The sequence below is a fragment of the Rosa rugosa genome, chromosome 6 (assembly GCF_958449725.1).
Source record: "Rosa rugosa chromosome 6, drRosRugo1.1, whole genome shotgun sequence".
Classification (NCBI taxonomy): domain Eukaryota; kingdom Viridiplantae; phylum Streptophyta; class Magnoliopsida; order Rosales; family Rosaceae; genus Rosa; species Rosa rugosa.
In genome coordinates, this window is record NC_084825.1 from 46,647,221 (window position 1) to 46,788,313 (window position 141,093).

A 141,093-nucleotide genomic window follows, 5' to 3' on the forward strand; every position below is an offset into this window, starting at 1 on the left:
CATTTGCCTCTTTAAAAAAAAAAAATTTCAATATGGAGAATTCTGAAAAGTCAATAAGAGGGAAAGCATTCTCCGGTCCAGAAGACGACGCACTATGCAAGGCATTTTTGTATGTAAGTCAAGATTCTGCTATTGGGACTGGGCAAACAAAGATTGTATTTTGGCGACGAATTCATGCAAAATGGGAAGAATTGATTAAGTAATCTGGGGTTCACATCCAAAACCAATTGGCAATGGATGGAGTGGCCCAAACCCTTATAAACCCATAGGCAATGTCCCATTTTTTCCATGTGGGATGTATATATTCTCAACACGCCCCCGCACGTGTGGCGAATTTTCAAGCCACACGTGGACAACTTTTGGGTGACGTGGAGCCCGTGTGGCCGTTAGGCATGCATACGTGGGTAACCCGCTCTGATACCATGATTAAGTAATCTGGGGTTCACATCCAAAACCAATTGGCAATGGATGGAGTGGCCCAAACCCTTATAAACCCATAGGCAATGTCCCATTTTTCCCATGTGGCCACCTTCAAGCTGAGGAGGGGTATTAGGACGTACTATATGAGAAGATTATAGTTTTCTTTTTGTCATCTTGCTAGTCTATGCTTTCTGTTACAGTTAGTTAATTATGTTTGTTAATTAGCTACTTAGACTAATGCATGTTAGGTTGCTTTATGGCCTACAGCTCATCTACACGTGGCACTCATCTAGCGTCACTTTCCCTTGTATAAATAGATAGCTTCTCTGCTCTAGGGTTGTAATGAAGACTATCTTATTTTGCCTCTCTGCAATATATTTTCTATTTTCCATAATTTCCTTTTTATCTACAATACTATCAAGAATTGTATGTTGCAGAAACAGGGCTTGACCCAAAGAGAAATCCAGGTAGCCTCCGTGCTCGATTCAAAACTATCAAAACTCAATGTACTAAATATGCTGCAAGAGTGACAAAAACAAAACGAAGACGGATTAGCGGTTTTACTGAAGCTGACATTGTAAGTTTTGTTCATTCACAATAATTTAATTTATTGTTCATTTTTTTGTTTGTTAGTAATTAGTGTTGATATGTGTCTATCTTTTTTTGGTAGATGGAACAAGCAAATATAAGCTTCAAAAATAAGGAGAAAACTGTGTTTGCTTATCATCATTGTTGGAGATATTTGAAAGATGCTATTACATGGAAAATTCCCGGGGGAACCAACAACGACTCAAACAACGGTAATTCATCCAAAAATAAGTCCTGCACCACTGCAGCACCCAATAAAAGTAAGTCCTTTTGTACACTATTCAGATGGACTCAAATCACTATTCTAGCTTATTTGGACCCAAATTTGAATCTAAAAAATAAGTCCCCATTGCTGATGCTCTAAGGAAAGCACTCTGGTTCAATTGGGTCTTGGAGCAAAAGTACCATTGTTGCAGAGAATAGGAAGAGAGAGAGAGAGAGAGAGAGAGAGAGAGAGGAGAACAGTAGGGAGAGAGAAAATAGAGAAAAAATGAATTAGATAAAAAAATTATGGATTAAAATATGAAAAGACGAAAATATCCTTCATCTCCCAGTTTTTGTAACGGAACTAACGGCACCAGGTACCGATCTTGAGTCGGGGTCGAAACCTCAGGTACCGTTTTGATATTTTCTAAACGTGAGTTACTGAAGTTTAGAATGGGGAAAATGTCAGGTACTGTACGGACGATTTTCCCTACATGTAAAGAAAGAAACAACACTGAAGCAATTTAGACTCCAGGAGTCGGGAGCAAAGGAGACTCAAACCAGAGGCAAGCAAGTACATTTGCTCTAAATTTTAATGGAGCAAATTAGGAAAGGCCAGAGGTTGATATTCTTCCCATTACCCTTTCAAGGCCATATAAACCCTATGCTTGTGCTATCTAATGTTCTATACTTCAGAGGCTTCTCCATAATCATCATCCACACCAACTTCAACTCTCTCAACCCTTCAACCCATCCTCACTTAATTCACATTCCATTCAATCCCTGATGGCCTATCCGAAACTGAGACCTCCACAAACAATCTCATGCATCCTTCTTTTTTCACGTCTAAATGCACTGTTGTGATCCATTCCGAAACTGCCTGGCTAACTTGTTATCTGATGATGGTTCAGAGGAGCCTATTGCTTGCTTAATCCCTGACCCTCTCTTTGACTTCACTCGATCTGTTGCTAAGAGCCTTAAGCTTCCAAGGATGCTACTAAGAACAGGAGGTGCCTCATCCACTATCGTTTATGCCGCATTTCCACTTCTGTGGGAAAAGGGTTACCTCCCAAAACAAGGTTAGTTTCTCTGAACACCTAGTTGCCTACTAAGGCCTAAGGTTTATATTGCCTAGGGCCAACAAAACTGCTTAATTGGGTCATGTATTTTCCAATTATCCTCAAACTTAGACCGCTATCTTTTTACTGTTTTGTTAGAATCTCAACTAGAAGAGCCAGTAGTAGATCTGTCACCAAGTCAAAGACCTTCCAATGATGAACTCTTGTGATCCACATGGATCTTATCAATTAATAACCGAAATGGTAGATGGAATTATTTTCGATACTTCTGAAGATCTCGAAGAACAAGCACTGGTTACAATCCGACAAGAATTTCACATCCCAATTTTCCCAATAGGCCCATTGCAGAAATGGCTATTCAAGGTAGTTGCATTTCATGGCTAAACAGTCAAGCACCAAAATCTGTTGTCTATGTTAGCTTTGGGAGCATTGCCGCAATAAATGAAGCTCAATTTTTGGAAATAGCTTGGGGACTAGCCAACACCAATCAGCCCTTCTTGTGGGTGGTTCGACCTGGATTAATCCAAGGCTCTGAATGGCTCGAAAAATTACCTCAAGGGTACCTGGAGGCTTTAAATGAGAAAGGTCACACTGTGAAATTGGCACCACAGAAAAAGGTGCTGGCTCATCCAGCTGTGGGACTGTTCTGGACTCACAATGGGTGGAATTCAACATTGGAGAGTATATCTGAGGGGGTGCCGCAGTGCGCCTATGATCTGTATGCCAAATTCCACCGATCAAATGGTAAATGCAACATATGTAAGTGATGTTTGGAGAGTTGGGTTGCAGTTAAAGAACGGGATCGAGAGAGGTGAAATTGAAAAAACAATTCGAAAACTGATAGAAGAGAAAGAAGGGGAAGAGATCAGAGATAACATGTCAAATCTTAAGGAGAAAACAAATCTTTCCCTCAGAGAAGGTGGCTCTTCATACCAATCTTGGGATGCATGGTTTGGTTAACCATATTTTATCATTATAAAGTCACTGATTGATTGATCAAAATGTGTCTGTAGCATATCATCTATAGGCCAAACAGAAAAGAACTAAAAGAATAATACATCAAACCCAAGGTTTTAAATATCAGTTTTAAATATTTATCGGAACTTTAAAAAATGGAGATATCAGAAATATCGGGGATATAGGAGAAAATATATCGTTTTTGAAAGAATCAATTTATTAGAATTACATATAAATACATATGAATATCAACTTCATCTACATCCAAAAAGAGACACTAGGTGGTTGAAAAGCCGCTCGCTAGTCTATAAAATTGCAATAATTAGACCAAGACATATGGCCCATATAATACGAATTGTAGTGATGAACATGATAGTTATAGATCTCTTTAGAGTTGCCGACTGTTTCCTTTAGAAGGGGATAATAAGGATGAATCCAACTGGATGACTGATCATATACTTCTCCATATTGATTATATCCATAAGCGTCATAGCCAAATTGATTGTTGCTTTCATGAGATTCATTTGAGATCCCACTGTGCTCTGTGCCTAAACTAATAGAGTCAAAACTTAAGGCAATTGAAGAAACATCAGATGAGATATTTTGATCATCAATTGCACCTCTAGTCCTCCTCCTATATCAGGTTTTCTCTTGAGCACCATGACCAGTTGTTCTCACTCCTTGGTCTTCATCTTGGGTGGTATGATCAAAATTACCTTCATAGGTAAATTAGTTTAATCTTCCACCCACAGAAGAAGATCCATATCATATCTTTCACCTCCAGCACCTGTTCCGCTTCCACCCTCTCCACCATCATAAGAACTATCTGGAGTTGCATGCTGTACCACCCCACGCATCATCACTATCTGAATTATCTCGTGGATATTTTTTCTCACCAAGATTCGCCTTGAGGTGATTTTCTCCTCACCTAGATTCGCCTTGAGAAGATTTTCTACTCACCTAAATTCGCCTTGAGGGGATTTCTCCTTACCCATATTTGCCTTGAGGAGATCTCTCTTCACACAGATTTGCATTTAGAGAATTACTGAGTTTTTTCTATTTTTTGTTTTCCATCAGATTTTACAGATATTTCTTTACTTTATCGGAGATATATATCAAATATCTAATATATCGGGGATATTTGATGATGTCGGAGAAATTTTGCAGAAACGGTAAAAGATAAGATATTCACCCTTTAAGATATATCAGTCCGTTGAAAAATGGAGATATCGGGGGATATATCGGAAATATCGCAGATATTTAAAACCTAGTATTTATATGTAATTCTATCAAGTTTATAAAGCTTACTGTTCTAATCACTACTAGAATTTTGTAAATAGACATCAGTCCAGAACCGATGTCAAACTAAAATTCGACCGATGTCTTAGTGGGTGTAGAGAAAGATAAAAAAAATCATACATCGGTCGACAACCGATGTCCACAACAACAAAGAACATCGCTTCCAAAATACAAATCGATGTATAATCTTTATAATCATCATAATTTTGTATGTTAACTATATTTAATTCTTCATATTTTCACATTTTATGCTTAATAAAGTATATGTCGAGCAATACCTGCGTGAACATTTGCATCGATTTCTATTTCAGAAGTGATGTCTCGAACCCTTCTAGACATCAGTTTCTATAAACTATTGTTTGTTCTTAGTAATTTTTACGTGTAGCTGGCACATTATTTTCTTAGGAACGATGTCTGTATCTTTAGGCGTCATCGGGTTTTTTTTTTTTTTTTTTTTGTTTTGTTTTTTTTTTTTTTTTTTTTCAGGACTGATGTTTCCTTTAACACAACACATCGTTTTCATTTAGGCAAAACGATGTTCAATGGTTTTATGTACATCGCTTGCTTTTCCAAGAACCGATGTGTTGTTTCATTGTAGACATCGCTTTTGTTTTGTAAAATCGATGTGCACTGGTTTTGAGTACATTGGTTCTGTGGACACAATTCGATATATTGATAATCATAAGACATCGAATTCATTTTGATACTGATTTCTAATCTCTCAACTGACTTCGTTTTCCTTGGCATTACTATTTTGTTATGCTTTTATATAGTTCACTTCATTTTGACAAGCATGATGTGCTAGGTTTGCATCTAGCTGCTGCTGGGAAAAGAAATGCATTTCATAATCATCCAAAAATTGGGGCTTTCCATTAATTTTCTTTCCAAATTCATGATTCAACATATGTCACAAAAGAAAACCCCAAAACCTACAAAGGCTAGCCTAGAAACATATGAGCAACAATATACAAAAGTTCTACACCAAACTTTGTTTCAAAGCAAAAACTAGCCTTACTCAAAAATCATCTTCGTAGTCAAAAGTCCTACACCAAACTCTGTATATAATCAGCCACTTCAATGCGCACCTCGTCAATTTGATTTTGGCTATATGATTTCCGCGTCTTTACCGCCCACTAGAAATGTATAAACAACATATAAGTCACAATGATTGGGTAAACAAGCTAATATTTAATTAAACCAAAATGTTCTTTGAAATATAATGCATATACCTTGGTTGGAAATTGTAATACCCCAAAAATTGTTATTAAATTCTGGGAAGTAATAAAGTGTTCGTTAGTACGATTTCGTGGTTCGAGGATAGAGCGAAATTGTTTTAGACGATTTATTATTCGAAATGCACGTTTTAGAGGGGTATATGAAGTTTGACTTTTTATACATTGGGTTTGTCTGAAAACTTCCTTGATGAAAGTGTAGAGCGCATCGATACGAGTTCATGGACATGTGGAACACGAAAATCGGAGTTCGTATGAAGAAGTTATGGCTTTCGGAAAAAGTTTCTATTTTTGTATAAAGCCCTAAACTTTTCAGAAATTGCAAAAAAGGTCAGATTTCCAAATTTGGAAACCGGCCTCTATTTCTCTCTCCCCGAGCCCGAGTCGCCCTCTCCCTTTGCCGATTGATTTCTTGGCCGTCCGGCCACCATAGGACGTCAAACAACTTGGGTTCTCTTCGTCTCGTCCTCCTCTACAAGTCTGTGGAAGAATTGCATCAAGATTCGAGCTGTGGAGGGCATGGCAAGGCCGGGAAGCTTCCCGGCGGCGCTGCAAATCGCCTTCATCGAAACTGAAGATTCCGGCCACCATCGGCGGAGTTTCTTGAGGGGTTTTGTAGCCTAGAGGTTGTACAAGGTTTCCCCCAAGGTGGTTTGCAACAATTTCACGTGTGGAGGACGAATCGAGGATTTGATATTCTAGGGTTTCAATCGGCCCTCTTTCTTCCAAGGTAAATTTCGGCCAAATGGGTTTGATTCAGACTTTGTGCTAGTTATGAATGTTGATGTGCATGTTGAGAGGAAGAGTTTGGCATAGGTCTCGCCACCTAATTCAGAGGTCAGCGGTAGCTTTGCCACTTTCTGTGGCGGCGTTTTCTAGCAGCTTCTGGCCACCTCAGGGGTAGTTTCTGCCCCTCATTGTGATCTACTCATTGATACGAGTATTTCAATATATTGTTTGTAATTTTTGGAAATCGTATGAGCAAGTTATGATTTTTAGGGTTTTAGGCTTTTCGATTCGGTCGGTTTTCGATCAGTGAGGATTCGGCCGTCCAATCGACTTGTAATTTTGATATATTGATCGTAGAAGTGTTCCAGAGACCTCGAGTGGTCTCAGATGAAGTTTCGCCTCGATTGGCACTACTTTCAGGATTTTAGTTCAACGGGGGTTTGAACTTTAATCGTTTTCGATTCGTGTACTAAGTTAAGATCGTATTGTACTTAGGTGATTGACGGAGCGTATTTGATACCTTATCTGCTGTAAGAGAAGACGTAGCAGGATTTAGAGGTGAGTAAATCTCACGTGGTTCATTTACGAACCAAATTACTTTTTGTAAATTTTATCACTAAATTGTGAAATCGTTTTATGCAAATAAAGATATGTTTTTAAATGATATGAACTCGATCGACTACGGTTCATAGGACTGTGGTTCATAGGTATGAAAAATGAGTTTTTATGTATAAAAATGAATTTCTCGGTTTTTAGTGCATGTGAACTATAGTTGGTATTAGTAGGCATTCCTGAGTGGATAACTACGTGTGTGTGTGTATATATATATATTTACATGAAATATATATTTGGATGGTGTGACATTGGGTGAGGTAATAATTGTGTTGTTATTTGGATTATTTTTTTGAACATTTACTCTTTTCGAGAATATAATTCATCATGTAAGTGATTGATGTAAATGTATTAAAGAGTATTTTGAGTTGAGTGAAATTGAATATAATTCATCATGTGAGTGCTTGATGTAATTGTATTAAAGAGTAATGAGTTAAAGTGTAACATTTGAGTCGTGTGGACCTTTTAAATGTTTGGTTTGAGTACCTTTTGTCACATTGGTGATCGAGGCAATTATTATCGTAAGGCTGAACCTCGGCCGAGGTGACAGGTGACAGGTGACGATTCAGTTAGAGCTCTAGTCTGTCTGCCAATATACTGCTTGGGGGATAACTTTGTTTTATCGTGCTCTTAAGTACAATATACTGCTTAGGGGATAATTTGTGTTATCGTGCTCATGAGTATATATTTATAAAAGAGAGTTTTGGTTGTTCTTTCTTTTGTCTTCCATGTGGGACATTGATTTCGAATGAATTGTGGGGTTGATTTTGGTTACTTTAAATTACTCTTGAGTTGAGTAATTTGAAATGGAATTAAAAGGGGGATTTCATCGACTTTAGTGTGAGTTGTTTGACTTCTTTATCTATTTTCCGTTTCATTCTAATTGTGCGATTTTAAATGTAATATCCTGAACTAAACTATATGTAGGGATTACTATGGTTTTGGTTTGTATACTGTTGGTGATTTCCTGAACTAAACTTCTATGCAGGGATTACCGGTTTTCATTTAGAATGATTTGATTCGTCACAGTTGTGACATATGTGTTCCTAAAAAGAAAAAGAAAAGGATTGTGTTGTTGGAATTAACCATTGTGTTGATTGTTGTCCTCGATTCAGAAAGATTTTTTTGGGGTTATTTAGGTTTACTCATACGAGCTTACAAAAGCTTACCGGGTTTGTTGTCTCAACCCGGTGCACTATTTCATGGTGTAGGGTTTATTGTGCAGGTTAGAATATCGAGTGATTGTCGTCGAAGCTGAGGTGTACTCTCTGTAGCATGGACGTCGAAGGGTACTTTGGTTTTAGTCTTCCATTGTGTAGTGAGAGTGGTGGGTGTGTTTACTTATTAAATTGTTGTTCAGTTTAATTTGTAAACTCTTTGTAATGTAATATGTGACTCTAAAGAACGAGTCGATATTGACATTAGAGAGCTTGGTTTGTGTTGTTGCTTAGTTTAAATGAAAAATTTTCTAAGCGTTTGTCGTGCTTGTTAAGCTATCGCGTTTCGGATTTGAATTTATTTATTCAAAATTCGGGGTGTGACAGAAGTGAAAGTGTCTCATCCTCTATAATCTCTTTCATGTATCTCATAACATAATAACCACACTCAACTCCACCCGGTTGTTTAGGGGTACGCCCTATTTATTGAAGGTATTCAATTAGACAAGCATTGACATACTAGATCAATTGTATTCTCCTAGCCAAACACATGTATAAGTCTTACTGAAAGCGATTTCACTTTAGGCAGTTTGTTAACCCTCCCAGTTTCAGCATTAAATGTTTTCATCACACTGCATGTACTTACATGAGCATTTGCCTAAAGCATAATTAGCTATAATGAGCCACGCTCATGCTACCGATGGTAGTTCCAAACAACCATCAAGGGTGTGACCTATAGAAACAACACCAGACAGGGTATCGCCTGAGCTCCGGCTCAGCCCAGGATCGCCCTGACGCGCCGCGCCAATGTCACCTCGCTGAAGTATCCGAAACTGGGAGTAGAAGCATATCAGTCCTACGTCGAAAATAAGGAAGAAGTCAGTCTCTTCCTCACCTATAAAAGGTCCACTCCTCTCTCCTCATTAATTACGCATTTGCTACTTACCTAACGTTATTCTGTCAACGCAAATACATTGACTAACTTAGGCATCAGAGTAGAGAAGACCGCCAACCGCGGTCTCCCTCTGACGCCCTGTGTATTTTATTTGAAAGATAGAGGAAAGAACAAGAGCATCACAAGTAGCGGTCCACCCCGTGGGCCCACGTTAACCAAGGTTCGGCCACCGCTGAATCTTAGACATTAACACTGCACAACCATTGTCATTACCCAATTTAAATGCTACTTGGTCTAATATGTTAAAGAAAAGCTCAATATATATTGTAGTACTTACTTGATCACCGAGGTCTCCCATACTTGATAATGGAAAACGGATCCAATATGTAGATTTCTCCCTCCTATATGATAGTTAATATCCAATGCTTCCTGCAGTAAAAATGAAGCCCATGCCACATTATGCAAAATATAAAAGTAGGTAAATAATATTAAGTTTACTAAAGTATATGTAGCATTACCCCGCATTGTAAGGCATAAAGAATATACGATCAGATTTTCCCTTTTTTAATCGATCAACTAAGTACCGTACAAAGTCCGGTCTTTCACAATTATACGTAGCTGCCGGATCATGCAACAAAAACAAAGGTGTCCAATGCATCTCTTTCCGTAAGAAGTTCATGCAAGTACCTGTGTCAAAATCTAAGACATGAAATTGCAAGCAAACTCATTTCCAAATGCAACAAAACCCCATAATACAATATCACCTTTCCACACATAACCATTTGCAAAACTTGGCTGATATCACTTAATTTGAATAGTTGAATGGAAACAAATTAAACAAGAATTATAGCACTAGATCAAGTGAAGCTTACCCCATATATGCTGCTATAACTCATTGGCCAATCCACTGCATCTCTAAAAGATCCATCATATTCTCAGTCAAGATAAAGAGTTGCTTGGGTACGCCAAACACATTTTCAGAAAACACTGTGCTTATTGAGCTCCCCGTTTCTTTCATGATAATTATTGCATGTTTATACAACAACTTGCACCGCTTCGGCACCCACGGATTAAGCTTAACTTGATCAAAGAGTGACTTGACAAGTTGCCAACTTAAGAGCAGATAATCCGATTTAAGTTAAATGCTTATAGTTTCACTTGACTTCTCTAAGTAAATAGCACCAAAACCAATAAACTAATCATAAAAGATCTAGCGCGCATACAGCTCTTAACCCAATCACGTAATTTAAATTGAATGGCTCGCTCCGTTAACCCAATACTAACTGAAACACAAACCCCATCAACAAAACTTACCTTAATCATTATTCGTATAACAAGATCCTCAGGCCAAGCTACGTGACTCCCAATAGCGTCCCTAACGAATTCCATCTCACCCTTGATAGGGAAAGGAAGCAGTGCATATGATTTAAGTATACCATCCACCGATATCTATTATATGATCCGATTTATTATTAGACCATGCATAATAGTAGTATTTCAATCTGCTAAACTAGTGTTGCACCATAAGTCACAATCTTGCACACTTATTGCACTTACAAAGAAACATTGACGAGCAAAGAACTTACCAACAAGGCAATAGTAAGGAAGTATAAGATGCTTCCAATGTTAGATGCTACCCAACACAAAACAGAAACCTGAAAAGTGAGTGCACAAATCATTAAAACAAACACACATGGAAAGGAGACTATTCTCTTAGACCATCACTCATTAAACCTGAAAAGGGTAATGTGCACTTAAACCATATATAAAGCCTAATAACAACATTACTGGGCAAAATTGACTTTGCTTGGAAAGTTATAAACTCAACTAGAACCTAATAGAGCTAATATTATCCCAAGTACAAAGATTTCAGAACCCATTACCTAGTTGTAAGTAACCCAAAAATAAAATAAAATAAAGGTTTCTGGATTTAATAAAATAAAATAAAATAGTGCGTGAGATAAAGGATTGGACGAAGTCGATGCCGAAGAAGCCGAGGAGGTAGATGAAAGAGGCGATGAGGGTAACAATGGCGGCGACTTCGAGTGAGGAGGAGGAGGAGCTTGAAACTGAGCTAGTGAGCTTAGGGTTTCGTTCTATTTCAGTTTTGGGTCGGGCGCTATTTTTGTCTAAGTGTGAAAATTTTAAGTTTTAGTACCCGCTTCCTCAATTCCCTTAAAACACTTAGCGCTTTCACGAAAATCAGGTTCCCGCAAATTTTCAAATGAAACTTTTAACACCGGTCATTTTAGGAACCGATGTTAATGATACACATTTAAATTGGTTTCTTTCGAAAACAATGTTAGCTTGATTTTTTACATCGTGTGCAAGTCTGACCGATTAAATTAGGCAGAAATATCACTTTAGTCATCGAACTATGCTTCGCTCGACACTTTGGACATCCAACTTTCACAAACTTCACTTTGGTAACTTAACTATATCACCGTATTATCACTTTGGTCACTCCGTCTGTTTTCTCCATTTAAATGTGGCAATTGAACTTCATACCCTTAATAAGCAGGGCTATATTTCCGCGTGAGCAATATCTTTCCGGTGTGTCGCCACAAATGTAAAGCGAATAGAGTAGCCAATAGTGCACTCTTCGCTAATTGGTGCTTGTTAGAATACATATATTTAGCTGAGACTCCTGTTATTATCTCGGGCTGTTCTCTTCATGCTTATTATTTTTTGGGGTTTAGGCATAATGTCCCCCCCCCCATGTATTCTGCAGTTTCATTAATGATCAAGGTTTAAGGACCGCCGTATTGGCCCTATTTCAAAAAAAAAATAAGCAGGGCTATATTTGTCAACCCCGTTTAAAAAGGCTGAATGTTGGAGACTGCAGGTCAAACGTATACTTTACATTCTCTCTCTAAACTAAAAGGTTTTCAGTCTCTCTGTCTCCGTCTCTCTATCTCGGTCTCTATGTTTATCATATTTCAAGCCACAGAGAGAAAGAAGCATAGAGGAGGAAGGAGTAATAGAGAGAAGGTGTGCGAGAATTAGGGGAAAATGCAAAGGGCTCTTCGTTTATGGTTTCTGCGTTTGTATGAGTTAATGGTAGAGAGCAATTAAGTAATGATTAAAAGGTTCATGGTTTCTGGTTTCCTTCATGGTTTATGGGTCTTCATTCATGATTAAAAAATCTGGAGAATTTGGAACCTGGAATCGGGGGAGTTTGATTGGGATGTTGGGTTACTTATTTAGTGGTGGGTGATGGGGATTGAATATTGATGATGGATATGGGGTTTCACAGTTTCAACCCCTTTGGACTTATTTGATTATGCAGTTTTACTTATACTAGAATTTGTTGTACCATTCAAAAGGGTTTCCTCAAGAAGAGTATCTCTAGTTATCTACTCCATTTTTGTCCCAATAAACCCCACATATATAAAGAACAAAGCAGAGATAAGGAAGGCAACATCAAAAACTAAGGATTGAACGGGTAAAGAAACGTGTTTTTGGTAAAGAACAATGTCCATGAAAAAGCAATAGCATGAAAAAGAGAAGTAGAAACCCCACCCCAACAAAGTATTCTAATTGCTAAATCAAAAAGGGTCACTAGCTTTTCTTCAGAACAACCATATCTACACCTGGAAAAATAGTTGAATAAACAAAAGCCAACACTAATTGCAGAAACACCAAGACAACAGATTAAAGTGGGCTTATAGTGCAAAGTTTCAGTATTCCTAAACCCCTCTTTTGGGTTTCCTCCTCCATCACCCCCCTTGAATTTCTTCCACACCCAGGAGATAAGCAACAATGCAGAATCAAATAAATCCAAAGGAGTTTTCACAGTTTTTACCCATAATCTGAGTTCTTCACCTTTTGATTCTATTTAGAATTTCTCAATACGGACTTGGATTCGGGAAGAACACTCTATGGAAGCCAAAAATTGGAAGGGAGATGAAGTGAAGAAATGGGTTTTAAAGAAAAGATCACCCAGAAAGAGAGAAGTTAAAGGTTCAATTTTTAAATTTTTTTTTTTTTTCACCCTGGTCTTGAATCAAATTTGAAGAATGGGGAAGAACAAATCCCCAACAAATAAACGTTTGCTGGTAAATAAATACTTTGTTCTTAAAATTTGTCTTGCTTGTGAGACAAATCTAAAGTTGGGCAAGTTCAAAAAAAGTTTTGGTCAATGCTTTGTTCTTCAGATTTGTCTGAAGTTGGATCGAAGTGTTCGTGGAACAAATCAGAAGAGATTCTTCATTTATTAATTAAGGATTAAATACTTGTTACTCCTCAAACTTTTGCCTGAAAAACAGTTTAGTCCCTCGCCTTTTAAATTAAACTAGATAGTCCTTATTCTCTCTAATTCTCACACAACAGGTCCTCAACAGACCTAAATTGACTATTATACTCTCATTCATCTTTTTTTCAATTTTTTTTAATTGTTCTCTGTCTTTTTTAATTTTCCTTTCTTTTTTATTTCTTCTTCTTCTTCTTCTTCTTCTTCTCCTCCTCCTCCGCTCTGTCTCTCTCTACCAAGCCACCCTCCGCGACCTCTGCACCTCCTGCGTCTTCCGCCTCCACCTGGCCAGATTCTCCCCTATCTACTTCCTCTTCCAGGACCTCCAGCAACAAAATAGCTACAAACCCAAAAAGAACAACCAGAATCCATCGAACCTATCAAAAAAAACTTCAAACTTTCAAATTCACATGATTACATAAACAATTATGAGACCCTAAAACCCAGATCCGTGAATCGAAACCAAGATCCAATCACGAAAGCAATGCAAATTTCCCAGATCCAATCACGAAAGCCGCTGCCATCTCACTCTGGATCATACCCAAAACCCAAGTAATCAAACAAACAATTTGAGCCTTTGCCAATGACAATGAACCAGATTAAATGCTCATCACAGTATCTGCATTGTTTTCAAAAACGCAAGAGCATTTTACTGAATTAGTTCATGATTCAAAGCCAAGTCTATGTCTTTATCAATAGCTAATGTCTTGCCCATTTTCAAAAACTGTTTAGGGTCATAGTTCTTGACAAAGCTATGTCTCTAACACTTTTCCAAAACCCAGAAATCAGTTTCTAAAACTTAACATTAACTAAAATGAAATGCAGAAGAGAACCTGAAAACAGAAACAAGCTGGGTCTGATCAAATACTTGGATGAAATTATTACAAGGGCCACTAATTCCCCGAGTGCTGAGATGCGTCAACAGCTTCTTGCCTCGTAACACATTTCAACTCATTCCGGTTGACGCCGGCGACGGCTTTGGCGGTCCGTACATCAGCTGTGATGACGCGGTAAGGTGGTAGGGCGGGATCTGGGCACCGTAGGATGAGGTTTTCTGATAATCGTAATCCATTGATCGAAGATCGGAGACAGAATCACAGAGACGACGAAGAGGGTTTTCGATTTTCGAAGGAGAGTGATTTGGTGAAGAAAATTGAAGAGTCTAAAAGAGAAGAAGAAGGCGGGGATGCGTGTTCATGTCTGATATCGTTTCGTTCTCAGAGAAGAAGAAGAAGAAGAAGAAGAAGAAGAAGAAGAAGAAGAAGAAGAAGAAGAAGAAGAAGAAGAAGAAGAAGAAGAAGAAGAAGAAGGAATACACTCGAAGGAGGGCGAGGATGGGATGGGTGTTTGGAAAAGCGAGGCTTCTGGAAATCTCCATGAGAATTTGAGAGAGTGAACGAGGTGAGAGCTATGGTTAGGGTTGCCCTCGATCAAGGCGTGATCGAATGTCTTGTCTACCGGTGGCGACATCATCGAGGATGATCGGCAGGGACCATGGATCTGGGCTCAGAGAGAGAGACAGAGTCTCGTCAAAAAAAAAAAAGAGAGACAGAGAGAGAGAGAGATAGAGAGAAAAGTAGAAAAAAATAAATAAAAAAGGATTAAAAAAATAAAAATAGAGAAAAAAAGAGGAAGAAATTAGAAAAAGATGAATGAGGGTATAATAGTCAATTTAGGTCTGTTGAGGACCTGTTGTGTGAGAATTAGAGAGAATAAGGACTATCTAGTTTAATTTAAAAGGCGAGGGACTAAACTGTTTTTCAGGCAAAAGCTTGAGGAGTAACAAATATTTAATCCTTTATTTAATAAAAAAAAGTATAATAAGATAATTTTCCCTTGAAAAGTTGGATTAAGTTATAAAAATGGCAGCTAAACTTTTTATCTCCTAAATACCCTTACAGTTAACAGAGAAAAAGGAGAAAACACACGGAGAGACCAAAGTGATATACGGTGATATAGTTGAGTAACTAAAGTGAAGTTTTTAAAAGTTGGATGACCAAAGTGTCGAACGTAGCATAGTTCGATGACCAAAGTAATATTTTTGCCTTTAAATTATGTGATGTCTATTAACATAATTCTAGTAGTGAATTCATGTCTCATATATCCTTTACTATCGTCAGCTTGTTAAGAGGAACAAGCACATGAGTGACAAGTGGGACTTAATGTTGTCTCTTAGATGCTTTAGCTTTCTATTTACCACACCTTTAACATACTACAATACATCAAGTAATTAGAGAGAGATAGAGAGTGAAAAGTGACTATTGATGGTGGTGAAAGTGGATGTCATGGTGTGATGTTGTGGTGGTTGTCTCCTCCTCCTTGCTTCTCAATCTTCTTAATAGTGTAGAGATGATGAATCCTTGAGTAGCTAGTGATGGTTTGTACTGTTGAGGTGGTTGTGGAATTGATGGGTGGTGGAAGTGGTGGAGATGGAGTTTGAATTTTTGGGAGGTGGAGTTGTAGAGAGAAGATAGCGCTAAAGTGTAGTGAGAATGGATGAATGGTTGAAGAGATAATGAAGATAAGGTATCTTAGGTCTTCAAAATTAGTTATGTTAGGAGACAAAAGATGGAAGAGATGCTCTTATACCGTGGTCCCAAATTGGTCCCAAAATGCATCCAAAGCTCTAAAAGAACAATGTATGGGGAGAGATTTGAATTTCAAATGGTAGAAAATTCCCACCACCATGGTCCTCTTTGGCTGGACTAGAGGTCCTCCATGAGTGGTAGTTCGCCGGAAAAGTCTATTTGCAATTTTCTTTCAATTTTCGTGTCTTCTTCTCCTAGCTTCAAATCTCCGCATTTCAAGGCTCATTTAATCATTTTATTCTCAATGCATGGTTTCCTACAAATAAAAGGAAATGGATTAAAAAAGTAAAATAGCATGGAAGACAAATCAATTTATATAGTTTTGGGGCACATGCAAATGCGTAAGTAATTTGTGACTAAACAACCTCCTACAACAATGGATGCATGTACCGTGCACTGGTGAAAGGATAGTAGAGGATGAAGCTAGGTGTGCGGAAACGAGTTCGATAAATCATTGTAACCGAAATCAGGTTTCAGATTTAATCTCGATTTCTAATTCTTGAAATTCGTTTTTCGGGACTTTTCGGAAGTTAGTTTGGTGTCAATACGTTGCTTTTCTCGAAGTTTTTTCTTTCTCGAGAACCTTCTTATCGAATTCTAGATGAACAATTTAGGTTCAGTAATTTAAAGACTTTCACCTCAAAATTTATTTATTAGTTTCCGCTGTGCTTTTACGAGAAATACTCAATAATTTGTCTTGCGATTCTCTAAAATGTAAATTGAACATTTCGGTTTATATTTTAGAGTCTCGTGACACTGTGACGTGCTCAAGTTGGTGAGGTGCAGCTTGGGGTGTTACATGGGTATCAAGCAAATTGCATAAATGTCAAAACTTTGAATTTCAATAGCTAGGACGGTTGTATAGGTATGTGTTGGTTGAAAATGAACAAAGCCCATATGAACAAGGAGTGAAAGTACCTTCCAAGCAATGGAATTTATGTAATTTCTAAACGAATTTAAATACCTAGGAGTTAGATTTCTCTTTCGTCAAAGGCCCATTAATGGAAAAGCTAGTCTCTTTCGCCAGCCTAACCCGGCCAGATGTAACTTATACCCAAAAATTCAATGGAGGCAATAAAAGTAAACAACTTGGGACTGTTTAAAGTCTGACAGAAGTTTCAACCAAACTAAGTTTGGCATAAAATGAGTTTAAGATGACCTAGAGAGAAGGAAACAGAAGAGAAATGCTTACATAGACAGAGAGAGGGATTCAAATAAGATTCTGCAGCATGAGAAAGCTCAGTGCATGAGTCCAAAGTGGCTGGCTTTTGGTATAGCGATTAGAAAGAAGAAAAAATGGGCAGAGAGAGAGAGAGATTCGAGGACAATGGGTTTTATTTATTTATTTATTTTTTTTATGAGGAAGAAGAGGTTGCAGCAAGAAGACAAAAGAGAAGAATAAAAAAAAGGGCTAAATACAAATTACTACCCTGTAGTTTAGGTCCAAAATCAATTCAGTCCCTGAACTTCTAATTTCATCAAAAACACCCCTGCACTTTCAATTTTGATCTAATAGGTCCAATTTGTTAGTTTTCCTACAATTGAGTTATTTAACTTGTTAATGTGGCTCATATATGGCCTATGTTTTATGACGTGGTGTCGAGGTGGTCTGCATAGTCAATTTAAGAGTGAGTCCTACTATTAAAAATAAATAGTTTTTCAACAAATAATCAAACTATAACTTGAACCCATAACAAAATATTAACAAATTGGACCTATTAGATCAAAATTGAAAGTGCATGGGTGTTTTTGATGAAATTAGAAGTCCAGGGACTGAATTGATTTTGGACCTAAACCACAGGGTACTAACTAGTATTTAGCCCTAAAAAAAATTGAAAAATTTGAAGGGGGAGGTCAAAGCTATTCTCGACATTTTACCATCCACCACAGTTACATGGCGCTGAGTTGGCGTTTAAATTTGTGCCACGTCAGCCAGTTAACAAAGCAATTGGACAGAGTGGACTTATTGAAGGGAAATTGAGAGGCCAGAGAGTTTTTGGATGAAATTGAAATGTCACGGATTGAAATGATGTTGGAGGCAAAGTATAGGGAGTAAACAGATGTTAGCCCTTAAAAAAAAATATGTAAGATGAGAAGAAAATGTAGGTTGAACAAAGTAACTAATAGGATGGAAATAACCACACACCTTTATTCATCAGATTGGTTGCCACCATCAATAATGCATTGCATGAATGCAGAAGCCAAATAGACCCTACAACATCTCGATCAACAGTTTATAACTCACTGAATAACAGTAAAATGTGTAAGAGCATGCACAACACAAATGGACAATGAAGAGGCTGAAAACAGAAGCTTAACAAACTAACTTGCTGAAGCCTGAAGGGGGAACTAAATCCTTTCACCCACCACCCAACATTCACCTTTCGAACTCGATAAAGTTGCCGCTTTTGTAAAACATAAAGTGAGAAGAGTTTGAGAGAAGAGAGAAATGACACAGAGAATGGGATGTGTTTCTGTTCATCTCACCATAAAGTTTATATAGGACTACCTCAGGTATATAAAAGGTAACTATTCAACGATTACACTAACCACTCGTCTGATGACAAATCAATCAATCGCTAATTATATTCTGTTAATCATCAATCAATCCTAATTGGCGTATATCACGCAATACTAATTGGTATTACATGAATAGCCACATTAATATTTACAATACTCCGCCTTGGATATTCCATGTCAATAGTGTTGCCCCTGTTGTGCGTTTCTAATTTGCCTCGTCAAAAACCTTGCCAAGTAATAAAAACCCTGTGGGAAAAAACAACCTTGGTCGAAGGAGAAAAAGAGCACAACGCACGTGAGTGTGGAGTAGTAGTATCACAGTTTTAGAAATAGGTGAAGTCTTCTTCTCAGCATCATAAGTAGGTAGTATGTCTACGAGAGGGATACATTAGAGTTGCTGCACCAAAACCTTGCCTGGTAAACCCAGTGGGAGAAACCCGTGGTCAAAGGAAAACATGAGCAAATGCATATGTGTCGAACCAAAGCATCTTCAGGATGTAGTATAAGTGGGGTGACTATGCTAAAGATATGCCACGTTAAAACCTTGTCAGGTAACAAAACCCAATGGGACAAAATAACACTGGACAAAGGACAAAAAGAGTACACGATGGTCAAGTGGGTATACTTTAGGATACTCCCCCTGAAAATTACATACTAGGTAAAACTAATACCTTGAACAGGTTTCGTGAAGAGCTAGACTCTCCGCATAATTTGAAGAGGTAGCAATAAGGTTTGTTTCATATACCTCCAAGATATTATTATATTCCCAATAGTAAAGACATGACTAGTTTGGGAACAAGCCTTGTGTGGGTTTACATGCATAAATAACCTGTGTCAACATATCTAACAAGGCAGACATCATTCCGAGGATCAAAGGGGGTTTGATCCATTTCTTGATGTGTAGGAATAGAATAAGCCTATTTTGGTCATACATTTAAAGTAGTGAAAATTGTCTTTTATGCCATTTACAGAGGCGGCGTGTTGGCGCAGAGCTATATCTAGTTAACAAGTTCACATCGAATGAGATGTCCGGTCTAGGGCATTGAGTCAAGTACAATAATGCGCCTATTACACTTAGATATGAGACTTCTGGCACCAATATCTCTTCGTTATCATCTGCAGGACAATATGGGTCTCTCTAGACTTCGGACGACCATGGGTGTGCTTGAAGACTTCGCTTTATCCTCATTAAAGTGTCTTAACATCTTCTGGATGTAATTTGATTGATGGACCAAAATTTCATCTGCACTGTGCTCGGGCTCCAGTCGAGACAATAATTTGTTCTCCCAAGGCCTTTCATCTCAAATTCTGACTTCAGGTGTTTTGTGGTTTCCTTGATCTCTTCAGGAGTATCAATCAAATTGATGTCTTTGACATAGACCGCCACAATTGCAAACATGGAACTTGTTTCCTTAATAAAATTCATATATCCACCCCGATCAAATATTCACTTAGACGGTTATACCAACTCAGTCTAGATTGTTTCAATCCATAAAGTGAACGTCTCTAATTAATGGAGAGCATGTTCCGTGGTCTAGAACTATTTGCATCGGGTATCATAAGTCCTTCAGGAACTTTCAAGTATATCTCTGTATTATGATCCCCATAGAGATAAGCTGTGACCACATTCATAAGCTGCATATTCAGTTTTTTTTCGGAAATTACCAAACTGATAAGGTAGCGGAACATTATTACGTCCATTACGAGAGAATACGTCTCCTCGTAATCAATCACAAGGAGTTGAGAAAATTCTTGCGCCACTAGACGAGCCTTGTGTATCACAATCTCTTTTTTCTCATTACGCTTCCTTACAAATACCATTTAAATTCTATGGGTTTAACATGAGGACGTGTAGGAACAACAGGTCCAAACATCTTTCTCTTTGTCAATGAATCTAATTTGACATGGATTGCTTATTTCCTTTTTTGGCCAGTCGTCTCTTCGTTGATATTGACAAAGCAAGGTTCGATACCATCGCTTATTACAATTTCGGTGGCCACCGCAAATACTAATATATCATCGATGATAATCTCATTCCGATTCCAAACCTCACTAAATTTACCGAGATTTATCTATTCTCGGGAGTGGGTTCAAATGTTGGACCGTCCCCCAACATGGTCTCTTCTAGGACGTACCCATAATCTGGATTTATCTCGTGAGATGAATCGGTTTGAGATTGCGATGTCAAGAGGATTCGTTTGTGCCAAGTTTACCCTCTTCTGGGGATAAGAATCCTTCGAACCTAATGGTCTACCTCGCTTTCGGGTGGGGACATATGATTGGTTAGCCGCCATGGTCGTACCTCGTCCATCTGGGACGAAATATCCTACAGGGACGTCTATCCTTGCAGGCACATTTGCAGCAAGTATATATGATCTTGTCACTTCAGCTAGATCAGAGAAAGTGTCTGGCATATTGTATTCTATACTCTATAGATCTAGAATTGTCCGCATTTCACTATTTTTCGTGCGGTTTGGGGATCAATATGAGACATTGTAGGGTCATTTCATGTTAATTCACGCAGTTCATCAGGAACGGTGATGTTCTTATCTTCCCCTAAAGGCGGGAAGACTGTCTCATCAAAGTGAAAATCCGCAAATCTAGCGGTAAAGAGATCGTCTGTTAAGGGCTCTAAAGAGCACATAATGGATGAGATTCATAATCGACATACATGCCTTTCTTTTGTTGAGAACCCAATTTTGTACGTTGTGGCGGCACAATTGGCACGAATACTACATACCTAAATGCGCGTAAGTGCAAAACGTCAGGTTCCTACCCAATCACCAGCTGTAAGGTTGGGTAGCAGTGGGCCTCAACGGGACCAACATGGCTGCATGCAAGATTGCATAGCCCCACCCAAAAACTAAAAGCTTGTGCGCATTACCAAGATTCTATCTGCGAGACCATCTTGGGTGTGAACATAGTGATCTATATGTTCAACATCAATCCCAAGGGATATGCAATAATCATCGAAAAACTTCGATATAAACTCTCCGGCATTATCAAGTCTTATGGACTTTATGGGATAATCCGAGTGGTGAACCCCCAATTTCGTGATCTGGGTGAGAGTTTAGCAAAAGCAGCGTTTTCTTGTGGACAATAGTGTAACATGTGATCACTTTGTCGATACATCAACCAAAACCATTAATATTTAATTGGTCCGCATGATAGTTGGATATGTCCACAAATTTCCCTTGCATTCTGTGCAGAAAAATGGTGGGGTGTATGTACTAGTCTTTCCACATGATGGTTTAGTATTAAACATTCCTAACACGACCCTTATTCATAAGGGGATGCACATGTGATGAGTTGAGGATACAGTGCATCATACTTTGACCTGGGTGTCCCAAACGGTCATGTCATAGCAAGTATTTGCTCGAATTAGTTAGCTTCTAGCTAACAAAATTCAATTTCTCCAATGTACGCTTCTGGTCGCACACTCGGAGGTTATGCAAAGATATTCCACTCATTTTTCTCAGTGGTTTCAACGTGATAACCGTTGGTTCGAATATCCTTAATACTCAATAACATTCTTCTGAAACGTGGAGAATATAAGGCCTCATTAATTTTAAGTTCAGTACCATTGGACAACATAAAGTGGGCTTTGCCATAGCCCTCTACCAGGTTGGATTAGCCTGATATGGCTGTCACAGAGGTATGAATAAGCAATAAGTTTGAAAAATATCTCTGATCTGGGAGTATGGTGTGCGTAATAGTACTTTTAGCCAGACAACAAACTTCCCCACATAATATGCCTATTCATTTATTTAATTCAATGGATCACATGTATAAATACGTTTATTGAATTAAATATATTCGAACATAACCACATTTCCATAATTCAAAATAATTGAAAACACAAATCACCAAAATCCGAAGACTGAAACATCATTCATTAAGATGAAATAGATATGGCACAAGGGGCCAATCATACCCATGTCTTCGAGTTTCTAATCCTAGGTATGTTCAGTAACTACCTGAAAATCCATGATTACAAGTGTGGAATTGATAGAAAATGACCCTTCAATAAAGTTGGTATTTCGAGTTCCGCGACCGGCGTAATACTTATCTACTGCTTTGGCTATCGCACAGCAGGTGCGGGACCAGCAGTCAATTCCTCCACATCGATAACAAAGATCATGCTAATTATGGTGGTTGCGGGTTGGACCAATGTTCCTTTCCACTTGGGCTTGTTGGACAAGGGCACTATAACATAAGGCTATGCGCTTTAAGTCTGAGCCTTAGCTATGCGACTCATGGTCATATGGTCCATTTTTTTTTTCACGGCCGCAATTTCTCCTTTTGCCATTAGGTTCACGATGAGTAACATAATTTGCTTCAAGCAAAAATGCTGCTCAGGTACCGATGGGCTTGGCTTGATCATTCCTCAACATGAGGTTATTGTTCATTTCAATGAGCAACAAAATAGTGATCAATTCTGAGAATTAGAAAAGTGCCTCTCCTTGTATTGTTTTGGGCAGATGGGCTTGTTCAATATATATCTTGCTAATCATGTCTTGCTTCAGGCAAGAAAGCATGCCAACTTTAGATAATTTCTTCCAGAAACTTTCAATTGCTAAAATTTGACATTAAATCGTGGATATTACTCAACCCTTTCGGTAACTCCAATTGAATACGACCAGGTAAGGAGGGATGAGGTTTAGGTGGAGCGAGGCTCACTTAAGTACACAGCCCCATCCGAACCTTACCTAGACATCGCATCCAACTGGGTGAGCCTAGTTGGAGAAGATTCATAACATTTCGTGACTTAATGTGAAAATATATGTATAACTAATGGGAACTTCAGGTTCTATAACATGGCTTGAGAAATAGGATTAAACATGTAAAATCTTCTGGTTTTATCATGTATGGTGAATTTATGTAGGAAACTTCAAGTTTCTTCTATGGCTTTATCAAAACTACAGGTTCGATATTTATGTATAAACTTTTGGTTCATTAAGTACTTGCATTTTCTACACATATATTCTAGTGCGAAAATTTAAACAAGTAGCAAAAACAATTATGAACAAAACAAGTTGGAATAATATTTCACAATTGCATAAAAAGAATTCATAATTAAATGTCACAAAATCTTGCAATTGGAATAAATGCTTCTGGCACGCTATAGATATTGAATATGGTTAGAGTGTTCCAATGTGCAACATCAACGCAGTGGGGATGTGGTTTGTCTCACATAGCCTATGCCTGGGTTCGAATCCCAGAGATAGCAAAGTCATTTTTGCCGATGCTTGGGTTGTTGGTAGGCCTCGTCAACGGGCCGGGCCTAATTACATTTTTAAATAGTCACGGGCCGGGCTGGGCCGGGCTTCATTGTAAATCAACGGATCCAAGCCCGTCGATATAAGGCGGGCCTTGCGGGCTTTTACGGGCCGGGCCGGGTAGCCCACCTTTTTACGGGCCGGGCCGGGCTTTTCTATAATGCGAGTTTCAGACCATTTTATTGTGCAATATTTAGCCTCGTCCACAGCAACTAATTTTACTCAACCTCATTCAACTAATTGATAAGGTCTTGGGCTGAAATGGATACATCTCAGGTCATATTAAGGATGCTATTTTTTTCCTTTTAAAGTTTTAAGGGGTTTGGAACCTAGCCGAACTAGGAGGCTCATCCCCACGTCCGTTTTAATGTACTGAAATAAAAAGACAGAATACAAAGTGTCCCAATTTACAACTTAGAACGAAAGCAAATTATTAATACAATTTCTATGAGTTTATCTAATTAGGCATATTGTCTTCCATTTAGACTTGGTATCAATGAGGCTCATAGCGGACACAGCCTCACACTTAGAATCTGCCTGCAGCCCTGCATAATTGGTACAGCCCTGCAAAAAATTCTTGAAATGAGCCACTTATTTGTAATGCACGGACTACACAGAATAACCAAAACTCCAGTTTTATTTCTACTTGGGCATAAAGTTGAACAAGCTTATTACAAATATCTAATCTGCAAGTTTTAGTAAAAGCAAGCAACTCACAGTTTCAAATGAACCAATTCAAGCTTTAAAACTACCCACTATAGTCTAACTTCAGATAAAGTTTGTATGTAAAAGCATCCTAAGAATTGTTAAGGATCCAATTACTATTTTCCACATAAACTGCAAGTCTGCAAACTGCAACTTACTGACCTTGAAAAGTTCAAAATTTAAGGCTGCAGATTGGTTGATAACTCATGGGATTCAGCTGATCTTGGTACCTACCCATTTAAATAAAGAATTGAAAAACCAGTTTAACTCAAAACATGCATAAAACAACATCATATCCTCATATCCCCAATTCTTTAAACAAGAAAAAGCTAACCAACAATTCAAAAAAAAAAAATTGCAATAACAAAACCCGAATCGCAGATTCCAGAAAAAAGGCACAGAATTCACAACATAACGGAACATAATCAACCCAATTTGATACCTGAATCGACGGACTGAATCGCATTAGTCCCCTTGGCACCAAACACAAACCCAACGAACCGCCTGCAAATCAATAACGGATTAAAAACTTGGCAAACAAGAACACAGTAAAAACAGAGAGGAGAGAGAGATTGAAACAGAGAGAGAGAGAGAGATTTACTGGAAGTAATCGCAGATGCCGAAGTGGAGGAAGTGATTGACAAATGTGACTGTGAGTCGGAGGGAGAGGATCGAAAGATCGATGTGACTACGAGACTGTGAGTCGTGAATGAGGAACGGCTGAGAAAAGAGGAAGAGGCCGTGGTCGATCTGAGACAAGAGGAAGAGGCCGTGGTCGATCTGAGAGAAGAGGATGAGGGGTGGAGCTTGGAGCTGGAGGCGTGGTCGATCTGAGACAAGAGGAAGAGGTCGTGGTCGATCTGAGACAAGAGGAAGAGGCCGTGGTCGAGAGCAATGGACTCCATCACTCAATGGAGACAGGCAGACAGCGGCTGAGTCGAGAGAGAAGAGTTTACAGGATTTCTGGATTTTGATTTTAGGTCGGGACAAGTGACCTAGTCGGTTGGATTTTGATTTTAGGTCGGGACAGCTGGTCTCCACTTTCCAAATCCAACGGTAGGAAATTAGAATTCTAGGATTGGATTCCCTTTCCAAATCCAACGGTAGGATATATCATTTTAAAAACATATATATAATTTTAGTATTTTACATAATTTTTTTTATAAATCTATAATTATATATTACACACTCTAAAAGTCCAAAGAGCAACCTCTATAAATTCAAAGAAAATGGAAAAACCGATCGTTGGATGTGATTATTATAATAAATTGTGCGTGTGGTTAAAAATTTAATCAATTTCACCATAGTTTTGAACCCGATCGGAATGGTCAACCGTAGTCACTTATATGTTTTCTTGGTTGACCGATGGCATGACAACCGCGAAACGTGCGTATTTTTTCACATCACGTTTGTAAATATTCCATCGATGGATGTGTGTGGACATGAGATAAAAAAAAAATTAATTACAAACACATTGGCCTATACCAATTTTCCTCCTAAAGTTGTATGACTTATACATTACATTTAAATTGTTGAGGTTCATTCTAAAGCAACCATGAAGTGGAGAATGAATTCGGAGAAACCAACCGCTCGATGGAGAGATTGTAATATTTTATGGTGGTTGTAGAAAATCCAGCCAATTTGGTTCTCGTTTCGAATTCGATCAACTAGGTCAAACTTAGTTACTCTTAGTCTCTTATAAACCTATATTTATATATCATTTTGTCCAAAGAGCAACCCCTATCAATTCAAAGAAAATGGAAAAACCGACCGTTGGATGAGTTTATTACAATAAATTATGACTGTGGTTAAAAATTTAATCAATTTCACCATAGTTTTGAACCCGATCGGATTGGTCAACCGTAGTCACTTATATGTTTTCTTGGTTGACCGATGACGTGACAATAGCGAAACGTGCTTATTTTTTCACATCACGTTTGTAAATATTCCATCGATGGATGTGTGTGGACATGAGATAAAAAAAAAAATTAATTACAAACACATTGGCCTATACCAATTTTCCTCCTAAAGTTGTATGACTTATACATTACATTTAAATTGTTGAGGTTCATTCTAAAGCAACCATGAAGTGGAGAATGAATTCGGAGAAACCAACCGCTCGATGGAGAGATTGTAATATTTTATAGTGGTTGTAGAAAATCCAGCCAATTTGGTTCTCGTTTCGAATTCGATCAACTAGGTCAAACTTAGTTACTCTTAGTCTCTTATAAACCTATATTTATATATCATTTTGTCCAAAGAGCAACCCCTATCAATTCAAAGAAAATGGAAAAACCGACCGTTGGATGAGTTTATTACAATAAATTATGACTGTGGTTAAAAATTTAATCAATTTCACCATAGTTTTGAACCCGATCGGATTGGTCAACCGTAGTCACTTATATGTTTTCTTGGTTGACCGATGGCGTGACAATAGCGAAACGTGCTTATTTTTTCACATCACGTTTGTAAATATTCCATCGATGGATGTGTGTGGACATGAGATAAAAAAAAATTAATTAATTACAAACACATTGGCCTATACCAATTTTCCTCCTAAAGTTGTATGACTTATACATTACATTTAAATTGTTGAGGTTCATTCTAAAGCAACCATGAAGTGGAGAATGAATTCGGAGAAACCAACCGCTCGATGGAGAGATTGTAATATTTTATGGTGGTTGTAGAAAATCCAGCCAATTTGGTTCTCGTTTCGAATTCGATCAACTAGGTCAAACTTTGTTACTCTCATAAACCTATATTTATATATCATTTTGTCCAAAGAGCAACCCCTATCAATTCAAAGAAAATGGAAAAACCGACCGTTGGATGAGTTTATTACAATAAATTATGAGTGTGGTAAAAAATTTAGCCAATTTCACCATATTTTCGAATCCGATCGAATTAGTCAACCGATACGTAGAATATATATATATGCACATATTCTAATTCTATATAGAAGATTAGAAGTATAAGAACTTCCACACACACACACACACACACACACATATATATATATAAACACACACACACACTATATATATATATATATATATATATATATATATATATATATATATATATATAAACACACTCACATATATCTATATATGTATATATATATATTTATTAGAGTTAATTACATATAAGTGTATCTTTGAATGTTTTTTTAGCCATAAGGCCACCAACTAAGTTTTTCCCTCATAAAGCCACTAGATTAAGAATGGTGTTATATTTTGGATATAAAAACTAACATATTTACATAAAATGCCACTAGAGTAAAAAGTCAACAACTATTCTCTCTCTCCTCTCAGGCGAGGTCTCCGGTCAACTCCGGCCGACTTCCGGCCGACTTCCGGCGAGTCTCCGGCGACCACAAAAGCTACTGTCACTAACATTAAAAGCTACTGTGACTAGCAACAAAAACTACTCTGATGAGATTTCCGGCGAGGTCACAAAAGCTACTAACACTAGCAATAAAAGCTACTATCACCAGCAACAAAAGCTACGCTGGTGAGATTTCCGACGAGGTCACAAAAACTATTATCACCAGCAACAAAAGCTACGTTGGTGAGATTTCCGGCGAGGTCACAAAAACTACTATCACCAGCAACAAAAGCTACGCTTGTGAGATTTCCAACAAGGTCACAAAAGCTACTGTCACCAGCAACAAAAGTTATTGTCACCGACATAAAAAGCTACTGTCACCGACACAAAAAGATACTCTCACCAGCAACAAAACCAATTGATTATCCATGTTGATAGTGTAACACAAATCTCAAACAACAAATGCTAGAGATACGAAATCACAACATAAAGAAAACTGAATTTCATACAAAATCCTAATTTTCCAATTTGATAAACTATTGACATAAAAAAACTTAAAATCAATCAAAATGAAAATAGAAAAGCTACTGACATCAGCTTGAAAAGATACTAACATAAGTACAGAAAGCTACGATCGCTATGATGGAAAACCGCTATAATAGTTACAGAGAGGTACTGATTTGAAAACAAAAGCTATTGACATTAGCTTGAAAAGATACTAACATAGACACATAAAGCTACTATCACTATATTGAAAAGCCACTAGAACAATTACACGGAGCTGCTAGCTTTTCACTTGGGGCAAACTGCATCAACATGGCATCCAAGTGCTTGAAGTGACTCAAAAGGCACAGTTCTTCCAGGAAAACCTGCAGGTAGATTAAGTAAATTATGCTTCGCAAATGCGAGAGATCTAACATTTTTATTGTTAACTACAATTATAGGTAATCTGTTTACAGAAACAGGTCATAAAACCCTCTCGATCTTAATTGTGAATCAAAAACCCTAACTCAATCGATTCCAATTCAAATTTCCAAAGTAAATCAAAAAATCTCATCAGCAAAAAAAAAATACATGTACCTTTGAGGTCAGAGGAGAAGGTCCGAGCAGAGATTGCAGTAGAAGACGAAGAAGAAGTAACAGCGAGAGCCATTTCTGAAATTGAAGCAATCCAATTCGGTCCGATTCTGGTATAGGAGTCCTCGACATCGAAGATCGGCGCTCCAGTTCGGCCGAGGACGGCGGGAGACGCCAGAGGTCCTCTCCAGCAGCGACTACTTCAATTTCTCAAACGAAATTTGAAAAATTACTGAGAGGAAAGAGTAGTAAAACCGTAGAAGGCGAAGCAACGAAGACCGAGGTCGACTCACTCGCGGAGGAGAACGAAGATCCGGTGAAGGCAAAGCTCATCGAAGACGCGCGGTGTTTTTAGAAATTGGACGCCGGAAGAGACTGGACTCACTCGCGGAGGAGAATGAAGATCCGGTGAAGGCAAAGCTCATCGAAGACTCGCGGTGTTTCCAGAAATTGGACGCCAGAAGAGACTGGACTCACTCGCGGAGGAGAACGAAGATCCGGTGAAGGCAAAGCTCATCGAAGACGCGCGGTGTTTCCAGAAATTGGATGCCGGAAGAGACTGGATGGTGCACCGAGGAGAGAGAGAGAGATGAGAATGCGATCTGTTTCAAAAACATCAGTTTATCGAGAGAGAGAGAGAGAAGGTTGAGGGCAAAATAGGTATAGCATAAAAAGGAGCTGATGGTTTTGGGCCTCAAAGTGGCCTTATGTGTACAAAACAATTTAGGTGGCCTTATGACTAATATAAGTCTCAAAGTGACACTTCTCTGTAATTTTCTATATTTATTATGTGGTAATGCATATATATCTTTTCATGAGCTTCACAGTTCACATATTGCAAAGAAGAATAGCAAGGTCAAGTGCTCAAGGAGAAGAAGAAAGATAGTAATAGAAGGCCAGCAGCCCCAGCTAGCCATTTTTTCTCACTGATTATACATTTCTACAAGCTTCCATAATCCATTAATCCATATATATGTTATTATGTTTATAAACTCAAAGTTTCACACCCACAGTCCCACACACACACACACACACACATATATATATATAACACATATATATTATATATAAACACACACACACAATGACACAAATATATATATATATATATATATATATATATATATATATATATATATATATATGTGTGTGTGTGTGTGTGTGTGTGTGTGTGTGTGTGTGTGTATATATTTATAAACACACACACATATCTATATATATATATAATATTTTACGGGCTTTTACGGGCCGGGCCGGGTTTTTGCGGGCTTTAGGCGGGCCGGCCCACTACCCACCGAGGCGGGCTTTTGCGGGCTTTTTAACGGGCCGGGCCGGGCTAAAAGCCCTCCGGGCCGGCGGGCCTCCATCGGCCCACTTGATCCGCGGGCTTTTTGATGAGGCGCCTTCTGGGTAGCCCGTGCAGTCAACCCATTGGTAGCCTTCTGGGCTAGGCAAGGTGCTTCTGGGCCTTCAATTTAGTTGGTCACTGACGTGGCTGCACTTGCTCTGCTGGGCAGGCCTTACTGCTTTGGGCCTTCGGGTCAGCCACTTGGGCTGCAGAAACCAGAAACAACTACAGTCCTAATTTTTCTTTTTCCAATCAATCAATCCAAAACATATACAAATAAATAAATCAGATAGGATTAGGGTTCATGCATCATGGTGATTTTTCATATTCAATCAATAGGCTCAATAAGCATGAATATAAAATTAGATTTTGGAAAACATTACTTGATAAAGAATGGATGAATTCAGCTTATTTGTGCAGAACTGAGAAGGCTGTCTTCTCAACCAATCCAAGAGCTTGTTTGTGATTCAGATCCTAAACCAGATTGAACGATGATCCTTCTTTGGTTGATCAGCAATTTTAGAGCTTTTCGTGCTGATAACGTATTGTAAAATATAAAGTGAGAGAGTTTGAGAGAAGAGAGAAATGACGCAGAGAATGGGATGTGTTTCTGTTCATCTCACCATGAGGTTTATATAGGACTACCTCAGATATACAAAAGATAACTATTCAACGATTACACCAATCACTTGTCTGATTACAAATCAATCAATCGCTAATTATATTATGTTAATCATCAATCAATCCTAATTCGCGTATATCACGCAACACTAATTGGTATTACATAAATAGCCACATTAATATTTACAACAGCCGCGCCGCTTCAACGGAATTAACTTCAACTTGGAATGGTCAGTCACATTTAACGTATAGATGGATGAAATTGACCGGGAGGGATTGCAAGTGCTAGCTCAACTGATAAACACCGAAAGGTGGTTGCTTACTGATAAACACCGAAAAGTGGTTGCTTAATTGTTTGACTGTAAACAACCCGACTGTACAATTCCAATCAATAGCACATTCCTTCTTCTCTCTTTGTAACATCACTAACATGCATGCCTTCAATTCACTGCAAAATTTCATTGTATGTGGTTGCCTTTCATTATGTTCCGCATAAATGATGGTCCATCTTCGACTTTATTTCTTTAATTACGAAAACTGCATGTAACCAACAATAAACGTGGTTGGCTAGGTTGCCTTCATAAATGACAGTGTATATACGGTACAGATTTGCAAGCCCTAACCTAACCATGCACGAAATTAAATACATGCAATATAATATCAACATATATAGGCTAGAGACCAAAGAGGCCTAAAATAGCAAACACAGTCCATGAGTCCCTGTAAACTTCAAAATGGACCAGAGGAAAGGCCGGAGGTTGATACTCTTCCCATATCCCTTGCAAGGCCATATAAACCCTATGATTGAGCTGGCCAACATGCTACACTTCAAAGGCTTCTCCGTAACAATCATCCATACCAACTTCAACTCTCTCAACCCTTCAACCCATCCAAACTTCACCTTCCACTCAATCTCAGATGACTTATCTGAAAGCGAGGCTGCTGAAGAGGATAGTCTCCTTGTTCTTTCTTATCTCAACGCAAAGTGCAGTGAACCTTTCCGGGAATGCTTGGCCACCTTGTTGTCTAGTGTAACAGAGGAGCCTGTTGCTTGCTTGATCTGTGACCCACTCTTTGACTTCACTCAGTCAGTTGCTGAGAGCCTCAAGCTCCCAAGGATTCTGCTAAGGACCAGTGGCGCTTCTTCCACTGCTGTCTATTCTGCATTTCCACTCCTGCGGGAAAAGGGTTACATTCCAAAGCAAGGTACATACAGGTTTCAAGTTTCTTGCTAAAAGGGCAAAATGTAGATTAAAAATCTTTCCATTATATTGCTTGAACTTGTCTATCGCTTACTTAGGAATCCTTACAGTTTCCTGATTTCTATTTTTGACACTAGATTCTCGACTGGAAGAGACGGTGACAGAGCTTTCCCCTGTCAAAGTTAAAGATCTTCCGATGATCCACAGTTCCGACCCAGAAAGATTTTTCAAAGTAGTACGTGCCTTTACATCTGAAACCAAGGACTCATATGGGTATATCTTTAACACCTTTGAAGACCTTGAACAAGATGCACTGGCCACAATTCGCAAGGAATTTCACATTCCAATTTTCCCAGTAGGTCCATTTCACAAGTGTGCCCCAGCAACCATTTCTACAAATAGCTTACTATTACAAGACCGGAGCTGCATTTCATGGCTAAACACTCAATCACCAAAATCTGTTATCTATGTTAGTTTCGGGAGCATTGCTGCAATAAACGAAGCTCAGTTTTTGGAGATAGCCTGGGGACTAGCCAACAGCAAGCAATCCTTTTTGTGGGTGATTCGACCCGGGTTAGTTCAAGGTTCAGAATGGCTAGAACCACTGCCTAGTGGTTTTCTTGAGAGCTTGAATGGAATGGGACACATTGTGAAATGGGCACCACAAAAAGAGGTGCTTGCCCATCAAGCTGTTGGAGTATTTTGGACTCACAGTGGTTGGAATTCTACATTGGAGAGCATCTGCGAGGGAGTCCCTATGATTTGTATTCCATTTTTTGCTGATCAAATGGTGAATGCAAGATACGTAAGCGATGTTTGGAAAGTAGGATTGCAGCTAGAGGTTGGTATCAAGAGAGAAGAAATTGAAATAGCAATTAGAAGACTTATGATGGAGAAAGAAGGGGAAGAGATAAGAGATAGAGTGGCAAAGCTAAAGGATGAGGCAAATCTTTGCCTGAGACAAGGCGGCTCTTCATACCAATCTTTGAATGACCTAGTTAATCACATTTTAGCATTAGAATCATTTGAATAAAACTTGATTGGAAGCCAGTGATTGATTAGAAATGTGTAAGTGTGGGACATCAGTTACAAAATAATATATAGATGTCATCTTATGCACTACTTAAAGTGTTATTGACTACACGTAATTAAAAATTTCGAAAAATATTAGAAAGAAAGTGAAGCAAGTACGTATTTTGATCAAATAATGAGTTCATTACAATGCAAAAAATGGATACAAGTAATATGAACAATACAATCAGAAGCAACTAAAGAGCCTACTGAGTAGTAAATGATTTATAAAATAAAATATAGAATCATTTAGTTGTAAAACTTGATTGAAAGTCAAGATTGATTAGAAATGTGTATGTGGGACATCATTTACTAAATAAAATATAAATATCATCTTATACGCAACTTAAAGTGTTATAGACTCCACGTAATTATAAATTTCAGAAAATATTAGAAGGAAAGTGAAGCAAGATTGTATTTTGATCAAATAATGAGTTCATTACAATGCAAGAAATCGATATAAGTAATATGAACAATACAATCAGGAGTCACTAAAACACCTACTGAGGAGTGAAGGAACTATGTGTTTGTTCTATGTAATTCAGTGATCAGTGCTGTGTTTTGTGCAACTTGGGTAGTATATGCTGCAAATTAGAGGTCTACATCTAGCTAACAAGTGGCAAATAAATTAAAACCACGAGAGACGTAACAAATAAAAATTCTAATATACAATGTTATCTATATATAGGCTATATATAGTGCTACGGTTTGGTCTTTCTTCATAATAAACACATACATGTAAAGAAAGAAACAACATTGAAGCAATTTAGACTCCAGGAGTCAGGATCGAGCAAAGGAGATTCAAACCAGAGCCAAGCAACTACATTTGCTCTAAATTTTAATGGAGCAAATTAAGAAAGGCCAGAGGTTGATACTCTTCCCATTACCGTTTCAAGGCCATATAAACCCTATGCTTGAGCTAGCTAACGTTCTATACTTCAGAGGCTTCTCCATAACCATCATCCACACCAACTTCAACTCTCTCAACCCTTCAACCCATCCTCACTTCACCTTCCATTCAATCCCTGATGGCCTATCTGAAACTGAGACCTCCACAAACAATCCCCTCCTCCTTCTTTCTTGTCTAAATGCGCACTGTTGTGATCCATTCCGAAACTGCCTGGCTAACTTGTTATCTGATGATGGTTCAGAGGAGCCTATTGCTTGCTTAATCACTGACCCTCTCTTTGACTTCACTCGATCTGTTGCTAAGAGCCTTAAGCTTCCAAGGATGCTGCTAAGAACAGGAGGTGCCTCATCAACTATTGTTTATGCCGCATTTCCACTTCTGTGGGAAAAGGGTTACCTCCCAAAACAAGGTTAGTACGTTTCTCTGAAACACCTAGTTGCCTGCTATTGCCCAAGGTTTATATGCCTAAGGCCCACAAAACTACATGACTAAATGTTGGTATCTAACTATCTACTGCTTAATTGTATCATGTATTTTCCAATTATCCTCAAACTTAGACAGCTATCTTTTTACTGTTTTATTAGAATCTCAACTAGAAGAGCCAGTAGTAGAGCTGTCACCGCTCAAAGTCAAAGACCTTCCAATGATGAACTCTTGTGATCCACAGGGATATTATCAATTTATAACCGAAATGGTAAATGAAATCAAGACCTCAGATGGAATTATTTTCAATACTTCTGAAGATCTCGAAGAACAAGCACTAACTACAATCCGACAAGAATTTCACATCCCAATTTTCCCAATAGGCCCATTTCACAAATGGTTCCCAACCTCCTATTCAAATAGTTTATTATCAGAGGATGAAAGTTGCATTTCATGGCTAAACACTAAAGCACCAAAATCTGTTGTCTATGTCAGCTTTGGGAGCATTGCTGCAATAAATGAAGCTCAATTTTTGGAAATAGCTTGGGGACTAGCCAACACCAATCAGCCCTTCTTATGGGTGGTTCGACCTGGATTAATCCAAGGCTCTGAATGGCTCGAAAAATTACCTCAAGGGTACCTGGAGGCCTTAAATGAGAAGGGTCACACTGTGAAATGGGCACCACAGAAAAAGGTGCTGGCTCATCCAGCTGTGGGACTGTTCTGGACTCACAATGGGTGGAATTCAACTTTGGAGAGTATATCTGAGGGGGTGCCTATGGTCTGTATGCCAAATTTTACCGATCAAATGGTAAATGCAAGATATGTAACTGATGTTTGGAGAGTTGGGTTGCAGTTAGAGAACGGGATCGAGAGAGGCGAAATTGAAAAAACAATTCGAAAACTAATAGCAGAGAAAGAAGGAGAAGAGATCAAAGACAACATGTCAAAGCTTAAGGAGAAGACAAATCTTTCGCTCAGAGAAGGTGGCTCTTCATACCAATCTTTGAATGGCTTGGTTAACCATATTTTATCATTATAAAGTCACTGATTGATCAAAATGTGTCTGTAGCATATCATCTATAGGCCAAACAGAAAAAACAGAAGAAAAGTATAATACATCAAACTGTGGTTAGATCTACTCCAGTATTTATATGTAATTCTATCAAGTTTATAAAGCTTACTGTTCTAATTCAGGTCTCATCGTCTACTTTCGTCAGCTTGTTCAGAGGAACAAGCACATGAGTGACAAGTGGGACGTAATGTTGTCTCTTAGATGCTTTAGCTTCCTATTTACCTCACCTGTATCCCCCCCCCCCCCCCCCCGGGCTTACAATGCCACACAAATTGGCATAATTAAACAGTTGTAAACAGGTAGAGAGGTGAAAGAGTCGGCAGGACTATATGAAGGTGCACATCTACCTGGCACATGCTGCAAATTAAAAATGAGAGAAGCTATATTCTCTACGGCAATTTGCCAAAATAATGAATGACAATAATAGATAGGCAGTTGTCTGCTCTTTGTTTATGATATATAGGCAAGTGTACAAAAAGAAAGACCAGTGAGGTCAACGAAAAGCACTAATCAACAAGAAAAGAAGAAACTACACAGGTCTATTAGAGCAGACAATCCAACCAGTCAAGCAAACCAAACTGCCGGAACAAGAAGAGATCCTAGCAAACAGAGTCAGGCCATCTAAATTCAAATGGAGCAACTTAAGAAGGGTCGGAGATTGATACTATTCCCACTGCCCTTTCAAGGCCATATAAATCCCATGCTTGAGCTGGCCAATATTTTACACTCGAAAGGCTTCTCGATAACCATAATCCAAAGCAACTTCAACTCTCTCAACCCTTCAAGCCATCCCCACTTCATCTTCCACTCAATAGATATTGGCTTGTCTGAAAGCGGAACCTCAACAAAGGATCCGCTCCTTCTTCTTTCTCGTCTAAATGCAAATTCTCGTGAACCTTTCCAGGAATGTTTGGCTACGTTGTTGTCTGATGTTTCGAAGGAGCCTGTTGGTTGCTTAATCACCGACTCCGTCTATGACTTCGCTCAATCTGTTGCAGAGAGCCTAAAGCTGCCAAGGATTCTGTTAAGGACTGGGAGTGCCTCTTCATTTGCAATTTATACTGCATTTCCACTTCTTCGAGAGAAAGGCTACCTCCCAAAACAAGGTGAGTTATACTAGAGGAATTAGTATTTACATTTCACCTAGATTTCTCTTATATAGCAGACTATCAAATGTACACAGTTACACTTTCATGTTATTAGCTATATCTTGCTCAAGCACTTGTACCCACTAGGCCACTACTTATCACACACTTGGCAAGTAATATTTCCCTTTCCATTTTGGCTTTAGATTCTCGACTAGAAGAGGAAGTGACAGAGCTTTCACCTCTCAAGGTTAAAGACATTCCAATTATCAACAGTGATGGTCCAGAGAGATTTTTTAATCTAATAGCTGACCTGGAAATTCAAACCAAGACCTCAGATGGATTGATTCTTAATACTTTTGAAGACCTTGAAGAACATGCACTGGCCACAATTCGCCAGGTTTATCCTATTCCAGTTTTCTCACTAGGACCATTTCACAAATGCTACCCTGCAAACTCTTCTCTAACTTCAAGTAGCTTATTAGCACAAGACCAGAGTTGCATTTCATGGCTAAACACACAAGCACCAAAATCTGTTATTTATGTTAGTTTTGGGAGCATTGCAGCAATAAAGGAAACTCAGTTTTTGGAGATAGCCTGGGGACTAGCCAACAGCAAGCAGCCCTTCTTGTGGGTTGTTCGACCCGGATTAGTCCATGGGTCAGATTGGCTTGAAGCATTACCTAGTGGGTTTCTTGAGACCTTGAATGTTAAGGGGCACATTGTTAAATGGGCACCTCAAAAAGAAGTGCTTGCCCATCAAGCGGTTGGTGTGTTTTGGACTCACAATGGCTGGAATTCTACATTGGAGAGTATCTGCGAGGGGGTACCTATGATTTGTATGCCATGTTCTTCTGATCAAATGATGAATGCAAGATATGTAAGCGATGTTTGGAAGGTCGGGTTGCAGTTACAACATGGGGTCGAGAGAGTCAACATTGAAAACACCATTAGAAGACTAATGGTGGAGAAAGAAGGGGAAGAGATCAAAAACAGAGTTTTAAGGCTAATGCAGAAGGCAAATTTTTGCCTCAAACAAGGTGGCTCATCATACCGATCCTTAGATGCCTTGATCAAACACATTTTATCATTTAAATGAATTGTATTTCCAGACTCATAATCAGTCATTGATTATAACGTGTATGTAGGTCATCATTTACAATAAAAAAAAAAATCTAGTAATCTTATTTTAAGTATTATAGATAATGACAAATAGTTTTACAATGAATGGGCTGGAAACAAAGACCTTTCTCTTTCTAGTCTTTTTATGTACGAGTTGTAAACCCTTGGGCAGTTGTGCACTTGTGCCTAACTAAAGATGCCACCTGCAACTTGCAATAAATTATATTCAATGTTATCAGGTACGATATTTTATTGTGTTATGGCCTTATGGGAACACATTAGTTTGTCTCCTATGAAAATGTTGTTGGGTTGAGTGGAAAGGTTGGTGAGGGCGGCTGTGTGAGGACGTCAAACTAATGCTGCAAATTAAAGAAGACCAGTTATTGGCTTCTGTATGCCTAACAAGAAGAGGACTTGGACAAGAGAAACACAGAATTCAGAAGCCAAGCAAACTGAGTCACACTAAATCTAATGGAGCAAAGGAAGGGCCGGAGATTGATACTCTTCCCACTGCCCTTTCAAGGTCATATAAACCCCATGCTAGAGCTGGCCAACATTTTACACCTGAAAGGCTTCTCCATAACCATCATTCACACCAACTTCAACTCTCTCAACCCTTCAAGCCATCCACACTTCACCTTTCACTCAATTCCTGATGGCTTATCTGAAAGTGAGGCCTCCACAAAGGATATCATCTTCCTCGTTTCTGTTCTAAATGCTAAATGTGTCGAACCTTTCCGAGAATGCTTGGCTAGCTTGTTATCTGATGTTTCAGAGGAGCCTGTTGCTTGTTTGATATCAGACGCTATCTTTCACTTCGCTCAATCTGTTGCCGATAGCCTTAAGGTCCCGAGGGTTGTTTTAAGGACTGGGGGTGCTTCTTCATTTACTGTTTTTGCTGCATTTCCACTTCTGCGTGAAAAGGGCTACATCCCAATACAAGGTTTGGTTTCATACTTGGTTACTTCTCTGTCTTGCATGTTTGGTAATTGATTCGTAAAATGTAGATTAATCAGGATAATTTGGTACCATTACCTGATGCTTAAGATCTAGAAAACTAGAACTTAGCAGTTAATGTATAGTTCTAATTAGCATCTCTTTGTATTAGTCCAGCAATATCTATATGACTCTGTTATTACTCATTGCTTGAGCCCCTCTAATGGCTATTTACCAGTTAACATCACACTTGACAACAATACTTATTCAATTGATCTGTTCCTATTTTGGCATTAGATTCTCGACTAGAAGAGCCAGTGGCAGAGTTCCCACATCTCAAAGTCAAAGACCTTCCTGTGCTCAAAGGGTGTGACTCAGAGGAATATTATCAACTAGCAGACGGCATGTCAAATGGAACCAAGTCCTCAAGGGGACTCATTTTTAATACGTTTGAAGACCTTGAAGAGCAAGCACTGGGAAAAATTCGACAAGAATTCCCCATTCCAATTTTCCCTATTGGACCATTTCACAACTGTTTCCCTGCAGCCTCTTCTTCACTTCCCTTGTCAACAGAAGACAAAAGCTGCATTTCATGGCTAAACAGTCAAGCACCCAAATCCGTTGTCTATGTTAGCTATGGGAGCATTGCAGCAATAAAGGAAGCTCAATTTTTGGAGATAGCTTGGGGACTAGCCAACAGCAAGCGGCCTTTCTTATGGGTGATTCGACCTGATTCAATCCACGGAGGTTCCCAATGGCTTGAACTATTACCTAATGAATTTCTAGAGAACTTGAACGGGAGGGGGCACATTGTGAAGTGGTCTCCCCAAAAAGAAGTGTTATCACATGCAGCCATTGGAATCTTTTGGACTCACAGCGGCTGGAACTCTACACTGGAAAGCATTTGCGAGGGAGTTCCTATGATTTGTATGCCATGTTTCAATGATCAACTGGTGAACGCGAGATATGTAAGCAATGTCTGGAAGGTTGGTTTGCAGTTAGAGTCGGGGGCAGAGAGAGGTGACATCGAAAGAACGATTAGAAAACTAATGGTGGAGAAAGAAGGGGAAGAGATCAGAGCCAGAAGCTTAAAGCTAATGGAGAAGGCGAATCTCTGCTTCAAACAGGATGGCTCTTCATACCAATCCTTGGACGGCTTGGTTAAACATATTCTATCACTAGAATCATTTGTTTTTCGAACTCAGTGAATCCCCAACATGGTCTTGGGAAATTCATTTAGGTTATCTATGAGGGCTACAAGCTCATAAGAAGTTGAAAGAGTTTGTTTTCAGTTTAATTAGTTGTTGTGTTATCTTTGAATAAGTGTGGAAGTCCTATTCTACAGGGAATTGGTTTGTGATGACCAATTCTTTAGGAGTATCCCTTAAGCTTAGGAGTCATAGTTTAGTCGTTGTTTTCATGTTGTAGTCGTTGCTTTCTTTTCGTATAGTTGGTTGCTGTTTTGCTATTTAAGCAAATTGATCCGTCAATGTTAACGTTAGTGATCCGTGGGATCTCTAGTTAGCTTTAGAGAGAGAGAGAGAGAGTGACACGAGATGTATAGTGGTTCGTCTCCCGCCTTAGCGGGAAACTACGTCCACTTGAATGTTACACTAGTGTGTTGAGCCTTGCGGCTCAAAGGGATTACAAAAGATGTAATGGGATCGATTTAGTTGTGGGAGGAGGCATTCCTTTTATAGGTGAAGGAAGTCATCTCCTCGACATGGTTTTCGATGTGGGACAAGCAAAGATAACTATTATAGTGTAGAAAGCCTAGTTTGTGAGGGCATGTTGGCAAGGCCGGGAAGGTGGCTTCCCGGCGACGGATTTGCCACTTCCGGATACCGTGGCGTAGCTTGAACCTAGGGCTACAAGATGCAAGTAGCGGTTGGGCGTCACCATGGCTTTTGGGTGTCCCAAAGAGGGTGTTACTTATGCTTGGTGAGATAGCAAACTAGCATTGCTAGTAGAGGTATCTACAGTCAATAAAGAAGTACTTTGAATTCCAGAAATTTCTCTTCTTGTTTACTGTTTTCTGTCAAAGTTATTTTCTATCAGAAGTAGTGCTAATGTACTTGAATTTATCCATGTTTTAATAAAACTAGCAAAGCCACTTGCATTTTCAACAATGTGCACTGAAGCTAAAATAATATCAACAACTAAGCCAACTCAGTTATTCATTTTAATCGATTATCCTGGAGAAATATAGGAAGTTAATAAAATTATTATGCAAAAACAAGAAACTGAAAGAGAAATTCTTCAAACCCGGAAAGGTGCGTTCATGGAGATCAACCAAAGCCTTCTCTTCATTGTCTGCAAGTAAATCTTTATCAGCAAGTGAGCAAACGCTTAATTGCGAAACAATAGGGGATCGATTCGTTTACGGCTCCTTGTTCGACTTGTTGGGCCGGGTTGTTGTTTCGTTTTCTTTTTGGGTCTAATCATCAACGGGTTTTTTTTTCTTCAGTATAGACTCAGACATACTCCTTTTTACTTTATTTATTTAAAATCATTTTATCGTTGTAAATTTGTTCGGTAAATTTTCACTGAACTCTAGGGGACTATTCGGTAAAGAACTATCGAACATCTCATTAAGTCTCAACAAAGTTTTACCGAACACATGAAATATAAATTTTTATATATATATATATTTTTTTAAATATAAATATAAGTGAATAAATTAAGTAAATTATAATTTAAAAGATAATTTAAAAATGTATAAGTAAGGTGAAAACTGAAAAAGGTATGTAAGATGAACAAAGAATTTAATAAAGTGGTAATAATCGTAACCTTTAGTGGTGGAGATCTCTGAGATTTTGAAAAGGGACAATTTGTAGGAGTTCTTAGCGCATTGGATTTCATCTTAATATTGAGAGAGGTGTGTTTTAATTAAATTTCTGCCATTCCTTTTTAATTGCAAATATATACTTATGCCAGTATTAGATGAATTCAAGAAAAATTGTAAATACATGTATATGTAATCTTATATAATTAAGCCTTTTTTTTTTGATAAAAGACAATTTTATTAACCCGAAGAGATATTACATATAGTGGGAATGATCCAATGTAGCTTCATGGATTCCTAACACATTAGACGTCCAATCACTACTTATATCCCAAACACTTCCTTGAGTGCAACAGGCGGGACTTACAAGAGCTAAACAAACTCAACCCCAACCCCAAACCAAAATAACCTTTAACCAGTCCTAAGTATAACGATACCACCCCGCCACCAACAAAAAGATGAACTGTTTGCACCCATTCGGACACCGCGTTCCAAAACAGCCAGACCACGTGTAAGGGTGATTCAGCGTTCCATTGAGAGCCAGACAGCACCGCCACAAACCAAGAAAACAAACAAGCCCTCACCCACAAAAGGAGGAGCTAAAACCAGACCCTCACAAGGAGGAATTTAACCCAGACCCTCACAAGGAGGAATTTAACCCAAACGCACCAACAACAAACACCTAAAAACAAACAAAAGAAACAGCTAAACAACCAGATCCAAAAACAAACCATAGAGGCCCAAGAAACAGGCCCAGCCCCAAGACCACCCCCCAGCAGCAGGCAAGCGCAGCAAGCAGAAACTGCAGCAATCACCCAGCCCCAACCGCCACCATGCCGTCGCCACGCGTCCACACATCGTCTCGCCGAACCTCTCCACCGCTGCACCGCCCTGACACGCCACAGACAAACCCGCATCAAGCTGACAACCCCACACAGAACCAAAAAACGAGATCGGGACCAGTCCCTTCCAGGATCGGCATCGCCTCAATTAGATCTGGGAAGCCACAGCCCAACAAGCAAGGACGATGACGAAAGAAGACACCACCAGATTTCCCAGATCCGTCGCTGCACCACCGCTGCCATCACCCACGAGCCGGAATAGCAGATCGAGATCAATCCATCCAAACCGGAGACGACAACCCATCCACTTACCCAGAGCTACGCCGCTGCAATGGAACCCCATCACTACTCAGAACACCAGCCTCCCCTCCCAGACCAGAACGCAGTGGCGGAGAGCCATCGGCGTTCGGCCGGGAGAGAAAGCAACTCCGAATTTCCTTTCTGTTTTCGTCTCGCGCGTGGGGCGCGTTCTCCACCTCACTTTTGAGCAGTGCCTAAGGTTAGAATTAGCTATCTTATATAATTAAGCCAATTCTTGAGTGAATGGTTAAATTTTTGAAGTACCATATATGCCCTCATATAATATAAATATTAATAAATAAATCTTATATAATTAAGCCAATTCTTGAGTGAATGGTTAAATTTTTGAAGTACCATATATGCCCTCATATAATATAAATATTAATAAATAAACTATTTCTATATGAGGATAAGACAGTTAATAGAGTATATCATATTTGAAAAAATTGCAATACCTCCTATAAAAAAATAGAGAAGCTTCTTCAAAATTTTCTGCAACATTAATGAAAAAAATAAAAAATAAAAGTCAATTGACATGTGCAGAGCACATATTAAAGGGCTAGTCATATATGAAACGGGCATCGTGGGTTGGTCTCCAGAGTAACTAAGATGCTTCTGAGCCTCAACTCCTCTTCTTCTTCAGAGTAATCATATATCATGCGCTAAGAACTCCTCTTCTTCTTCTTCACAAATGCTACCCTGCAAACTCTTCTCTAACTTCAAGTAGCTTATTAGCACAAGACCAGAGTTGCATTTCATGGCTAAACACACAAGCACCAAAATCTGTTATTTATGTTAGTTTTGGGAGCATTGCAGCAATAAAGGAAACTCAGTTTTTGGAGATAGCCTGGGGGCTAGCCAACAGCAAGCAGCCCTTCTTGTGGGTTATTCGACCCGGATTAGTCCATGGGTCAGATTGGCTTGAAGCATTACCTAGTGGGTTTCTTGAGACCTTGAATGTTAAGGGGCACATTGTTAAATGGGCACCTCAAAAAGAAGTGCTTGCCCATCAAGCGGTTGGTGTGTTTTGGACTCACAATGGCTGGAATTCTACATTGGAGAGTATCTGCGAGGGGGTACCTATGATTTGTATGCCATGTTCTTCTGATCAAATGATGAATGCAAGATATGTAAGCGATGTTTGGAAGGTCGGGTTGCAGTTACAACATGGGGTCGAGAGAGTCAACATTGAAAACACCATTAGAAGACTAATGGTGGAGAAAGAAGGGGAAGAGATCAAAAACAGAGTTTTAAGGCTAATGCAGAAGGCAAATTTTTGCCTCAAACAAGGTGGCTCATCATACCGATCCTTAGATGCCTTGATCAAACACATTTTATCATTTAAATGAATTGTATTTCCAGACTCATAATCAGTCATTGATTATAACGTGTATGTAGGTCATCATTTACAATAAAAAAAAAATCTAGTAATCTTATTTTAAGTATTATAGATAATGACTAAGAGCAAGTTCACCCGTGGGTCACCAGGTCACCCATTATTCACTACTTTTTAGTGTTAATTTCACCCTCTGGGTCACGGGCACAGTGTATTTCGTGCCCTGAGTCACGAGCACAGTGTATTTCGTGACCCAGAGAATGAAAATATACACTAAAAAGCAGTGAATAGTAGGTGACCTGGTGACCTAACGGGTGAACTTACTCTAATAATTTTACAATGAATGGGCTGGAAACAAAGACCTTTCTCTTTCTAGTCTTTTTATGTATGAGTTGTAAACCTCGGGCGGTTGTCACTTGTGCCTAGCAAAAGATGCCACCTGCAACTTGCAATAAATTATATACAATGCTATCAGGTACGATATTTTATTGTGTTATGGGAACACACATTAGTTTGTCTCCTATGAAAATGTTGTTGGGTCGAGTGGAAAGGTTGGTGAGGGCGGCTGTGTAAGGACGTCAAAACTAATGCTGCAAATTAAAGAAGACCAGTTATTGGCTTCTGTATGCCTAACAAGAAGAGGACTTGGACAAGAGAAAGACAGAATTCAGAAGCCAAGCAAACTGAGTCACACTAAATCTAATGGAGCAAAGGAAGGCCCGGAGATTGATACTCTTCCCACTGCCCTTTCAAGGTCATATAAACCCCATGCTAGAGCTGGCCAACATTTTACACCTGAAAGGCTTCTCCATAACCATCATTCACACCAACTTCAACTCTCTCAACCCTTCAAGCCATCCGCACTTCACCTTTTACTCAATTCCTGATGGCTTATCTGAAAGTGAGGCCTCCACAAAGGATATCCTCTTCCTCGTTTCTGTTCTAAATGCTAAATGTGTCGAACCTTTCCGGGAATGCTTGGCTAGCTTGTTATCTGATGTTTCAGAGGAGCCTGTTGCTTGTTTGATATCAGACGCTATCTTTCACTTCGCTCAATCTGTTGCCGATAGCCTTAAGGTCCCGAGGGTTGTTTTAAGGACTGGGGGTGCTTCTTCATTTACTGTTTTTGCTGCATTTCCACTTCTGCGTGAAAAGGGCTACATCCCAATACAAGGTTTGGTTTCATACTTGGTTACTTCTCTGTCTTGCATGCTTGGTAATTGATTCGTAAAATGTAGATTAATCAGGATAATTTGGTACCATTACCTGATGCTTAAGATCTAGAAAACTAGAAATTAGCAGTTAATGTATAGTTCTAATTAGCATCTCTTTGTATTAGTCCAGCAATATCTACATGACTCTGTTATTACTCATTGCTAGCTGGAGCCCCTCTAATGGCTATTTACCAGTTAACGTCACACTTGACAACAATACTCATTCAATTCTGTTCCTATTTTGGCATTAGATTCTCGACTAGAAGAGCCAGTGGCAGAGTTCCCACATCTCAAAGTCAAAGACCTTCCTGTGCTCAAAGGGTGTGACTCAGAGGAATATTATCAACTAGTAGACGGCATGTCAAATGGAACCAAGTCCTCAAGGGGACTCATTTTTAATACGTTTGAATACCTTGAAGAGCATGCACTGGGAAAAATTCGACAAGAATTCCCCATTCCAATTTTCCCTATAGGACCATTTCACTACTGTTTCCCTGCAGCCTCTTCTTCACTTCCCTTGTCAACAGAAGACAAAAGCTGCATTTCATGGCTAAACAGTCAAGCACCCAAATCCGTTGTCTATGTTAGCTATGGGAGCATTGCAGCAATAAAGGAAGCTCAATTTTTGGAGATAGCTTGGGGACTAGCCAACAGCAAGCGGCCTTTCTTATGGGTGATTCGACCTGATTCAATCCACGGAGGTTCCCAATGGCTTGAACTATTACCTAATGAATTTCTAGAGAACTTGAACGGGAGGGGGCACATTGTGAAGTGGTCTCCCCAAAAAGAAGTGTTATCACATGCAGCCATTGGAGTCTTTTGGACTCACAGCGGCTGGAACTCTACACTGGAAAGCATTTGCGAGGGAGTTCCTATGATTTGTATGCCATGTTTCACTGATCAATTGGTGAACGCGAGATATGTAAGCAATGTCTGGAAGGTTGGTTTGCAGTTAGAGCCGGGGGCAGAGAGAGGTGAAATCGAAAGAACGATTAGAAAACTAATGGTGGAGAAAGAAGGGGAGGAGATCAGAGCCAGAAGCTTAAAGCTAATGGAGAAGGCGAATCTCTGCTTCAAACAAGATGGCTCTTCATACCAATCCTTGGACGGCTTGGTTAAACATATTCTATCACTAGAATAATTTGTTTTTTCGAACTCAGTGAATCCCCAACATGGTCTTGGGAAATTCATTTAGGTTATCTATGAGGGCTACAAGCTCATAAGAAGTAGTGCTAATGTACTTGAATTTATCCATGTTTTAATAAAACTAGCAAAGCCACTTGCATTTTCAACAATGAGCACTGAAGCTAAAATAATATGAACAACTAAGCCAACTCAGTTATTCATTTTAATCGATTGTCCTGGAGAAATATAGGAAGTTAATAAAAGGACTAAATATTCGTTACTTCTCATACTTTTGCATGAAAAACAGTTTGGTCCAAAATTTTAAAATTAAACAGTTTAGTCCTTATTCTTCCTAATTCTCACACAACATGTCCTAAAATGACTACTATACCTCTCACTTTTTATTTTTCTCTCTTTTTATTTTTTATTTTTTCTGCCTCTCTCTATACACACACACACACACACACACATATATATATATATGTGTGTGTGTGTGTGTGTGTGTGTGTGTGTGTGTGTATATATATATATATATATATATAGAGAGCGAGAGAAAAAAAAGTGAGGGGTATAATAGTCATTTTAGGACATGTTGTATGAGAATTAGAAAGAATAAGGACTAAACTGTTTAATTTAAAAAATTTGGACTAAACTGTTTTTCATGCAAAAGTATGAGGAGTAACGAGTATTTAATCCTTAATAAAATTATTATGCAAAAACAAGAAACTGAAAGAGAAATTCTTCAAACCCGGAAAGGTGCGTTCATGGAGATCAACCAAAGCCTTCTCTTCACCGACTGCAATGTTTTCCCGCCAAAATTACGTCATCGCCGCCGAGGCAAGTAAATCTTTATCAGCAAGTGAGCAAACGCTTAATTGCGAAACATAGGGGATCGATTCGTTTACGGGTCCTTGTTCGAATTGCTGGGCCGGGTTGTTGTTTAGTTTTCTTTTTTCTTCAGTATAGACTCAGACATGCTCCTTTTTACTTTATTTATTTATTTATTATTATTATTTTTATTTTTATTTTTAAGAAAAGACTCTAACATACTTGGATCGAGGATACTTTGTTCACTTCACACTTTACTTATAGATATATATATTTTTTTTTTAAGTTACAATTATAGATAATATTTTATTAGTAACTATATTACATCCTATGAAACATTTACATCTATATCAAGGTTTCATTATTAATCTCATCTTTCATGTTTAAATCTTAACACCTTAATTTAGCATTTAACATCAAATTTAATTATTTGTGATTCTTGAATTCTATCTTGCACTTTGTTCTGTAATAGTTTATCGAACATTATGACACTATTTGGTAGAAATCTATTGAACGTTTTTGTATTATTCTGGGTATTGCAAATGACTTTAAATGATTTTATCGTTGTAAATTTGTTCGGTAAATTTTCACTGAACTCTAGGGGACTATTCAGTAAAGAACTATCGAACATCTCATTAAGTTTTAACAAAGCTTTACCGAACACGTGAGATGATAATTTTTATATATTTTTTTTCTGAGTTGTAAGGAAATTTTACACCTAAGAGTAATTTGAGAAGTATAAGTGAATAAATTAAGTAAATTATAATTTAAAAGTTTATTTATATATATATTTTAAATAATTTAAAAATTTATAAGTAAGGTGAAAACTGAAAAAAAGTATGTAAGGTGAACAAAGAATTTAATAAAGTGGCAATAACCGCAATCTTTAGTTTTTTCTATTTTGATAAAAGTATGTAACTCGAACTCTTCAGAGTTCTTCTTCTCTCTCCCCCGGAACCCTGATCTTGAAGAAGAACTTCAAGGACATAGGCATATAGCACATCCGGCCTTGACCATCAATGGCTGAACACTGAAATCGATGTGGGGTGTAAAAACTTTTTGAGAATGGTTTTAGTCATGGAATGGACCGAAAGACAGACAGCCCAATTTGTTTGAGAAAAACTTTTTGAGGTGAAATCCTCTTAAGACAGATTCAAGTGAGGTGTAATCTCCTCAAGGCAAATTCAAGTAAGGTAAAGTTCTCGCAAGATAAATTCAAGTGTGGGCCGGGAAATTCCTTCAAGGTGGATATGAGTGAGACGTAATCCCTTCAAGGCAAATCTGAGTGAGGCGTAATCCTTTCAAGGCAGATCTGAGTGAGGTGAAATCCCTTCAAGGCAGATCAAAGTGAGGCGTAATCCTCTAAAAGAGAATCCAGGTGAGATGAAATCATCTTCTAGAGTTCTAGACTTCTAGTCAAAGAGACGGACCAAACGAGAGACGGCCCAATCTATTTGGGATTTTGGGGGAGCTCTAAGAAGGTCAAATCCCTTCGAGGTGGATCAAGATAAGGCAGAACCAGTTAGCGAAATTAGTCAGCTTGGCCATATATGTAGCAAGCAAGAAGCACTCTCAATGTACGTTGTCTTGAAAGTGGCGTAATGAATTCATTAATGCATGACTTTCAGACTTTGCACACCACTATGCGCACTACTTGAGATATCCGATCAAATTCACTAATAAATACTTAGTGAGGTGAACATTCAAATGAGGCAATGAACTTTGTACACTCTGTACTATTTAAATACTTACTGACTTAGGCATCAGAGTATCATTTACATGTACCCCTTTTTTATTTTCTTATAATTTGACTTGCCTACATCGATTTAAATTCAGAGGGCGTGACGGACATGAGGACATTAACTGCAAAACTTTCACTCTCACTCTAATTAGGTGATGAGATCTTCTCCTGAATTTTTTCGCACCAACTCGATATGGTTTGTAAGTCATGACGGTCCTATATTAACTCCTCCCTTTAAAACAAGTCCTTTTCCCCATCATCACTAGGCCAATTCCGTCCATGATCGTCCGTATGCGGGAGACTCTCGTCTATCATCACGCAGCTGATGGTACCGAAAAGGGCTGAGTGATGAAGGTCCAAAGAGAAAATAAACATAGTCGTACGATAATGTACTTTACATCCACGTACTCTCTGCAACTCCATTACAGATAGAGCAGATTGCCAAGCCTTGGGATTCCAAAAGGAATTTTTTTTGGCTGGAAACTGGAGATTAAGAGAGGTAGAAAGCCTCCATAACCTCAGATTTTATTGAAAAAAGAAATACAAAAGGAGGGGGGCCAAACCAAACCTCCAAGCAAAAGTCAAACAACTAAACTAGCACCAACTAACGAACACCAAAGTTTGGTAGTCCTAGTCTATCTTTATTACAATTAGCATGAATAAAAGGAGTTGAATCCCACCAAATGAAACCAACAGAGGATGAACCATAATTTGCTAAAGCATCGGCAACATAATTACCTTCTAGGAAAATATGTGAAGATCAGAATTACATCTGCTAAATGTAGTGCAAGCAATTATTTCACTCTGTACGAAGCTTCCAAGAAACCAAATGAATTGGGCAAAAGGAATTAAACATACTGGAGTTGCGACTATTTGAATTGGCCAAAGGTTATAGATTGACTAGGCCTCATCAACGGGCCGGGCCGGGCCGGGCCAGACCTTACTCCATTTTTAAATAGTAGCGGGCCGGGCCGGGCCGGGCTTTATTGTAAATTAAAGGATCCAAGCCCATCCATTTAATGCGGGCCTCGCGGGCTTTTTCGGGCCGGGCCGAGCTAAGCCTTGTGGGCTTTTTCGGGGCGGGTTTTGCGGGCTTTATTTACAAATAAATCTTTAAAGATAATATTTTTTATAAACTTATATTTATATATCATACACTCCAAAGAGAAACCTCTATCAACTTAAATAAATTGAGAAAACCGACCGTTGGATGAGATTATTATAATAAATTATGAGTGTGGTAAAAAATTTAGCCAATTTCACCATATTTTCGAATCCGATCGAATTGGTCAACCGTCGTTATTTGTATGTTTTCTTGGTTGACCGATGACATGACGACCGCGAAACGTGCTTATTTTTTCACATCATGTCTGTAAATATTCCATCGATGGATGTGCGTGGACATAAGATAAAAATTTCAATCTTAATTGCAAAGATGTTGGCCTATATCAATTTGCCTCCTAAAGTCGTATGACTTGTATATTGCATTTAAATTGTTGAGGTTCATTCTAAATCAACCATGAAGTGGAAAATGAATTTAGAGAAATCAACCGCTCGATTGAGAGATTGTAATGTTTTATGGTGATTGTAAAAAATTCAGCTAATTTGATTCTCGTTTCGAATTCGATCAACTAGGTCAAATTTAGTTACTCTTATAAACCTATATCTATATATCATACACTCCAAAGAGCAACCCCTATCAATTCAAAGAAAATGGAAAAATGGACCGTTGGATGAGATTATTACAATAAATTATGAGTGTGGTAAAAAAATTTAGCCAATTTCACCATATTTTCGAATCCGATCGAATTGGTCAACCGTCGTCACTTGTATGTTTTCTTGGTTGACCGATAGCATGACGACCGCGAAACGTGCTTATTTTTCACATCACGTTTGTAAATATTTCATCGATGGATGTGTGTGGACATGAGATTAAAAAAAATTAATTTTAATTACAAACACATTGGCCTATACCAATTTTCCTCCTAAAGTTGTATGACTTATACATTACATTTAAATTGTTGAGGTTCATTCTAAAGCAACCATGAAGTGGAAAATGAATTCGGAGAAACCAACCGCTCGATGGAGAGATTGTAATGTTTTATGGTGGTTGTAGAAAATTCAGCCAATTTGGTTCTCGTTTCGAATTCGATCCACTAGGTCAAACTTAGTTACTCTTATAAACATATATTTATATATCATACACTCCAAAGAGAAACCCCTATCAATTCAAAGAAAATGGAAAAACCGACCGGTGGATGAGTTTATTACAATAAATTATGAGTGTGGTAAAAAATTTAGCCAATTTCACCATATTTTCGAATCCGATCGAATTGGTCAACCGATATGTAGAATATATATATGCATTAATGCACATATTCTATATAGAAGTATAAAAACTTCCACACACACACAAATATATATATATATATATATATATATATATATATATATATATATATATATATAAAATATTTTACTGGCTTTTACGGGCCGGGCCGGCCCACTACCCACCGATGCGGGCTTTTGCGGGCTTTTAGCCCTCAGGGCCGGCGGGCCTCCATCGGCCCACTTGATCCGCGGGCTTTTTGATGAGGCCTAAGATCGACTTTATAAGGTCGAGCTGGTAGTGATTTACCTTATTGTACTGAATTACGTAGTAATATTTATTATAGAATGGCCACGAGCTCGCCGTTGATTTCCAAATGTCCACCTGCATTTATGATTGTCGTTCATAGAGTATTGTTCCGGTCCAAATTGAACGACGACTGTGGTGATGAATCTGATGATCATGATCAAATTATAAAGGGAAGAACATCGACTTCCCTTCATTATCTAAAAGGTACCTTCCACTCACATCTAGCCCAGGAAATAAGGGGAGGGTGTCAATTACAAATACCATCTTATCTGTTTTATTTAGTCTCTCGCCTTTATGAGGTTGATTAAACACCATGGCATATTTATACAATATATAAGATTTTGTGCTAGCTATTTTGGTTGGTAAAAATGTCAATTTACCCAAATTTAAGCTACACTAATCTCACTTACTCAAACATCTTGTAAGATTACTCACTTACCCAACAAATTACATATTTTTTGCTCTAATATCCAATTAAGCTGATTTGCTCACCTAATGGACAATTTTAAGGGACTGTGAGGGACAAATGCATCTAAACCACATGTATTAAATATAAAAGCAGAAATTATAACAACTTAAAACTGTGCATTTATTTTCAGCCGTCAGATTCACTTGTCCCTCACAGTCCTTTAAAAACTGTCCCTTAGGTGAGCAGACATTTCCAATCAACTATTATTTTATTATTTTTTGTTTATTTTGAGACAATTTTGCCCTCCCTCCCTTTATCACTTAGAGAGACAAGTCATCGGAGACTTCACGGACTCCAGTCACCGGTCGCCGAACTCCGGTCACTGGTCACGGGCAGCTGATAGCAGGAATCCGGTCACCGGCCGCAGGACTTCGGTGGCCGGTCACCGGAGTCCCGTGAAGTCTCCTAAGAGGTCGTCGAAGACTTTTATTGGGGGACAATAATAATTTTATTGGGGCAATAATAATTTTATTGAGGGGCAATAATTAGTACAAAATGAGCATTTTCTTGTATATCCAGGGTCGAACAAATTTAGAGGATGGTTGCTAAAAAAAAAATTGATCTTTTTTCTTTTATTAAGAAGGAAAACGAAAAAAGAAAATTGATAAAAGCACCCAAAAAACTGATCTAAGTGTTATAGTCCCAAACCAGTAGCTTCCAAGCTCACTATGCCAATACACCATGATTAGAGTCATCAAAACATTGATCAGTAGGACCCCATAAATAAAAGAGACCAGCAACCACGTTTTGTGAGCTTGAGACAACAGCAGTCCCATGAATAAAAAAGGGAAGAGCAACCGTGCTTGTCAGCTCGAACCAACAGCACCTCCAACTCCTAGAACGAGTGAAAGCGTGACGTAGCAACTTGGAAGCACCGAGCCCTTCCTCCTCAATGGAACCTGTAATTAGGAAAAGAAGATAAATCATCACGAAACATAATTCAAATCAACATCATACATAATAACATAAACAACCCACATACAAATTCATTGAGATGATTCAAAAATCCAACTCACATAAACTTCTCTTCAGCCTACAAGTCCACTGCCCAGTTCAAGTTTCCCTTTTTCCAATTCTGAACTCTGTGTTTGGCTCCAAAACCAGTTGGCTTGCAAACTGTCTCTTTTAAGCGAGTGATTGCGCAGGCGTGCCAGCACCGCGGGGTGCAGTCGTTAGGGTAGTCCCTTGACCTGACTTCTTCTTCAAGCGCTGTGGACGAGGAGAGCACCAACCTCGTCACAGGGTTCTTCTCTAGCCTTTCGGAAAAGGACTTTTGCCTTACGGATAAGGACTTTGGTTGTGATCTCTTGCGTTCACCGAATCGATACTTAGTATTGTAGACTAAGCATAGCAATCACTGGGAAGTTTGGAGAAAGCACAGGTTGCGCTAAAGCGTGACTTTAGCTTCGCTGGGTTGCGAGGGCGTTACCCTTGCTTCGCTGGTAGTAACGGTGGCGGTTGCGCTCGCAGTCGGCTCGCTGGGAGACTGGGACTGGAAGTACGGTCGCCGGGTTGGTCTGGTGATGCTGACAGTCGGCTCTTGGAGAGACTAGGACTGGAGCACGGTCACCGGGTTTCAACAAGGTTGAAGGTTTGCTCCGGGGAGGCTTTGTAATCGCTAGGATTGATTGATATGAGAGAGATCCTGGTTCGTCCTTGAAACCCGGTATATATACCTAGGGTTTCTGACTGCTCCTTGTTGTAGAAGGATTATTGATTGAAGTTTCCTAATCGATCTCTGCTACTTACCTCCAATAAGGTTTCGTTTTCCTCATGGATTCCGGAATGGGCGAAGCTGTAACCCAAACCATAGTAGGCTTATTTTTAGGCCGTAGGTATCGGCCCGCTGTGCTAGATCCACTAAAGGATATTGCCAAAATTACTTTTGGGCTCAAACATTGCCCCCCAGGCCTCGAAATCAGGCCCACGAAAATATAACTGATTGAAGGGGACTAAAACGACGCGTTCGACGCTCGAAACGATGTCATTAATGAGGGTTGCGTCTTTTCACTCGCGAAACGCCTTTCTGTCGCATCGTTTCCCTCACAAAATCTCTTATTTAAATCCGCAGCCACTTCAGACCTGTCACATCAGAAACTCTTTTAGTCTCCTAAACCCAAAAACCCTCTTTTGCACACATCTTCCTCTTCGAAACCCAGAAATGGCTCCCCCGAAAAAGATAGTTATCGATCAAGAAGAAGAACTGAATGAACAAGCCGCCCATTCTTGGGGAGCCAACATCGGTGCCAGCCTGATCCTCCAGACCATTATCCAGAGACCCCTGCTCCTCCGACTCTCGAACAACCATGCCGGACTGGGTCCAACGCCGCGAGATTCTTTCCCGGCCGACGCCATCGCCTTTTATGGCTTACCTGTTCGCCGCCCCATCCCAGTCCTCCGAAGGACTCCTGGGGACTTTACCAGTTGGAGTGCCCCTAATCATCGATCAAAAATAGGGCATTGGCCATCTTTTATCAGTGCGGCGGAGCTTTCCTGGTATCGTGAAGCTTGAGCTCGAGATCTGGCTCGCTGGAACGCAGCAGGTATCACTCATACTATCGATCTTTGTTTTCGTCTTCCACGCGGTGGCAATCGTTCGCCACTCGCCGCCTTTCTCTGTTTTTGGAACACCGCCACCAACACCTTCGATTTTCGATTTGGCCAAATGAGTATCACTTTGTTGGACATTCTCACCATCACTGGCCTACCCATCGATAGCGAGCCCTATCTGCATGGCCAATTTGACTCTGATACCTTTACTTCCACCATGGCCCAAAATGGTCGCAGCGCTCATAGCGGCTCCTATCCGCGGTGGTTGGCTTATTACCGCCAGGAGCACAATGCGACTGGCGGGATTGCTTTCTTGGAGTACTGGATTTGTAAGTTTATCTTCTGTACTTCCTCCTGTAAGCCCACTGGTGCCTGGACCTTGTTGGCAACGGCCCTCTACAACGGCCGCCGCGTGGGATTAGGACAACCAGTGCTGGGTGCCCTCTATCGCACTTTGTACCAAGCCACAATGCATCCCTTCGAGACTGGCATTTCTGGCCCTTTTTGGATTCTTGACTTCTGGATTCAAATTTACTTCCCATATTTTCGTCGCGACGACATCCCATTGCTTCCACCTATTGATCAACTCCTGGGACGATGGCTCTGTCGCGATGAAAGGTACACATCCCCTCCTTATTCTGAGTGCTTCACATACTTGTACCTTCTGCACGAGATGCCATACTGCGACTTAGTGCTGAGTCGAAGATTCCCGGCTCCGCTTGAACACGGATTTCTTCCTGGCGCCTCTTGCTACAGCGATCGCGCGCTCTTGGCCTTTCGCCGCGCAATCTCCTGTTCCGACATCAGGATTGCCGCTGACGAACTCAGTTACGAACTCTATGCTCCCAACCACTTCGCTCGCCAACTCGGCCTTGTTCAATTAGTGCCATTCCCTCTGTATGATGCTTGGAATTACAATACCTCTTGGCGTAGACTTGGGCCCCTTTCTGGGCCTCCGCCAGCACAAAGCACACTCGTACTGGTTGACCTCCCTGACTGGGCTAGAGAGATTGACTCTGTGGATGGGGCTGCGGAAGGATACGAGGCATGGTGGGCTGAAGTTTCTGAGGCAACAGCATGATGAGTTATTCGCTGCCATTTTCGGGGAACTGCGATACCCCTACCCTGCCGACGTTGATCTACTTGCCCGCGTCCCTGAAGATGCTGCACAAGTTCCTCCTCCTGCTGCCGAGCTGGCTCCGAGACCCGCGCGAGCCCCATGTCAGGCCTAGGCTGGTATCGTGATCCGCGAACCCCCTCAAGAGGTAAATATCCTGACTCGTGTTTTGTCCTTTGCTCATTTGCTCTTCCCTTTTAATTCAAAATTTTGCTATTCCAGGGAAACGCGCCATCCTCTGGCAGTCGCGCGGCCAACACTTCCCAAGCCACTGGCCAGACTGGGAAACAAAAGGCAGTAATGACAGAGCCTGAAGACAACGAATCCTCTTCTGATGATGATGACTCGCAGACGGTAAGAAAATTTTTATTGTTTGAGTAAATCATACGTCTTCCACGAATCAAACCTAATCTTCTGATCCTAATAGATCGCTGCCCTCTCGGCTCGGAAACGCAGTCGCTCGGATCCTCTAGCTGACCTGTGGGCAGAAGATGAACCAATCGCTGACTGACCGGTAAGACACAAACCTACTCAGTACTTGTTAGCCATTTCTTTCTATTCTATGCGACCATGTAACAATACTCATTCGCAGGTTCGCCATAGGTCCTCGAGACACACTGAAGAAGGATCTTCAGCTGCTGGTGAAGGCACATCTGCTTCCCAAGCCCAAGCGCCAACTATTGTGAACAACTCTCCACCTCCTGCGGGCGCTGCCAGTAATGCACAGTTGGCCTCGGTCCCAGTGCAGATTATAGATGATAGCTCGCCTGAGGCCGAAGATAGAGTACCGCCACCGGATGCACCTCACGAGGAACCAAGCGATATACCTGTCCTGGAGCAGATAGCGCCTGACTCAATTCCTGTTCCCAGCGAAGCTAACCCAGAGGCAATGCCAGCGGTCGTCGAGCATGAGCCCCCAGCCGAGGAGGTATTTCCTTTAACCAACTAATTCATTATTATTATTTCCTGGCTTAAATATTCTATTCTGACAATAACTTCTTCCAGAATCCAAATGCTTTCAACACTGAGGACGCTGAAGCTGAAGCTGTAGAGGCAGAAGCTGCTGAGCCCGCTCTTAGTATGGTTGGTCAGGAACCTCTTCCCCCTGCCCCCCAAGTTACTGAAGCCGGAGGATTGGGAAACCTTCCTGAACCCATGCCAGAGGCAGCACCTGTCGCTGAACCTCCTGAGGTCCCTGTCGCTGAGCAACCAACTCCTTCCACTCTGGAAAGGTTAGCTCGTGTACTTGAAGTGACCCCTCCTGGGGTCGTAGATGAAGCTAAAGAAGGCCTTCGTCGCTTCCTGGGCCCTGATATCCTGATTCCCGGTGCGCCCGTGAGAGTCTTAGAATATTTGAGGGTGCTTCTCCGCGAGGGAGCCATCACTGAAGATCAGTTCCAAGAGGTCGATCAACTGCTGCAAAATCTCCCTCGAGGGCTCAATGAGCGGGCAGTTGCGAGCGCGCAGGCTAGGCAGACCGAGGCGCACTATCAGAACCTCACTCAACAAACAGAGACCGCGCGCGATTTCTTGGGTGACCAAGCTAACCTCATCAGGGACTTGACGCTCGAAAGGAACCACTTGAGGTCCCAGATTCAGGCTCTTCAAGCCCGGTTAACTGACGTTACCACCAGGCTTACTCATGCGGAGCCTCAGTTGGAACAACCCCTCGCTGCCTTTGAGACGCTATCCCAGGAACTGGCTCAAGCTCGCGTGGCAGCCCAACAAGCCGCACAAGCTGCTACGGATGCTAGTTTTCGTTTAGATGAACTTTTCCTTCGCCTGACCCATGCAGGCCGCAGACTTTTGGGCCTCTAGAATTAAGCCCATGTTTTGTATGAACAATGATATTATTCTTAACTTAATATTTAGCCCACATTGCTTGGCCCAAATACATGCCAACTTAATTTCTCGAACTGTTCAGCGCTTTAATCGCTTTTAAAATTGTTCGAAAAGATTGAAAAGATAATCTCGAAATGGAGCGGTTACCTCCTTGGAGACTGCCCCGCCTTCCACTCGCTTTCAATTATCTTCATTTCCGAGATCCTAGCATTTAACACCAATTGATACGCTCATTGATGGCAATGAGAATATCACAACCAACCATCGTACGGTCAAGGCCACTGAGACTGGCACTATAAATACCTGCACTCTGGGGAGATGATAGACACAACTGAATATGGGTCTCCCAGAGATAGTATCGCAATCTCTACTTCTCTTTCTCCAGTTTCTACAATCTTCTCCTCACGATATTAGCCTTAGCCTCAAATTCCTAGGCCTTATGGCTTAACCTTAATACCTGGATAGGTCTTATGGCCTAACCTCAGGTCCAACCACATGTCTTTGGTCTCTGGAGGTCGCGGTGAAATCCACCGGTTTCATTTAGACCGAAGAACATGTGGTGCTCCCTCCGCGGCGGAACCTGATTCTGAGGGGTCTCCTCTCTCAGATTGCCCGCGTGGAGCAGGAGGAAGAAGGGCGGAAGACCAATATGGGTCGCCTGTTCTTGCTCCGTAGCCTGCTTCCAGGGTCTGACTGCGTGACTTATTTTTTTCCCCTGGAGGTAGATGTGGTTGTGAGTTGCAATCTCCGTGAAGACCATCTCCATCCCGGAGGGTAATCCAACCAAAAGGGTTGCGATGGATTATTTCCTTCCTTTTTGGTCCGGTACAGACGGTAGCGGCTGCAACTCAGAGCAGAGGAGGCATGTGGGTGAAGAGAGGGAGAGTACGAATGCCCGAGCACAGCCCCTTTGCCGCCACAAGATCCAGAAACTCTTAGTAGATCTGTAACTTTATGGTTTTTACTCTAAGCCACTTCTGGCCTTGTAAACCGCGTATGTAATTATTTTGATTTGCACTTTGTACTGCTCTTTGGCCGCAAAGCCACTTTATGAATGGAAGTTTTTTAACACTTTTTTGCAAATCAAAGTATAAAATAAGGCCTCAGGTATAGGCCATTACATGCATTCTTAACACCATAATGTCAAAGAAAAGAAAAATTGAAAATTGAAATCGTTGACCAAAAAGCCTCAAATAAGGCCTGAATGTACAGAGTGTTGCCCCCCTAGTATGCGTAGGTGAAGCAAGTACAGGATACTAAGGCCACAGAAAAGGCCTGAATATGGATGAAGCGAACCTGGGGAGACTAAGGTTGCTCCCCTGTCTGAGAAGAAGGTTGATCCGGTGGATCTTCAAACTCCCAAACACTAGGGTAGTATTTCTTCAGGAAACGCCCGTTAATGGGATTGCGGTGGAGGTCGCCATCCAAATCTCTGAGGTGAAAGGCCCCGCGCTCCAGAATGCGATGAACAACGAAGGGTCCTTCCCATCGCGGAGTCCATTTACAGCGACCGGTCAACTTCTCGCCAAAAGGCAAAACAGCCTTCCAAACCAAGTCACCCTCTTTGTAACTACGGCCACGTGTCCTCTTATCATAGGCGCGAGCAATCCTCTGCTTTTCCAAAACCAAGTTGTCCAAAGCTGTCAAGCGTTGCTCGCTGAGATCTTCGTGTTCTTGCCACATCGCCTGAACATAATCTTCCCCGATCAAGTGGTGCTGATCTTGGACGCGCAGAGACTGGACGTTGATCTCCAACGGTAAGATGGCATCATGACCGAACATTAGTGCATAGGGGGTCGTAGCAGTGGGATTTCTCTTGGAGGTACGATAAGCCCATAAGGTCTCATACAACGTATCGTGCTACTGTCTAGGGTTTTCAACAAGCATCTTCTTGAGCAAGGTGATAATAATCTTGTTACTGGCCTCTGCTTGACCATTGGATTGGGCATAATATGGTGTGCTGTGGACGAACTGGATGCCCAAGTCCGTGACAAGTTTCTCTACCTCGCCGCCCATAAATGCTGCCCCCCTGTCTGAGACCAACACTTCTGGAATGCCAAACCTGCAAATAATATTCTGAAAGATAAACTGGCGAATGGTAGCGCCGGAAGCTTCCTTCAAAGGTTCAGCCTCAACCCATTTCGTGAAGAAATCAGTGGCTACAATGATGAACTTATGCTGGAGCGAGGAATGAGGATGAATCATCCCAATCAAGTCCAAAGCCCAGCCACGGGCAGGCCAAGGTTTAATAATAGGTTGCATGGGAATATTAGGAATGTGCTGCACTGGACCATGCGCCTGACAGTCTTGGCAACCTTTCGCGAACGCGATATAGTCCTTCAAAATGCTGGGCTAATAATACCCATGTCTTCTGATAAGCCAACGCATCTTGGGGCCTGCTTGATGGGCTCCACATACTCCCGTGTGTGCTTCGCGCATCAACCTCTTGGCTTCGCGGCCATAGACACAGCGAAAGTCTACGCCATCTTCCCCACGACGTCGCAGCTCGTCACCTCTGAGGAAATAATTCAAGGAAAGAAAACGAGTCTTCCTGTCTGCTGTAGGGTCTGGTTGCTTGAGGTAGTCAATCAGCGGAATGCGCCAATCGACGTCAATAGGCTCGAGAACCGGGACAACTGGATCATCTGGTGGGTCAGGCCGCGCGAGCCACGAAGGCAGTGTGCGGCGCTCGACCTTCAGGATGCGCTCGCGAACGCCATACTTCAATGTAATGCCTGTAGCTAATTGAGCGAGTTCATTGGCCGCAAAGTTGCGCTCACGGGGTATGTGCTCCAAATCCGCCTCATCGAATTGATCCAGAAGCTCAATGGCGCGATGCAAATAGGGTATAAGCAAAAGGCTTTCACACTTGTACTTTCCTTGGAGCTGATTGATTATAAGCAAAGAGTCGCCGTGTACCTGAACGTCCCTGACTCCCAACTCTAGCAGAACCTCCAGGCCAATGATCAGGGCCTCATACTCTGCTTGATTGTTTGTACATTTGAACTCCAACTGGAAAGAATAAGAAAAACGATCGCCCGCTGGATTCTCCAGAACAATCCCTGCCCCTGCTAACGTTTCCGTTCTTGAACCATCAAAGTACAGTATCCAGGGCTGCAAGGAGACTGTGGCTTGATACTGAATAGCGTATTCTGGGATGCGCGCTAAATCTGGCCGAGTTATGGTTACAGCTGCTATCTCTAACTCCTTCACTACGGGGATGTCCAAGGTAGGGTGATGTGCCAGGAAATCTGCGATAGCCTGTCCCTTTACTGCCTTTTGTGGCACGTACTGTAGCGAGAATTCAGATAAAGCCAATACCCATTTGCCAATGCGGCCTCTCAGAATAGGCCGTGACAACATGTACTTGACCAAGTCAGTCTGAGCGATGATGCAAGTGGTAAAGGATAACATGTAGTGGCGCAGCTTGCATGCGGAGAAGTACAATGTGAGACACAACTTTTCCATCGGAGTGTACCTTGTCTCGCAGTCTGTGAGTGTCCTACTAAGATAGAATATAGCATGTTCGACACCATCCTCATCGTCTTGGGCGAGCAGGCTGCCAATGGAGGCCTCAGCCGCTGAAATATATAGTTTTAATGGGAATCCAGCCCTAGGAGGAACGAGCACTGGTGGGCTCGCCAGGTAGGCCTTGATTTTATCAAAAGCCTCTTGGTGTTTATGCTCCCAGACGAACTCGCTCTGGCCCTGTAGCTTCAACAGAGGAGAGAAAGGCTGGATCTTACCTGCAGAGTTAGAGATAAAGCGTCTCAAAAAGTTGATTTTACCGAGCAAACGCTGCAACTCTTTCTTCGTGCGTGGCGGAGACGCGTTGATGACTGCGCTCGCTTTGTCTTCAGGGACCTCAATTCCCCTCTGATGGACAATGAACCCAAGAAAGTCTCCTGCCTGAACCCCAAAAACGCACTTAGCGGGATTCATTTTAAGCTTGTGCTGTCGCATGCGCTCGAACACTTTCCTGAGATCTGTGATGTGATCCCCCCTTTTCTAGGATTTGACAACCACGTCATCAATGTAAACCTCCAAAATCTTTCCAAGGATGTCATGGAAGATTAGGTTCATGGCTCTTTGATAAGTCGCACCAGCGTTCTTTAGTCCAAAAGGCATAACCACATATTCAAAAACGCCCGCGAACCCAGGGCAGCGGAACGCGGTTTTGTGTCTGTCTTCTTCTGAGACCGGAATCTGGTGATATCCTGCAGTGCCGTCCATGAAGGACAATAATTCATGTCGCGCAACGGCGTCGACCAACATATCCGCGACCGGCATGGGGTAGACATCCTTAGGCGTAGCAGTATTAAGGTCTCTATAGTCTACGCAGACCCTCATCTTGCCATTCTTCTTGCGGACAGGCACTATGTTAGATAGCCACTGATTGTATTTGGCCACCCTGATAATGCCTGATTTATGCATTTTTTCAACCTCCTCTTTGACGAGGATTTGCGTTTCTGAATTCATTCTTCGCGGCTCTTGTTTCACAGGCCTCTTGTCAGGGAGTGTTGGTAGCTGGTGGCAAACCAAGTCTGGTGACAGGCCGGGCATATCCTCGTATTTTTCCGCAAAGCAGTCTTTGAATTCTAGCAATAAGTCGATAAGCCTCTGTTTCTCGCTAGGCTCTAGGTAAGCGTTGATAGCCACTTCCATGGGCTCATCTGCTGTCCCGAGATTGACTTTCTCGGTAGGGTCTCTGACTTTAGGAGGCGTGTCGTCCAACGCTGCCGGAGCGAGCTGAATCTCCACCTCATCCTCTTGTTCCTGATCAGAGAGTTCCTCTTCAACGATTTCCAAAGTCGCGATTCGCTCATAGGCCTCTTTTTCCACCAGATATGATGATAATCTTTCGTACAGCGAGTGGAGGGCCTCTATCCCTTCCGCTGGAAGGTCGTAATCCATTAATCGTTTAAGGGTTTAGGCACAGCGTGGCCAGGCCTTTCCAAGCCTTCTTTTGCGAGCGTAAGCCCCCACTGTGTCAGTTCAGAGGTCGTCACCCCTGTGGGGCGGCATTTGTTATCGAGGCCACTGACTTGCAATGGAGCGATAGGCTCCAAATAGTACCTGGCATCTACATAGTTTGCGGAAACTGGGAATGGACGAGGATCCGCTTTGATCACCTCAGCTTTATCTGTCTCCCTGTTCCACATAATAGCTCCGGTGAATCCAGTCCCTTCCCAGGATAGCGCTGTAGGCCGCATAGCAATCTGTCACAAAGAAAGCATAAACTCCCTCTGCTGGACCTACCTTGATACGCAAGAAAAGTAATCCCAAGGTCTTTGTCACAGTCCCCGCGAAGTTCTTGAGAGTGAGGGACGTTGACTGGATCTTCTCCTTCTTGATTCCAAGCAAGTGCATGGTTCTAGTAGTAATGACATTAACCGCAGCTCCAGTATCAACCATGATCTTGCTAACTTTGGTACCGCCAACGTCCGCCGTGATGTATAGAGGTCTCATGTGCTGGACCATAGCAGGCGTTGGCCTAGTGAAGCTCATGAAGAATTCTTTACCGTTGGCGTCCTCTGTTTCCAGACAGACAATCTCTTCTACCGGTGTTGGGACAGCTGATGTGATCTGCAGGGGCTATGTATTACTTTCCTCAGCTTCTACGCATTCCTGAGCCGCGACCGGTATTGCATACCGCGCTGGGAGCACATAAACCATATTGCAGGACGTGTCTAATTCACCTATGTCGTCCTCCAGGTTGAGTTTGGGTTCATTGACAGGGATAACCGTGTTGAACTGTTTAGCCAACCTGTCTACTAAGGACTCCTCAGTGAGGCCTTTTATCTCACACTGCTCATGCTCCTGAACCACGGGAGCGTGTTCAGGAGAAACTGATTTTGGTTCCCTAGCAGAATCTGAGGGAGCAACTACTACACTCTGGACTTTTTTAGGTCTCCACTGTAAAGTATCTGTAGTCCTATCCTTGCCCCCCAGTCTCTCGAAAACTGAGGATTTGGCTTCCGGTTCATCGCGAAACACACGGCGCTTGACGTGCGGTCGCTTGGACGGCGAGCTCTCCTTTCTGGCTGGTGGAAGTGTTCTTTCCTTGGTAATTCTGCAAAAAACACTGGGCTCAGAAACCCCTATCGCTGAGCTCGCTTGCTTTCGCAAACTGCGAGGGGCCACTAATGGCTTGGCAGCAAGTGCTTCCATTTCCTTCTGATATTGCTCAGGCGATTTGACCAATTGCGAAGGTTTGATCAGGCCCTGGTCTAGAGCCTCGAGCGCGCGCTTGGCTTCCCCAAACCTGCGCTGCAGTTTTCGCTTTCTGGAAGGGCTTATCTCCACTGCCTTCCCCTTCTCCCTGGTGTACCACTTCCCTTCCTTAATAGTAGCGGTTGAAGCAGGTGGTATGTAGGGTTTTGTCCGAATGTCTTTGTGCTTGTTTGCAGCCTTCTCCGCCGTCTGCTGATCAACCGTAGCTGCCCTCAGCTTCTTAAACAGATTGGAGTCCTTTGTAGGTGACCCCAAGTCTTCTTTTCCTCTCGGGCTGGAAGGTTGATAGTTTCGCGATGGCGAGGCCCACTTGATGGGCGGGAGAGAGCCAAAACGAAATGTCTGCTCGACCTCTTCGTGCGACACTTGGATGCCACACTCTTCCTTGCAGCGCGAGCATAACACGACGGGCGAGGCCTGACCAAATGGTTTAGCCTTCTTCTGGGCAGGGGCCTCGTTAAGCTCTCCTTCTCGCCCCTTTGTGTTCAAATCCAGGGTTGGTTTCCTCTGGTTCTGCTTGGTCCAGTTCACATCAACCATGTTGATCCCAGTATCAGGAAAAGGGTTTAGGTCAACAAGCGCTGCTGCAGTTACTGGAGCCTCCACTTGAAGACTACCGTTATTGAGCCATACCTGGATCTGGTCCTTGAGCTTCACACAGTCAGCTGTATTATGGTTCCACAAGTTATGGAATTTACAATATTTCTTTCCTTTCAGCTGATCTGGTCGAGGGAAAGGTCCAAAGTCGGTCTTCACCATCTTCGCGGCGATCATCTCATCTAGAATCTCGTGTGCCTTGTTGGCATCATATGTATACGCCGCGAACTCAGGTTTAGTGAAGGCCATCGATTTGAGCTTGACAGGTTCCTTGGAGATTTTCAGTTGCTTCAAGGCTGGGTTCTTTCTCCCTGTCAGCTCATAAGCAGCGATGTCGCTCTCATCTTCCTCATCGTCCTCCTGAACCAAATCCTCACTATGATAGTTATAGTAAGGATCATACGTAGCCGGCTGATAGCTCAGGGCCGCTACGGTGCTATTTTTCCCTGGTACATATGTCCCTCTGGACGCATTCTTCCTGGCATCAGTTTCTCTGAGGAGATGTTCGAAGCTTCCCACCTCTGTGATGAGCTCTCCCATTGACTGAATCATGCTTCCATGCTGCTTCTTTCGCTGGCGCGGCTCTAAGCCTTTGATCGCCAACTTGATCAACTCTTTCTCCGGCAGGATCACATTCAGTTTGGCCTTCTGAATCTGGAAGCGCTGAAGGTAGGCCACAGCGGACTCCGTGGGTTGTTGGGCCATCTGGGTGAGAGAAGCCAAGTCTACCTCAGGCTCTGTGGCCCAAAAGTCTCTCGGAAGAGCTTTTCCATTGCAGGCCAATCTGCCACAGTTCCTGGTCGCAGTTTGGAGAACCATCTAAAGGCAGCCCCTGATAGAGAAGTGCCAAAGATCCTGCACTTGAGGATGTCATCATTCTGGTACTGGCCGCATTGTACCCTGAACCTGGCCAGATGAGTTGCCGCATTCTCGGTATCCTCCCCTGAAAAGGTAGCAAATATGATGTTTTTATAACCCCTGGGGAAAGGCTCGAGCATTATGTGCGGTGGGAAAGGTCCCTCATAGACCCCATCCATCTGGGCCCTAGGGTTAGCCTGTCTAATCATCTCCTCTACCTCATCTCGTCTCACATATTCTGGACCCGGAGGAGGAGGAGGTGGTATGGCCGCTGCATGGCGAGCAGGCTGCACAGGTATTGCTTGGTTTACAGTCGCTGTCCCTTCTCCTATCTGCACAACGCGGGTTGTAGCGGGTTGTTGAAGAGTCACTGCTGGCATAGACATCTCTTTCGCCAAAGCTGTTATCTTGATCGGGTTACCAGCCTGGTCAATCCCATAATAGCTTCCTGGCAGCTCTTGGTATACATTCTCTGCTCCATCGCTGTCATACTGAATGAACACAGCGGGGTCGGACGAAGTGTCAGCATTTTTCGATGCCTGCTGCTTCTGTCTGGCGGTCTATCCACCTGACGGTGTGGTTTTTTCCTTGCTGCCGCCAATAACCAGAGCTCGCTCCTTATCTCTCACTTGCGTGGTAGCAGCGGTTGCGGCAGGTGTAGCGGCAGGCGTAGCTGTACTGCTGCTACCCTTTTCCCGCTGATTTGGCGGCACATATTTACCTGAACCAGATGGTTGGCCCAGGGAACCAAGGATAGCGTTAGGATCTCCTAACGTCTTATTCAACACTTCTTTGGCTTGGTTCAACTCAGCTCTTTGCATGGCCACCTCGGTTGCGAGAGTTGCTCCATCTTTGCGAAGACCTGCCATATCTGATGCTGTTTGCTTGGTATGATTCGCAAGAGCATCAATGATCTTTTTCTGCTGCTGACTCTGGGCATCTGCGATGCTTATAGCTTGAGCTTTTAATGTCCTCTCAGTTTGCGACATCAGTTGCTTAGTTTCCATAGCTTGTTGGGAAATACGCTGGTTTATTTCGCGTAATATTCTATCTGTTTTCGCGTTCTCCCTTTTCAGATCAGCAGCCATCTTCTTGCGATGGTTTTCAATGTTTTCTGAGATGATCGCGCATGCAACCTCGACAGTCGCTCCCTCTGGAATAGGCTTCTCAACGAAATCCTCTGATTCCTCACTCTCCACCGTATTGGAGACAGGGGTAGCGACAGGCTCACTGGCCTGATTAGTGATGACAGTTTGACCCTCAGTAGCGGTCGAGTGACTCTCTCCCTGTTCAGTTGACATATCGGGGAGTTGAGGATGAATGGAGAATCTTTGAATCACTTGTTCTTCTGACAGACCACGACAATCCGCGCGAGGATGCGGTTTGTAACTGGAGGTCTTGTGTTTTGAGCAGTTAGCGTAGCCCTTTTTGTAAGGGTTTTCGCTTGACTTCCCAATGGCTAACGTTCACGAAGAGACACTTAGTAGGTCCCACTGGGCGTGCCAAAATGTTTGGCTCCAAAACCAGTTGGCTTGCAAACTGTCTCTTTTGAGCGAGTGATTGCGCAGGCGTGCCAGCACCGCGAGGTGCAGTCGTTGGGGTAGTCCCTTGACCTGACTTCTTCTTCAAGCGCTGTGGACGAGGAGAGCACCAACCTCGTCACAGGGTTCTTCTCTAGCCTTTCGGAAAAGGACTTTTGCCTTACGGATAAGGACTTTGGTTGTGATCTCTTGCGTTCACCGAATCGATACTTAGTATTGTAGACTAAGCAGAGCAATCACTGGGAAGTTTGGAGAAAGCACGGGTTGCGCTAAAGCGTGACTTTAGCTTCGCTGGGTTGCGAGGGCGTTACCCTTGCTTCGCTGGTAGTAACGGTGGCGGTTGCGCTCGCAGTCGGCTCGCTGGGAGACTGGGACTGGAAGTACGGTCGCCGGGTTGGTCTGGTGATGCTGACAGTCGGCTCTTGGAGAGACTAGGACTGGAGCACAGTCACCGGGTTTCAACAAGGTTGAAGGTTTGCTCCGGGGAGGCTTTGTAATCGCTAGGATTGATTGATATGAGAGAGATCCTAGTTCGTCCTTGAAACCCGGTATATATACCTAGGGTTTCTGACTGCTCCTTGTTGTAGAAGGATTATTGATTGAAGTTTCCTAATCGATCTCTGCTACTTACCTCCAATAAGGTTTCGTTTTCCTCATGGATTCCGGAATGGGCGAAGCTGTAACCCAAACCATAGTAGGCTTATTTTTAGGCCGCAGGTATCGGCCCGCTGTGCTAGATCCACTAAAGGATATTGCCAAAATTACTTTTGGGCTCAAACACTCTGAACAGAATCCTGAAATTGAAGGCTGAAATCTTCACCAGCCAGGTGCAGATCTCAATAAAAAGGAATGATTCACTCCACTGAAAATACAGACAAGCCCACCTCATGTGATAGCCCAAGACAGACCTCTGCGAAAACGAAAATGAGAAAGAAAGAAAAAGAATTAGAATCAGTTGCCGTCGCCGAGGAAGAGAAGCTCTGATTGACCCGCTAGATCTTCAGGCCGTCGAACCCGGCCAACGACGGAGAACCAGTCGCAGATGAAGGCTGGGAGGAGAGAGAGACGATTTCTTCGACCTCGTCGCCGGAACCGGCATTGGGAGTTGTCCTTGCCACCATGTCCGTCGCCGAAGAAGGCTGGGAGGAGAGAGAGAAACTCGTCGCGGATGAAGGCCGGGAGAAGAGAGAGATTGAATATGACTGAAAGTAATTTAATAATTGAGTTGAGGCTAAAAGTGATATTTTGCCATCAAATTTGTTAGTGGGGTAAGTGAGTTCATGTTGACTCAAATTTAGGCATTTGGTTAAGACCCATTTTGGTTATTACTACTAGAACAAAACGTGTGGATAATTATTAATGGACTAATTTCAGTTTGCCCCCCTGAGGTTAGGGGTCGTCATCATGTTAGTCCCTCTAGTTTCAATTTAATCATGTTAGTCCCTGTACTCTCAAATTTCATCATCCGTGTCCAATTTCTACTATTCCGTCCAATTTGGACCGTTAAGTCTGACTTTTGAGGGCTAAAATGGTCATTTCAAGACAAAAAAAAAAACTATAAAACAATAAAGATTTTTTTTTCTTTTCTTTTTTTGCATTTTTTTTTCTGTTTTTTTTTTTTGCATTTGTTTTATTTTCTTTTTCTTCGCTTATTATTATTATTATTTTTTTATAATTTTGTCTTCAACCTATACACCACAAGTTATAATAGGTTTATAAAAACAAAAAAAAATACTCTAGGTGGTTAAAAAGCCGCTCGCTGGTCTACGATATTTGTGATATATCTCCGATAAAGCGAAGAATTTTAGGATATATCTGTAAAATATAATAGGTTTATAAAGTGAAGAATTTTAAGATATCCTCAATAAAGTGAAGAAATATCTATAAAATATGATTAAAAAAATAAATACAGATATTTCTTCACTTTATTGGGGATATATCCTAAAATTCTTCGCTTTATCGGAGATGTTCCACAAATATCGTAGACCAGCGAGCGAAGAATTTTAGGATATATCCCCAATAAAGTGAAGAAATATCTGTATTTATTTTTTTAATCATATTTTACAAATATTTCTTCACTTTATTGGGGATATATCCTATTATTCTTCACTTTATAAACCTATTATATTTTATAGATATATTTTACAAATATATCCTAAAATTTTTCACTTTATCGGAGATATATCACAAATATCGTAGACCAGCGAGCGACTTTTTAACCACCTAGAGTATTTTTTATTTTATTTTTTATAAACCTATTATAACTTGTGGTGTATAGGTTGAAGAAAAAATTTATAAAAATAAAAAATAAAAAAATAAAAAAGAAACACCTAGAGTATTTTTTGTTTTTGTTTTTATAAACCTATTATAACTTGTGGTATATCTCCGATAAAGCGAAGAATTTTAGGATATATCCCCAATAAAGTGAAGAAATATCTGTATTTATTTTTTTAATCATATTTTACAGATATTTCTTCACTTTGTTGGGGATATATCCTATTATTCTTCACTTTATAAACCTATTATATTTTATAAATATATTTTACAGATATATCCTGAAATTTTTCGCTTTATCAGAGATATATCACAAATATCGTAGACCAGCGAGCGGCTTTTTAACCACCTAAAGTATTTTTTTTTGTTTTTATAAACCTATTATAACTTGTGGTGTATAGGTTGAAGACAAAAGTATAAAAAAATAATAATAATAATAATAAGCGAAGAAAAAGAAAAAAAAAACAAGAAAATAAAAAAAAAAAAAAAATTTAGTTTTTTTTTTTTGTCTTGAAATGATCATTTTAGCCCTCAAAAGTCAGACTTAACGGTCCAGATTGGATGGAATAGTAGAAATTGGACACGGATGATGAAATTTGAGAGTACAGGGAGTAACATGATTAAATTGAAACTAAAGGGACTAACATGATGACGACCCCTAACCTCAGGGGGGTAAACTGAAATTAGTCCATTATTAATTAAATAGATATGGAAAAGCTTTTTTCAAAATAAGTGGGGAGTTATTGCAAATAGTGGGAAGTTTTGTCTTAGATGAAATGCACATAGTGGGTAAGTAGGAAGTTATCTGCAGATAAGTAAATTATTGTTTTCTTATTTTTTTCAATTTTGATTTTGTTATTTACCTTCTTATCCCTTAGTTATTAAATATAATTTCAAATTAATATATGATGTAAGGATCCATATGTAATTTCATATGCATTTTGGCTAACAAAGTCTCTTCTCTTAATAATAGTATAGATGCTTATGTCTTCTGTGGCATGATAAAGTACTAACTCTTTTTTACTCTATAGTTTGATCCAAGTCATCCAAGTTTTACTAAAGTAATTGTTATATTGTAGCTATTTTAATCCATTGAAAATTCTATTGTGCATCCATTAATATATCAATACATCAAGTATAATTAGTTTGATATGAAATTAGAGTAATTTCAAACTAATATAGTAATATATAGAGTCTGTCTATCTCTGAATTGAACTAGTCTACTTGATGCACCATAAGCGAATCCTTATTTTAGTCTAATCACTATTTAATTTCTGTCAACTTGTTCAAGGGATCAAGCACGTGAATGACAAGTGAAGGTTGTGGTTTTACTTCTTTAATTGAGCTTCGTCTTTAGCTCACATAAATCCTTGTAAACAGGTAGAGAAATCATAGTTTTAGGGCTGGAATAGATACGAACGTGTACAAAAGAAAGACCAGTGAGGTCAATGAAAACAACTTACCTACATTAAACCGGTCTATAAGAGCACACAGTCCAACCGCTCAAGCTAATCAAGCTGCCAGTCTGCCAGAACCAAAAGAGCCCCTAACAAACACAGTCAGGTCCTGTAAGTTCAAATGGAGCAACTTAGGAATGGTAAGAGGGCTAGATTGATATTCTTCCCACTGCCCTTTCAAGGCCATATAAATCCCATGCTTGAGCTCGCCAATATTCTACACTCGAAAGGCTTCTCCATAACCATAATCCACACCAGCTTTAACTCTCTCAACCCTTCGAGCCATCCGTACTTCACCTTCCACTCGATCCATGAGGGCTTCTCTAAAAGCGGAACCTCAAAGGATACTCTCCTTGTCATTTCTAGTCTAAATGCAAAGTGTCATGAACCTTTCAGGGGATGTTTGACTCGGTTGTTGTCTGATGTTTCGAAGGAGCCTGTTGCTTGCTTAATCACCGACTCCGTCTATGACTTCACTCAATCTGTTGCGGAGAGCCTAAAGTTACCAAGGATTCTGTTAAGGGCTTGGAGTGCCTCTTCGTTTGCTATTTATGCTGCATTTCCGCTTCTTCGAGAAAAAGGTTACCTCCCAAAACAAGGTGAGTTTTACTTAGGAATTAGAATTTACAGTCAGCTATATTTCTCTTATATAGCAGGCAAACACAATCTGCACATATTTGCACTTGTTATTATCTATATATAGCTCGAGCTCCTCTATCCACTACTTGCCACACAATTTGACAAGTAATTTTCCCTCTCCATCTTGGCATTAGATTCTCGACTAGAAGAGGAAGTGACAGAGCTTTCACCTTTCAAGGTTAAAGACCTTCCACTTATCAACAGTGATGGTCCAGAGAGATATTTTAAAATTATAGCCGACTTGGAAGATCAAACCAAGGCCTCATGTGGATTGATTCTTAATACTTTTGAAGACCTTGATGAACATGCACTGGCCACAATTCGCCAGAATTATTCTATTCCAGTTTTCTCACTAGGACCATTTCACAAATGCTACCCCAACTCTTCTTCAACCTCAAGTAGCTTATTAGCACAAGACCAGAGTTGCATTTCATGGTTAAACACACAAGCACCAAAATCTGTTATTTATGTTAGCTTTGGGAGTGTAGCAGCAATAAACGAAGCTCAGTTTTTGGAGATAGCCTGGGGCCTGGCCAACAGCAAGCAGCCCTTCTTGTGGGTGGTTCGACCCGGATTAGTCCCCGGGTCAGATTGGCTTGAAGCACTACCTAGTGGGTTTCTTGAGACCTTGAATGGAAAGGGGCACATTGTTAAATGGGCATCTCAAAAAGAGGTGCTTTCCCATCAAGCGGTTGGTGTGTTTTGGACTCATAATGGCTGGAATTCTACATTGGAGAGTATTTGCGAGGGGATCCCTATGATTTGTATGCCATGTTCTGCTGATCAAATGATGAATGCAAGATATGTAAGCGATGTTTGGAAAGTTGGGTTGCACTTAGAAGATGGAGTTGAGAGGTGCAACATTGAAAAAACCATTAGAAAACTAATGGTGGAGAAAGAAGGGGAAGAGATCAAAGACAGAGTGGTAAAGCTAATGCAGAAGGCAAATTTTTGCCTCAAACCAGGTGGCTCCTCATATCAATCCTTAGATGCCTTAATCAAACACATTTTATCATTCAACTAGTATGTTTATCCAGATTCAGAATCGATATTGATTTAAGTTTGCATGTAGGACATGTCTTACAGAATAATCTAGTCGTCTCATTAACAATGAGCTGGAAACAAAGTTCCATCTCTTTCTAGTCTTCTTATTTTATAAGTTGTTAGACCTGTAAACCCCTTGGGCCTAGCAAAAGATACCTCCTGCTACTTGCAATAACTTTTGTTTAATGTTATCATGTGTGGTGATTTCTTGTGTTATGAACACAATCACTTTGTCTCCTATCAAAAAGTTGTTGGGTAGAGTGGAGTGCCTAACAAGGTTTGGTTTTTGACTTACTTATCTTGCTTGGTACGTAGTACGGAGATTTAATGATTTATCATGAAGATTTGGTACTATTAACTGACGCTTAAAGAACTAGGAGTAAATGCATAGTTCTCATTAGTATCTCTGTATTGGTTCAACAAAACCTACATGATTGTGTTATGTAAGCGATGTTTGGAAGGTCGGCTTGTAGTTAGAGCATGTGACTTGATAGAGGTGAAACCGAAAGAACTATTAGAAGACTAATGGTGAAAAAACAAGGTGAAGAGATCAGTGACGTAGTCGGAAGTAACCCTAGGTTTACAAGTAATAAACCTAAAACAAGAATTCTGAAGTCCACAAGAGATCGATAGATGAGAAAACTCTCAATTTGATTGATAATATGATAAAAGATGGGTTCTGCAACCTTTTAAGATTGCTTATATATTAGAAAAGAAACATAGGGCGACTAACAATGAAACCCTAAAGCCCACAGGTTAAAACAAAACAAATCCAAATCGATCCAGAAAATCATAAATGCTGAATAATAGTAAATTGCAGTTTTGAGGCCGGAAATGATCCCAAAAGCCCACACATCTTGGCAAAGAGACAAGTTTTGTTCCTAGCGTCGTTCCCTTTTTGAAAATGTATAGTAATAACAATTCTGACACTGAACGCTAAATTTGCAGCAAATCGGGTTTTGTTGAAGGATATCGACATAATGTGTGCCTCTACAAACTAGGGTTTAGAGTTGTAATAGGAATGTGTTTTAGGTATTCAATTGTAATCGGATTCTATTACCTTTTGGGTACCTTGTAACTCCATATTTAAAGGGCTCCTATTATCAATGATAACACACAATTCTATTCTCCTACAACACGTTATCAGCACGAGTTCTAACCCTAGCACAAAAAAAAAAAAAAAAACCTAAAATTTCTGCAGCCCCTAACCCGAGCCAAAAACTACTTTCCTGCTGCAGCCCTCCCTGCCGCAAGCCACTGCAGCCTTCTGCTGCCCTTGCCGCTCACCAGCCCACCGGCCTACTTGCAAGCCCGCGTTGCCCAGCTCACCTGCAGCCCAGCCGCTCCTAGCCTAGCCCGATCGATCACCATCCTGCAGCCAACCTCCGCGCCTTGTAGCACAGCTCCGCAACACCTGCTGCCTCCTGCCCCGCCTCCGCTGCAGCCCGCGCTGCACACCAGCCCGCAGCGACCAACTCCGCCCTGCCCAGCCACAGCTGCTGCATCCTTCCTGCCGCGCGCCTTCCTGCAGCCCCCCCCCCTTGCTTGCACACCCGCGCAGCACCGAACGAAGAAGACCAGAGAAATAAAAGATAGGAAGACCGAAGGAAAAGAAAAAAAAGAAAAAGAAAAAAAGAAAAGGGCTGGGCCCGAAAAAAAAAAAAAAAAAAAAGAAAAAAAAGGGAAGGGAGAAGGGCTGGGCCCGGAAAGAAAAAAAGGAGGAAGAAAAAGAAAAAAGGAGGAAGGGAGAAGGGCAGCCCACCAACTGCCCAAATTACAGCAAATCTAATTTAGCTACACGCCTGCATCAATACGCGCGTGTATAAAGAATCGTGAAGCAAAACTTCAAATTATCAAGTAAGTTTTTACGATTAAAGTTCTTGCTTTCTTGTATTTAAATTCCTTTTATTTTCTGCAAATATTGGAATATATGTTGCCAAATGATTTTGAGTATTTAATAAAGCGGAATTGTGGGGATTCACGCTTAACGAACTAAGAGTGTTCGTATGAACTAAGAGTGTTCGTATGAACTAAGAGTGTTCATAATTAAACGAACTAAGGTGGTGTTTGTTACGCGGGATTGGACTGGATTGGACATTCTTATCTAGTCCAATCCCAGTTATCCCATGTTTGGCAGCAAGGGGACTCTTTTTAATGAGACTCCACAGTCCCAAAAACCACCCCGACACCGTCTACCACAAACCCACCAAAAATCATGGGATTGTGGAAGCCCCACTCACTCGATCTACTCTTCGTCTCTTCCCTTCCGTTCGTCATTCTCTCATCATTCTCAACCTGCAATTCAACCTCAACCCACAAAAGCTGCCATTAAAACCAACAAATTTCAACGACCCAGATCCCCTAATCATCAACTTTAGCCAATTCAACAACCACAACAACCACAAATTGAAGAAAAAGCAATGAAATTTTCAAAATCTAACATTTAAGAAGTTCTGGGTTGCGAGCAGTAAACCTGGTAGTGAAGGTGGTGGTGGGTTGGTGCTTCTGTGCTTCGATTCAGAGACTCGTGAGGTTTCTGAGAGAAAAAAGCCAGCAGACTTGCTTTGGTTCTCTTGCTGGGTTTGTTTTTCTCTTGTTGTTTCTTGGAAACCAATCACCCCCAGACGAATAAGAAGTCGGCCCACTTGGACAGCTTTGGTTCTTCTGCCGTTTTCCCTCTTCACGGATTGTGGAGCTTTGCTGGTGTTGAAGGTTTTGCAGGTTCTATATTTAATCCCACTGGCACCAAACATTGGTCAAGGGACTCTATAGCATAGCCTGGCTTGAAGAGTGGAGGACTCTAAAAGAAATTAAGCCGGGGTAACACAATCCCCCCTAACAAACACGGCCTAAGAGTGTTCGTATGAACTAAGAGCGTTCACAATGCTTGGACTAAGAGCATCCGTAAGCATCAAATTGTGACCATATTAAAACATCATTGTTGGTCTAATCCAAAAGAGATTCTTGGAAATTGATTTCTTAGTAGCATAGCTCGGAAATCTTATTATTTTAGTTTTCGTGGAAGTTTAGCTCCGAAACTAATATATCTTCTCTTCTTATTTTCAGGATGTCGAATGAACCTAGACTCGACTTTCCCATGCTTGACTCAACAGGCTCGGATTACCACAGTTGGGTAACCGATGTTGAGAATCATCTCACTTCAAAGGGAATATTACCCATAATCCAGGCACCTAACCCGGATATTGAGTTCAACCGAACATCTACAAAGCATGCTCAAGCAGTTATCTTGATGCGACGCCATATGGATAAGGCACTCAGATTGGAGTATATGTCGATCAAGAATGCAAGAGACCTATGGGTAGCGCTAGAAGAGCGCTTTGGCAATGTCCAAGATTCCCTCCTCCCTGACTTGAAGGTTCAATGGAACAATCTGCGCTTTGCTGACTTCAAGTCTGTTGCTGAATATAATTCAGAAGCTCTTCGCATACAGTCCATGTTGAGGTTTTGTGGACAACCTGTCACAGAGCAAGAGCTAATTGAGAAAACTCTCTCCACCTTCCCTGTTTCAGCCATTGTGGTATCAAAGTAATACCGTACTGAAGTCAATGCTGGACGGATCACGAGGTTCCATCAGCTTATTAATATTATATCTGTAGCTGAGAAACTTGATAACATACTCGTGAGGAATTATAATTCAAGGCCCATTGGAACTAAGAGCGTTCATGAGGCGAATTATAATGCACCCAAAGGAGGGCGCAAGGAGCGGTACCCTAAGAATGAGGGACATGAGGGACGTATAGGTCCATATAACCGCCCTAATCAGGAAGGCAACCGCAAGTTTGGAGCGGATACACGTGGTGGCAATGCCACACGTGGGAGAGGGGGTCGTGGCAACCCTATCCATGGCAATGGAGCCATAGCTCGTGGTGGTGGCGCCATGGGTCGTGGTGGAGGCGCAAATCCTCCTAGGGAACGCCCACAACGTGCATAACGTGCACCTCAATTAAAGGGAGGCAACCACAATGATATGTGTCATCGATGTGGATCAATTGAGCATTGGTTCAAGCAATGCAAGGCAGTGAGGAACTAGCTGCAAGCTACAGGGCATATAGGGACCTGAGAGAGCAAGAAGTGTACCTTGCAGAAGAAGAAGAAGATGGTGGAGATGTCAATCTCACCATAGAGGACTTCAAAGCTGAATGAAGTGCACATGGATGCAACAGACTTTGATTAGATTAGTCCTTTTTATTTTTCCAAGAACTTTTGTAATGGCAATTTGCCTTAGTCAATAAATGACAATTGTATTAACTCTTTCTTATGTGGCAGACCCAATAAAATGTGATGTCTAGGAAAGTCATTGAGATTATTGGTACTTAAGAGAGCCTCGCTCCACCAACATCTTTCTCTACTTTCCTGGTCATATTTGATTGGAGTTACCAAACGGATAGAGTGACTACAATGTGTCTTACTTTGATTTTATTTTGGATTAGACTTTGGAAACTTTGATGTAATCATTGGCTATTAATAAAGTGTCAATTCTTTTACTTAATGTCTTGGACATACCTTAATTCAAACTTTATAGAGCCAATGGTTTTCATGTAGAAACACATTATGAGAATGGACAAAGTTCCTTTGCATCACCTCTAATGACTACGGACATAAACGAGTATTAGAGAAACTTATGTGTCGCTCTAGTGGGTTGTATGCAACCACTATTTGAGTTATTGAATCCAACTATGTCATGAGAGACGACTTATGGGATTTTGACACATATAGGCTTTGACATGATGATCCGTGTATTAAAGACTTACACGGACATCCATTTTCAGAACGAAGAAAAGTAAGAACCAAGAATTGGTTCGAGGAGTTGCACATACGCCTCATGGCGCCATGATTGTGCAAAGACAGGCCATACATGGCCGGTGCCGCCTACCCCCTGCGGCAAATACATGGCATTGACGCCATAAACTCCTCTCTCTACTTCTCAAGTCTATTGTGACACTATGGCTTCACCAAAACCTTTATTGGTTGATTATAAAGCCCATGTTTCGTTCTGTAAAGCCTGTTATTTAGGATTGAGACCATCCTATGCAAAGGAGATTGAGGAAATAATTCCATTCTCACAAAGAATCTAAGGGAATTCTATGGATTTGATCAACCAACTTGCGGACCATATAGATGTTTTATGGTGTTGGTTAATACGCAAACACGCTGGTCACGTGTTGTGCCATGATCCACTCGTAATGCTGCTTATACTACACTCCTAGCACATAACATATGGCTACGGGCTCACTACCCAGATCATCCCATTCAGTCAATTTGACTTGATAATGCTAGAGAGTTTACATCGACAGTTTTCGATGACTATTGCATATCATTGGGTATTGATATCAAGTATCATATTCCCATGTACACACCCAATTGGTCTCGCGGAAAAGCCACCATTAAATGACTACAATGGTAGCCCGGACATTGGTAATGCTCACCAATATTTCCGCTTGGGTTATGCAATAACGCATGCAGCTATGCTAATTCATCTACGACTCATAGCAGCCACTCAACTTTTATTTGCGTTACAGCTAGTGACTGGGTTCGAGTTTAATATCTCGTATTTATGCATATTTGAGTGTGCGGTTCATGTGCCAATTGCGTCGCCACAGCGCATCAACATGAGTCATTGCAACGAATGCATATATATATTTTTGTTGGACATGAGTCTCCAACTATAAGTCCGCTATGTAGAACCCTTGACAGGCGATCTCTATTTCGCTGGATTTGCGAATTGTCACTTTGATGAGACAGTCTTCCCGTCGTTAGGGGGAGATTAGAACGTCAATGTTCAACAGAAACGACAGGAATTGTCGTGGTCTGTCCCCACTATGTCTCATCTTGATCCCCTAAAAGTGACGAGATCACATATACCTGCTGCAAACATGCCTGCAAGGATTGATGTCCCCACAAGAGGACATGGTGCCACCCAGAGAAGATGGGTACTGCACCACTACCATGGATGGTAGTATGGTGACGCCACAAAGGTGGCATAATGGCGTCATAGGCCATGGGTTCCGCTAGAGAGAGTAGGAGACCCATAGGTTCGATGGATTCTCGCCCTAAGAAGAGAGCGAGTTTGGCACAACTTGATCCATTGATCATTGATACTCATAATCCGTCTCATGAGAATATTTTGGATTGTGGTTATGTCCAAGAGACATCGTTGGGGGACGCCTCAATGTTAGAACCAATTCCTGAAAATATAGAGATCTCTACGAACTACACTAGTGTACATGAGGACGTGGAATTATTGAGACCAATGACATCGAACCTTACTCCGTTGAAAAATGTCAACGTAGAGAAAATTGGCCTAAATGGAAAGATGCGATCCAGGTTGAATTGGATTCACTAACGAAGAGGAATGATTTAGGGCCTGAGATGCCAACACCTCCTAGCATAAAACCTATTGACATTAATAGGTCTTCGTTAGATAGCGTGATGAGAAAAAGAGATGGTAATCTCACCTTATGGCGCAAGGTTTCTCACAACGCCCTGGAATCGACTACGAGAAGACATATTCTCTCGTAATGGATGTCATTGCACTCCACTACCTTATCAGTTTGGTAGTTTCCAAATAACTGAACATGCAGCTTACGAATGTGGTCACTACGTATCTTTATGGGGATCTAGATACGGAATACAATGAAGGTTCTTGTGGACTTCATTTACCCAAGTCAAGTGGCTCTAGACCACGGAGCGCATTTGCAACGAGATTGAAATGCTCACTAAAATGACTACTTGATTGGGAAGGGATATGATGAACTATGCCCACGCGTTTCCATGACAAGTTCCAGATTTGCAATTGTCGCGGTTTATGTTGACAAACATAATTGGAACCCTTGAGAGTTAAGGGAAACCGCTGAACACCTGAAATCCGAGTTTGAGAGGAAGGACCTTGGGAGAACACGGTTTTGTCTAGATTCAGAACTTGTATACCGTGTCAATAGACATTTTTGATAAAGTCAAAGATGCACCATGGTCGTCCGTAGTCTTAGCCCTAAAAGGGATCCGTTTCGTCCCAGGGATGATGACGAAGACGTGTTAATAACAGAAGTGCTTACTTATGTACAATAGGCGCATTATTGTACTTAGCACAATACAAGACCGGACACCTCAATTATTATGAACTTGTTGGCTAGATATAGCCCCGCGCCAACGCAACTCCATTAGAATGGTATAAAGACAATCTTTCGATATTTGAGAGGTACGATTGATATGGGCTTGTTCTATTTCTACAGAGAAAAGAGATGACGGAAGTGTGGGATCGGACCCCACAAGGCAAAATGTCACCTTCCGTGCTCCTCCTCCCCTCCATCGAAATGATAACAAGCATTTCTAAATATTGAAATGAACCAAATCCGATCAGAGGATAATGTAGCAGACTTATTTACTAAGTCGTTACCAAAATCCACATTCGAGAAACATGTGAAGAGCATCGGATTGAGAAAGTTATCCGAACTCCCATGATTGTAGCAATCAGAGGGAGATATTGACATCAGGGGGAGGCATGATGTCTACATGTTCGATCTCGAAGAGTGAAGGACGTGTTGTGCTCTTTTTGTCCTTCGACCAGGGTTATTTTTGTCCCACAAGGGTTTTGTTACCTGGCAAGGTTTTTAACGAGGCAACAATTAAAGCGTCATCACCAAGTTTGAGCGGCACAAGGGGGAGTGTTGAAGGATATCGACATAATGTGTGCCTCTACAAACTAGGGTTTAGAGTTGTAATAGGAATGTGTTTTAGGTATTCAATTGTAATCGGATTCTATTACCTTTTGGGTACCTTGTAACTCCCTATTTAAAGGGCTCCTATTATCAATGATAACACACAATTCTATTCTCCTACAACAGGTTTTCCCTTTTCACGATCAAGCTGCTTTTCGATCCACATTGTCATCCGTTCTATATTAGTCTCCTCCACCTCTAAAAAACTGGACCCCGAGTTCTCTTTAGAATAAAGAACCTCATCTTCACAAAACTCATGCAGATAAGCAACATTAAAGGTATTAGAAATGCCCATGGAATTAGGAAGTGCAACAACATAAGCATTGTCGTTGATCTTCTTCGATCAATACCTTAAAAGGACCATATTTTCTTGGCTTCAACTTGTTGTAGGTACCAACAGGAAACCTCTCCTTCCTCAGAAACACCATCACGTCATCTCCCTCTTCTTTCTTTGTATTGGTAATTTGGTATTTCTAATTTTGCCTGGTAATTATACCAGAAACATTCTGTTGTATTTGCTCTCTCTCAATTCGGGTTATAATCAAAGTACTTTTTTTTAAAGGGATAATCAAACTACTTTAAGACCAAAGGGCAAAAACACTATGCGAGTCCCATCAGGTTTGGGCCTGAAATGACTATTAGCCCAGAGGTGCATGCAATAGACTCATACGGGACGAACACGTATACCAGACAGTTGTAGAAGATGATAGAATCTAATAGAACAATCTCGCACACATCAATCAACTCTGAAGAATCATGAAAGCGCCTGAACCTTCTTTGACATTCTATATATACTTCACTCTCTAGCTTCAATCTCATCAAACAAGAATCATCCAAAGCAACCAAGTCTTCCGATATCTGCCTACAGCAGCAAATCAAAAACCTCAGCAAACCCATCAGCAATGGCTCTCAGTCTCTTTGGCACAGGCCGACGCAGCAACGTCTTCGACCCATTTTCCCTCGACATCTGGGACCCCTTCCAGGGCATAGGCTCTCTCGTCAACTCCTCCTCCACTGCCGGCGACACCTCCGCCTTCGCTCAGACCCGAATCGACTGGAAGGAGACCCCGGAGGCCCACATCTTCAAGGCGGACCTCCCCGGACTGAAGAAGGAAGAAGTGAAGGTTGAGCTGGAGGAAGGGAATGTCCTTCAGATCAGCGGAGAGAGGAGCAGGGAGCAGGAGGAGAAGAATGACAAGTGGCACAGGGTGGAGAGGAGCAGCGGCAAGTTCCTGAGGAGGTTCAGGCTGCCGGATAATGCAAAGGTGGATCATGTCAGGGCTACTATGGAGAACGGGGTTCTTACTGTGACTGTGCCCAAAGCAGAGGAGCAGAAGCCCCAGGTCAAGAGCATCGACATTTCTGGAGCCTAAATTTTCAAGATCTTCATGCCATCACATCTTTAATTTTGTTCTTAATAATGTCAAATAAGCTTGTGTGGTGTGTTTTGTATGTTGTAATTTCTTTTAAGTGTGTAATATGTCTTTTCTGTAAGGTTTGATGAGTGATGGGCTGTCATGTATGTTGATCTAATAACGGTATTAAGAGAAAACTTTCATAATGTTTTGTAGATCTTCAATAGTTAGTTTCATAGTGCCAATTCCTCATCCTATGTGAGCATGTAAGGCGGCTTTCATGATATATTAACATGAAACACTATGAAAGCCCAGAATAACAAGCTTAACGGCCAAACTTGACATGACTTGGAAAATAACTTTGGACTGAAACTACCAATGCGTGAACCCATTCAAACAAAACCATGGAAAGCCCCGAGGCATCTCCACACAAGCACAAGGTTAAGCTAGCACCTACAATTCACAAGGCTGAACATAGAAGATGAAGATGGAAAATAAGCAACCTATGCTACATGAACTTGTTAAGATTATCGGCGAATGAACACCTGCATCAAGTTCATAATGCTAAACACAGAAGAAAATGATATAAGATGAGCATTAGAGGTAGCTAATTTTGGTTTAAACATACCAAATTCGAAACACCATGGATTGCCTACACTGAAGTTCATAATACAAATCACAGAACACTGAGCGGTTAAGCTGCATAATACAATTTTATTTACCATAATCACACTTGGGAACACACTTAATTAGAGATAAGCCTGATTAACCAGAAATCTCAATTGACCTGACATCGACCTTCTTGGCCTCCTCCTTGGGCACAGTGACGGTGAGGACGCCGTTCTCCATCGCCGCCTGGACCTGCTCCACTCTCGCATTCTCCGGCAGCCGGAACCGCCTCGTGAACCTGCAGCTGCTGCGCTCCACCCGGTGCCACGTGTCGGTCTTCTCCTCCACATCGCGCTTCCGCTCTCCGCTGATCTGGAGGATCTTGCCGTCCTCCACCTCCACCTTGACCTCGTCCTTACGCAGGCCCGGCACGTCGGCCTTGAACACGTGCGCCGTCGGCGTCTCCTTCCAGTCGATGTGCGCGTGGGCGAACGACGCCGTTTCGGACTGCGACGAGACGGAGCGGAAGGGCCAGGGGTCCAGTGGGTGGTGGTGGTGGTGGTCCCACACGTGAAGAGAGAACGGGTCGAACGAGCCCGATCGGCGGCCGAATGGGTTGGGAATCAGCGACATTGTACGGAAATTTGATCGGAAATTGTGGTTTTTGGGTGGTGGTTATGGATTTTGGCCTTTTGACCGAAATTTACAAGGGAACTTTTTTCCGGTTCCCACCCCCAACATTACCCGAATTGTACGGCAAAACGGGTAAAACAGTGCAATGAGCGCCCATGGCCTAATGGATAAGGCGTCTGACTTCTAATCAGGCGATTGTGGGTTCGAGTCCCACTGGGCGTGCTATATATATATATATATTTTTTTTTTTTTTCTCCTCTTTTTTGGCTAGATTAATGTTATTTATTTTATTTTATTTTTTCCTTTTTCTCCACTGTTTTTGCTAGATTAATGTTGAAATTATTTTGCTTATGAATGCCCGAAGTCTTGAGCTCTCAAGAGTGCAGTGTGGACTTAAAATTTCGAACATTGAACCTGCTACTATATTAAATATAAAAAATACTGGTACATACTACATAGTTTTGAAGGTATCTTTCGATTTTGATTGTATGAACGAGCTTGAGAGTTAAGATTGATCAGAATCATCATGGTCACTACTGTTGCAGCTCTCGAAATCTTGAAGATCCTCCTGGTCACTAATGTCGCTACCTTCTAGATCATGATTAGAATCGTCACTGGGAACTACTTTGGTAGCTTGAAATCTCAAAGCAGATGGAATTCTGGATGTTAATTTTGCACAAGATGATTTCACCATCCCACAGCTTTCTTCCTCTTTCTTTAAGTCACCAGGAGGCAAGAAGCACTCCACGGACAACCCCTTAATGTCAAAACCTACTTCTTCAAGTGCCCAAACCAATTTCACTATTCTTCTCCGGGGATGGCCTTCCGAGCTCTCACCACACAAAGACACACAAGTCCTACCCCCGTGTGCGATGTTGAGGCCGTCGATGGTTCTGTAGTCTTGGAAGTCTGACTCCATTGTCGATTCCCAATAACTGTGCTTTCCGAAAGCTGTCGTCCTTAGTTGGCGAGAGTCTTCTAGCTTCACCAAAAGGCCTGTTTTGTGGCTGAAGTAGCCCAAAACGGTTTGTCGAACTATCTCTACGTTGCTGCTGCTTAGTGTTGAAGGTTCAACCTTCAGTTTTAGTATGAAGCAGTCCTCTTTGTTTATTGGTAATTTGTCCACAAAACAAACGGAGTTTCTGAATAAATTTGCTGTTGACCTTGGATTTAGACCCTGTTTAAGATAATAGTAGGTATAGTATTAGTATTTTGTGCAAATAATATGAAGTACACTTCATCATTAACAACGTGCACTAGCTAGGACCTACATTGAAGTGGACATGACAGAATGTTCAACGTTGGCATATCACTAATTGGATATAGGCAGTGCAACTTAAAATTAAAGTAAACCTAGAATTGGCATCAAAATGACAAAATCAGTTAGAAAAACCGAAGTATGTATTTGATGAATACATAGTTTAGTACGTAGTTTACTTCTTTCAACGTTTTGATTAAAAACAGCAACGTGTAGAAAAATAATATACGAAGGTTTAATGCAAAAGTAAATTACAGAGAGGATAGTGAGTGATATATACCTGAAGGAGATGTCCGAGGGGAAGAGGTGGGACTCGATAAGCATACGAGTGATGCCAAGGCAAAGGCGCCTTGCCATCACTCCCCGTGCTAACTTTGTAACCAGTAGACAACATCACTTCCAAGCACCATAGCTCCCTCTTTTGCCAGAGCACAAACCCTGGCATTCCATGTCCTCCGACTCCTCCCCCACCGCCAATGGATTTCAAGCTTCCTTTCGTCCCATTTGACACTGTGATCTGCACCTTGCCCGTCGCACACAAGCTGTCCATTGATGACAAAGCCTTCTCCCCGCCCAACGCCGCCACGTATTGCTTCACAATGTATTCTGCCCCGGCATCCCATTGCCCTAGGATGAGGTTGCGGTCGAGTGTGCGGTCGAGTGGAGCTCCAATAACTCTAAGTAAGCTAGCTAGTGCCCTGCCATCGGGTTCATCAATGACATCGGGAGACAGTGCCCTCGGGTTCATCAATGATTTCATTCTGTTCCATAACTTTGTTGTGTTCTTGCGAGGGACCTTTAGAACTGTGATCTTGTGAGGGACCTCTAGAACTGTATCCAAATTGGGACGATACTTCTCCTTGCTCGATGGATCCATGATGAAGACGAGAGTGATAGAATTAGCAAAAGATTAGCGAAAGAAAGTCTGCCATGTATATATTCAAGTGTGGAGCGGTGGCTCATGATTCCTATTTGTACTAGAAATAATAGGTAAGTACGCGGGCAGGCTTTTCCTATTTTTACTAGAAATCTTTTTTTTTTTTCCTTTCTTCGGGGCAGAATCTAAATTTGGCAAATATAATTGGTCTATGTATGCTTCCCAAAGTTGACTTGAGGTAATTAAGTATGCTCCTTTTCTTTTCTCTTTTACCATATGTATGTCTAAATACTTCAAAATACGATGGCCTATGTACAGAATTTATTTAAACACGAATTTACAGTTCTTGGTCACTACTTCCACTGCTTTCTGAATCATCATCATAAACATCAATGGCTGCTATTTTCGAAGCTCGAATTCTTGAAGATGATAAAATCCTGAGCGGTAACTTTGCCTTGGTATTAGTCACCATCCCTCCTTCCTCCTCTTTCTTCAAGTCACCAGGAGGCAAGAAGCAATCCATGGACAAACCCTTAATGTTGAAATCAACTTCCTCAATGTCCCAAATCTCTTCCATCCGAGTCCTCGAATGCGCTACATTGCTCTCGCCGAACCTGACCAACGACACGCTTGTCCTCCCCGAATGTGCAATGTTAATGCCGTCGACGGTTCTGTAGTCTTGAATGTACGACTCCATTGTGGTTTCCCAGAAAATGCTGTCGTTGCCGGAGGTTTTGATTCTCAGGAGGTGGGAGTCTTCTAGTTGGACCAGGAGACCTGTCCTTTGGCTGAAGTATCCCCAAACGGTGTGTCGTATTATATCTACGTTGCTGCTGCTTCTTGCTTGGAGCGTTGAGGATTCGGCTTCGAGTTTTAGTATGAAGCAGTCTTCGTCGTTGATTGGTTTCTCTCCAATGCAAACGGAATTGCTGAATAAATTTGCAGTTGACCTTGGATCAAGACCCTGTTGAGCATAATTAAATCTAGGATGAGTTATTTGTGCAAGTAATAGGAATCATTATAAGTTTATAACTAGTATAATTTCATTGACCAAGAGAAAAATTGTAGCGACGTGCAAGAGGATCTCCACAGAATAATAGTACAAACTAATTGGATAGGGACAGTCCAATATAAAATTCTGGGTCTCCCTAGGACAAGTCAAAAGAACTCTAAAGAATGCTCACAGTTGGCATTAAAATCAGTGAAAAGAAAAAGTCTCCCAAGTAAGCTTTTGCTAAATTTGATAAATTTACTGCGCTATGTAATCTCGATCAATTTTTACTAAAGAGAAAGGGATAATGGCCGGTACCTGAAGAAGACGCCTGAGGGGACGAGGCGGGCCTCGGGAAGCATGGGAGTGATGCCAGGGGGTTTGTCGCCAAGCCACCTTGCCATCACTCCCGGCGCTAATCTTGCAGCCAGACACCACTAGTTCCAAGCACCACAGCTCTGGCCTCTTCTGCCACAGTACAAACCCTCCCATTTCACCACTCCCAAGTGACTTCAAGTTCTTCATTTTCCCCTTGGGACTATTCAACTTTCCTTCCCCAGTACAAAACTCTGAAGCTGCCATCTTCACCTTTCCCATTGCATACATGCTGTCTATGGAGTTCAAGGCCGTCTCTCCACCCACTGCAGCTATGTATTGCTTCACTATGTATTTAGCCATTGAAGCCTCCTACAAATCATTAAATAAAATAAATGAGAAAAGTTGATAATAGTAGGGTTAGTTTTACGGACGATCTAGATGTTATGTTGTCAGAAGGTTAAGATATTTACAATGGGTTGATCCTTGAGGTTGCGATTGATGGGTTGGTGATCGTTGTTAGGAATAGAAATAGGAATCAGTGGAGCTCCAATAACTCCAAGCAAGAGTTGGATCTCGGCGCTTTTGCTTCCAAATACAGTTGAATGCTCTGTGTTTGATGATTTCATCCACGACTTCATGTTCTGCCATGAAATTTTGGGGCTTTTGTTAGTAGGAGAGAATATCTCTTCTGGGACTGGAACCTCCAGAACAGTTTCCAAGCCGTCTTCACGGTCCAAGTTGGGACAAAGCTTCCTCATGATCGATGATGAGAAAGAGTAGTCAAGCCTTAGTAGTAGAGAACTTGAAGAGAGAGTTTAGGACGTATTGGGTTTTTCTTGGAGAGCTATGTAGAAGTAGCAGTAGTATATACTAAGAAGAAGATGGGGATGTGCTTTTGGTATTTGATGCAAAGGGAGGGGCTCTGAAGTGGTGTGAAGCTGTTGTTAAAACATTACCAACCGACCAATGGCCCTCATTCTAACGTGGTTCTCTTTGTCTATGTCGTGTCTGCACGCTCACTCTCTCTGGTTTGTTTGGTCTTATTTTATAATTGATGTGGATTGATATCTAGATGAAGTGAAATTCAATAACCCTGTCTCAATGGTAATCTAAAACTTGGGATCAACTAGGCAATAGTAATTCTAATGCAACCAAACCTACAGTTTACTGTATGAGCCCAAAAATTAATAATAAACAAATACTGAGACATTTCATCAAACACTCGTTTGACAATATCATCGAACATATTGACAATATAAATAATTAAAAAAGTTTTTGCAAACACCTTGATTGTATTGTATTATATATACAGTATTAACAAAGCTCATTCAATGCAAAGAAAAGGGAAAGAGATAAAGCAAAAGAGGATTTGGTAGTTTCCCATTGCACAGCACATTGCTGCCTTTGACAGCAGCATATATCTAAGGCAATGATACCCTTTTACGCATTAAAGGATATGAAGAATAATCGCACTTTGAATTTGATTATGATCATTGAATTCAGGAGCATGCAACCGACATTTTCATTATGAGTGTGCAACCATGGTGGTTGAGACTTGAGACGACACTCGATCTATTTGTGTCCCATATTATTCTGCATTAGCTGTATCTGGTACATGCTCTCTTGCTTAGGGTTCTTAGTCGTTTGTTTAATTGTATTCCTTTGGTTAGTGAATGAAGCAAATTGTCGTTTAGAAACCAAGAAACCGGAAGATTCAAAGCTCCTGCATTATGCGGTTAGAAATAATGGCATGGGGTTATGGGGATTGCGACACCTGTTTGCCAATGGCTGCAGGAACAAAACCCTAATGTACTCAATCATGTCATGCACGTTCTTATGAAATCTATGAGAATCATTATTTTTGTTTGATACTTGAAATATATACCTTGTATGATTTTATCCATTGCTGCGGTGACTGGGTAACAATCTTGTTATAGATATAGATCCAAGGATAAGAATTTTGATCTATAAGACAAATGGAAGATAAGGTATCCAATCCTAGCTTCAATTATTTTAGTTATTTATCCAACATAGTAAAGCATAAAGCCATAAAGCATCATGATCCTGATATATGGTCAGGGAAATAGATCATGTTTCTGAGTAAATTGTAGGAATGCATTATTATTATTATTATTATTTTTTTTTTTTTTTTTTTTTAATGAAGACCCAAGTTTATAATTCAGTAAATAGTACTAAACAACACACTTCGATAAAGAGTTGTCTTTAAAGACATACAAAAATCCTACTCTAAAAACAAATAGAATGCAGCACACCCACATTCAAGAAAATCCACACTATTATTCTAAACAAAAACCAAGATGCTCAAAAGCAGATAAATAAAAGATTTCAACCGAACAACTGGTTTTTGCGATCTTCCCACACTCAAAACAAGAAAAAGTAGTCATAACTTCCTTCGAAAATGAAGGAAGAATAACTAAACTTAAAATACAAAATAAAATCAAGAAAGCCCAAAAAAGAGCCCAACAGTCTAAGTATCCTGAAAACCTTGCAGTCGACTGCTCCACCCCCAGCCGCCACCGACATCTCTACTGTCCAAACAGGGCCCGTCATCGTCGTCGTCACCCACAATCTAGCAACAGACTGCAGGTTTTAGGTCACCGTTGTCAATAGCTTGCGCCGCCTCCGAGGAAACCCGACACCATATGAAGATCAAAGCATCCCAAACAGGTCTTTCTCGATCCACCTCCCCCACAAGTTTCAGGCCATCGCAGCAAGGCGCGTCACCTCCCACCACTAGCAACGTCAAAATCTGGCCTAAACCCACGCTGCACCACCGCATCCGCAGTAGACCTTCGACCCGCCTCCAAATCCGGTATTATACACCGAGTTTCATCACACAACCCAGGCAAGCCAATCACCACCAATCCATGAACCATCGGACGATCTCCGTCGATTACACCATCAGCACCGACCACTACCAATTACTCCATCCGAAACACGAGGAGAAAACAGAAAGCAAAAAACAGAGACCCGCCGGAGAAAACCCCCATCACCGCCACCCCCAAGCCCACCAGAGGAAGGAAGGGGATAAAACCCCTCCCTCCTAGTCGGAAGTTCGCCGCTACCGGCCATGTTTGAAGATTTTGTTGAAAGTTGCCACCGTCGAGTAAATCCCTAGCAAAGCTAGGTTAGTTTTTAGGTAACTTTATCTTTGTAGGAAACTAGGAATGCAATACTTGCCTTTCAAAAAAAAGGAATGCAATACTTGATCATGTTTCATCAAAAAAATTACTTGATCATGTTTTGACGTGTTTAAATATAGGCTTTGATAAAAATAAAAGGGTTTTTTTTTTTTCTCTCTCTGTTTTTATCCCCACGGCCCCACCTTATGATATTAGTGAAATTTGGAGGAGGATTCAGAGCACTGACATGCACTTACACCGACATCATGCTCTTGCACCAATATGAATGCATATTTTGGATTACATCAAATACATTTTTTAGTTATTAAAAAAATAAAGTTGCATATAAACTTGAGATCATCTTATAAGTTGGGTCACTTGTACCATCGGTACATAAAAAAATGTCCATTTTATAATATTAGTTTTCTAGGCCAACAGATTACAGTTCACTTCACTGGCAAAATTTATTTTTCATCAAATTTTCACTCAAATAGTTCAGTATGCGTTTTTTAGAATCTTCAAAACTAAATTTGTGGAAGAAAATAAAATCATGTGTGTCATTTACTATTAAAAATCATAAATGAAATTTACTCTATTATTGTACACCCATCGTTATATTATTTCACTGTTGTTGACCCATATCTGAGTTTATACTTTGAGATCATGGAATAAACTCACTCTCAACCCTACCTCTTGAGGACTAGCGTCCTGCAGTAATGGAAACTGATTGTTTATGATTGATCAAATTCTAACAGTCTAAAGAAATTAAATGATCAAATTGCCTTTTCGGTTTTGGTTAGAGCCACTCACATTTTATTTGGAAATATCAAATATCAATATTAGAAGTTTGAAGACAGTTGTCGGTGAGTCGTGACATGTTGATTAGCTAGCCTGACTAACATTGTGGAAGTCATGAGTTCAAATCTCACTGACATTAGGGGTGAGTTGGGGAGTTACATTTTCGTCCAGAATATAAAAAATAATAATAATAATAATAAATTTGAAGACGAATTATCATCACTTCTCTTTTTATTTAATTCACCTAGCTATAAACGTGGTTGTGATGTATCAATGGATATTCTTCCCAACTTTCATACACTTGACTTTGAAGATTTTCATATATGACAAATTTTAATCTCTTGAAATTACAGGGTGTGTATTGTGCTTGGATCTTAATTACTATATATATATATATATATATATATATATATATATATATATATATATATATATATATATATTTAATCAAACCTCGCAAATGCGAGGAAAAATGCAATTGGAATACTGGTAATAATATCACAAAGATCCGGAAAATGCAATTGGAGAAATCATCTTAACCAAACTCATTTTACCATTCATTTGCAATTTCGACAAATTTACGCAATAAGAAATCATAGTTCTTGTAATCAGAAGTGGGATCGAGTAGAATGAAGTTGAAGCATTACTTATTTGAGATTCCGAATTTAAATTGTCGGGCTTCTTCCAATATTCCTAATCATGAAAGAAAAAGAAATGCAGGCATCATAATAATGCCAAATATCACTCCTTCGCCAAATATCACTCCTTCATTTCAGAAGGGTATCTCTGCACTAGTGTATTATACTATTATTTCAACTCAATTGTTTTCCAGATTTTGGGGTCAGGGAATCATGAGCATCATTCACATGGTGGAAAAGAGAATGATAATAGAATGGTATAATAATGAATCATGAGAAATAAACAAGAATCTAGAAACAAAAAAAGAAAAAAGAAAAGACTCAGCAGCACGAGCTTTGTCTATGGCCTGTTAAGACTGCCATCGCTAATCACGGCACCGCCACGCAGCACCACTAGTGCATAGATCTAACTTGAGCAATCACCAACTTTCTCTTAATCTATTTCATATCGATCAGTCACACTCTTTGTCCTTAGAAGTTGACCAAGCGAAATGCTGTTGGGGTTTACCAGAAAAGTTTTTGTGAAAATGAGAATGGTTTGAACCAAATAATCATTTCATGTATCTTGAGTTTTGATTATCCTTAGGTTAGGTTTCGTTTGCTTTATGGAGTGAAAATGAATTGGTCCCGTTTGCAGTAAGATGCCGCTTCCATTCATTTACTGAAATAATGAAGTTGATGGAAATTAAAGCAAACTCAAGACACCAAAAAGATTCAAGCATACAATTACCGAACTTTGGTAGGAAATTATTTTTCTATATAAAAATTTTTAATTCACAAACCAAACAAAGTCTTAGGATGAGCAAAGCCAACGGTGTATTAAGCTCTAATCATTAGTAGCTCTAATGATTAGTAGTAATTTCGCCTGCCTAATGACATTGGCTATCATCTTTCTTAGCATTAACTTGACCTTCATAGATAATGGTCTTACTGGAAATTGAGAATCACTTACAAATTATGTGACTAATGACTAATCCAACTACTCTGCTTAGACATCCAATTAGGGATGACAACAAAGAATGGTGGTACTCTCTCTCTCTCTCTCTCTCTCTCTCTCTCTCTCATTGAATTTTTCTAGCCATTCCCTACAGATTCCAATATGAGAGAAAAACACTGCCAATCCTACATAGTGAAGCATATTGCCATTGGGGTTTTAGGCATTAGCAATACACAAAAGATCAAAGCAAAAGAGGGCATTTCTCCCATTACTAATTAAAGGGGAAACCTTTTACACATTACAGGTTGATAAGATCATAAGAACAATAATCAGCTTTGATTATGATTAGGAGCACGCGACCGACGTTTTAATTGAGCATTTCAACCGTATAGATTATATGGTGGTTCAATTGAGACGACACAATCTAACTATGTCTCCCAATTTGCCATATTGCTGCTGCATTACATTAGCTGTAACTTCTCTACATTCTCTGCTTTGCTAAATTTCTAAATTAATTTTGTTTTTGTTTTCATTCTTCTAATGAATAAGCATCATTGCGGGCCTCTGTGATCTTTAATTAAGAAAATAAGAAACTGAAAGGTACAAAGCTCTTCTGAATTATATGCTATAAATTATCTGAATGGGAGAGATTGGGATACCTAATGTTGGATCTCTCAATCATGGCATGCACGATTTTATGAAATCTATAAAAGAAACATTATTGCTTTATTTTTTTGTAACTTTGTTGGATTATATACCTTTTATCCATTAGATTGAAGACGAGGTAACAATCTTCTTAAAGACACTCTACGGATGAGAAATCTGGTCTATAAAAATAAAAGATATGCCATGCTGTTTTTGGCATTGGTCTTCTTCTTTTTAATGTTCAACACAGAATAGCGTAAGGCATCTCTTATGTATGGCCGGAAGGTCCCAGAAGAGTGTTCCTATCTGACCCACATCGATCATAATTCTATGCATCCCATAACAAATTTTCCAACCCCATATCTGCTTTTTCCTTTTAATGCTTTTCATAAAATAATAGAGTCCTATGCTCTTACACAGTAGCCCCTCTTGAGGACAAGCAAGAACTTGATTGTTTATAATTGATCAGGTACTAACCCTTATTAAATTAATGGGTATAAGTAGTTAATCACAGAGGGGTATAGTTTTAAAGTAAGAAAATGATGCAGGTGACCCTTTCCATTTCAGAGGAAGCACTACATCCTTGTATTAATTCCGAGATACTGGATCACAATATAGGTGAACATACCTGAATTAATTACTGATAAGTAGCTACGGAATAGAGTTGGAGATTCCCAAAATTATACAGCTTGAAAGTTGAAACTAGAAATTTGATATCCGGATAAAAATCATTTGACCCAAAAACTTTAGCATTATTTACAGACGAATAATTTGATGTTGATCGGAAATTTTTAGTGATAAATTAATTGTCGGCAGAAAGAGTGTCCATTTGTTATAATTTTTTTTATATTTGAGGCTCTCGTCCAACGACATAGTTGCCGACCTAAGTGTGTCTTCTCTTATTTTCTTTTTTAATAGAAGAATTTTGGGACAAAACATGGGACAATGTGTTTTTTTTTTTAGAAATAAAAATTCAAATAAGAAAAGTGCATCTTTCCTTTTTACGGAAAGTTTTTGCCGACGAATTGTTTGTTGGCAAAAATGCATACCTTTTTTATTTTACGTTTTATGAGAGTCTTGTGCTCATGACTGTCTTTTTTAATTTTTTATAGAAAATTTTTTGTATCTCTGTCTATAATTTTTTTTTTTTTTTTTTTTTTTGAGTTGATTGAGTTTGGGGTCATAAGGCCAGATCTAGTCTACTTTGGCCGAGTTGCCCTGAATTACTCAATTTTAAAACTGCTTTCAATGATGTCAAGAAATTATGAGTGATCATACACAATGGAAAGAGGATACTGTAACTGGACAACCCAAAACTAATTATGGATATCATCAATAAAAACAAACAAGAAATAAGAATATTTGATAGTGTCAAGTGAGTTCCTACCACGAGCTATGTCTGTGGCCTATTAAGACTGTGATCGCTAATCACGGCACCGTTTAATCACTTTAATGCAGCGCACAAGTCACAACTCGTGCATAGAGACCATACCAGACCAATTTTCTAATTCCTTCTCCTCCCGGGAACTGTAGTCATTGTCTTTTTATCAGCTGATGTTACAATTCTCAACCTCTAACCACGTTCTGAGGTCACCATATGATCTACTCTCGATTTAATTACGTTCACCATATCGCACCGAAGTCTTTTGAGATAAAATCACACATGAGGGATTCCTCGAGTCTTGTCACAATCTGCTCTTGAACTAGATTGATTAAGTAAGACACAATATCAGTGATTATTAGTGTACGTTAATCCATCATCACTCCGAATATGCTTAATGACAGAAGCCCTTCACAAGTTCCTTGAAAACCAAGAGCACTTTCGTTCTTTGGATGACATAGAACCCTAACTAGTTTTAGCTCCTGAAGGCTTTTCAGGGTTGGAGTATCTCATAAGATTATGTGTTTGATTTGGTTTATTAAACTGAAGTAGATCAAATTTGACATTCTTTGGAACTAATTAAATTGCAGACTCTGCATCTCTATCTGGCTTAGGCAGCTAATACAAATACCAAAATGAGAGAAATAATGACGATACCACATAGGGCATATGCCACAAATCTTATATATAAGGAGGTTGTTCATCCAATCTGGCCAAAAGTAAAGCATCCGAAGTTAAGATAGTACATCAACATACAGGTACTAATCAAGTTGCCAATCAAATTTAACAATGGAAACATAAATTACAACAACCTGCAGAAGCTAGCCTCTACTAATATACAAACAACATAGAGACAGAGAAGAAGCTTACTCCAGAGCTAGTAAGGTGCTTGTTTGTTACCTTTATATCATCGCTGTAGAAAAATGCTTCTTATGAGGGTACATTGAAGTGAAAGAGCCAAGAGATGACAAAGGCGAAGACCATACAAGCTAGCAAGAAGTTGAGGAACCGATGACCCTGCCAGAAGTTTCGGTTCTCTGCTGGCTGTGTAGTGGCAACTGGTGCTGGTGGCACTGCAGTATCATTTGCTTCATTCCACTGCTCTGCCAACTCAGCTTCATTCACCCCAGAAACATTGCGTGCAGTTGATCCGCAGATCTCACAGGTTCTGCGATCACATATTAGAGATGAAGTTGAGCAGTGATAATATACACAAAAAACATGCGAAGTGTAGCCCAAGGAAGCATGTGATAAGCAACTCCTATGTTTTGGTCAAAGTGCTAAAAGATATTCAATCTAAACCAAAATGAATTTGATAATCTATACTACATGTGTCTTATGCTGCAAGCAAATAGAAGAAACAGTTACTTAAAAAGTTCCTTCCCATGTTGTCTAGGAAGTTCAAGATCTTCTTGTCAATATCATGCAATAATCCAGTTTTCTACAACTGCGGTGAATTCGAGTCAATAAATGTATCAAACCACAGCTAATTATGATCTGGCGGGAACAAGGTCCCCCTTGCTTGATACTTGGTTAGAGTCACCAAACCCGCGAGATCTTCCTTAACATTATGCATTAATTTGACACCCACAGAATGAATGGAAATTATTTCCAATACAAACAACTTATATATCATTCCCTTGAGGAATGAAAAGTAATGTAAAATTATGATACTCTCCAAGAGTGCATAGATTGAATGAAATCAAGGCAAAGATACACCTAACATGATGTCAGAAAAGTTGGATAAGCTGAAGCAAGTAAGATTCTTCCTTTGACATGTATATGTAAATCCAATTATATTGCACAGAGTTTCCAGCAAATCAAGGTAAGATACAAAAGCTTAAAACTACTGTTTTTCAATACTGCATTTGGGATGTTAGAGCAATCAACAATTATCCTTCAATAGGCAGCTTCTGTAAAATCATGCTCCTTTTGGTATATAGTTGACTTTACCAGCTCAGCCCGATAGACATTGGTTCTACCATATTTCCTTTAAAAACATACTGAGCAAAGAATAGTAGTTACAAGGTCATGAGGATGCAACGCACTTTGCAGTTCATTATTACATAAAAAAAAAGATCAACTTATAGCAGAAAACCAGAAAAAGAAAGCAGAAAGCATTGTGTAAGCATTATACTGGTCCTCAACCTTAACTCCAGGTGATTTATTCACTCAAAAATTACCTAGAGGTGACACTGACCTTGTAGAAAGTGAAAAGTAGGAATTAGAAGAAAAATAAAAAAGTATTTCTGCCCTATATCTCTACAGTGTCACAATATTTTATTTGTGGTCTTCCAGTTTAATATGCATTTTAAACCATATATCCATCAATGAGTCCCAAAACTCATTGTAAACCACTTTCTACTCTGCTCCAATCAACACATTCACAGTGCTACGATAGGAAAAAAAAAAAAACTGATTTCAGGATTAGAAAGGAAAATACTACATAAAACGCCAGTACTCAAACTGTGCTTCCACCTAGGTTGAATCTCAGGGAACATCTAGATGCGGTCCTAACTCACATTGGTTTTTGCAAGAAGTAGGGAAAGCATATGTTAATAATAAACAAATTTAAACAGACTTCTTTTTCTATATCTCTACGGTTTCCCATTATTTTATTTGTGTGACCCAGTTTAGTATGCATTTAAAGTTAATGAGTCCCACAACTGTTGTAAATCAGTTTCTACTCTACTCCAATCAACAAATCCACAATACTAGGAGAGAAGGAAAACTGATTTTGGGATCTGAAAAGAAAATCCTATATAAACTGTCAGTACTCAAACTGTGCTTCCACCAAAGTTGAAGCTCAAGAAACATCTAGATGTTGTGGTCCTAACTCACATTGGTATCTTCCTGAAGTAAGAAGGAACAATAGGCTGAAATCCATATTAATATTGATATGCCAATCATTTAGGACCTGACTGAGGGTTCTGGAGTCGAATATTCAATGACCAGCTTGAGGAGAATAAGGGAATACAAGCATATGCTACTTAGAAGCAATGGACATGTAAGCATGGATGAAATCATGATATTGTTGCCAAGTAGCATGAGAAAAAGACAAAAACACCTGAAAAGAATAGCCAGAGTTGATAATTTTGTGGGGTTTTCCAACATGTTGACCCCTGAAGATTCATTAAGATTTGTTATCATATTGAGATAATTATTCCACATATTTGACCATGTAATGGATTCTACATGGCATATAGACAAATATAGAGCACAGTTCTTCTAGTCAGTTATGTAATATAATCTAAGGCTGGGGATTCCCCAATCAGCATGCTACCTTAGACCCAGATCATTCAACACAAGTTTCTACTTTACTTCATTTAGTGATCAGTCATCATAAGATAGCATATTGCAACTCTAAGAGCTACCAAGTTGGCTAAAGCTCATAGACTATGCTCGTATGAGAAAAGGAAACTGGTAAAAGCACTTTACTTCCCTAAAACATCTAGCAAAGTGCGTAAAAATGTATGCAAGCTTATTAAAACAAAGTTTATTAAATGGACTGCAGACTCAAAATGACTTCAATGACTAGGTCAACAAATCATATCAGCAGTGTATCTGCAAGAGCCAAATTATTTGACTTCAATAAAGTAGGCATCACCAGCCAGGTTGTCTACGCAAAAAAAAAGTAAAAGAAAAGAAGGTTGGCAAAAGCGGTGAGAGAAACGCAAACGTGTAGGTATTCCAACATGAAACGAACGGGGTGGAGAAGAATCAAATTTGCAGAGTTGGAAACCCATGCAGGACTGCTAGTGCTTCATCTTTCCCCTTTATTAAATGTTGATGCTCTTGATTCACAGTAATATGCTTTTTCCTTTATAAAGTAGAACACATTGCATCCTAATTTAAGTTTGCATTATTAAGTAGAGTGTACTATACAACAAATTCAAAGATTCCCAGAAGAGTAATACAACCAAGTTAACCCAAATAGCAAAAGGGATACACAGGCATAGCACAGTAATCACATTCCAAGAATATCAAGTGAAAACCAAAATCTGGGTAAGCCCCAAAACACAAAAAGAATTCATCTTTATGGGTTAAATTGGTAAACTTACTTGTTACCCTTGATTTTGAACCAGGCCTCAGCACACTGTTTATGTGCAGCAGCCAAGTCCTCCTTACAAGAACACCCCAACTCGATAGGAATCCCAGATTCATGATTGGTTGCATCCATGCTCAGATGACAAATCCTACAATCCCTCTTCACTTTTGCCACGTGGACCTTCACTTCAGCAGGCACCCCTCCACATTCCAGATCCACCTCCTCCTCTACCGAAGACTCACTCTCAGAGGATCTCCTCTCCACAATCTCTTCACTACTCCCGGACACACACGAGCTCCTGTGCTCCTCCTCCTCCTCCTCATCTGACCCGGAATCCGAGTACCCATGACCCGAGCTCCGGCGACCTCCTTGCTCAACATCAACAACTACAACTTGGGTTTTGGATGCCATTTTCAAGACCCAGAGAGAGAATCAGAATCTTCATGTAATGGCTCTCTGAGGCCCAGATCATTAAATGCCCCAAAGAAGCTCAAAGGTGACTTCTTTCAACCCAAGTTGGGTGCTTTTCTTAGATTTTGAGCAACTGGCTACTGTTACCAACCCTCCTCTCTCTCTCACTCACTTATTTTCTGTGTCAGACACACTCTGAACAGCAATTTGAGGAGGGAAAAAGATCAGTAAAGATCTTTATACGCAAAAATAGTACAATAAAAATTTTGCAATGGGCAGAGGAAACATGTTAGAGCTTTATTTGTGTGCCCCAAACCAAGCGACTTTTGACCCGTACTCTGCTTTTTTGGGCAAGTTCAGCGCTTTTTTGGTAATCAAAACAGAGAAAATATAGTCTGACATTGCCATATTCATTGAGAACAGTAAAAAACCATGTGACACAAATTTGATTAGTATTTTCCATTCAGCTTTTTAATGCTTTATTCATCATAAGCAAAAACTCTACAGTGTTCCAAAGTTCTAATCCGAAACTGAAAACCATTGGATTAATCACTATCTACTGTATGTTTAATATAATGAATTAAATTTAACGAGTTTCCAACTGTTAAAACAAGCCGATGATAAATGATTTAAGCGTGGCATTAATTTGAAGAAAGAAATTATGAGAAATTAGGGAAGGCAGTGATTGAGTGACCTTAAAGGACTCTGCTTTGTTGTCACACAGATCACAGAAAATGTGTGCCACCAAAAGCAGACGCACCTTTGTCTTGTTCGTCTGTTGCTTTTTTTTATCTCCTTCCGAATTCACTTGCGTAACTGACGTGACGACCCCAGTCTTTGTCTTTTTGTTTTTGTATGACCACCAAACTACCAAAGTACCAAACCCAGAGACCCGGTCTTTGTCTCTGAGGCGTGTCGAGTTTTAGCTAATGGCGAATTGGAGGCTAAAGTCGGGCTTGCCCATTCACTATGATTAATAACATGGTTATTTGAAGGGTATTTTCGACTGTGAAAGTATTGTATGTGTCTTGGACTAGGAGGGAGGTTAATTGAATAAAGAACAAAGGTGGAGGGCACTCAGTACACCAACAGCTGGTCCATCATTGTTCATGATATTTTTCTCTGTTCTGAATCATTGTTCACCATTATTTGAAGGCAAGTCTACTTTTTCACCTCAAGTTTGGCAAAATCATACAGTAAGCTTTAGTAAAAGCTGAAAAATTGCCACTGAAAAAGCAACAGTTACATGAGGGTAGAAGGAGAACAGGGGTAAAGAAATTTATGTAATACTTCTTTAAGCCCTCATTTTGGTTGTCTGACTCTAATGGGAAGAAACTGGAAACAAGTTCGAGAATAGGGATGGAGATTCTCAATCTCCAGTTTTTGAACTGAAACGGAGCATCTATGATATTGCAATCTGTGGGTTAAGTTCTGTTAAAGGAAAATCGACTTTTTTTTTTTTGACTTTGTCAAGGGGAACCCAAAGGCTTCCTAGGCCCAAGATAAACCCCTTCGGCGCATGTGAAATGCTCCAACTGTGCATTGCAGCACAGTGCCTCGCCACTAAGGAAAATCGACTTAGTGTGCCTTATCAAACTAGGAGTAGCAATAGGAGAGAAGGTTCTAGATTTCTCAATCCTACACGGATTGGTATTCCTTGTAATATTAGAACTAGTACTTTGTAATCCCTATATATAGGACTCCTATTCTCAATAATGATACACACTTCTCTCATCAATCTCTCTCTACAATTCTCTCTCGAATCTATTTTACTTAAACACGTTATCAGCACGAGCCCTAAACCACAAAAGCTAAAACCCAAAAACCGAAACCAGCTATTCTGCCTACCTGCGTGCCTACTGCCTCAGCAGCCCCTAGCCCGAGCTAGCCAAGCCTTCGCTGCAGCCTACTCCTTACGCGCCCCTGCGCTCCGTGCTGCCCGCCTACGCGCCCGTACGTCTGCAGCTCTGCCGCACATCTGCTGTCCCTGCAGCACCTACGCGCCACTGCGCACGCATCCCTACTGCCCCTGCAGCACCAACGCACACCGACTGCACCTTTCCCCTTTCCTGTGCACGTCCGTCTGTTTGCAGGCTCCGAAACATCTAGTTCGGAACCTCGGATCAAAATATTTTATTCATCAAAGTTGTTCATCTCTGTCTCTTCCATCTGACCTCCGAATTTCAGCCTTATCGGAGTTATTTTGAGACCAGTACAACAATCAAAGTGAAAACTGTTTAGAAGAGAATTTGCTCCGAATTTCAACAAGCTTGACCTTATAAACATTCGCTGCACGCCTCTACTCGGATTGCTTCGCTCCATCACGCCTGCATCGACACGCGCGTGATCCAAATACATGTAAGTATTCAAAATAGTAAGTTTTGAAGTTCCTATAATTCGGAATTTTTATTTCTTCTTCTTTTCTCGGGGACTTGAAAACCTCCCTTCTTCTACATCCCACCTTTCTTATAACGTGGGTTCGATCATCGAAAAGCGGAATCGTGGGGATTCACGCAATTAACGAACTAAGAGCGTTCGTAAGACTTCGGACTAAGAGCGTCCGTAAGCATCGATTTACGACCATACAAACATCATTGTTTCGGTCTAATCCAATCATTCTTGGAAATCGATTTCTTGGTAGCATAGCTCGGAAATCTTATTAGTTTTCGTGGAAGCATTGACTCCGAAACTAACTTGTCCCTGTTTCATCTTTCAGGATGTCAAACATGAACAAACTCGATTTTGTTCCATTGGATTATGCAGGCAAAAGGTACTTAATTTGGGTCACTGATGTCGTGATCCACCTTATTGCCCGTGATTTATTGCATACAATCCAAGAGCTTTGTCCTATAGAAACAGCTCCAGACCCTCAAACTGAGAAAGATAATTCCAAGGCACTTGCCTTCATGAAACGTCACATGGATAGTGACCTACAGTTTGAGTTCATAAATGAGGATAGCGCCATAAAGCTTTGGCATGCGCTTCGCGAACGATATGGCAATGTTTGTGACTCCATACTTCCGAATACAGAAACAGAATGGAAAGATCTTCGCTTCTCTGAATTTGACACTGTCATACAATTTTATTCGGAAGCTCTCAGCATCAGAGCAATGATGCGTCTTTGTGGAAAAACAATCACAGAAGACCAGTTGATTGAGAAAACCCTCAATACCTTCCCCGTCAGTGCTATGAGGTCCTCTGACTTATTTCGGACTCATGTAAATGCAAGACGGATCACAAGTTTCCAACAGCTTATTGAAGCTATGGCCACTGCTGAAAGACATGGCAATGAACTTGTGAAAAGAGAATTTGATAGGCTTCAAGATAGCCATCAAGAGCATCGTCCTATGGCTAGAGAAAGTCGCCATCGACGTCATGATCCATATGATCGAAATGCTCAAGAAGGTAATCGCTCAAGGCAACAATCACACGACCGTAGGAGGCGTGATTTTGAGGGACGTAGGGTTGGAAACTATGGAGCCAACGTTGGCCATGGCCACCACTTTCCAACGCCACCAGTCCTAGGGACTATGCATATTGCGCCAATGCGCCTCAATCAAGGGAGAATCCTCTTTATGGTGTCTATTTTTGATATGGAACGCCTGATCAATGGACCTGAATTTGCAATGTACCTACGGAGGTAGCCGCATCATGGTGATCAAGACATCGAGTTCACAAAGACTTTAAATCTGGCGATGAAGATAAAATGCCGCAGATTTTTATTTTTAGAATAGTCTTTATTATTTCCAAGAATCATGTAATGGAAATTATGCCTTAAATCAATAAAATGACTTATTGTATTAACTCTTTCCCTCTAGGCGCACTCAAGAGTAATTGTGATGTCTAGGCAAGGTTTGATCTGAGAGAACGGTTTTAAAAGTGAGCAACACTCCACCAAAATCTCGTCTTACCTTACCTGGTCACAACCAAATTGAAATTACCGAACGGATTGAGTGACTACGATTTGTCTACGATTTGATTTGTATTGGATTAGATTTTGGTCAAGAAACTTTGATGTAATCATTGGCTATTACTAATAAAGTGTCAATTTATTTTATCTCATGTCTTGTACATATTTTTCGACATTATTACTTAAAAAGATATAAGAGCCAATGGTTTTCATGCGGAAACGCATTGTGAGAATGGACAAGAGTTCCTTTGCATCACCTCTAATGACTACGGAAATAACCGAGTATTAGAGAAACTTATGTGTCGATCTAGTGAGTTGTATGCAACCACTATTCGAATAATTGAATCCAACCATGTCATGAGAGATGATTTATGGGATTCCGACACATATAGGCTTTGGCAAGACCGTTTGGGACACCCAGGTCATGACATGATGATCCGTATATTAAAGACTTCACACGGACATCCCTTTTTCAGAACGAAAGGAAGTAAAACCCGAAATTTGGATCAAGGCGGAGCACCTGCGCCTCACGACGCCTTCCCCCTCCAAGTCCGGCCACCACTAGCCGGCGCCCCCCATCCCCCTGCGGCTCAAGGGTGGCTTTGACGCCACCTCTACTCCCCTGACTCAAATTTCTACTTCTAAAGTCAATTGTGACTTCATGGCTCAACCAAAATCCTCATTGGTTGTTTCTAAAGCCCATTATTCGTTCTGCAAAGCCTGCTCTTTAGCAAAGTTAGGATCGAGACCATCCTATGCAAAGGACACCAAAGAAAATATACCATTCTTGCAAAGAATCCAAGGTGATATTTGTGGACCTATTCAACCACCATGCGGACCATTTAGATATTTTATGGTGTTGGTTGATGCATCGACACGCTGGTCACATGTCATGCTATTGTCCACAAGGAACGCTGCATTTGCTAAACTCCTAGCACAAATAATTAAGTTACAGGCTCACCACCCTGATCATCCTATTAAGTCTATAAGATTAGACAATGCTGGGGAGTTTACATCAAAAACTTTTGATGATTATTGCATGTCCATTGGGATAGAAGTTGAACATCCAGTTCCTCATGTTCACACCCAAAATGGTCTCGCAGAAGCCGCCATTAAACGACTACAAATGGTCGCTAGGGCATTGGTAATGCGCACCAATCTCCCTATTTCTGCTTGGGGCTATGCAATATTGCATGCAGCTGTGCTTATTCGTCTGAGACCCACTGCCACTCAACCCTTTTCTGCGTCCCAGATGGTGACTGGGTATGAGCCTAATGTCTCACACTTATGCATATTTGGATGTGTAGTTTATGTGCCAATTGTGCCGCCACAGCGCACCAAAATGGGTCCTCAAACGACGATTAGGCGTTTATGTTGGATATGATTCTCCAACGATTGTCCGCTACATAGAACCCTTGACAGGCGATCTCTTTACCGCAAGATTTGCGGATTGTCACTTCGATGAGACAGTCTTCCCGTCGTTAGGGGGAGATAAGAACATCAATGTTCAACAGGAACGATAGGAATTGTCGTGGTCTGTCCTCACTCTGTCTCATCTTGATCCCCGAACCGCACAGTCCGAAATTGAAGTGCGGAGAATTCTCGATCTTCAGAACGTAGCAGAATCGATGCCTGATGCGTTTTCTGATATCGCTAAAGTGACGAGATCACACATACCTGCTGCAAACGTGCCTGCAAGGATTGATGTCCCTAAAAACTAGAGGACATGACGCCAACTCAAAAGGATATGAGCATGGCGCCAACGTCCCCTCTCACAGTGATGGTGACGTTTTGGCTAGGCCCATGGCTCCTGCCAGGAAGCGCGGGAGGCCCATAGGTTCGATGGATTCTCGCCCAAGAAAGAAAGCGAGTTTGGCACAAAATAATCCATTAATCATCGATGTGAATAATCCATCTCATGAGAATATTCCGGATTATGGTTATGTCCAAGAGACATCATTGGGGGACGCTCCAATGTCAGAACCAACTCCAGAGAATAGAGAGATCTCCATAAATTACACTAGTGTACATGAGATGATGGATAGAAATTCTATGACGATTGATGATGCATTTGCATATCATATTGCAAAAGGAATTATAGAATATGATGATATCGAACCTCGCTCTGTTGAAGAATGTCAACAAAGAGCAGATTGGCCTAAATGGAAAGATGCGATCCAGGTTGAATTGGATTCACTAACAAAGAGACAGGTATTTGGGCCTGTAACGCAGACACCCCCAAGTGTAAAGCCTGTTGGCCATAAATGGGTCTTTGTTAGAAAGCGTAATGAGAAAAATGAGGTGGTAAGATATAAAGCCCGCCTTGTGGCTCAAGGTTTCTCACAACGCCCTGGAATCGACTACGAGGAGACATATTCTCCCGTAATGGACGTTATAACGTTCCGCTACCTTGTCAGTTTGGTAGTTTCCGAAAAACTTGACATGCAGCTTATGGATGTGGTTACAGCATATCTCTATGGGGATCTAGATTCAGAGATATATATGAAGGTTCCAGATGGACTTCAATTACCCAAATCAAGTGGCTCTAAACCACGGAGCGCGTTTTCAATAAGATTAAAACGCTCACTATATGGATTAAAACAATCCGGACGGATGTGGTATAACCGTCTAAGTGACTACTTGATTGGGAAAGGATATATTAACAATGAAATATGCCCATGCGTGTTCATTAAAAGAACAAGTTCCGGATTTGCAATCGTAGCAGTTTATGTCGATGACATGAACCTAATTGGAACTCTAGATGAGTTGAAGGAAACTGCTAAATACTTGAAATCCGAATTTGAGATGAAAGATCTTGGGAAAACACGGTTTTGTCTAGGTTTAGAACTCGAGCACCATAGTGATGGGATTTTGATCCATCAGTCTGCATATACTCAGAAAATTCTAAGGCGCTTTAATGAAGATAAAGCGAAGCCTGCGAGTACTCCCATGATCGGCCGGAGTCTTGAGCCCGGAAAAGATCCGTTTCGTCCAAGGGATGAGGACGAAGAACCATTAGAGGCCGAAGTGCCCTATTTGATTGCAATAGGCGCATTATTGTACTTAGCTCAATGCACAAGACCGGATATCTCATTCACAGTGAACTTGTTAGCTCGACATAAATCTGCGCCAACACGCCGCCATTGGATTGGTGTAAAGACAATCTTTCGATACCTAGGAGGTACGATTGATATGGGCCTATATTAGCCCTATAGAGAGAAGAGGAATGACGGAAGAATGGGATCGGACCCCATTAGGCATGGAGCCACCGTCCACCATGACAAAGTGGCCGGCCATATTGCCGCCAACGCCGCCACCACCACCAAGGGTGGCCGGCCTCACCCTATTCCCCTCCATCAAAACAACAATGATGTTTTGATGGGATTTGCTGATGCAGGGTACCTCTCTGACCCTCACAAAGGTCGCTCCCAAACTGGTTATGTCTTTACCATGGGAAGCACTGCGATATCTTGGAGGTCTACAAAACAGACCATTGTTGCTACTTCCTCGAATCATGCAGAGATTATTGCTCTACATGAAGCCGTTCGTGAATGTATATGGCTAAGGTCTGTGATTCGATATATTCAAGGAAGTTGTGGTTTGAAGTCTATCACAGATGAACCTACATGAATTTATGAGGATAATGCAGCTTGTATTGAACAAATGAAGTTAGGTTTCATCAAGGGCGACAACACCAAGCATATATCGCCTAAGTTCTTTTATAATCAGCAACAACAATCACTTCTAAAGATTGAAGTGAATCAAATCCGATCAGAGGATAATGTAGCGGACTTATTCACTAAGTCATTACCTAAATCCACCTTCGAGAAACATGTGAAGAGCATCGGATTAAGAAAGTTATCCGAACTCCCACGATTGTAGCAATCAGGGGGAGATATCGACATCAGGGGGAGTTATGATGTCTACATGTTCGATCTCGAAGAGTGAAGGACGTGTTGTGCTCTTTTTGTCCTTCGACCAGGGTTATTTTTATCCCACAGGGTTTTTGTTACCTGGCAAGGTTTTTAACGAGGCAACGGATGAAGCGTCACCACCAAGTTTGAAGCGGCACAAGGGGGAGTGTTGAAGGAAAATCGACTTAGTGTGCCTTATCAAACTAGGAGTAGCAATAGGAGAGAAGGTTCTAGATTTCCCAATCCTACACGGATTGGTATTCCTTGTAACATTAGAACTAGTACTTTGTAATCCATATATATAGGGCTCCTATTCTCAATAATGATACACACTTCTCTCATCAATCTCTCTCTACAATTCTCTCTCGAATCTATTTTACTTAAACAAGTTCAAATATATTCAAAGACAAATTGAAGCATTCGGTAGAAGCAAAATCCTCGATAAGCAAAGAGGGTAGTCCTCATTTATATATTGTTGTAGCCCAAAGAAGTCTCTGAATTTTCTATTCATAATATGCTTGTGAAAATAAACCTGTATATTTCTCCTCCCAGAAAAAGGAAAACCAGCGATGACTTCTAGCTCAGTCCCTTAACTTCAGTTGGCATTGCAAAAGTTTGTCCACGCATCTGGGTTGAAAGCATTTCTGTCATCATACCAATTAGCCTGTTCTGTCCCTCCACAAGGCGCTTATGCCCATTCATCATAATCAGTTCATAATACCCCATTTGCGAAGTAGTAGCCGTCCCTTGTGAGAATCTCTGGCTTGCTACATTCTCTGCTACTCGTCGTCTCACAATTCTCAAGGCCACTCTTAATCCATGCAATATTGTCCACATCTGTAGCACAACAGATGAATTCAGGGATGGAGAAGGAGGGAGGCTCTTCATAGTCAATAAACTCAGGTCCCAAAATGAGCTTCGAGAACTCCCGTGGTTCCGATGGCAGCAACCGTGGCCACAACACAGAGGAACCGTAGGCTCATTGCAGTCACCTTCAAGGGAGTGAACAAGTCAAAATCTAGTTTAAATGCTTGGTGCAGAGTGCCATGAATTGGGACTGCCTAGCTCTGAAGCTGGATGCCTCTTTTGATTCCACCATAAGACTTGAACACACTTTTGATTCAGCAACACCACAAATACAGCATCTCTTTCTTTTATCAATGGTTCTACCAATTGATATGTTTCAACTCCTTGTTTGACCTCTGACGGCTACAACTGGTTAGGTCCATGGTCCATAAAGACCTCATCCTTCCGGAGTCTTAATGAATAATATTACTAACTTATGTTTCCTATGATACTCTGTCAAGGCTGCCATCCTCCATCAATTCCACCAGCTCTCGGTAGAAATTCTGAATTGAAGCACTGGTGCACTTTACTACATTAGTGAAAAACTCCTGTTATTCTTAATTGCATTCTGTCGTACCTGGAAGAAGGGAAACATGGGATGTAATCATCTGAAGTTATGAAGTACCACTCAAACACTTCAAGAAAAGCACCAAGTATGCAACAATGATGAAAGAGTATATCAGTATCAAATTCCTCTACTCTCTTTCTTCCCATTGTAATGCAAAGAATTCAAGACTTTCAGGTATATTCATTCACTAGCCTGAACCAATGACAACATTTTAGCAAAAATCAAAGAAAAGGAAGATATTTAAAATAATGCAGGACGTCAATCATCAGAACCAACATGATACTATGCCCTGATGCCACTCCCAAACAGCAAGAACTACTACATTTACCTTCTCACTGTTCTTACGGATGAATATAGAATTTAAGCACCAAATTTGATTCAATATCATCGCACAAAGGTCAGGCAACCAGAGTATATTCTACCTAATTGATTGCTAAAACGTGTTCCATCTGGTCATAATGTGTTATGTGTCAAAATAAGTCCTGAACTTCTGAAAAAATTTCTAATTAGAAACTTTGTTGCTTTCATTCCTTGAACATTGGCCAAATGCCATATAATTCTACTTACAGAATAAATCCAAGATACATTTTACCTATATAAGAATAATTGAGATTAAAAGAACCGCACACATACTAATTACCTAACAGATAAATCAACATAAAATTCCACATTAACCAAATATATACCATGCTAAAGGAAGCTATTATGTTGCATTCTGTACAGAAAATAAGCACCGAAGCAACCACATGTAATTCTTAAAATTACTTCCCCCTTTAAACAATACATGACCAATTTGTGTGTCATACCAGACTCATATTATGTAAGTATCTCAGTTCCAGCAATAACCTCACGATCAATTTCGATTTCACCACATATAATCATGAATTCCCTCTCCCTTCTCGTTTCCTATGACCTTCTGTAGCACAGTTCATGCTTCTACGGTACCCATGGGATCCATGAATTTCAAATATGAACAGAAAATAAAGTAGCGAACAACTAAAAATAAGCAGAAACCACACTCAATCAAATGAAACAGGTATACTACCGTCTTATACCAATCTCAACCACCAACCACAACTATTTCTAATGACTCATTTACCTTGCAAGATTAAGTCGTTTAACACCTTTCATTAACCCACAAAAAAAAAAAATACAAACTTTTAGCATCAAATTTAAAAGAAACTGAAACTTCTATAGTCAAAGTCTAATCAATCAAGCATGATACATCAAATACCAACAGCAAATTCAATTATTAACTTGAAAACATAGAACAACAAAAACTAATCGAAAAACTCAAACTCAAACTCAAACTAATCCATGAATCAAAACAAATCAAACATGAAGATTCCAAGAAAGTAGACGTCTGCGAATCTGCAGGCGATTAATCCAACAAAGCAGCCTCCACATCCAGAGGGAAGCCTTTGCCGCGACAGAGCCAGGATGAGAGCGATGCCTGCCACTCTCGCGGCAACGCTTCACCTTGAAGATGGGGGCGTTCACTCACCTCCTTCTTCAGTCTTCAATCACAATGAGACAGTGACTCGTATAAGTTCTCATTAAAACAAAGAACGCTGAACTGGGCTACCGCCACGTGTCAAACCTGAGGAATAGTGTGCACATGGTAACTCCAACAGTACAAGACAAACAGAAATGAGTCTCTCTCTTTTTTGTTTTTTTTCGATAAATGGTGTCTAAACTCTAAAGGGACCCAAAAAGAAAAAAACAACACAATCTAAACTCAGCCCATGGTTGTTACAACCTTTTCCACATTAACCACAGTTAACAGCATTTACAATTTTTGGGTCTCTTTTCTCTTCTTCGATAACACTTCTCCATGTTCCCAAAAGCCATTTACCAGTTCTCTCAAAAACAAAAAACAAAAAAACTATTTTCCAGGTAAACAAAGTTATGAAATGAAGCAAATATCCTCCAAAATTGGTATAGATCAGTTTCCTTATAAAATGGAAATTCAAGAAACTTGGAAATAATGAAGAATCGATTAATGGATATTTGGACCGGAGGCAAAAGAATGAACCATGCAATTGATGAAGGTGAGCTAAGAGCCTGAGAAGACTGAGACCCAAAATGAGCCACTGGAATGCTGGATATCAATTTCATTTTTTCTTCCTTTTCAGTAAATGAACATAGGAGTTCAATTTAGGAGCGTTGAGATAAAACAAAATTACAGACCCAGTTTAGTTGTTGGCAAATTGATAAGAAATAAAAGATTTGTTCTTGCAATGATTCTTATCAAAACAAACCCAGATCAGTAAACCCTCGGTGCCAAAAAATACATAAAACGAAAGAAACTGGTTATTTAAACGAACATCAAACAAGTTATCATCACCCCTTACAACGAGTGAAAGATCAAAACAGAGTTTTGTAGAATTTGATTTGGCTTATCTTCCTTCTGATCCTGGAGAAATGACTAAAATTTCATATTATCATCCCAATCTTAGGGATATAATTTGAAGCAAGTATATGCAAAAAGGACCTTGTCAGCCTAGAAATCATCAGTTTGTCAAAGCAGAGTGTGGAGAAGGGAAACAAAGATTGGTTTAATTAATGACTTCGGTAATTGGTTAGAATATAGCATAGCCAAAGATGCTGCATTTTGTTTGTGATGTTATTTGTTCAAATCAAATGTAGGTGAGTAAGGAGGTGGTGACTGTTTTACTGATATTGTGTTTTGGGTCCCTGGCTTTGCCTTTTTCTTTGATTGATCTGCTTTGTAGAATTTGATTCAAATTCCAGCTTTAAGATGTACACAGCAGCTTTGGGATCTCCTTCCTATTTGCTTCTTGTACACAGCAGCTTAATTTATATGATGTATATGCAGTAGCTTTAATATTTGCTTCAATTTTTGCATTCCTCTGCTTTTCAATTTTTGTCCCCGTTTATATATATTCCTGCGTCCGCTACTAGTTATGTGTAGTAGCAATTGTACTAAATTATGATCCAGACTTGCTCAAAATTACTTCTTGCATTTGCACAAATTTCTCAATATAATATCACTTGTTCGATCGCGGCTACATCATCGAACATCATCAACTACCATACATGTTAACTTTTACTTTGAATTTGTCTAGAATACCCGTGGGTCTATACAGTTTGGATTTATGAGTTGTTGTTCTTATTTGTGAGAAATTTACATATTAACACAAAATGAAATATTACGGACTTTAGGGTGTTTGTAAGAGTTGTCTTGAGCTTTGTTGTACTTTACTTCAAAGAAAACGGTGCAAATTAGAAATCAACCATTTAGAGAAGATCTTAAGGTGACAACTGTATGTATCATTAGTAGACTCAATAGAGCAATTATTTATAATGATGCTTCTTCGTTATAGAGTTATTTTTCCGGTATATCACCGTTATGTCAAAGCAAATAGAGTAGCCTTTCGTGCACTCTTTACTAATTGGTGCTTGTTAGAATACATAGATTTTGTGGAGAGTCCTGGTATGGATTTGGCTTCTCTGCTATAACTATAATTTGCTAGAAAAAAAAGTGCATCATCTGGCCCTTAAAACTTCTTGATGTTTCTTGATGTGGCATCAGCTGGCCCTTAAAACTATATCTGACGGCTATGATGAAATCCAAACAAATTATAGCAAAGTAAATTATAGCAGAGAAGCCAAGTCCTATTTCAGGATATCCTCTTTATGCTTATTGTAATATGGGGTTCAGGCTTTACGCCCCCCCCCCCCCTTGTATTCTGCAATTTCATTAATCAAGGCTTGAGGGCAGCCGCACCAGCCCTATTTCAAAAAAATAAAAATAAAATAAGGGATCAACAATTGTGTAGGAATTTAGGAGATCTTATTGGGTGAAATTATGATGTCATGTGAGACGTCTGACCCACTAATTGCATTCTATCAAAAGAGGTTGGAAATGGACATATAAACATGGAATAGCAGTAGCAGGGAGTTTGATTTTTAAATGAAAACTCACCACTACTATTAATGCTCAAGATTCAGGGGGTGGTCTGAACTTGTTAACGCGGACACGGATCTGGAGTCTCAGCTGATTTAGTGAGAAAATGTGTCAGCGTTACCTGTCAAGTAAAGAGACCGCAGTTGGCGATCTTCGCTTCTCCAATGCTTAAGTCAGTCAATGTATTTATGTTGAAAAAATAACATTAGGTAAGTAATAAATGGAGAGAATGAGAGATCTTTTATAGGTGAAGTGAGGAATGACCTTTACTTTATTTCCGATGTTGAACACTTTAGTTCTGTGCTTTCAGACCTCTTTGAGAGGTCATGTTCTTGACGCGCATGAGGATCCGTCAAGACGTTTCCTGATCTGAGCTGACTCAGGCCACAGCCTTGCTTCCTGTGTTGCCGGGTGTATATGGACATTCAGAGGTTGCTTCAAGTCCTAGCTGAATATGACTGGCAACATGCATGTACAACTACTTTCAGCTATGAAGTCTCTCGTCTCTTTGAGCCTGTAAGATGATCTTCACTGAACTGTGAACTAGAGTTCAAATTAAAAAACGAAATGTATCAAGCAGGGTGTATAATGCACATGTGTGCATGTATGAAACCTAATCAAATATCTTCGTTTTGGCTAATTCAAATATAATTAAAGAAACTGGAGAGTCATTCACATTAAATACTAACATGCAGACTCAGCAAGATGAAGTTCATTAACAAAAAGTCTTAAACATGCATGAAGCAGAAACTCAATTAGATGAGCTGCAGATGAAATTATTAATCCGTTGTCGTCCAGCAAATAGGATTTGGTTTATTAAATTCCGACAAATGGAATTTTTATTGACTACAGAGAAAATAGTATCAAGTCTTCTTATATAACATTGCTCCAAAGACAAAGTCTGAAGGACTAGGACATCATGACGGATCACGTACCCACCATCAACCAACCTACAAAGACAATACAAAACATTAGATAATGAAGACTTGCAGTGGAGAGAGGAATGTTAAAAACTTCTAATTGATTTTTCAGGAAAAACCCGGCCCAAATTGATGGGAGAGCCTCCTAAACCCTGCATATGCATGCATGCTATACGTTGCAATGATGAAGTTTCTGATCGATATATACCGGAAGCTAAGCTAACCATGTGGGGTGAGGCGGTGAGCTCGTGATTCAACAAGTTGCCGGATTGCAACCATTTCAGAGATCATCCGGTCGGAATTTGCATCGAGAGAAGTCATTTTTGCCTCTAGCGACGTTTGTCGCCCTTCCACAAGGAGCCACTGGTCCATTCCCCATGCCTGATCAACATTGGACAGTGCCTGAAGACAAGTCATCTTTGCCTCCAGAGAGGTCAGTCGCCCTTCCACATTGAGCAATGGGTCCTCCCTTCCCTCTCCCGGAGTCTTCCCGGTGGCCTGTGGTGGCTTGCGGCAGATTTTCTTCAACTTTTGTTTTTGGGCTCTGAGGAAGTACCCTTTTTCATGACTGTACTCGTGCTTGCACCTAGATTTTGTATTTTTCTTGAACCCCTAGAACATAGTAATATAAAATTAAGATCAAGTTTAAGATATTAGTTAGTTAATCTCCTAAATCCTAATTAGAGCCTCATCCCAAAGTCAAAATCAACACACTCCAAATATCAATCTCAACACATTTTCTTCACTTTTGTATTATATTTATTTGATCGACATCAATTACTCATGAAATTATCGATGCAATGATGAGTCTTCAAAAAAAAAGAGAGTACTATGATAATTTATATAACAATTAATGTCAAATAGAAAGAATCGACAAATGATCCGATTTATTGAAAATAGTTCTTTTTCTTCTAACGAAGAAAGAACTAAACAACCAAATAGAGCCTGGAACCCTGTAAATATCCACTCTCTAAATGAACATTTTAAGATGTGTTAATTCAGAGGCCAGGGGAGAGATGACCAAGTTAAACTTCTGATTCATAAACGTAGTTGAGTAATAATAAAAAATAAAAATAAAAGTAAGCTTATTATAACTTACATAAGCCTGAAACTGCCTGGTAAGGCTGGAAAAACTTCCCTGACACAGAAGGTTTAAAGCAACCTTGCGGAAATCAGCGTCCGACACAATCTGCAGGCCTGTGCCTTCAGTGTTCCAACGAATGCAGTAATCTAATGGAGGATAGTCCACCACCTCATAAACTTTGTTTGGGAAATCCAAACCAGCAAGTCTTCTTTTAAACTGTTCAAGCTCATGAGCCGGCGCCTCTGGCGGCGGGGCATGAGCCTGGAACTTCTGTCGCGGCAAGACTTCCTCATCTTGGATCTGCAGCAGGACCTGCGCTATCTCATCAACCTCCATCTCAGATTCTGAGTTCACCATATGTATTTCTCAGCAAACTCTTCACTCAAAAACAAAAAGGAACACTCATTTGCAAAAAGGAAAGGAAGATTTATTTAGATGATATGGACCCTTAAATATATAGCTGAACCAAAATAAAATTACATAAACGAAACCAGAGGCCGACCTGATCAGTCAGCAATGAGTGTTTGTATACTGACGATCGATAATTACGAGAGAAATGCTTTCAGCAATATAAAGACAAGGTTAATTAATTAATTAACTCTATCCTGAGTTTACATGGCAGAGCCGTAGAGGTTAAAGCTAGTATAGGATCCTGCAGGCTATAAGCGTCGATCGACCCGAGGGTGAGTTGATAAGTACAAGTTGATGCTGGTAATAGTACTCCATCTTTAAATTATGAGATAACCACTATAATTCACTTGCTATTTTGCCTTATACAACACATAGTGCTATAAAGTATAAAGTATAAACTAATCGAAGAGCAGTCCTCTTGGTCAAAATTTTTGTCTTTAGTTCTTAAGTTTTGGAAATCGACAGAAAGATTTCAAAACAAAAACAAAAAAGATTTATACATTACCTGAAAATCCAAAGTCGTGTTGGCAGGAGCAGAGCTAGGAAATGGGGCAGATCGATGAAGATAGAATCCAAGCAAAGTAGTTTCTATAGCAAACAAAACCAATTGCTCTCTCTCAATCATCATTTGTGGTCGCACCGAATGTTAACTTAACAAACAATCCTGGCCCAAGTAGAGAAAAGACTTTAGAAACTGTCGTATTGATGGACAGTAATTTTATGTTTTCAGTTTAAGTATTATACTTTGGAATCAAAGCAGAACATAATAGTGTGACTTGGAGGAGTTTAATTAATTATTAATCATTGTTCATGGTTCATAATATTGCTTGTGTGTGATTCATCATTCACAACTGATTCAAGGCCAGTACGTCGTTACTTTTCTACAGTTTGGCAAATCCTACATTTGGTAAAAGTTGTAATATTATAGCCACTGAAAGAGCAGCAGGAGTAAACAACTTCAACTGTGTATTCATCATCTTAACCTGGCCTCGTGGGAATCTGCTCTTTCCTTGCCAGCTGCAGATGCTTTTATGCTTGATCAGTTAGGAAGTGGTTGTTGTTGGAGTTTTTCCCCATAGTTTGATATTAGGATTGCTTTTTCTGTAGTTTAGTTCTTTCTATCGAAAAAAAACTTTAAATTTGTATTGTTACTGAGATGATGAAGTTAAAACAGGAGAGGTGAAATTCCTCCAACTAAACATTTTAGTATTTTACGTAGTACTGCTGATAAAAAAAGCTGATTTAGTCACATTGCGCTTTTAGATATATTTGAATATAGGCACGATGGTGAGTCTTCGAGTGTAATGGTTATTTTTCCTTTACAAGAAGATGGGTCACCGCAAACAAGAAACTAATATCGCATAATCCTCTATTTTTTAATAAAATAAATAAATAAATAAATAAACATTGCGCTTTTAGTAGAAGTTAAAATACAGCCACTGAAAAAGCACTAGTTCGGAGTAAACAGCATTTAACCATGCTGTTCATGGGGGTTCATGAGGGTAGAAGTAAAACGGGGGTAACGAAATTCATGCAATACTATGAGCCCACAAATGTTTCCGACTGCAATGGGACGAGATTTGGGGACAAAACCAAGAACAGGGATGAAGATTATCAATCTCCAGTTTTTCAACGGAGACAGAGCAAGCATGTATGATATTGTGATCTGTGGTTCAGTTCATATAAATTCAAAAAGAAATTGCAGCACAGGGTAGAAACAGGATCATCGATAAGCAAAAGAGGGTAGTCCTCATTTATATCTTGCTGTAGCCCAAAGAAGTCTCTGAGAATCCAAAAAGATTTCTATTAATAATATGCTGTGAAAATAACCTGTATATTTCTCCTCCCAGAATAAGGAAAACCAGCGATGACTTCTAGCTCAATCCCTTAACTTCAGTTGGCATTGCAAAAGTTTGTCTAGGCATTGGGGTTGAAAGCATTTCTGTCATCATACCCATTAGCCTGTTCTGTCCCTCCACGAAGCGCATATGGCCATTCATCATATTCATTTCATAATACCCCATTTGCGGAGTAGCAGCCGCCCCTTGTGAGAATCTCTGGCTTGCTACATTCTCTGCTACTCTCATTGTCTCACGATTCTCAAGGCCACTCTTAATCCATGCAATATTGTTCACATCTGTAGCACAAGAGATGAATTCCGGGCTGGAGAAGGAGGGAGGCTCCTCATAGTCAATAAACTCAGGCCCCAACAATGAGCTTTGAAAATGCCCCCCGCTTCGATCACAGCAACCGTGACCACAACGCAGAGGAACCATAGGCTCATTACAGTCACCTTCAAGAGAGTTGCAGAAGTCAAAATCTAGATTAGATGTTTGGACCAAAGGGCCATGAATTGGGACTGGCCTTGGAACAATGGAGCCATTTGATGGACCATTTGAAGGGTTGTAAGCACTAAAAGCACTGACTCGTGCCACTGGACGACAGAGGGTAGACTCTTCTTTTAATTCAGCAACAAGAGTTGAATTATCTTTCAATTCAGTGACAGCAACACCGTCCTCTGTTTGACATCTTCCATCTAACTGGTTAAAGCTGTTGTCCACTATCAAGACTTCTCTTCCTTCAGGAGTCCTGACTGAACTAAGATTCCCAGCTGACACGGTTTCTTCAGAGGATGTCTTTGATCTCTCTAGGCTGCTATCTTCCTTCATGTTTCTAGTTCGAGGGATGTACTTCCTCCCACGCTTTAAAGTAGAATTCCAGTGATTCTTTATTGCATTATCTGTTCTACCTGGAAGGAGCTTTGCAATTATCGCCCATCTGTTCCCATGAGTGGCATGAGCTGCAACTATAATACGATCTTCTTCATCTGCAGCAATTAAAGATCCACCAACAAGTCAGAAAAGGCAAATATGTATGGAACAGTGGATAAATAATCAGGCAATAACAAATTCATAGCAATTCTCTCTTAATGATGGCAAAAGTGAAATGCTTTGTAACCTGAACCAATTGCAACATGTGAGCAAAAAGAGAAGAGGAACAAGGGCAGTAGAGACAAGAAAAAACTCATCCAGAACCACAATCATCAAGAACCAACGTGATACTAAATCTTAATGGCAGTCCCAAACAACAACAAAAATCCACCTAAATTTAACTTCTAAAGCCTTCTTCATTGGAGGTTGATGAATTATAAATGTATGCACTAAAATCCATAATGATACAGCCAAAGTATACAACTTAGAAAATGAAAAGTACCATATTAACATCACGCCATAGAAAGTCCCTCAGAACTTCCAACATCTATCAGAAACTAGAAACTCAGTATTATCCATTCTTTAACAAGTAGCTGAGTGCCATATAGTTCTACCTAAATAAAAAGAATGCAGTATGAAGAGGTCCTCACATGCATTCTAGTTATCTAACAGATAGACCACTATAAAATCAGAAAGATAAGATTTTGGAAACAACATACCTGAGTATAGATGTCCATAACAACTAAAAAAAAGACCGCAAATAGGAGCTTTCAGGTTCCATTTTGTGCACAAAAGATAAATAAACACACTGGAATCATCATATGGTTTAAATCTTACAATCAGTTCAAGTTCTACCAAAATTTAAACCATTCTCATGCTAAACTAGACTAACGGCACAACTATTCTCACCACTAAAACCATCAATTCCCTCTCCCTTTCATTGCTCCGTATAACAATCTAACACAGTTACAACTACCAAGTTTTTACAAACTATATACTTAGTGTTCGACAAAACACTAGTATTTCCAACATATGTAACAAACTAGAAAACTTACTCCATAACTAACCAGCTCCAAACCATTCCACAATCAAAAGTTACAAAATTTCTTCACGGAATGAACGACAAAAACAAGCCAAATACAGACACTGTCACTCTAGTTGAACACCAGTAACCAGGACAAAGCATTCAGCTATGACTCCAACAATCCCAATTGGTAATCAGCAACAGTCTCACTATGAAGAAAAATAAAAAGACAGGAACTAATAACAAACTAGAAACTCTCGTTATATCAATCCCAAAATCGAAAGTTGCAAACTTTCTTCACAGTGTGAATACAACTCTTAGTCTAGTTGAAGATCACTAAGCAGAACAATACACTTGATCAAAAATCCAAAGATACAATCTTTACTCATTTAAAAAACCCAAAATCCACAGAAAATTCAACAGCAAATGGCGGTTTACCGGAGAAAGGTTTGCGCTTTACACCAGGGTTAAGCTGATTGCACCACCGGAGCCGGCAAGACTTGCCGGACCGGCCGGGAATTCCTCTGGCGATGACGCTCCAGTTTCTGGCGCCAAACTGGGTGACCAGCCGAGTCAGCATCTCATCCTCTTTGGGCGACCACGATCCCCTCACTTTCCCAGCGGCGACCTCACAGCCATCATCGGCGAGTGACGATGACGCGTCCGGCTCGGCGCGGTGGCTGTCGAGTTTGGAAGCGGCGTCGTTTGGGACTGTCATTTTTGAGGTTGTTGGGTTGGTTTGTGTTTCAGTTTTTGTCTTTAAGTACCTAACAAAACGAAACCGCACACAAAACCTGCCTCGTTTAACTGCAAATGGGAAAGCGATTAATGTGGGTTACTGCGTTTTCTGGCTGACGTTTCGGATTCCGGTTTTGTCTTGCCGTTTTCTTCTAAATTACCGACGTGTCCCGTGATCCTTGGACATGTGAAACGTCGCCGTCTGGTTGCTGATTCCGGTACTTAACTACCAAACTTGGGCCTTGGATTTGGGCTTTGGAGTTGGGTTCTACAAGGGCTGCCGCATGGAATAGAACTCATATCATGAACCCTCGTGGGTTTTCAGTTTTTTTTTTTTTTTTTTTTGTCTGATTGTGGCTTTTCAGTTGACTGATGACTAATTTAGACGGAATTCAAGCTGTCAATAGGTCGTGTCATGTTGTGTTCGTGTCGGATCAAGGTATTTATCGTGTCATAGAAGACAAATCCAAACCCAACTCATTTAATTTTTTTTATAATAACTCAACTCATTTAATTATTGTGTTGAAATTTTAAACACAAACCCAACATATTTATTAAATGAGTTACCTGTTTCCAACCTGCTTAACTCATTTAATAAATAGATTAAATACACTAAAAACTCTATTAGACAAAGAATTATACTTAAATCTTAGTTTCTCTAGTTGCACACTAATTGAGATCTCTAGGCTACTAGATTACTATTCAAAAGAAGGTAGGTAGTGAGGATTTGTTTATGTATTTAGGCTCAATAGTGAAGCGAATTTAGTTTACAGTGAATGTCACATGTCTTTTGCTTGATTGCTTATGTTATTTATGATATTGGTATAAAACAGCATCTGATATACGTGCCTTATGGTCATGGATAAGTAATGAAATTATCTATTCTTCAATAAAAACTCCACAAAACGAAGAATATAAATAATTATATATAATTCATGAATAATTCAACTCAAGAATGATGAAGGAAAATATTTCAAGTTCACCAATCTAATAATAATAATAATAATAATAATAATAATAAACGGGTTATACGAGTTCATTTCGTGTTAGCGGGCCGACCCGCAGCTGACCCGTTTATTAAATAGATCATGACGGGTTGAGCCGCAGACAACCCGCTTTTTTATCGTGTTTCAAGTCGTGTTATCGGGTCGTGTCGGAATTGTCAATTCTAACTGGAATGATGTTAAAAGGTTAACAACTTAAAATTATGAAAATGGAAACTAAGGTCAATGATTTTCAAAGTGAGAGCATATAGAGTGTTCGAATTTCGAATTTGTATCAATTATCTAGTTGATCACCATTTTATAGATCGAATATATAGTAGTCCAGCCCAAGTAGTCTAACCCTTTTCTTTCCTTTTTTTTTTATAAGGAAAATCAAAAATCTAAGCTATTTGATGGTTCAACTTATTAGAGAATTGATCCGGTGTACTATTTGAACTAGTAATCACTGATTTGTAAGTGGAGGTGCTAAATAAGTTCAATTTACGGACATCTATATCTATAACTTTATCGACGAAGTCTACTGAACAACATGATGCATATGTATTAACGGTTGTATCTAATTCAACTCAGCCGCCCCTACGACAGATTTTGGCTGGAATAATATATTTTTAATAAATAAAAACAAGACAGTTAATGATCTTAAACTGCGTGTGCATACATGCACACAGGGGAAGTCTAGTTGTGTTGATCAGATGTTATATATACTTGGCTTGGTGTACATATGTGTGAGTTTCTAGATGATCCTGACTAATTATGAACGACGTTATATTATCGTCGATATATATAAAACTGTCTGTGTAGACTCAAAAGTGTTGAATTAGTGGCGTGTTTTAGTTGCAGCCGAAGTACTAGAAGTCTTAATATTCTTCTCATAAACATACAGTAGAAAATTGAAAGCTAGGAAAGTTCTATTTCTGAGTGTGAATCTGTGATGATGTATTTTTCTCCGGTCTACAATTAATTTTAGATATCATGCGAACGTACGGACTCAATTTCTTAGAATTTTTCTGCATTCTGCATGGACTAGAAATAGAAAGGAAAGTTCTTCTAATTATTGAAGTTTCTAATTAGAACATCTAGATGACTCCAACACAGATTTAGTACGCCTTATCCAAATTTTGTTTGTTTGGCCAACGTGTTATTCGATCGATCAGATATAATGAATAAAACAAACCAAATTAGTTAATGTTATCCTATATATGAAGTATTAATTAACTTAAATTTTCATTAACTATTTCTTAAGATCTCATGGCTGATGCCATCCATCATAAAAAAATGATCTGATTGTGATATTACAAACCATCTTAGATAAGATAATTACCACGCAAGAAAAATATTGATGTATTTACTTTGCCTTGTAGGCTTTGGCAGTTTGAAAAAGACACAGGGGTTTTCTAAACTCTCCATAGACGTGTCACATATATATGACCAGGTCATGCCATGCCATTCAAATCATTTGTTACACTGTCATTCTGTCAACAATTAATAAGTTACTGCTATATATTGACGGTTAATAAAGGCAACCGTTTTACTTTATATTAGTGATCAACCATTGAATTGCTGTTTCAATTCATATATTTTGTAAGTTCATTGAATGGATGTCGAACATATATTGAAGTTACAGGTTTCAAAGAAGGACAATTAGACAAACACAAACATATATGTCAATGCTGTTTCCACTTAAAAATAACTAATAACTTATGCATCTAATACAACACAATTTAAAGCTCTAATAAATGTTGGTGTTTTTTCCACGCTAAATATTACACTCAACTTGTTTTTTCATAAACAAATTTCTAAACATACAATCTTCGAGACTTCTTTTCAACTAATAATTGGTCCAATACCTCATTCTAGAAAATATTTTACTTGTAGGCCTATGATTCCCATATATGTAAGCGCGTAGCCGTCAGGTTTATAATAATGTCATTGACCATTTCAAACATTAATTAGATGACTAGTAAATAAGTAGATAAATGTGCTTAACCTTGTCTGCTTGTTCATCTTTCCTTTGTCTTTTGGCTAAACATGCATAACATTCTCTTTCTAGATATCCATAGTTTTGCCCCCTCCCCAAGAAGTCAAACCACACCAAAATCCATGTGAATTGTGATTCTTTGGATTTTTGAAGCTTCTCTAAATTTTTGTTTTTTTTTCAAACCTCTAATTTGACTAGTCTTGGTTAAGTTAATCAGAAATCTATTATTCTCAGCAGGCCTTTCATCAATATATATATTTTTATCTCCTCTCTTCCATTAATCAAACCACAAAAAGATTTTCAGACCCTGAAAACCACTCAGTTTGGAGAACATGTTTAGCCCTTTCAGCTGTGGCAATTTTAGCCAAGTAGATGATGATGAACCCGTTACTGCTAGTCCATATTCGACCACGAAAAAATCAAGATCAAGAAGAAGCAGTAGTCTATTACATAGAAGCAATAGCAGGGACAACAAGAACCCCTATGCAAATGTTGGCCTTGAGAAGTTCTCTGCAGTTATGGCCGAGCTAGAAGAGAAGAGGCAGCAGATCTATGCACAAACAGGCTCCCAAGATGAAACCTTAGTTCACTTCGTGTACAAGAAACCAGATGACAGTGTTCCTGTCCCGATTGTGGTTATTCTCAAGGACAAGAAGGATGACAAAACCAAGAGTGGTGGTAGTAGTCCTGATCGAGATGAAAAGCATGTTGTGAGTACCCCCCGGACTACAGAAGCCTTAGGTAATAAGTTTAAGACCATTGAAGAAATCAAGAAACCCGGGATGGTTTCCGATAAGTTAACTAAGAAAAGGGTGTACAAGAAGTGCTCGGACATGTGGATGATGCCGAGTTTTTATCTTCCAGTGGCTGTGATATTCATTCTGGTATTGTTGGCCGTGTTTGGGAGATCGATTGCGATTTTGTGTACCTCTATTGGGTGGTACGCAGTTCCGACGTTGAAAGAATACCAGAGCCCAAATACTAGTACAAGATCAAGAGCAACGAAGAAGAAAGACGAAGTTAGAAGATTGAGCGACAAAAAGATGGTAGCTGATCATGGATTGTTATCTTCTCCAAAAACATAACAAGATGCTGGGTCAGCAGAGAAGCTGTTGACGATTATTGACTTTCGTGTTTCTTGATTGTCAGGTTTGAACTAGCCAATATGTTCAAATATTTGTTTGATTCGTTTGTACATGCATATGGGTTTAGCCTAGAGGATCATATCCCATGTAATAGACTGGCTATTGTTCAGTGTAAATTATCAGCAATTGTTGATTTTAGGATTGGATGTTACATTTTTAACACTGAGTTTGCAGATGATAATTTAGACTTCTTAGTTTAGGAGTGAAGAAAAAAAAAAAAAAAACCAGTTCCGTTGCCGGGACTTGAACCCGGGTCTCTCGGGTGAGAGCCGAGTATCCTAACCAACTAGACTACAACGGATTTTGTTGTATCGTATTACTTAAATTTATATGACTTAGATCGCCATATTTGCTCAAGTATTCAATAACCCAAAACAAATATACTAAACTCAATTGCAAGATAAATATTCATCTATTGTTGGACACACGTAGTAGAGTCTTCTATATAGATATATCAACTACAAAATAATATACAAAAATTGACCTAATAAATAACATGACGAGTATTATAAATTTATTATAGTGTAGGTCTTGTGTCATTCAAGATTATGTCATACCATACCATAGAAGTATAGTGTAGAATGGTCTGCTAAAATTAAAAATATAGAAGTCTAATGTAGAGGACTGTGTCTTTTTTGGGGCAATGAGCGATGAAACCAATAGAGGTATATAGGTATTGTTTTGCCATGATCCACTTCCAATTTTTTTTTTTTTTTTTAGTGGATAACCAATCCCAATCCAGACAACAGAGGCGATTTTCATTTTGGCAGGGTATTGCGCTAGGCCCATTACATATGTTGTGCACTTTTTCAATTTTGGTATTTACAAGATTGGTATTTATAATTAAAAAAATGGGAAATGCTCAAATGCCCTAATTTTAGGGAAATTATTCTCCATTCCCTTACACAACTTATGGATTTTCCAATTACCATAAAATAATTCATTTTGTTCTCTAATACACAATTTTTTTTTTCAGACTATTTTGTCCTATTCCCCTTTGTCACAAAGAGATAAAGTGGGAGAGAGAGATACTGAGGTCACCGGATAGTTTGCTGGAATCTTACCGGACTTTTCCGGAACCTTGCCGGAGGTTGCAGGTCTTCGGTGGTCCAAGGGGAAGTCGTTGGAGATCTCATAAAAAATTTAAATTGACGCCCAATAAAAATTAATTGACCCTCAATAAAGGTTTATTGACCCCAATAAAACTTTTATTAACCCCAAAGAAAACTTCTATTGCTCCAGGGTCAATAATAGGTGAAAAATGAAGATATTCTTGATTTTGAAAGTTTTAAGAGGTTTATTAACTCTAATGAAAGTTTATTGGCCCCCCAATAATTTTTTTTATAATCAATCCATAAATAATTACTATTAACTCAAGCCAGAATGATCATTACATACCCTTCCGCTGCCATCTATAGACAAACAAAAAGTTCTGGTGATATCATGGTGGTACATAGGGATAAACCACTCATTAAACATTCAGTGCTCACTAAGAGAAAAAACAAGCCTATAAACTATGATAACACTAAGACATAGTATATAGGCCAAGTACAAAAGACTTAAGTCGTCTGGATCCCAAATACGAAACCAGAAGTGCATGGACCATGGACCCTAAAGAAACCCACATTGCAGCAGCAAAAACATAGCTCATTAGATTGATCCATAACAAGACCCAAGTCAAAGCCTTCCTATTTGTCATGGGTACCCAATGCCTATCTAACTTCAGCTCCCAATCTGATCTGGACCACCATTTTGCATTGTGCCACAAAAGTGATCCGAGTACCCCACCCAAATTAGATCTTCTCTCTTCAGCAACAATCACCCCCAAGCGGGGGATTTTTCGCACCGCCGCTATATGGGATTTGGTCGCCCCCATTGCCGTACATATGGGATGTCTTCGAACACTCAGGTGGAAGGTCATTCGCGTTGCCGCTGTGATAGTCGCGAAACCCATCACCCTTCCTTGGGCACTAACATCTTGCCTCTGCCACGATTGAATCACTTGCAATCCAATTCTCTCCGGCAAATCGAACCCCCTACTGGCCTTAAGTCGTGCTCTGCTTGGTCGGACTCGACTCAGATTCTGATTGGAATCATCCCTAGCGAAGAGACTCCAACACTAGAGCTCGGCTACTGGACAATCATCCTTTTCTCCCAAAACACACGGGTAAGATGCAATGGAGGGGAAGACTAGATGAGAGCTCTTCGAAAAGAGAAGACGTTGGATTTCCGCGAGAAGATAGCAAGAGGCAGAGACAGAGACTCCACTTGGTGTCGGTGCTGCCCGCCGTTGTTGAGGCCCCCAGCCATGTCGGCTATGGTTTGATAAGAGTTGGAAGAGGATTCGTCGCATCTCAGATATGTGCTCTTCCCAATAAAAGTTTTATTGATGGTCAATAATCAGTGAAAAATGAAGATGTTCTTGATTTAAAAAGTATTAGTAGGTTCATTGACCTTAATAAAAGTTTTATTGACGGACACACTGCTTTTACATATGAAGGGCTAAGTCTGATTTCTCCTTTTCAAAGTGCATTTATTCCTGGGAGATTGATCACTGATAATACATTGATAGCCAATGAAGTTTCACATTATATTCATACTTGCATGTCGTCTGAGGGGGTTATGTCACTGAAGTTAGACATGAGCAAAGCTTACGACAGAATGGAGTGGAAGTTTCTTGAAGCTGTTTTGCTTAGGTTCGGTTTTGCTGAATCATGGGTCCAAATTATTATGCAATGTGTCAGAATAGTCAGGTACTCTTTTTTGATTAATGGGCAACCTAAAGGTTATCTCACTCCTACTAGAGGGCTACGACAGGGCGACCCTTTGTCTCCGTACCTGTTTCTATTATGTGCTGAAGTCTTTTCTGCTTTGCTTGATAAGAAAGCTTCCCAAGGTCTGTTGCAGGGTGTCAAAGTTTGTGAGGGTGCTCATGTCATTCATCATTTATTGTTTGCCGACGACAGTTTACTATTTGGTGTTGCTTCTGAGGAGGAATGTATGCATATCAAATCTGTCCTGAAAGATTATGAATTGGCTTCAGGTCAGCTGGTTAATTTTAGTAAAAGTAATATTGTCTTCAGCAAAAAAGTGCATCCTGATTTGCAACATTCTCTTGTTGCTTCATTAGGGGTGGAGATTGTAGCTAAACATGAGAAGTATCTGGGTTTGCCAACTTATATGGGTCGTAGCAAAACTGAGACATTTGCCTTCATTAAAGAGAGACTTAGTAAGAAGCTAGCAGGGTGGCAAGGTAAGATGCTTAGTGGTGCTGGGAAGGACTTGTTGATCAGAGTAGTGGCTTAGGCTCTTCCTTCCTATTCTATGAGTTGTTTTCTCTTGCCGAAAGGTTTTTGTGCTTCTCTTCACTAAATGTGTGCTAAGTTTTGGTGGGGCAGTAACCAGGATAATAGGAAAATACAATGGTTGTCTTGGGAGAAATTGTGTAAGTCAAAGGAGCAAGGAGGCATGGGTTTTCGTGATATTTATGCACATAATTTAGCTTTACTAGCAAAACAGGGTTGGCGCCTCTTGAGGTATCCAAATTCCTTGCTAGCTAGACTTTATAAAGCCAGATATTTTCCTACTAGTGATTTTTGGTCAGCTACGGCAGCAAGTTGCTCTTCTTCTTGTTGGCGTGGAATTGTGGAAGCTAAGGCAGTTTTATTGAGGGGTGTCAGATGGCAGGTGGGTGATGGCTCCTCTATTCGGATTTGGGCAGATCCATGGATACCTAGACCTACACTTTTCAGGCCTTTGTTTCGGTAGTCATCATCCTTGTCTCGGGTTAGTGAGCTAATTACTGCTTCTCATTGGGATATTGACACTGTTAATCATTTGTTTGACCCTGTGGATGCGGAATTAATTTGGGCTATTCCTTTGAGCTCAAGATCTGTTCCAGATAGACTTGTTTGGCACTTTGATGCTAAGGGAGTCTTTACTACTAGATCTGCTTATGTCCAAGCTATTGAATGGCTACATTTTCCTGCTTCTGCATCAGGTGGTTCGGAGGTATCTAGTATTTGGGCAGCTAATGTTCCAGGTAAGATAAATGTTCATATTTGGAGAGTTTGCTCTTCTATTCTTCCTACCGTATCACAGTTCCGAAAGAAACAAGTGTTTATTGATGAGGGATGTCTTTTCTGCAATGCGGACGAGGAGACGATTGAACATGTTAGTAGAGATTGCTCTTTTGTCAAAGAGACTCTATGTCTATGCCCGGGCCTTGAAGGTATTATTTCCAATCACAATGTTGCTTCTTGTTTGGATTGGCTACAATTTTGTAATGGAATGCTTTCTAGGGATTTATTTTCCCTATTGCTGTGGGGAATCTGATCGATATGGAAAGAACGAAATAAAAGAGTTTGGTAAGGGAAGATGTCTATTCCTACTCAGTGGAGATACGGTTTCTGCTCCCAACATGTTTTGTTTAATTCTGTTGGTAAAGGGCAGCACCGTAAGGTAGCTCGAGAGGCTAGGCCGTGGTCACCTCCTCCAATTGGGCGGGTGAAGGCTAACCTAGATGGTGCTTTTGATCAGTATACTAATTGTGGGGGCCTTGGAGTGATAATTCGTGACTCTTCAGGTTTAATTATGGGAGGTTGTTGTAGGAAAGTGTCTAATGTCACAACCCCTGCTATGGTGGAAGCGTTTGCTGCTAGATTGGCTTGTCAGTTTGCTGTGAGTAATAGCTTGGCTCCAATTATTTTTGAAACTGATTGCCAAAAATTGGTTAAGGATATCATGTCCGATGATGAGGATGCTTCTGGGTATGGGAGGATTGTGGAAGATATTTCTTTTTTCCAAGCTTCTTTACCGAGTTCTTACTTTACTCATGTCTTTAGAGAGTCTAACTCAGCTGCCCATATGTTAGCTAAGTTGGCTCTTAATTCTAGTCTAGAATTAGCTTGGAGTGGTCAGATTCCCTCTAGCATCAGCAACCACTACTACAAAAACTACATATAAGGACACTGGAAAAGAGTCCTCTAATACATTTAAGGACTCTCTAAAAAAGAGTCCTCTATCCAGCAGTCATTGTAAGTCATATACAAGGACACTGGAAAAGAGTCCTCTTTTCCCTACTAGAACACTTAAACTGTGTCCTTAAAAGTCCAAATCAAGTGTCCTCGTATACAATAGAGGACACATATCAAGAAAAATGTGTCCTCTATTGTATACGAGGACACTTGATTTGGACTTTTAAGGACACAGTTTAAGTGTCCTAGTAGGGAAAAGAGGACTCTTTTCCGGAAAAGAGGACTCTTTTCTAGTGTCCTTAAATGTTGAAAACCATGCAAAAAAAAAATATCACAAGCATTCTTAAAAGCACCAAAAGCAATATATTAGTTACCAAAATACACTATTACAATATGTATACTAATTAAGATCCGATCTAAGGAGAATCAACTACAAAGAAATTTACAAAGTATAGTAACTACTATACTAATTTTCTCATTAGGTATGTTCTATAAACCTTGAATAGATGCAAAGCTACAGGAACTCCAATGATCTGCCCTTGGCAAAATAAGAACCTAAACAAACAAGCCAATAAACAGATATTTAGATAATTGATACAATGTCCTTAAAGTCTCAAACTGCATATTAGGAGTTTGCAGAAAACACAAAAGAGCAAGCAGTCAATATCAGATAGTATCAACTTGGCAAATCCAAATATGTAAGAGAGAGGTTACAAAGGAAACTTACTTTGTAGTAACTCCCTTGAGCAAGATCAATGAATTTTCTGCCAAAAATAATGTCAAATGAGCAACAATTAGTCACCATTTTAGGCTTGTTGAGCAGCTGTAATAACCAACCAGAAATGAGTGCAGACCATCATTACCTCAAGGATGTACCAACATTGAGATTTCCCATTTCAAATTTCAGAGATAGGAGGATATCAGCCTCCATCTTGATCAGCTAAACAATCACCAGAAAATTATAATTAGTATGAATCCTATCTATGAGGTGCAAAAGGAGCTACTAATTGATTAAGAGAGATTCAACCGCAAAGAAAAGATCAAATACATGTTTTTTAGTGAAGTTGAAGTAAGTTTAGCTGTGGAGTTTAGGTAACTTTAGCTTTCTGCTCCTTACATACAGGTCCCACTTTTAGTCAGGAATCGAGCAAGATCAACCACCTTTGGTTCCTGTGGTGAAATTTGGGGAAGAAAAAAAAGTCATTTCATATGATTCATTAGAAAACAAACCATTATAGTTAAATGCGTCCATTATCATCACAATCAGAATTTAAAACTTGAGTGACATTCACTTATATTTAAGATGGAGGTAGTTGAAAACAAACCATTATAGCTCTGCCAAACAAGTTGAAAACATAACGCTACTGACAAAAAAAAAATGAAAGTTGAAAATAACTAAATGGCAAATACTTAATACTTAAAATGAAATATATATATATATATACAGATCCTATCCAGAGCGGAGCTCCGCTTTGAAATTAACTTGTGAAGTTCGAGTTTTGGGTCACTTTTCGGTTGCATATCCACATCTCGACCGTTCAGTTTTTAGGTACTAGTGTATAGATCCTCTCAGCAAATTTTCAGCCAAATTGATGATCGTTAAGGTATCTAACTCGCTTAAACCAATGGACGGACTGAATCTGTTAACCTGAACCGTACTAGCTTTAAGGCAGTTATCAATGCCTTAGCGATCATCATTTTGGCTGAAAATTTGCAGAGACGATCTATACACTAGTACCTAAAAACTGAACGGTCGAGATGTGGATATGCGACCGAAAAGTGACCCAAAACTCGAACTTCACACGTAAATTTTCAAAGCGGAGCTCCGCTCTGGATAGGATCTGTATATATATATATATATATATATATATATATATATGCTCTGTAGGATTGTTACAAAGAGATTGTTACCTCAACTGAGTTGACTTCAAATATTTTTCCTTCAGTGCATTTTATGTCCAGCGCCTGTATGCAAGCTTCAGCAACAAGTCTGCTAACCTCTCCAACTAGTGTATCTCCTGGATCACATAAATAATTAAACTCATCAAAATAAAGGCATAAGATACAAAGGACTACTAACACTATACACAGGTAATATCCTTTCCTAAACCAAAGAATTCCATGCATACCAGGAAAACCTAATATATTGGTATCTAGTGCAATTCCTTATGTAAATTACCACACATTCCACCAAACTAAATAATCCTCCCCACATATTGAAAGTGGCTCAATGTGTGGCTAATTTCTAGGTTTTTGAGAAATGTTCCCGGAACTAGACTGAATTCACCAAATAGAGAGCGTCAATAATATTGAACTGCAGGAGCCTAGAATAGACAACTTCAAACAAAAGAAGTAATTTTTATCGTTATTATTATGGTATCTCAGTTTGCCTTTCTTATTTTGTTCTTGAACACATTCATAACTGGAATAAATGTTTTGAATGACTTAGATGCATCACAAACCCTGAAAGAGCATTTTTGCAAAAAATATGACATAAGCAAGCCTATAATTATAGGAAGCGTTATTCAGCCTCAGGAACTAAACCTATAATTATATACCTGATGCTCATTTCCACTTCTGTAAACATATAATTGTACCTTGACCTATTAAGACTGCACATCGTTGGCCAGCTGTAGCTTTGAGCAATGTATTCAGATCATATGATGTGTAAGGTCCATCTGTCAATCTACCAGCCCTGAAAGACATATAACTTATATTCATGATAAACAACAATTTTAAGAGAAAACCCACTGCATATGAGCTGATGGGATGCATAACATGATTCAATTTGAAATTGTGCTTCTTAAACATGTATTAATCATGAAGAATGGGCCACTCACAATATGATATCTTCATTATGCTAAGGATCCAAATTAAACTAAATTAACTATCCACAGGACAATATTCTTGGTATAAGAAAACAGTGTCTGCAAGACTCTTTGATATCCAGAGAGGGAAAGAGACAGAGGTACAAACAGACAGAGAGAACATAATAACTTGTTCCTAATTTTTCTATGAGAAATCCTTCATTTTCTAGAAGAGGTTAATGATCAGACAAATTTATTGTCAGAATATGGAGGTCAAAGATTATAATGAATCTATTTATATAGAACACAGGAAATAAAGCTATACTACCCACAAACAGTGTCACCATGCTAAAACAGAAATTATGAAATCCAACTTTTGAGTAGAATGAAAAACGTAACTTAATTCAATAGAGTAGAATGGAATACAATGTAACTTAATTCAGGACAGTGTAGAATGGAATACAATGTAACTTAATTCAATAGAGATTAGTACAGGGGGGAAATATACTTTCAAAGTACTGCAACATATGATGATGATGATGATGATGGAGAGAGAGAAGTATATATTTTAACATCATAATTGGAAAAGAAATCTACCGCTTAACCATAGAATTTCACAATTATACAAAAGATTAATCATGTGACATTATTCAAACAGCACAATCCTAACATCAGCAGGGCATACACATAATTTCTTATAATGAGATCCACAACTGAAGCAGGATGATACCTTATGTGTTTGAATCTGGTTACGCGATTCTCGAATTGAATCTTCCATTTGCCCCAACTGATCTACATTGTTGATCTTATCAGGGTCTGTTCAACAGCTGCAGAATTCAAGATTTGCATAATATTAATTAGTACGGGATTATTAACCAAGGGCTCTACAGCAACATAAGTGAATGAAACCAGAAAACACAACTCAGACCCCAATTTTCTACCAGCCCTTAATCTCTTCTTCATTTCGGAAAGTTGGGTTTGCAATAACCTAGGTTGGTTACTCAGGTCCTGTGTAGAGAATAATATGAGTCGGAGGGAAAAAAAAATTGCAACCATAAACAGTTAAGATCAAGATACTTGTCTGGAAAAAAAATATATTAACCTTTACCAATCCATATATTAATGTCTCAGCCTGATATATATATATATATATATATATATATATATATATATATATATATATATATATATATACCAATCTAACAGTCCCCATTTTAATGGAAAGGAATACGTATCTGATTGGCATGAAGAATATAAAATTCGAGACCTCAAACAGATATAAATTCCTCATCCAACACATCCAGCACTAAATCAAGTAAATCATGAATCAAAAAGTCAAACTGTATTCACACCAAATAAGCTTACCTTATACAATGAACCAAAACCCTCCTCCTTGATCATGGTCCTGGCAACTTGTCCAGCTGATCCCAGACCCAATTGAATTCTCAACTACACCAAAACCAACACAACAAAAACCAATTAAACCATCGATCCCATTAAACCACATTACACCACTAAACCAAATCAAAATCCGAAATAAACCCACAAATCATAGATCTGAAACCCATCAAAAGAAACCAACTTTAAGCTCAAAGACCCGAGTTGGAATCATGGGTCCAATCCAAATCTCACAAAAATTACTACCTTGATGCATTTCAACACTCACCTTCATCATATCGATGACTTGGATGATTTCAGCAATAGGATTTCCCTCCATCCCTTGTTGCAGATTGCACTAATGAACAAAAGAAAAAAAATTCAATTCATAAATTTAATTGAATATAGTTTCTGATCCTGAACAGTTAATTCTCATCCCCAATCCTATCATCACTACCATTAACAAAACCAATCATCCACGAAATGCAAATATAAATTAAAAAAGGCCACTCTATACCTTAAGATCGAGCAAGGAAGAGTAGGACTGTCTGCGTGACAGCTTAAACATGCGAAGCAAAATCTCAGTTCCAACTCTGACACCATATGTTAGCAGAAAGCTCCGACAGAGGTTCTCAATCGCACAACATTGGTGCGCTGGTGGCGCTGGAGCTCCTCAATGGCATCGCGGACGGGGTCGGAGGCGTCTAGGGATAGCGGCGAGGTTGGGGATTTGGAGAGAGACAACGGTGGCGGCATTGCTGAGAGGATTTTTGACCTTGAGGTTTGGGCTTGGCATCTGCGGAAGAGTAGATGAAAACAAAATTAAACCTCTAGCATCTCATCCACATAAATAAGGATTATGAATCGACCACCTGGCATACCATCTAATTCCAATATGGATATAGGAGAAAGCCACCGTCACGTTATGATCTGGATGGAGCATATAGATCTGGCGAGAAGAAAAAGATATAGACAGATAGAGGAGGAGAGAGAAGTACCCAGCTGTGGTGAGATTTGTTTTGCTCAGAGCTAAGGAATCAGAGCTCCAATTTGTTCGACGAGGAAGAGATCAAGAGATGCAGAGAGCGAGAGAGAGAGAGAGAGTAGAGAAGAAAGAGGTCAACTGTAAAATAGAGGCCAAAGTGCGAATATGTTTGGGAAAAAAATAAGTGGGAAGTTTAACTTTTGATGAAAAAAAATAGGCGGGGCAGCAGTATTTTGCTCCTGTTTTCTCAAGTCGTCCTCGTAAGCTTATTAGGACACCTCGGTCAAAAAGTGTCCTCATATGGTGTCCTTATATGGGCTATTTGTAGTAGTGAACTATGTTGCTATCTATTGTATGAATTGATTCCAGTTATAAAAGTTTGACGTCTTTCCCCTCAAAAAAAAAAAAAGTCTGATTATAAATCCAATATTCTTAGAGTAGAGGTTCGATTTCACTCTAATATGACAAAAAATAATAATGCTAACATTACTCATAAATAAAACACTTTCTAAGCCTATAATTTGTGAAACAATCCAAATAATAGTGAGGCATTTGAACAGAACATAAGCATCTATATATTCCATGGGGTCCTTGACCCATAGCCCCAAAATGAACAAAAATTATCCCATTTACCCCACCAACAGATTTTTGTTCCCACCTACCCAATTTAACACCAAATGACCATTTTGCCCTTAAATCAATTAATTAATTACATCCACGGCCACTCTATCTCTCTCCTCTTCCGATCCGATCTCTCTCTCTCTCTCCCCCCCCCATCCAAAATCTGATTCCGGTGCCGGACATATCCAGCCACCCTCGAATAGCGCCTCGCTCAGCCTCACCGCAGATCAGTCCTCTCCGGCGAGATTCCCCGGAGCATCTCCAACTTGCCTTTCCTCCATATCCTCAACGTCATCGAAAACAAGCTCACCGGCCTGCTCCCTTCGTCGATCTCCAGTCTTACCACAGCATCGATCGGCTCGGAATCGTCTCGTAGAAAATGTACGGACAGATAGCTAGCCTCGCTGGTCCTCATGTACTGCCCCAAGTAAAGCTGCGCGACGCGATCTCACCGATCTTCGATCGCCGGAGACCAGCCTCGACAAGCTTTGGACGGTTTCCTTTCTGGAATTTCCAGAGCTGCGTTGTAGAAGTAGGCGTCGTACTCTTGCCTGAACAGAGACGAAGATTTGAAATTAACCATATTTGTGAAAACAAGCTCACCGGCCTGCTCCCTTCGTCGAAAACAAAAATTGCATTAGCACAAAGGAAGCCATATGATTTGAATTCGAAAATGGTTTTGGTTAGGTAGCAGATGACGGTGGGTTTGCTCCGATTTGGTGCCCATGGGTGCCCAAATCAGATTTTTTTTTTTTTTTTTTTTTTTTAAGTAACGGGACAGAAGCAAAGGAAAAAAAGTTTTGAATGTCTATTGGGGGGTAATAGACGTCTATTGGAGGGCATTAGACGTTTTCAAATTGATATAATCTCTTCGTTTTTTTCTTTAATCAAAGTTTTATTTGTCTAATTTTAGGAAGATTAGTTCCCATTCCGGCTACCGAAAGTTCTATTGGAGGGCAATAGACGTCTATTGGGGGGCAATACATGGCCAATAGTCGTCTATTGGGGGGCAATAGACGTCTATTAGGGGGCAATAGACGTTTTGAATTGATGTAATCTCCTCGTTTTTTTTCTTTAATCAAAGTTTTATTTGTGTAGTTTTAGGAAGATTAATTACTATTTTGGTAATCTAAACGTCTATTGGGGGGCAATAGACGTCTACTGGGGGGCAATACATGGCTGATAGTCGTCTATTGGGGGGCAATACATGGCTGATAGTCGTCTATTGGGGGCCAATAGACGTCTATTAGGGGGCAATAGACGTCTATTGCCCCTCTATTAGGGGGCAATAGATGTCTATTGGGGGCAAAAAAACTTTCCGGTGAGATTTTCAGCAATTTCCGGTGAGCGGCAGCCGGTGACCGGATTCCGGCGAAAGTTGGCCGGATTCCGGCGACCGATGACCGGATTCCGGCGACCGATGACCGGAATCCGGCAAAAGTTGGCCGGAATCCGGCGACCGATGACCGGATTCCGACGACCGGCGGCCGGTGACGGGCTCCGGCGAAGTCTCCTATAGTTTCTCTCTCTTCCATTTTCTCTCTCTCTCTCTCTCTCTAAGTAACAAAGGGGTGAGGGGTAAAATGGTATTAAAAAAAAAAAAAAAATCTTAATGGGGTATTAAGGAAGACTCCCTTAGAGTGTATTGGGTAAGAGGGAATTAAAAAAACTTAATGGGGTAAGGGAGAAAAAAATCTCTAGAAATGGGGTAAATGGACAAAACCCCATATTCCATGCCTTCTTCATGTCTCCTGCGTGGCCCATCTTCCATCTATATGACATTGATTTCACACTAAAAAAACTTTGCTTACCCATCTTTCATAACCCTTTTAATTGTCTTTTACACATATGGAAAAAGAAAGAAAGAAAGTATATGATTTCTCAAATCTAGAGAAGATCAAATTAAAGTCGATCACTTTACAAAATTGGTATGACTTATGAGTATCGATCAATATCATTGGAGGAGCAAGATGATGATCGATGATGACTAGTGACGAACACCAAAGTGAGGTGTGCATGTTCTCCAACCCACCAAAGTGAATGGACCAATCGACTTCTCTTCTGCCATTTCTAGACAGACATAAATGCCCTGCAAACGTATTCGGATGGGTTTAAGAAGGGCCGGAATTTCTGGTGCTTGCTCCATCGGTACGTTGGCCGGCCGATCTCTCTGACATGACTCGGATATGCAGAATTGTGAGAGCCAATTTCTGTCTACCTTCTCCTGCATTGTATTCTCTGGACAATGGTATTCCTTTGTTTTGTTTTTTTTTTCTCAATGTTGTGTGTATTTATTAAATTGTGTGATAGAAAAGAGATTAATTCGTACACCCTTTATTCTTTAGGTACATATTCACCAATGAACTACAATAAGTCAATAATCAGAATCATTTACCTTATAACAACCTACTAATTAATTACTTCATTAGCCAATTTAGCCTCTTTGACATATGCAAGTAAGTCATATTGGTGAGCTGCTTATTAATTAATTATATAGTATGTCACTAATACTAATGGTACTATAAGTAGTGAACCACCCATCTATCTCTTGCTTACAAACGGTCCATTTTTCAATGTGAGACTTTTAAATCTATTCTTTCTTTAAGTCAAGCTACACAAGGAGTTCGAGCCCCATCAAGAGTGAGAATGGGGTGGGGTTTTTTTTTTTTTTTTTTTTTTTAAAGCTACACAATCCTAACTTTTGTGCTCGAACACATAAGTTAGGGATGACAAAAATCCCCAGCAGGGCGGAGCTCCATTGGATATCCACCCCTAATGGGGGAAGAATTAATTCGGGGACAAATGGGGAATGGGGATAGGGATCCCCAATCCCCGCTATCTAAGATTGGGGATGGGGCGGGGATGGTATTGTGATCTTCATTCCCAAACCCGCCCCAATAATATATACATATATTTAATTTATATATATTTTAATTTATTATAAATCGCAAATATATACATTTATTACTTTACTTTAATAGCTACACTTTTATTTTAATGATGTTTTGATTTTTGCTCTCACTGAATTATGATTTATGAATTTAATCATATTTTAAATTTATTTGTTATAGATTTTGATTTTAAAAAATGCAATATGAGAAAAAATTATTTTATTTATTAAATTCTTATTGGGAATTTTGGGGCGGGTCTAATCCCCAGTGGGGATAGGGAATGAGATTCCCCAATATATTTTTATTGGAGATTGGGGCGGGGATGGGGGTAGAGAATGACCCCGGAGATGGGAATGGTATTCTGATCTCCATCCCCAACGCCATACCTAACATAAGTAACAGATACTTATTTGCCTTGGACAAAGACTTACCGAGTTGTCACCTATATTCATGCCTGCATATGCGGATCAATTGTTCAAATTATCAAGAATGATAGTGAAAAAGTTAACAGATAAGTCAACCCTTACTGTCACTCTACAGTATCTTCTACATGAAATTTTCACCTCATACACTCCTCCTAGCTTTACCAAAAGTAGGATTTAATACCTGACAGCTACCACCCTCAGACTAAGTTCTTAATCTACCATCTGGAAAAGAAACGTTAATATCATGAACCCTTAATTGCCTGCATATGAGGGTCCCCGAAACCCTAATTCCTTGCCTGACTTTCTCTGTATTCGTTCTAACTCTTATAAACATATCTGTCCCACTGATTGGGACACTTTCTTACACAAAAACCATGATTGAAAGCTATCGACTTTGATTCAAAATTAACAACTTGGGGGGTCGGGGGCGGGGTGTAGAGGTTGTGGGGTTGGAAGGTGTCCTAAACGCTAATTGGTTGTCCTTTGGCCAAAACCTTCCTAATTGAGTCCATGTGAGGTTGGGACACTCGCGTAGTACTGTGCTAGCTACCCAGATACATCAGGTATGTTTACCCTTTGAAAACATAGTTGTTGTTGGTATTCGTCTCATAATCTTGAAGGGTCTAGCAATAGATGTAACATATTTCATATATGACAATCAGAATGGTATATTATAAGTTTTGAAATTCAAATTTCTCTAGTCCTTCGCTATTATAGAACCCTAGCTGCTGTATATCTAATAGTGTCTCAGAGAAGCTTTCAATGTATTGTTTTCTGGGTCGATATGCAGTCGAAATATGTACCATGTGTTTCTTAATTATCTCAGGTCATATCGTATGATATATATGTAGTCCCCCCTTCACTCCAGTGACTCCACAAGGATCAAGATCAAACGAACATCCCTTTAATTGATATGATTAATATCTTTTTTTTTAGTAAAAGGAGGTCAGTTATTTTTATTTAATTTATAAAAAAATATATATTATATAGTGACCCGCCTTATTGGGACCGTCAGAAAGTAACACTGCTAAACGCAATATCACTCCATCAATCATTCAATTGAGTGAAGCTCAGAGGGAGTAAACTAAAAATAAAATGACAATAAAATCTTTCCGCAGAATCCTTCAATAGACTTGCTGACAATCTCAAACCAATAATCCTTGCAATTCCTCAAGTGTATTGATCCCAAAAGAAATAATGAATTAGGTAACAAAACGGAAATTGTCCTGGATTTCAAATTTTTATAGAAAATTTATTGGGATCCCAAATAATGATATGATTAATATTTAACCGTAGGCCAGGCACTCTAGTGTAGGCTAGGCAGTCTAGTATATGCTAGTTATATTTCCTTCATTCACTTCAAACATATAGATAACATTTGCCTATACCTAACATTGGCTCCATGTATAATTGCTTTGAAAATTGATAAAGCGTTTTCAAACTATTTGGCAATTAGAAGTGCATTATAATCGCTAAGCATTGTTTGGTTGTTTTTTAAAAAGCACATGACATGTGCTTTCTTCTTGATGTTTCTACAAGACAAAAAAAAAAAAAACTTCATTTAAATTTAAAAAGGGTGTGGCTATTGTCACCCTACCATTTTTTTAGTTCACCCTACAAACATTTGAATTATTAAAAGACTATATTACCCAAGTGCAAAATGACTAATAGGTACACTAATTTTCTAAAATCTAAATTTGTAAAGAAAACTAAATACATAACCAGTTAATTAAATACAAATACTATTTAATTTCTCATTGGATAACATTAATCTTCTTCTTCTCCACCCAAATTTGAATTTATTACTTTTTTTTTTGTCTTTTTGTTCTCTCCTCATGGTTAATTCGTTATTCAATTCACAAAACCATTAGTGTTAACTTCATCAAAATCTTTGCAATATTCTTTATGAACACTGTTAAAACACGAAAAAAAAAAAATCAATCTTTTCTTCATTACTCATAGTTGTTAACTTACTAATCTTTTGTTAACCAAGTGCGGGTTATGGTGGAGTTTTTTGAGACTATAAGGGTGAGGTTCTTGGTGCTTTCTCCTCCAGTTTAGATATCTCAAGCTCAGTTGCAGCTGAAGTAATGGCGGTAATCAAAGCTATTGAGTTGGCTTGGGTTCGGGACTGGAAGCATGTTTGGCTAGAAGTTGATTCATCTCTTGTTCTCACATTCCTTCGCTCTCCTCATATGGTGCCTTGGCAACTTCGAGTGGAGTGGAGTAATTGTCTTCATTGGATTTCTCAGATGCACTTTCGTTCTTCACACATTTATAGAGAGGGTAATCAAGTTGCTGATGCTTTAGCTAATTTTGGTGATTCTTTGTCTGATATGATTTGGTGGGATTCGATTCCTCAATTTGCAATTTCTTTTTGTGCCCGAGGCCGTTTAGGTCTTCCTAATTTTTGTTTTAGCTAGTTTGTAGTGCTTTAGTTGTTCTTGAAGAGGCATGTCTCTTCAATCTTTCGAGGGGTAAGGTTGTTGTCTTCCCCTTGCACCGTCTTGATGTACTCGTTTTTCTTTTTCTTTTAATAATTTTCCCTTGCTTTGTCGAGGTTTGCTATAAAAAAAAAGACGAACATTGAAACTAAAAGAAAAAAATGAAAGTAAATTAGATTATGATAATAAAAACTTTAATATATTTTAGTTTTGTTATTGGTATAAATTAAATGAGAGATTTTCGTTAAAAAAAATTCTTTTTAAATTGGATATGTCATATAAGGATATTTCTGGGAAGAGAAATGAGTTAGATAAGTAAATTTAATAATTGAAATTAAAATGTAGGGTGTAATGAGCAAGTAGGGTGAACAAAGTAAACAATAGGGTGGCAATAGCCGCACCCATTAAAAAATTCTATGTGCTTCGGCCAATCAATCTCGGGACGCCTCTGTCCCCTTCCTCTCGATGATGCTTCGTTTTCAGCAATGGTTGGATTGTCCTCTTGGGCTGGTTCCTCTCCATCTCAGCTTCTCTGGTCGCGGCTGGCTTTTGGCGTCCCTTCCAAACCTTTGCGGTGGCCGGATCGTGGTCTGTACCAAGGCATGCAAAGCTGGTGTACCAGACCCGGGCTGGAAAGGGCGGATTTTGGGCCACCGAAATTTGTGTGGCTCTCGGAGACTGCTATGACGACGGCCGGATCTGTGCTACCAATATGCGACGATGCAATCTGGATCGTAGCTATGCTGATCCTGGCGGCGATGCTGGTTGTGTCAGATAGTTCCTGGGTTGGGATTCTTGCGTCGAGATGGCTGTCGCAGCGACGCCGATCTAATTGCAGCAATGCCAGTCTAATTGGGCCCATATTGAATCTAACCTGGACTATTTTGTTGCTGATGAAGACGGTGCTGGGAGATGCAAGCTTCACAGTGATCGGGAGAGCGGTGATTCGAAGCGATAACGCTAGGGCTCTTTCATTTTGGCTCTGGGTGTCCAAATCAGTATGGATGGCTATGTATCTGGGTTATGGGTGGACCCAACGTCCAACCGGGTTCTGGGTGACTTCGATGGCAAAAGTCCTCACTTGCCAGTGGCTTTCTGAGCTGGAGGCGCTGTCGTCCTTGTGGTGGCCAAAAGTGCAGTTGCGTTTGGGCCTTGACAGGCTCATCGAGCCTCTATTTGGGTCAAAAGCCGGGATAGTAATTGGACTGGGTTTGTTGAGGTCCAGAAGGCTTAGTGGATCTCTTGTCCTTGATGGACTTCTTGGGCCGTGGGCGAGGCCCGGAAAAGTGAAGATAGATTTGGGGCCTGGCTTTCTTAGGTCCAGACTGACTGTTGGGTTTTTATACCCACCCTTTAGTTAGTTTTCTTTTAGACTAGCCTATTACTATGCATACTGGTTCATAGTTAAATAGGCTCGCTTTGAATAAGTGAGCATAACATGTCAAATGAATGGTCCTATCCTATGTATCATCGTGGTGTATTCATCACAACTTCTTGTCTATCTGTACATAGTAGCGGAATGATATGTAATGGTCATTCTGGCCTTACTCCTACATTAATGAAATCTCTATACGTACTGTTTTATTCAAAAAAAAAAAATGAAAATATTTTTAACCGAAGTGTTACGTAAATGAAAGCCCTCCTACATAAGCAATCTGAATCTGTACAAGCGCATAAATTTACTTCTTTCTTTTCCTAAAATAAATAAAATGCCACATAATTGTACACTATTCCCTCTCATCGAATTGATGGATACACTATTCCCTCATAATGGTGCCAATGGTTGTGGTCCAACCTCCAACATTCACTTAAAAGGAATAGTAGAGGAGGCTATTCTATGTAGGACCTTCGATTCCAAGAGATGCTTGTAAAAAACTCGACTGACAATCCATAGAAATTGAGAAATCAAGGGGGAAAAAATCAAACAAAATGAAGTAGAAGAAGCAGGCTAATATTCTCATCAACTAGCTCTTTAGATGACCATTTCAAATAACGAAAAACTCATTTTGTCATTTGAATGATTTGATACAGAACCGAGATCGACGAGTAGCGCGCAGCTCGGAAAGATCAATATATATATAAAATGAAACGCTCAACCCCTACCTTCTTAGCTTTAACAAAGTAATTTAGCCTAAGCTACGTACACAGAACTAGGCCTTTTTCTGAAAAAAAAAAAAGAAAAAAAAAAAGGGCTATCATCATCATCGATCATCAGGAAGTCAGGAACTGGGTACGTACTGACTTGCTACTGTGAGTGGAAGTTGGCACTTAGTGAATGAAGTAATAAATCTGGTGCATGGGAGATGAAGGTCTATGACATTAACGATAATGCTAACTAGCTAGGGCACCAAATGCCAATTGGCTGCAGGTTGGTTCAAGTTGGTAGGTACGTCCTGGTGCTCCAACAGATGGGTTACAAAGCTTGGGAGAGGATAACATTTGTGTCCTACGAATAAGGGAC

General features: G+C 40.0%; 15 protein-coding genes, 3 long non-coding RNA genes, 2 other non-coding genes and 1 pseudogene across 25 annotated transcripts; 10 read left to right on the forward strand and 11 right to left on the reverse strand.

Moving 5' to 3' along the window:
* The first annotated feature begins 1,763 nt into the window (after positions 1-1,763).
* Positions 1,764-3,270, forward strand: LOC133713868 (UDP-glycosyltransferase 76F1-like; annotated as a pseudogene).
* Positions 3,271-28,286: 25,016 nt separating this feature from the next.
* On the reverse strand, positions 28,287-30,894 carry LOC133717827 (uncharacterized). Of its 3 annotated transcripts, none has more exons than XR_009849967.1 (3): positions 30,652-30,894; positions 28,924-29,479; positions 28,287-28,712 (listed from the first exon to the last, which is right to left on the reverse strand). XR_009849967.1 is itself a non-coding variant. In XM_062144570.1 (3 exons), the coding sequence occupies exons 1-3, from the start codon at positions 29,251-29,253 to the stop codon at positions 28,590-28,592; spliced, it is 360 nt and encodes a 119-aa protein (XP_062000554.1). In that variant the 5' UTR covers positions 29,254-30,029; the 3' UTR covers positions 28,290-28,589. The 3 variants fall into 3 exon arrangements, 1 of the variants encoding a protein (XP_062000554.1); XR_009849966.1 differs by having other exon boundaries at positions 28,289-28,712; positions 28,924-29,522; XM_062144570.1 differs by lacking the exon at positions 30,652-30,894 and having other exon boundaries at positions 28,290-28,712; positions 28,924-29,120; positions 29,214-30,029.
* A 650-nt stretch (positions 30,895-31,544) lies between these two features.
* LOC133715298 (UDP-glycosyltransferase 76F1-like) lies at positions 31,545-33,156 on the forward strand. The gene is made up of 2 exons (XM_062141741.1): positions 31,545-32,095; positions 32,229-33,156. Exons 1-2 carry the CDS (start codon positions 31,624-31,626, stop codon positions 33,122-33,124), a joined length of 1,368 nt encoding a protein of 455 aa, XP_061997725.1. The 5' UTR covers positions 31,545-31,623; the 3' UTR covers positions 33,125-33,156.
* Positions 33,157-33,859: 703 nt separating this feature from the next.
* Positions 33,860-35,687, forward strand: LOC133713390 (UDP-glycosyltransferase 76C2-like). The gene is made up of 2 exons (XM_062139396.1): positions 33,860-34,481; positions 34,657-35,687. Exons 1-2 carry the CDS (start codon positions 34,004-34,006, stop codon positions 35,535-35,537), a joined length of 1,359 nt encoding a protein of 452 aa, XP_061995380.1. The 5' UTR covers positions 33,860-34,003; the 3' UTR covers positions 35,538-35,687.
* Positions 35,688-35,940: 253 nt separating this feature from the next.
* On the forward strand, positions 35,941-37,851 carry LOC133713392 (UDP-glycosyltransferase 76F1-like). The gene is made up of 2 exons (XM_062139399.1): positions 35,941-36,676; positions 36,862-37,851. The coding sequence occupies exons 1-2, from the start codon at positions 36,202-36,204 to the stop codon at positions 37,752-37,754; spliced, it is 1,368 nt and encodes a 455-aa protein (XP_061995383.1). The 5' UTR covers positions 35,941-36,201; the 3' UTR covers positions 37,755-37,851.
* A 253-nt stretch (positions 37,852-38,104) lies between these two features.
* On the forward strand, positions 38,105-40,013 carry LOC133713391 (UDP-glycosyltransferase 76F1-like). The gene is made up of 2 exons (XM_062139398.1): positions 38,105-38,720; positions 39,011-40,013. Exons 1-2 carry the CDS (start codon positions 38,249-38,251, stop codon positions 39,919-39,921), a joined length of 1,383 nt encoding a protein of 460 aa, XP_061995382.1. The 5' UTR covers positions 38,105-38,248; the 3' UTR covers positions 39,922-40,013.
* A 1,943-nt stretch (positions 40,014-41,956) lies between these two features.
* On the forward strand, positions 41,957-44,073 carry LOC133716884 (UDP-glycosyltransferase 76B1-like). The gene is made up of 2 exons (XM_062143528.1): positions 41,957-41,963; positions 43,250-44,073. Exons 1-2 carry the CDS (start codon positions 41,957-41,959, stop codon positions 43,987-43,989), a joined length of 747 nt encoding a protein of 248 aa, XP_061999512.1. The 3' UTR covers positions 43,990-44,073.
* Positions 44,074-44,530: 457 nt separating this feature from the next.
* On the forward strand, positions 44,531-46,446 carry LOC133715180 (UDP-glycosyltransferase 76F1-like). The gene is made up of 2 exons (XM_062141572.1): positions 44,531-45,150; positions 45,442-46,446. Exons 1-2 carry the CDS (start codon positions 44,679-44,681, stop codon positions 46,329-46,331), a joined length of 1,362 nt encoding a protein of 453 aa, XP_061997556.1. The 5' UTR covers positions 44,531-44,678; the 3' UTR covers positions 46,332-46,446.
* Positions 46,447-70,546: 24,100 nt separating this feature from the next.
* On the forward strand, positions 70,547-72,311 carry LOC133718797 (UDP-glycosyltransferase 76B1-like). The gene is made up of 2 exons (XM_062145679.1): positions 70,547-71,060; positions 71,235-72,311. The coding sequence occupies exons 1-2, from the start codon at positions 70,583-70,585 to the stop codon at positions 72,122-72,124; spliced, it is 1,368 nt and encodes a 455-aa protein (XP_062001663.1). The 5' UTR covers positions 70,547-70,582; the 3' UTR covers positions 72,125-72,311.
* Positions 72,312-80,685: 8,374 nt separating this feature from the next.
* On the forward strand, positions 80,686-81,452 carry LOC133714557 (18.1 kDa class I heat shock protein-like). The gene has a single exon (XM_062140691.1). It carries the CDS (start codon positions 80,783-80,785, stop codon positions 81,251-81,253), a length of 471 nt encoding a protein of 156 aa, XP_061996675.1. The 5' UTR covers positions 80,686-80,782; the 3' UTR covers positions 81,254-81,452.
* A 342-nt stretch (positions 81,453-81,794) lies between these two features.
* Positions 81,795-82,586, reverse strand: LOC133714556 (17.3 kDa class I heat shock protein-like). Its single transcript, XM_062140690.1, has one exon. The coding sequence runs from the start codon at positions 82,475-82,477 to the stop codon at positions 82,001-82,003; it is 477 nt and encodes a 158-aa protein (XP_061996674.1). The 5' UTR covers positions 82,478-82,586; the 3' UTR covers positions 81,795-82,000.
* Positions 82,587-82,626: 40 nt separating this feature from the next.
* TRNAR-UCU (transfer RNA arginine (anticodon UCU)) lies at positions 82,627-82,699 on the forward strand. Its single transcript has one exon. It is a non-coding gene; the product is annotated as a tRNA-Arg (tRNA).
* Positions 82,700-82,938: 239 nt separating this feature from the next.
* Positions 82,939-84,612, reverse strand: LOC133716885 (uncharacterized). Its single transcript, XM_062143530.1, has 2 exons — positions 84,016-84,612; positions 82,939-83,654 (listed from the first exon to the last, which is right to left on the reverse strand). The coding sequence occupies exons 1-2, from the start codon at positions 84,610-84,612 to the stop codon at positions 82,983-82,985; spliced, it is 1,269 nt and encodes a 422-aa protein (XP_061999514.1). The 3' UTR covers positions 82,939-82,982.
* Positions 84,613-84,839: 227 nt separating this feature from the next.
* Positions 84,840-86,868, reverse strand: LOC133717625 (uncharacterized). The gene is made up of 3 exons (XM_062144334.1): positions 86,392-86,868; positions 85,922-86,290; positions 84,840-85,576 (listed from the first exon to the last, which is right to left on the reverse strand). Exons 1-3 carry the CDS (start codon positions 86,677-86,679, stop codon positions 84,950-84,952), a joined length of 1,284 nt encoding a protein of 427 aa, XP_062000318.1. The 5' UTR covers positions 86,680-86,868; the 3' UTR covers positions 84,840-84,949.
* Positions 86,869-94,099: 7,231 nt separating this feature from the next.
* Positions 94,100-98,225, reverse strand: LOC133717631 (uncharacterized). The gene is made up of 2 exons (XM_062144340.1): positions 97,525-98,225; positions 94,100-94,631 (listed from the first exon to the last, which is right to left on the reverse strand). Exons 1-2 carry the CDS (start codon positions 97,920-97,922, stop codon positions 94,394-94,396), a joined length of 636 nt encoding a protein of 211 aa, XP_062000324.1. The 5' UTR covers positions 97,923-98,225; the 3' UTR covers positions 94,100-94,393.
* Positions 98,226-106,844: 8,619 nt separating this feature from the next.
* LOC133718647 (uncharacterized) lies at positions 106,845-108,812 on the reverse strand. Its single transcript, XR_009850449.1, has 2 exons — positions 108,665-108,812; positions 106,845-107,169 (listed from the first exon to the last, which is right to left on the reverse strand). It is a non-coding gene; the product is annotated as an uncharacterized LOC133718647 (long non-coding RNA).
* A 3,016-nt stretch (positions 108,813-111,828) lies between these two features.
* On the reverse strand, positions 111,829-114,159 carry LOC133718110 (heat stress transcription factor B-2b-like). Of its 3 annotated transcripts, XM_062144916.1 has the most exons (4): positions 114,012-114,159; positions 113,111-113,471; positions 112,236-112,623; positions 111,829-112,041 (listed from the first exon to the last, which is right to left on the reverse strand). In XM_062144916.1, exons 2-4 carry the CDS (start codon positions 113,450-113,452, stop codon positions 112,019-112,021), a joined length of 753 nt encoding a protein of 250 aa, XP_062000900.1. In that variant the 5' UTR covers positions 113,453-113,471; positions 114,012-114,159; the 3' UTR covers positions 111,829-112,018. The 3 variants fall into 3 exon arrangements, with proteins under 3 accessions (XP_062000900.1, XP_062000901.1, XP_062000902.1); XM_062144917.1 differs by lacking the exon at positions 114,012-114,159 and having other exon boundaries at positions 112,236-112,614; positions 113,111-113,860; XM_062144918.1 differs by lacking the exon at positions 114,012-114,159 and having other exon boundaries at positions 112,220-112,623; positions 113,111-113,638.
* Positions 114,160-114,863: 704 nt separating this feature from the next.
* Positions 114,864-118,157, reverse strand: LOC133718156 (transcription factor MYB1-like). The gene is made up of 2 exons (XM_062144972.1): positions 117,680-118,157; positions 114,864-116,333 (listed from the first exon to the last, which is right to left on the reverse strand). The coding sequence occupies exons 1-2, from the start codon at positions 117,957-117,959 to the stop codon at positions 115,381-115,383; spliced, it is 1,233 nt and encodes a 410-aa protein (XP_062000956.1). The 5' UTR covers positions 117,960-118,157; the 3' UTR covers positions 114,864-115,380.
* Positions 118,158-122,334: 4,177 nt separating this feature from the next.
* Positions 122,335-122,407, reverse strand: TRNAE-CUC (transfer RNA glutamic acid (anticodon CUC)). The gene has a single exon. It is a non-coding gene; the product is annotated as a tRNA-Glu (tRNA).
* A 5,041-nt stretch (positions 122,408-127,448) lies between these two features.
* On the reverse strand, positions 127,449-129,070 carry LOC133713711 (uncharacterized). 2 transcript variants are annotated; one of them, XR_009848210.1, is made up of 6 exons: positions 128,994-129,069; positions 128,408-128,446; positions 128,131-128,252; positions 127,946-128,022; positions 127,810-127,846; positions 127,449-127,637 (listed from the first exon to the last, which is right to left on the reverse strand). It is a non-coding gene; the product is annotated as an uncharacterized LOC133713711 (long non-coding RNA). The 2 variants fall into 2 exon arrangements; XR_009848209.1 differs by lacking the exon at positions 128,408-128,446 and having other exon boundaries at positions 128,994-129,070.
* A 2,503-nt stretch (positions 129,071-131,573) lies between these two features.
* On the reverse strand, positions 131,574-132,482 carry LOC133714403 (uncharacterized). Its single transcript, XR_009848656.1, has 3 exons — positions 132,148-132,482; positions 131,784-132,062; positions 131,574-131,624 (listed from the first exon to the last, which is right to left on the reverse strand). It is a non-coding gene; the product is annotated as an uncharacterized LOC133714403 (long non-coding RNA).
* Positions 132,483-141,093: the final 8,611 nt, after the last annotated feature.

Coding starts and splice junctions, on each gene's coding strand:
- LOC133717827 (XM_062144570.1), bottom strand. CDS start 29,253: ATGAGCTTTGCCTTCACCGGATCTTCGTTCTCCTCCGCGA. Junction 29,121..29,213: donor ATCTTCGTTCTCCTCCGCGA/GTGAGTCGACCT, acceptor GAGAAATTGAAG/TAGTCGCTGCTGGAGAGGAC. Junction 28,713..28,923: donor CTTCTCCTCTGACCTCAAAG/GTACATGTATTT, acceptor ATCTACCTGCAG/GTTTTCCTGGAAGAACTGTG.
- LOC133715298 (XM_062141741.1), top strand. CDS start 31,624: ATGGACCAGAGGAAAGGCCGGAGGTTGATACTCTTCCCATATCCCTTG. Junction 32,096..32,228: donor GGGTTACATTCCAAAGCAAG/GTACATACAGGT, acceptor TTTTGACACTAG/ATTCTCGACTGGAAGAGACG.
- LOC133713390 (XM_062139396.1), top strand. CDS start 34,004: ATGGAGCAAATTAAGAAAGGCCAGAGGTTGATACTCTTCCCATTACCG. Junction 34,482..34,656: donor GGGTTACCTCCCAAAACAAG/GTTAGTACGTTT, acceptor CTGTTTTATTAG/AATCTCAACTAGAAGAGCCA.
- LOC133713392 (XM_062139399.1), top strand. CDS start 36,202: ATGGAGCAACTTAAGAAGGGTCGGAGATTGATACTATTCCCACTGCCC. Junction 36,677..36,861: donor AGGCTACCTCCCAAAACAAG/GTGAGTTATACT, acceptor TTTTGGCTTTAG/ATTCTCGACTAGAAGAGGAA.
- LOC133713391 (XM_062139398.1), top strand. CDS start 38,249: ATGGAGCAAAGGAAGGGCCGGAGATTGATACTCTTCCCACTGCCCTTT. Junction 38,721..39,010: donor GGGCTACATCCCAATACAAG/GTTTGGTTTCAT, acceptor TTTTGGCATTAG/ATTCTCGACTAGAAGAGCCA.
- LOC133715180 (XM_062141572.1), top strand. CDS start 44,679: ATGGAGCAAAGGAAGGCCCGGAGATTGATACTCTTCCCACTGCCCTTT. Junction 45,151..45,441: donor GGGCTACATCCCAATACAAG/GTTTGGTTTCAT, acceptor TTTTGGCATTAG/ATTCTCGACTAGAAGAGCCA.
- LOC133718797 (XM_062145679.1), top strand. CDS start 70,583: ATGGAGCAACTTAGGAATGGTAAGAGGGCTAGATTGATATTCTTCCCA. Junction 71,061..71,234: donor AGGTTACCTCCCAAAACAAG/GTGAGTTTTACT, acceptor TCTTGGCATTAG/ATTCTCGACTAGAAGAGGAA.
- LOC133714557 (XM_062140691.1), top strand. CDS start 80,783: ATGGCTCTCAGTCTCTTTGGCACAGGCCGACGCAGCAACGTCTTCGAC.
- LOC133714556 (XM_062140690.1), bottom strand. CDS start 82,477: ATGTCGCTGATTCCCAACCCATTCGGCCGCCGATCGGGCTCGTTCGAC.
- LOC133716885 (XM_062143530.1), bottom strand. CDS start 84,612: ATGGATCCATCGAGCAAGGAGAAGTATCGTCCCAATTTGGATACAGTT. Junction 83,655..84,015: donor CCCTCGGACATCTCCTTCAG/GTATATATCACT, acceptor TATCTTAAACAG/GGTCTAAATCCAAGGTCAAC.
- LOC133717625 (XM_062144334.1), bottom strand. CDS start 86,679: ATGAGGAAGCTTTGTCCCAACTTGGACCGTGAAGACGGCTTGGAAACT. Junction 86,291..86,391: donor ACCTCAAGGATCAACCCATT/GTAAATATCTTA, acceptor AATGATTTGTAG/GAGGCTTCAATGGCTAAATA. Junction 85,577..85,921: donor CCCTCAGGCGTCTTCTTCAG/GTACCGGCCATT, acceptor TATGCTCAACAG/GGTCTTGATCCAAGGTCAAC.
- LOC133717631 (XM_062144340.1), bottom strand. CDS start 97,922: ATGGCATCCAAAACCCAAGTTGTAGTTGTTGATGTTGAGCAAGGAGGT. Junction 94,632..97,524: donor TTCAAAATCAAGGGTAACAA/GTAAGTTTACCA, acceptor ATGTGATCGCAG/AACCTGTGAGATCTGCGGAT.
- LOC133718110 (XM_062144916.1), bottom strand. CDS start 113,452: ATGGTGAACTCAGAATCTGAGATGGAGGTTGATGAGATAGCGCAGGTC. Junction 112,624..113,110: donor CCAGGCAGTTTCAGGCTTAT/GTAAGTTATAAT, acceptor ACTATGTTCTAG/GGGTTCAAGAAAAATACAAA. Junction 112,042..112,235: donor TCACCGCCTCACCCCACATG/GTTAGCTTAGCT, acceptor TTGTCTTTGTAG/GTTGGTTGATGGTGGGTACG.
- LOC133718156 (XM_062144972.1), bottom strand. CDS start 117,959: ATGACAGTCCCAAACGACGCCGCTTCCAAACTCGACAGCCACCGCGCC. Junction 116,334..117,679: donor AAAGCGCAAACCTTTCTCCG/GTAAACCGCCAT, acceptor TAATTGCTGCAG/ATGAAGAAGATCGTATTATA.